The sequence below is a fragment of the Vanacampus margaritifer genome, chromosome 11, assembly GCF_051991255.1.
Source record: "Vanacampus margaritifer isolate UIUO_Vmar chromosome 11, RoL_Vmar_1.0, whole genome shotgun sequence".
In the NCBI taxonomy this organism is placed as follows: domain Eukaryota; kingdom Metazoa; phylum Chordata; class Actinopteri; order Syngnathiformes; family Syngnathidae; genus Vanacampus; species Vanacampus margaritifer.
Genome location: NC_135442.1, coordinates 22,701,392 through 22,845,570, shown reverse-complemented (window position 1 = coordinate 22,845,570; position 144,179 = coordinate 22,701,392). Strand labels below are relative to the sequence as shown.

The window sequence follows — 144,179 nt, the reverse complement described above, 5'->3', positions numbered from 1 at the left end:
ATATCACTGTGGGCCGGTGAGCTAAATCTAATATTGCGCATGCGGTCAGCGTCATTTTGTCGAGGCCGTTAAGGCATTCTAAATGAACTGAAGTCCTTTATTTGCATTCAAATGGCTTTTAACTAATATATATTATTATCATATTATTGTAAAATATTGGATAAATAAAGATAAACACACTGACTCGATGCAACAGCCAATCGAGAGCTTCCAAGCCATGAAGGAGAAAGCTTGGGATGAAAAGCAACACGGAGTTGGCCTGCTCGCTGTTGGACAGTCAAGTCCCAAACACAGAATGTTAGCCTGCTAATTTAGTGACATGGTAGGTTGCAATCTAGAACAAGGGTCAAACATTATTTATCATTTACACCGGGCAATAGGCGAAGCTAAGCAAATAGGCAAATACCCTATTTTCTGTACATACCCAGCGCAACGTGATTATAAACCAGCTACTATCCGCTACTATCCAAAACCTGCAGCCGGGACAGTGCATACTCGGATAAATCATGTCTCCGCTTCATCTAGCAAGAGCAGCTGCTCCGATCAAGTCAATCTAAGCATATTACGGTTTTAGGATAATTATCAGTTTTTCTCAATGGTGGATGAATGTAGAACGCTATAACTAGGAATCATAATTAGCCTGTTAATTTAGAAAACAAGCTGTCTCATGCCCGAACATTGTTCGATTTAAGGTAGATAAAACTAGCTCAACCATTATCATTATTATTAGCATAGTTGTTTATTCAAATACGCAAACAATGACAACGTTTACATGCAGGCAATATTCGGGTTATGTTCAGAACTAGTGTTTCTGGAACAATTGACAGAATTAGCCTCGTATATGATGGCGTTTGTAATAACTCAATGTAAAGAGAGTGAAGCACGGTCTACATCATGGCAGAAATAGACATCATTTCAGCTTCTAACTTTAAACGGCCAATAAAACACATTATATTCCTGTCACTCACTACGCTAAATAAAGTAGTCGGTTTCGCGCCAGAAGTGTAGTTCTTGTCGGTACACGCCAGAAGTGCGACTTACTCGTGTGGATAAAAGCAGAACTATGTGTGTGTCATCTAATGTTCCTACACGGACGTGTATTGTTGAACACTGCAAGCTGGCAATAAACATTGTTTAAGCATTTCGAGTGGCGTCGCATGAATAGTTAACATGTCACAAACTGTGGGATTTTTGCCATAGAGGCACAATATAACGTGAAAACGCCACAGAGAAATCAATGTATTCAAACGAGGCCCATGTAGCGAGTGGGACAGCGCTGCACATACATGCCGTTACTACAAAGACCAAGATTCCTTGCGAGTACTAATAAGCAAAGAAGAGAAAAGGGAGACGAAGAAGAGGTTGTGAGCATATGCACAACGAACAACAATGCCCCGTTCATTTGAGGTATTGCGTTTATATGAACCTGTATTTTCGAGGTATTGCGTTATAAGAACCAGTATTTCGGTTATGAAAGGGGTCTAATTTGTTCTTTTAAAAACCCAAATAAGAGCATATTCATGCTTTTCAAAACCCAAATATTGCCAATATACATAAAAGTAAAAATAAACACAAAAATAAAAAACGAGATTTGAATTTTTATTTTATTTTATTTAAATAGAATTAAATATCAATCAATCAATAAAAACGCTCTGCTCTCACATTTATTTATTTTCTGCTGCAGACGAGGGTTGGGCTCCGCCGTTGCAAACTGCCTTTCATTGGTCAAGTAAGTGGGTCGGCGAACAAGGAAATCTCGCCGGTTTGCAAGAATAGCTCCAGCAATGGATGACTATCTTGTCCACTGCCATCACAACTTGCGACTTGAGTTGCTCTACAACAAGTATATTTTTAGTTATTTTTATTTCCATTCATATTTATTTTTGGGGGTTTAAATTTTAAATTATATATTTTTTTATCTGTTTTTATTTGCACTTTTAGTCATTTATTTATTTAGTCATTTATTTATGTTTTATTTTGGCAGCTTTGGTCCTCCATAACCGGCAGGTGGCTTGAACTGTTGACCTTGATGGGAGGAGCGTCAGTTATGAATGTTGTGTTTACAAACTGGAACCAAAATGCTTCAGACTTTACATTTAACTAATTGCTTTATCACATTTACAGTAAAACGTTATATAGCAGCTGTACAAAATAACTAGAAAATCTAAACAATATATAATTGCTTGCTTTTAGTGTGTTTAAGTGTTTCAAAGCAGTTCTTGCTTCTTTCCATTTTTCTATATGCAGCCCTCATAAGAAATTTTTGGGGGACACCCCTGGTTTAGATACATGTTCTCCCCAAAATGCAATATAATTCAATTGCAATTTGAATTATTTAAGTACATCATACTATGACAGTACAATTAAATTAAATTAAATTAAATTGCATTGGTCTGCCTTCAAGAAATGAGAGCAAGATATTGGAAAAACTACACTTGTGTCATTGTTTCGCTATGACCCTAGAAAGGTGGCGAGGAAATAAACCTCATTCTTCAAATCATATTAATAGTGAAAGATAGATAAGTTTCTGAATAAATTACAATCTTTGAGGGAATGTGGGTGAGTAAAGAAGGTTTATTTACTCTCGGTAGAGACCCGGTATTCCTGCAGAGCAGAGATGCAGCAGAGAGATAAGAAATGGATCAAAGCATAGAGAATGCTAGAGTAAGTAAACCTTTTTGTGACAATTTTTCTCTCTGCACAGCTGTTTATACTCGCTGAGTCCTCTGTCAACCTGCCAGAACTCAGTAAAAACATACTGAGATGGATGTCCTACCATGATCATACTATTTATCTTTCCCTGTTTCATTTAATCCTTGAACTTAACATGTTTTATTATTTGGTCAGTGCACACCTTTCCTGTCTGAAATATAATTTTCCCCCAATAAAACACATCAAGTGTAAGAGATACTATTGTGTTGACATCTCAAAATGAGTCCATTCAGCACTATGCGCTCTCTTTCCTCTTGACTCTGTTCATACAAACATTGCATGTCGCAATTTCAGAGCAGAACTGCAGTGAGCAGAGCTACTTCAAATGACCCTTCTGAGACCCCCTGCAATGGGGTTGGTGTTTAATCAATCCCTGGGCTTCAACTCCCAGCAGGCTCATGGCTTCCTGACTATGCCATCTGTTTTGGCCCTGGGTACACAGAATTCATGCTCTATTATAAGATACCTGTCCTTGTGTTTTCTCCTGTTTTTCAAGCTATGTGATTTTAGCTGACCTAGCTACACTGACTTTTTTGCACACACCCACACAGAGCTTGTAACACGTACTATATAAAACTGAGTGGGAAACAAAATCTCCTGGTGAATTTAAGCGTGCAGGATAGAGAAGACAAAGAAAGCAGTGATCACCGTCTCTCATCCAAATCTGCTCACGGTTCACTAACTAGACTAAAGGATTATATTTCCACAGAAATGAACCTCTACCACAATTATATGAAACTTGGCTTCCATAGTAGCAAAATACTCCAAAACCAACGCTAGATTTTTTTTAAATGGATTTTGTCTGTTACCATGATTTTAACTGTCAGTGCAGTATTCTGTCATTCAACCAGCCAAAAAGGCTGCCTCTCTTCACAAGACTGTTACCACAGAGATGTCTTATCGGCAAGTGCCACTAATCTTAAGCCTGTACTGATGGAGTTGGCTGTGTGCTTGATTGCTCAGTTAAAAAAAGAAAGAAGAAGATTCATATCACGGTGACTTCAGGAACGGGAGCATTAGTTGGCTCATGTATGAGCTATGTGCTGTTTACCAGGGGTACTGCTGACATTGAGAGATTTCCCCGATGGAGGAAACAGACATGTAAAATAAAGCACAAAAGTTATGGGAAGATTATATGAAATTTACTATATTTGTATACCGGAGCACTTGTGCAAAATAACAAAACAAAAAAATAAGTATAATAGAGTGTACGTCGTTGTATTAGGGCCACATATAAAAAAAAATCCAGAGGGGATTTAATATTAAATAAACTCACAAATTTGCCACTTCATTAAGTCCCCAAATTTGGCACTTATAAAGTGACAAATTTACGAGAAAAAAACTTGATTCGTTGGTGATTAATGGGTCACTGTTTATAAAATGAAAAGGCAGGATGAAGACGCATTTATTCTTAATTCAAACTTTAGTCATCACACACGGCAGCTAGAGCGACAACACTTCCTGCCAATTTATGAGTTTTTTCTCGCAAATTTGCCACTTCATAAACTTCTTTTTCACAGGATATTGCCCTCGCTCTCTAAAAAATATATATTTATACGTGGCCTTAATACACCGTCGTACAACTGAAACACAAGCTTAACATTTTTTTGTGTGTGATAATATTACCAATATCAGTAATTGTTTTTGATCAATGTATGTTTTTATAAAAGTCTAGATTACAATAAAAGTGATTAAGTCAGCCTTTAGAAAAATGGAAATTAAACTGCATCTTAACATAGAGGACATTGAAACTCAATGTTGCGTGGTACCGACTAAGTTGAACCCAGTGCTCCATGAGTAGGTTGACAAGTGTCAAATGCCCAATAGGTGGACCACAAGGAGTGCAGGAAAGTCAACAATGAGATTGAATGTCATCTACAGTAAATCCACCATGCATATCACTGAACTGTAGAAGGTGTACCGGCAATGTTCTGAGCGGTGAATCACAGGTGGAGTTTGGGTTGGGTTGAGTTAAATACAAATAATCCTCATTTAATTAAATATTGAATGTATTCTGCCCCATTTTATCTAAAACACATTAAAGACTGGAGATTAGCTATTGACTGGAATCAGTGCCTTTTGAAAACCAATATTCGAGATCACTGATGGTACCAATACATAATGGTAACTTTCACTTTTATTTATTTTTGGATGTAACCATGTAGTGGAGATTCAACTGGTTAAAACAAAATTTTCTTATACATTTAATACAATCGACTATACATCTTCTCCACTCTACATCATAGCGCATAAAATTCTGTAAAATAAGAATGAGGCTTGACATAAATGCATGAAGTTATTGTATCATGCTATTGAGTGTTTGCTCGCTGTGTGTGGCTTCTGTGCTTGAGAGGCTTTTTTCATTACCCAGTCAACATGGCAAATAAGAGCTGCGTCCCCTCCTGACCTGGCTACTGACACAGATAAGCACTGCAAACACACTGTGAAGTGGCTCATGCAATTGCAGTCATACACTACAGACTCAGAGAACACGAAGACACAGTTTCTCTACAGTACACTGACAGATGCTGCCTGTACTCTTGTTATGGTATCAATCTTGGTCTGACAGAACAAGAAAGTAAACAGGTGTCGCAAACACAGGATAACGTTTTGTGTGAGCCAGTGTATATTGTAGTGATGAAAAAAACTGACAATTTAGATTCCACCAGTGGTGTAGTGGTCCTTGGAGAAGTGGGTATACTCTAAAATTCTTCTTCTTCTACTTCTTCTTCTTCTGTGAGGAGTGGGAGGGTTAGAGAGAGGGAGAAGTGCGAAAACTTTTTGAGCGTTTTTTGGTGTTTTTTTTCACCTCTTTTTGATATTTATGTATAATAGTTTTTTTCTTTATCTTGTAGTGTTTTTTTTTTGTGTAAAACTTAGTGGTTAGTGTCGGTGTTTTGTTTTTCGGTGGTGGACCGGCGTAGCCGGTAGGCAACATGCCGGTGGCGGAAACGCCCGCTGCCGAGTTCGAGCGTCTCACTCGCCAGCACGCAGTTAAGCTGTTGCCGGCAGTGGGCTGCTCGGTGGAGGAGGCAGGAATGGCCGTGGGGAAGGTGGTGGGATATAGCAGTATTAAATCTGCGTCCCGAATGAATGGAGCGATCGTTATCTTCCTTGATGACACTAACAAGGTGGGCCAGGTGGTTGAGAGCGGTGTAGTGATTGGCGACACCTTTACACCTGTTCTCCCACTCGTGAGCCCTGCAAGGAAGGTAACGATCTCGAATGCTCCACCGTTCATTAAAAACGAGGTGCTCGCTAAAGAGCTGTCGAGATTTGGACAACTCGTTTCACCAATAAAAATGGTGTCTTTGGGCTGGAAGTCACCGCAGCTGAAGCATGTTGTGTGTCACCGGAGACAGGTGCACATGGTGCTTAAAGACACGACGGGCGAGCTGAACTTGACATGCACGTTTAAAGTTGAAAATTTTCCGTATATGGTGTTTGTTTCAACCGAACACATGAAGTGTTTTGGGTGCGGTGCGGAGGGGCACTTAGTTCGCTCCTGTCCGGAGCGGAAGGCGTCCGCTCCGGACAGGAGCGCCCCCCCACCCGGGGATGCGGCGGTGGCCCGCCACCGCCACAAACCGATAACGTAATAGAGGGATTGGTAAAAGAAAAAAAGGGAGCAAACGCCGTCATTTTACGACCGTGTGAGAATGTTGGTGTGAATGAAAACATGGCTGATGTGGGTGATGAGGTAATGTCTGATGATGACACATTACTGAAAGTGTCACAAAAGAGAAAACTTAATGTTCTGGTGAAAGGTATGGTTAAAAATAGAAAAACGACTGAAAGTGAATGTGATTTTACACAGGATGACAACGATGTACCCTACTCTGTTGAAATGATAAAGAGGTTTCTTGAAGATACAAAAGGGGTACGGCAAACCGCCATATCCGAGCATTTTTCCGATCTCAGGCTTTTTATTAAGTCCGCAAAGCCTCTTTCTCGAAGGCTTGGGGAAGTGCTCACCGACCAAGAAATTTATCGGCTCAGAAAGAGCATAGCGAAAGCTAAAGATAAATTGCACAATGATGAAATTGGGGATTAATCTCCTTTTATTGTTGTTTTTGTCAAAGCTGTGTTGTCCTAATGGGTCGCTATTTATTTTCCCACTTATGTGTGATTTTAATATGGGAACTCTGAACGTGAATGGTGCCCGGGCTGATTTCAAAAGAGCTGCTGTTTTTAAGATGATGGAATTGAATGGACTGAATGTGTTGTTTCTTCAAGAAACGCACAGCACTGACAACAATGTCTGTGAATGGAATATAGATTTTAAGGGGGAGGTAATTCTGAGCCATGGTTCCAGTGCCAGTGGGGGAGTTGGTATTTTATTAGCTCAGAATTTTTTACCGGCTTCTTTTAGTGTAGAGGAAATTATTCCAGGTTTTTTGCTGAAAGTTATAGCGTTTTATGAAAATGTTAAGTTAGTATTTTTAAACGCCTATGCTCCAACCAGAGGGGTGGAGAGGATGACGTTTTTAGATAAGTTAGGTGATGCTCTTAAAGCGTGTTGTGGTGATTTCGTGTTTTTAGGCGGTGATTTTAATTGCACTGAAAATCCCGCTCTGGACAGGAATCATCCTGAGCCACACCCTGGGTCGTCTCACAGACTCAGACAGCTCATTAAAGACCACGAGCTGTCTGACCTATGGAGAGTTTTTCATAATGACACACGACAGTACACATGGAGCCATAGGTATGAGAATTATTTATCCCTCGCCAGACTTGATCGCTTTTACTGTTTTAGTCACCTTTTAAATATTTTTAAAAGGTGCTCGATTCGGCCTGTTGGTTTTAGCGATCACTTTCTTGTTTCTTGCTCTGTTTTTATTCAGAACATTCGCTTACGTAGCGCCTATTGGCATTTTAACACAGCTCTTTTGAATAATCAGGCTTTTAAAACAGCTTTTAAGTTTTTTTGGTTATCCCACAGAGAAAGCAGACCCAGTTTTCCCACCATCCAGCAATGGTGGGATTACGGAAAAACTCAAACCAGACAACTGTGCCAGAATTTCACTCGCTTTGCCACAGGTGAGTTGACCCGGACTGTAAGGGGTCTGGAGAGACAAGTAGAGGAGTTACAGTCTTTAGCCGCTTCTACGGGAAATCGAGGAGTTTTAGACTCCCTCAAGTCCAAACAGTCGGCGCTGGCCAGCCTGCTCGGGGTTTCTGCACAGGGGGCGCTGGTCAGGTCGCGTTTTATGAACATCTCGCAGATGGATGCCCCCTCTCAGTTTTTCTTTGGGCTTGAGAAGAAAAATGGACAAAGGAAGATCATTCATTGCTTACGCACGGGTAGCCGTTCCGAAGTCTCAGATTCTTCTGGGATCAGGAAATATGCTGCCGGTTTCTACAGAGACCTTTATAGGAATGAGTGGTCAAGTAATCCAGAGGCACACAGCAATTTTTTAAGCGGTCTCCCTCAGGTGAGCCAGGAGCAAACCCCTCAGTTGGCGGCACCGGTGAGGCTCGAGGAGCTGGAAGCTGCCCTGGGGAGCCTGCAGTGTGGCAGGGCTCCTGGCATTGATGGCCTTTCGGTGGACTTTTACAAGTCCTTCTGGCCGATTGTCGGACCAGACTTGCTTGCCGTGATGAACGACATCGTTAACAATTTGGTTTCATCTTCCTTGTGGCACAAACTAATGGTCCTAGACCCTCCAGCCTCTCTCCTAGAAGAGTTACAGCGCATTTTAATTGATTTCTTTTGGGGGGGAAGGAGGCACTGGGTTCCACAGAGCATCCTTTTCCTCCCTATAGAAGAGGGGGGGCAGGGCTTGGTGCATTTGGCCAGCAGGGGCGCTGCTTTTAGACTCCAGTTTATACAAAGGCTCCTGACTGGCCCCAAGGATGTTCTGTGGAGACCATTAGCTCGATGCACTCTGCAGCGGTTGGGTTTATGTGGGCTGGATTTTAGTTTGTTTTTAACTCTTTGACTGCCAGACGTTTTCAAAAACGGGTTGTCCCCAGTGCCAGCCGATTTAAGCATTTTGACTGATCTTTCAAGGTCCACAGAAAATGTTGTGTTTGGACTATGGAAACACACATACTACCAAATGAAAGATTGGACTCTCATCTTTCATCAGAAAAAAAAGTTTGTTTCTACCTTATTCCGTTCTTCAGCAATCAACAATAGAAAATAGGTTAGTTTCACCGAAATGCTCTGTTTTGAAACAAAAAGCGGAGAAAAAGAGCTTTTTGTGAAACGATGTTATTTCATGCACTCCAGTGAATTCTACACTTCTTTTTGTCCATAAATGATGCCACAAACACCTAAATAGTGCTTTACTTCTGTAATACACCACCACCAACAATGAAAAAGTGTTTTTAGTTTGCAAAATAACAGTTTATTTACAGAAAAGCGTAACAGTTTATTTACAGAACAGCGTAACAGTTTATTTACAGAACAGCGTAACAATTTGACAAAGTATTTACAAAGGTGTGCATGTGTGACTATTTACAATTGTGTGGAGTTTGAACTACACAATTTTTCTTTTTGTGTGGTATACAGTGAAACACTCCCCTGGGTGCAAGGGGATACAGCAGGATTTGCACCACAGGTTTGTTTCACTGCGAATGCCCTTTTGTGTGCAGACCCTACACTTTCTTGCTGGCTTTTTTTTCCGGGGAGTAGCAGGAATGTGTTGCAGCGTGTGTTTGGCCATGCTGCCATCAAGTCGGCTTTCAGGATCATTATGTGGTGACCTGGTGTTTTGTCTGGCTTCATGTCCTTCCATCCCAACTTCCTCCTGGTCTTGTGGCAACAGCCACCCTCTCACCACCTGCTGGATGAATTCCAAAAAATGTTGACACTTCCCAGGATTTTTTGCTTTGTGCAATATGTATGCATTGAACATGCATATCTGGAACATATATGCAACAAACTTTTTGTGCCACTTCAAAGTTTTACGTGTGAATGGGTGGTATGAGATGTTTTGATCCATCTTGTCCACTCCATTCATCTTGGAATTGTAGTCCACAACACAAATGGGTTTTTGGAAAGGCACTTTTTTTTTTGTGCCTTCCGCCACACCTCCACTGTCCGCATTTCATCTTCATGAAACGTTGTCACCATCCTCAACAAACGTTTGTCCTGCCATGCCACAATCAAAACATTTGTGTTGTGCCTTACCAGTTTCCCCCCCACCCCAAGGCCAGTGTTGGTTAGGCATGTGATCTCACTGGGTTCACCCCTGTTTTTCCTCAGCGTTCCACAAACATTGGTACGTGCTGCCAGGAGACGTTCACACAAAGCAATCGAATTATAAAAATTGTCCATAAATAGTGTGTACCCATTTCCTGGCAGACGATCCAGTAAGTTGAACACTGTGTCAGGGAGAGAACAACTAATACCAACATAGGTTTGCATATTAAAACAATAGCCGGTTTGAGAGTCACACAAAATGTACGATTTGATACCATATTTGACCGGCTTTTGGGGGTTGTACACCTTGAACGAAAGACATCCCTGGAAACTCATCATTCCCTCATCAATGCAGATATTCCTGCCCGGTTGAAACAGTTCCTTGAATTTGCTTACAACGTGATTGAACACAGGACGGATTTTAAATAGTTTGTCGTCTGAACTGTGTGTCTCGTTGTCATTGAAATACAGGAAACTCCAGATGAGCTGGAAGCGGTTTCGAGGCATCGCGCGACTGAAAAATGGTGTCGTCTCTATTTCATCCTGAGTCCAATACATTTCTATACTGGGCTTGTTTATATAACCAGTAAGAAATTGCAGTGCATAAAAAGTTTTGAGTTCGGACACAGACACTGGCTTCCAAGCATGACTCCTGCAGTGTGGCAGACTTTCAGCCCGTTTTTGCATACTGGCGTGCATATAAGTTTGTCTGATCAGCAATGTGCTGCAGAAGCTCGTCCGTGATGAAGAGTTGCAGGAAGTCAACTGGCCGGGTCGAATTCAGCTCTGCTGCGGCACCTCTCGGTCCTGGCTCCGCAGTAAAGGTGAATGAGTTTGGCTGCCAGCCTGCTTCATGCCAGCCAGAATTTTTGGGATCTGCAAATATACATTTCAATATCATATAATATTCATTTTAGATCAGTGTGATGCTATATATGTGTTTACCTTTTTTCTGGGATCCACTGGTCCTTGGACCTTTATTTTGCTCACTCTGAGGAGTGTCACTCTGAGCTGCAGCTGAAAGAAATATATACAATTACAATAATATCGAAAGACCGTTTTCTTTTGTTGTTACGGTGTATTGAAAACACTTTTTTTTATACCTCTCTTTGTCGTCTTTGCAGAGGGACGTCGTTGTGAGCACGATCCGCGATCTATGAATGCACATTCACGTTACACGAGGTGCTAACAACGTGCCGGAAAAGTATCTCATAGCAAGTTTGTGCTTACCTTCGCAGTCTTCTGCGGATAAAAGACTGTCCGTATCACTTTCTCCGTGGTCAGATTGTACCCACTCCTCCGAAGAATATCCATCGGACTCAGGATACTCTTCGTCGTCGTCCGAATCAACGTCCTCGTGCGGAGAAGTGCTCGGTCGTGCACCACGTTTTCCGGCGCTAGCACCGCTAGCCTCTGAGGCCTTAAAACGTGGTCGAAGCTGCCGCCGCGTGTACGCTGCAACTTCGGCATCAACCTCGTTGTCACCATCATCATCATCGTCGTCCGATATAACGTCCTCGCGTGCAGAAGTGCTCGGTCGTGCACGACGTTTTCCGGCGCTAGCACCGCTAGCCTCTGAGGCCTTAGGACGTGATCGAAGCTGCCGCCGCGTCAACGCTGCAGCTTCGGCGTCAACCTTGTTGTCACCATCATCATTCCCGTCGTCACAAACGTGCACTTTAGCACTGGTTGATGCTTCTCCTTTTTGAAAAAAACGATCAAGCGTGAGCTGCTTCTTACCATCGGTCGCCATTTTTTGTTTCTCCTCAATTCTCATCTCCTCCTCGACGCTCTCGCCCCGCCTTGCCTTTTATACTACTGACGCCCACCCGATCTTGTCAAAAGAGAGTCATCGCTGCCCTCTAGGGGCCAAAAATAGTCATTAGGCTCAAGAAACCTGCTTGAAACTTTCAGGAGAGCTCCGCAAGCCTTCACAGCACCCGTTTAAAAAAAAAAAAAAAAAAAAATGGGAGGACGTTTTTTAACGTCTTTGGCGCTCCTCCGTAGGTTTTTGCAGAACGTCATTTAAAGTCTTTGGCAGTAAAAGAGTTAATGGACTTGTCTCGCATGAGCACATTTTCTCTGCCTTGTTTTTATCGGAGTGTTTTTAAAGTCTGGAACTTCCTGAAAAAACAGCGGGCGGAGCAGGCCGACTCACTGTACTAGCTCATGCAGGAACCCTGCTGGACTACCCTAGCTGGGGGGGAGCGACTCTGTCCAAGACCCTTCAAGCTGCAGGGGTCACAACGCTTGGCAGAGTGGTGGAGCTGACCGGTCCCAGTCTCGAGGACCCCGCTCCGCTGGCCTCCGTTCTGGGGCTACATTCAGTGAGGGTCGTTGCACAGCTGCTGAACCACTGGAAAAGAAGACTGGCTGGACATGAGCGCTCCCTCCTCAGTCTGTATGGCAGTGGTTCCCTAACGCCGAACCCAGAGGACGGCTTCCCCCACATCGGCCTGCTCCCAGACTTGGGTGACTGCGGCGGCCCCCTGCTGGAGAACATTCCAGCAGTTTCTTTGGGAGCCGCGCCCGGAAAACAATTTTACCGAACAATGGTCAAGACCCTACACAGAAACAAACTTACCGGACGCTTGGACACTCCATGGAGGAGAGTCATAGACGATAAACTGAAGCCAGCTTGGGGCACCTTATACAAGGCCCCAGTGGTCAAGAAACACGGTGATGTTCAGTGGCGGGTCCTCCACGGCATCGTGGCCGTGAACTCCTATATATCCGCGATAAATCCAGCCGTTGCGGATACCTGCCCCTTCTGTGGGCACAGGGAAACAGTATTTCACTGTTTCTATCAATGCGAGCGTTTACGATATGTTTTTGATTTTGTCGATAGGGTTTTTACTCTATGTAAAGTAGCTTTTCACAAGCACTGTTTTATTTATGGTTTTAACCACAAGGGCCAGATCAAGAGGGAAAGCCGTGTTTTAAACTTTGTTTTGAGCCAGGCCAAGATGGGTGTGTGGTTGTCCCGAAAAAGGAAAGTTGACGATGGGGCAGAAGTTGATCCCACGGTTCTGTGTAAAAAGTTGATAAAGTCCAGACTTTTTATTGATTTTAGTTTTTACAAGAGAGCAGGAGATCTGGAGAGTTTTTGTGACATGTGGACTGTTAACGGGGCACTGTGCGATGTGAATGAAGAGGTGCTGTGTTTTAGTGATGTTCTGCTGTGAAAGCATTTTATTTTTTTGTCTATTTATTGAATTGTTCTTTGCCAACCTGTGTGTTTTAGGAAAATAATGTAAATAAGAGCGGCAAATAAATGTATTTTTTCAAAATAAAATCAAAATCAAATCTTTTTTTTAAATAGCCTGGTCAGAACCATCAAAAAGCCCAAAACGGGTCACAATACCACCCACGTATTATAGTCCAGAAAAAACGCCCTATATATAATATATAAATATATTGTATAAATAATATTGTAAAACAATATTTAGTGAACAATGACCAAAAATTGTGGAAAAACAGTCACAATTAAATCTCACTATTGTTTTAGGCTTAATCTTAAAGTACATGTCTCCATTCTTTTTTTTGTTTTAACTTACTTTAAAGTCAACTACCAACTGAGATACTAAAACAAAACTCGATCATGTAGGTAAGTGTGTAACCGTCTGCACCCACTCCGGGGATCGAAACCATACCAAGTAGTCTCTGGTATATGAGGATGATACGTTCTGGTTGAGCTAAAACTCTGGAATGTCATCACCCCTCAGGACACTATTTGAAGGATCATTCACCCCAGTCATGCTAGACGCATGTAAACAGTCTACTAGCGAGATGACTAAAGCGCTAAATCTACTAATTATGTCTAAGAATTATATCTCTGGTGCCAAATTCACTGGTATAGACGTCGAAGAACATGCAACTGTTCAATTAAGGAGATAGCTTGAGTGTTTAAAGGCCGAAAAATACTGGGATATACTGGGAAATAGTATTCGTGTGGTACCCCATTGCCTAATCAGTCCTCATGCGTAAAGTTAGCCGATCTAATCAGCGAAGGCATCAACATATTACTGAACGATGCGCATCAGGGGGATTTAGAAGCAAGTATATCAGCTCTATGCTGACTGAAAAAGATGTGGGTATACCCGTGTAAACCCTGGACTACACCACTGTTTTAAACTCAATAACAAAACATGCAGTTGTGCAGAGGTTGGAGAAATGAGCAAGGCCTGTCAGTGCTTCTCTGCAGTCTGTCAGTGCTCAACCATACTCGACACGCTGCATCAAATTAGCCTGCACGGCTGTCGTCAAAGAAGAAAGCCCCTTCTAAAGATGATGCACAAGAAAGCCTGCAAACAGTTTGATGAAGACAAGAAAAGTACGAACAAGGATTACTGGAAACGTGTTCCGTAACAGTGAAGACAACGTACCGTCACGTCTGCTTAGAAGATGAGACAAAGACGAGCGCTGGTTGATCAATCCCTCTTTATTGTAAAGTGGAATGGTTAATGTTGGCAATTAGCGTTTTTTGTCCTTTTTTTTGGGAGCTTAGTATTATTCATTCGGCAGCCTTCTCCAGTCAACATTTGATAATCATCATCGCTCTTTTTTTCTTTCTATTTTTTGCGTGCGTGCATGCGTGTGATTTGTACTCTTTAATTCTTCTGAAACCTGTTAAAAATCCCAAACCCTTCAATTTAACCGGATACTTTAGTTGTGAAGTTGTTAGGAGTTCAGAGAAAGGATCAAAGGAAAAAAGATGACACAAAGTGAAATCCAGCACCAAACAGACACCTACCACCCACAGTTACAAAACCAGAATCTTTCACCAACCCTAAACTCTAAATTCCAACAGATTAGGGAGATGTCAAGTGACCAGAGGAAAGACTAAAGGAAGGATTAGATGAAGCAGAGTGAGATCCACAAACACCAGCCTCCACTGATTCAGCGACCAGTGGGAATGAACGTTTTTTAAACAGTCTGTTTGATTGCCACAAGATTCTCACAGTTTCTCTCACAGGCACCGTCAGAGTCTTGAAAACATTAACATCCTCCAAAAATTCACATTACACAAGTCAAGGTTTGCTACATTAAACTATTGCAATCTCTGTATTTTCTGAAATTATCACTAATGTATTATTATATATTGCAACAAATAGTGACCCAGCAGTTAAGCGAGTCATTTCCGTGAGGAATGTCCATGGGTATGTGTTTAAGGCTAGGGTTAGGGTTAGGGTCTCACAGTACTTAAAACTGGCTGTTAACACTCAATGCCAAGACTGCTTGATCAAATAAGATACATAAGTAATACGTAATAAGCAAAGTAATACTTAAAATAAGCAGAATTATCTAGTCTGACAATCTTATTTTAAGTACAAATAACTTGTCAGCGCAAAATAAGAAAATTTTGGTTAAATTATGTCTTATTGAACTTCCTTCCCTACATAGCTGATGCATTTGCTGGAGAGCTTGTATGTTTTCAGATTTGGTAGAGGAATATTAAATCCTAGCAGCCAAGATGCTTGAAACTGCTGCACATGTTTATTGATCTTACTAAAGCATTTGATATTATCAAGATAAATTGAAAACCTGACTGAAATCTTCTGACAGTTCTGCAAAGAGACCCAAAAAAAGAGAAATTTTCATTGAAGGAAAAAAAAGTTTCTTTAATAATATTTTGTACTATGCCTTTGACAATAAAGGCATTAACAGTTCATCTCAATCAAACAAAAAACATCTAGGTCACACTGTATGTGAGAGCTTTCAGCAGTGCTATGTTTTGCTGTCAAACAAAAACAAGAGAGAAGGATAAAGGAAACGCAGACAGTGAGAGGAATATGTTGTCACACCCTCTCTCCTTCTTGCTGACACTTTTCAGAAGCTATTGTTCTCAGTGGAATATTTGTTTTCCTTTCCTGTCCGGAGATGATAAAGGAGAGCACTGTCATATCCCTAGCTCATTTTCAAGATAGCACAGACAAACTGTGAAAAATGATCCTCACACTTCTCACCTTGCATTCCACTGGACCATAATTTACATGGCTGCACTGTTGAATCCATTTTAAGATGTCTACTTTTGTTCATTTTCTCTTCCTTTATTCTAACATGTAAACATATGTAAAGCTTATGGTTTCAAATCCAGATTCCAATCTTTCCTGTCACAGCATCCTTGATCCCAAAATACTCAACTCCAGTTGCTCCTAATAATGTCTCATCAGTAGGTGAATATAGGCTTTGATGACCTTTTAAGGTAGAAAAGGTCAAGTTTATTGAACGTGACTTAATGAGCCAGAAAATAGTTCCCTGCTATTACACTGATTTTTTCCATTAAAATTTTATTTGCTTCATGTCTGTACACATAGCCTACATTTTATTCATTTATACCCTTGTGTAACCAATTGCGACGGGTCAGGCCTTCAAGCAGATAAACATTGTATAAAAATGAGTAATATATGCTTGAAAAAACCTAGTTTATTCCCCTCAGAAATTACAAGGAGAGTTTGAGTACATTTAACGAGTTTTATATATATATATATATATATATATATATATATATATATATATATAAATATAAATAAATATATATATATATATATATATATATATATATATATATATATATATATATATATATATATATATATATATATATATTACACACACACACATAGAGTATATAGGTTAGTTTAACATGACCATGTTATCAGTAAGATGGGTAAAGATATACTGTGGTTAGACGGTGTTCTTCTTTTATTACTCCAGTGATTTTAAAATTAGTAATTCAGTCACATCTTGAATACTGTTGACTTATTTGGTCTGCTGCAAATCAAACTGATATACTGAGGCTTCTGATCGTTCAAAACAAGGCTGCCCGCTCAGTGTTGAAATGTCCACTCTCTACTGGTGTTAAGGACATGCACTGTGCCTTGTCCTAGGCTTTGCTTCAAGACAAGTTGCAGTATAAACTTTTAATGTTTTTTTTAAGTGAGCCTTACTGGTATACCTATACTCCATCTTTTGAATATCTTTGATATGTAAGCCAGACACATTCATACCCCACTCGACATGTTTGTAATGCTCTTAATCGGCCTAGAACTAGCTTTTTACCTTTTATTGGTCATTTCAACTTTGGAATAGATTGCCATAAAAACTGTGGAATTTACATGTTTAAAAAATAAAATAAAATCTATTTATTATTCAAACCCAATTCCAAAGTTGGGACACTATAAATGTTTAAAAAATAATATAAAATAAAATCTATTTATTATACAAACCCAATTCCAAAGTTGGGACACTATACAAATTGTGAATAAAAACTGAATGCAATTATGTGGAAGTGCCAAATTTGAATATTTTATTCAGAATAGAACATAGAGAACGATCAAAAATTTAAACTGAGAACAATTTATCATTTTAAGGGAAAACTATGTTGATTTTAAATTCCATGGTGTCAACAAATATCAAAAAAAGTTGGGACAAGGCCATTTTCACCACTGTGAGGCATCCCCTCTTCTTTTTACAACGTCTGGAGATCGAAGAGACAAGTTTCTCAAGTTTAAAAATATGAATCCTGTCCCATTCTTTCGAACACACGCCTCTCTAACTGTTCAACTGTCTTGCTTGATTGATTGATCTTTGTTGCACCTACTCCTTTATGATGCGCCAAATGTCCTCTATAAGTGAAAGAAGTGGACTGCAGGCTGGCCATTTCAATACCCGGATCCTTTTCCTACGCAGCCATGATGTTGTAATTGGTGCTGCATGTGGTCTGGCATTATCGTGTTGAGAAATGCAAGATCTTCTCTGAAAATGATGATGCCTGGATGGGAGCATATGTTCTCAAATCTGAATATACCTTTCTGCATTGATGATGCCTTTCCAGATGTGGAAGTTGCCCATGCCACAAGCACTCATGCAACCCTCTACGATCACAGATGCAGGCTTATAAACTGAGTGCTGATATAACAACTTGGGTTGTGCTTGTCCTCTTTAATCAGTATGATAGAGCGCCCTAGTTTTCCATAAAGAACTTCGAATCGTGATTCGTCTGACCACAAAACAGGTTTCCACTTTGCCACACTCCATTTTAACTCTTTGACTGCCAGACGTTTTCAAAAAAGGGATGCCGTCAGTGCCAGCCGATTTAAGCATTTTGACTGATCTTTCAAGGTCCACAGAAAATGTTGTGTTTGGACTATGGAAACACACATACTACCAAATGAAAGATTGAACTCTCATCTTTCATCAGAAAAAAAAGTTTGTTTCTACCTTATTCCGTTTTTCAGTAATCAACAATAGAAAATGGTTAGTTTCACCCAAATGCTCTGTTTTGAAACAAAAAAAACGGAGAAATCAAGCTTTTTGTGAAACAATATTATTTCATGCACTCTAGTTAATTTGACACCTTTTTTTCCCATGAATGATGCCACAAACACCTAAACAGTGCTTTACTTCTGTAAAACACTACCACCAACAATGAAAAAGTGTTTTTTGATAGCAAAATACGTTTATTTACATTCAACAGTGTAACAATTTGACAAAACAATTTGGCAAACTATTTACAAATGTGTGCAACCGTGGTACTATTTACAATTGTGTGGATGTTTCAAATACAGTTTTTCTTTTTGTAACACGCAGCAGGATTTGCACAACAGATTAGTTTTACTGCGATGGCCCCTTAGCGTGCAGACACTACACTTTCTTGCTGGCTTTTTTTTCCGGGGAATAGCAAGTATATACTGCAGTGTGTGTTTGGCCATGTTGCCATCAACTCTACTCTCAGGATCATGATACGGTGACGTTACGGTGGTGTTACGTCTGGCTTCCTGATTGTCCTTCAGTTCCTATACCGGGTGGTTGATCCATCTTATCCGCTCCATTCATGGTGGCATCGTAGTCCATAACCAGTGTCTTCTCCGTGATCAGACTGTACCCACTACTCCGATGAATATGCATTGGACTCGGAGCACTCTTCGTCGTCCGATTGAACGTCCGCCTGAGCAGAAGTGCTCGGTTGTGCTCCGCGTTTTCCGGCGTTAGCATCGCTAACCGGTGAGGCTTTATGACGTGATCATAGCCGCCGCGTCAACGCTTCCAACTTCGGCGTCAACCCTCGGAGTCACCATCATCATCATCGTCGTCATCAATGTGCTCTTTAGCATTGGTCGATGCTTTTCGTCTTTGAAAAAAATGCTCAAGCGTAAGCTGCTTGCAACCGGTCGCCATTATGGCTTCCTCAGCCATTGTCCCCTCAACACTCTAGCTCCGCCTCACGTCTTCTACTGACGCCTACCCAATCTTGTCCAAAGAGAGTCATCGCTGCCATCTAGGGGCCAAAAATAGGCATTATACTAACTAGATCTGCTTGATACTTTCAGCACAGCTGGCTAATGGCCTCCACCCATTTCCAAAAAAAAAACAAAAAAAACTTGTTGAACGTCTTTTAACGTCTTTGGCGCTCCTCCGTAGGATTTTACTAAACGTTATTTAACGTTTTTGGCAGTCAAAGAGTTAAATGACCCCTGGCCCAGACAAACGCCTGTGCTTCTTGGTCTGCTTTAGAAATGGCTTCTTCTTTGTACTGTAGAGTTTCATCTGGCAACGGCGTCTGGCATGGTGGAAACCTGCTTACAGTAAGCATTCCTGTTTGCGGTGCAGTGCCGTTAAAGGGCCTGAAGATCATGGGCATCCAGTATGATTTTTCCACCTTGACCCTTACACACAGAGATTGTTCCAGATTCTCTGAATCTTTGGATGATGTTATGCACTGTAGATGTTGATTACTTCAACCTCTTTGCAATTTTTCACCTTTCTGATATTTCTCCACTATCTGCGCAACATTGGAGGAATTGGTGATTCTCTACCCATCTTCGCTTCTGAGAGACACTCAGAGAAGCTCTTTTTATACTTCAATCAAGTTGCCAATGGATCTCATTAGTGGTAACTGGTCTTCCAGCTTTTTTTTTGGTGTAATTGTGTAAGTGCAGTTGACTTTTCCAGCCTCCTATTGCTACCTGTCCCAACTTTTTGGAGATTTGTTGGCACCATGAAATTTACAATCAACATATTTTTCCCTTAAAATTATACGTTTTCTCAGTTTAAACTTTTGACCTGTCATCTCTGTTCTATTCTGAACAAAATATTGAATTTTTTCTCTTCCACATAATTGCATTCAGTTTTTATTCACAATTTGTATCGTGTCCTAACTTTATGGGAATTGGGTTTGTAATTGAAACCGGTTTTCATTTATAATTTTGAATTTTTTGCTGTTGCTTTTTCATTTGTTTTAGACACTTGTGATGACAATGTTTTTGCTTTATTGTAATGTTTGCATTTTATTTATGATCTGTTTTAATGTAATGTTGTTTCGTTTCTTGTCATGTTCACATATTTTGTAATTTTAAGGATAGCAACCACTGCGGTGGAAGCTAATGGGGATACCCAATAACAATAAACATAATGATGGCAAATTGAAGCCGCAGTCATGCCTGTTCATTGTTATTTCCTGCCACGATTCATATGTTTTGTAGTTTGTGTTTGAAAGATGAGGTCTATTTCCCCTTATCCATCAGGTCCATCAGATACAACATGGTCATGGTAATTTTAATTATCTCTTTGTTATTGTATAGTTTCCCCCAATGAAAATGTCAGTTGTTTCACTCAAATATATATATTAAAATGTATTAATCAAATAATTTGAAGGTTGGACTATTGGACAAAATACGTAATGGTTCCATTCTTATTACAAACCCTTGCCAGAAGCATAGCAGCTATTGCAAGGCAGACACACATCTTTGTTTTTTCCTAGAATTCACTTGATGTAAATTTAATGGCCATACATTAGCTCAAACTTGCTTGCTTTCTCAAAGATTTACAGTCAAAACTGTTTAACATGAATAGGTTTATAAAAAATAAAAATTTAAAAAAAGGGATTTGTGTGATACAATAGACCACTGTTAATTTTTTTTTGTTTTTTTTTAAAGATATGTGCTATACTCAACCTGTGCTCATCATCCTCTTCAGAGAAACGTTTTGCACATTGTGGCTGTCAGGTGGACCTTGCAAAATCAGTCAAAATCCAGTAAAAAAAAAAAAGGGGATGGGGGCTTGCTTCAGTGAAAATGACTGGGAGGGAATGAGTTAAATGGGAGAATAAATAGTTTTAATGGAAGATTAAATCGTTAAATATTCTTGCACAAACTCAGTCAATATCTAGTTTTCCTTCTATGGAAAATATGCTATATACTATGCTATACTGAAATTGTCAAATATTTCAGTCTTTTGAAAAGGGTTTCAGAAGCAATCCACCCTCATTTCTATTTCTAGTAGTAGTAGTATTAAGCTCTTGCACTGAAAATCAACACTTATCCAGAAGGCCCGTGCATCAAAATGTTATCATACTTTGACCATACAAAATATTTTTGGTCATTCAATCATTCTGATACTCACTATCATCAAATGTTCTGGACTCTTTCAAATGTGAAGACTTTTGTTCTTCCTCAGAAGTCCTCAAGTTGTCCCACAGTAGTCAAGACCACTGTCAAACTTTAATGCCAACCCCCAGACACCAGGGAGTAATTGGCAAAGGTCATATGGGTTAAGGGTCAGCCAGTGGGTCCTGATCCTGAGGAACTACCAGACAGCCGGGTTTGCTTCACTTTCCTCTGCTTCTAGATTTTCCAATGCTCAGCACTTGTGTGACTCTATCCATTTCAGAACAATCACACAGCCACCGCTTCAAAACTGAAAAGCACATGCACATAGAGGGAGCTATGGATTTCTGGGAAGGCGGCTCTACTCTGGAGCCCTGAAATAGACATTCCCGGAGATGATTGACCCAAAGCCTAAGGCAAAAGACCTGCACAAACCTGATTTAATCATATTAGCTGTAGCATTGAGAGCCCTTGGCCCTAACCCTAACCCCAAAAGCGCTTTTAAGTAAAGATGGTTTTCACCACCACTTGATTTGAAGAAGCCCCTTTGGTAGTTTGGTGTGCCTTACTAATCTCCATTATCATAACTTATTTGTTTGACAAGGTCATGTCACATTCGCTAATGGTGCTCACAGGCCCATCCTCTATTTTCATATTTCCATCACAACTGCCTTTGTAGTTAGCCTCCCCTGAGGTACATTTTCATATTATCCATCTTTCTTTTTTGAGAGGCAAGACTGCAGATCACACATCTGAGGAAATCATCAAAACTATACCTGTACAAAGACAATATTGCTTAAAAATGAATCCGTGGATATAGTTAAAATAATAACCACATACACTATGTCATTTAAGCAAACACATTACCCAGGAAAGAGTACATTGCTGCAATGGTAATCATTTTCACATGCTGTATCCCAAAGCTATAGAGGGCCAAAATTAGAAATGTGTTGCACTAATTTATACAGTCTAGGAAATTAACTTGCACTATTCGTTTAGACTTGTGCTAGTAAAATGCAAGCTCTTTTTCCCAGTGTTTTCAACAGGTTTGTGAATAATAATGAAACTTAGCTAAGTTCTAATGCTAATGGCTGCAAATGGAAACAGATACAAATATACTTTTTTTCTGATGACAGAAGAGACTAATCTTTATTTTGGTAGGTCCCATGTTTTTTATAGCAATATAACAGAATATTCTGTGGGCCTTGCAAAATCAGTCAAAATCCAGTAAAACAGCCGGGAGCGAAGGGGGTTGCTTCAGTGAAAATGGCTGGGAGTGAGTGAGTTAAGTAAATATTAAGTACATTTTCTGTAAAATAGCCATGAATTTAGCACATATTTGATACACTGAATAATGTGTCACAATGCATGACATCAGCAGATCACACGGGATGTCAAATGTATCTAGAAGCAAAGTCAGTGCTAGAACTCATATGGTTATGTTGGAACAATTTAAATTGATAAGTTATGGGCAATTTTAACTTTGTTTGTTTCATTTGGTTAAACATTGGCAAGCACGTGCAGAGAGGGAGGGGTGGTCGGGGTCTGGGCTACGGCACATGCCCTGTTGGCACTGATGCCCAAAGTGCCCCTTTGTCCATTTATTTATGTATCTATTTATATATATATATGTAGGTCAAGGTCATAGAATGTAGAAAACTCAAACAAAACTAATGCCTTTATTTGATAGATCTTGTCGACATGATCACAGAGCATGCTGCGTGCTAGCCTAGTTTCAATTGAAACATAGTGACACAAATTGTAATCAGAGATGAAGTCTGACATTTGAGCGCAGTTGGTTCTGAGTACGCGGGGAAGATGTCCCCCTCAGTTTCATAAAGACCATGATTCTTCCCATCCACAAAATCCTCGGTAAAACTAACGTTCCTCTTCCATTGGGACGGGGCATGGAGCTTCTGCTCCAACTATTGATGCGTTTAAGGTACACAGAATATGTCAGAATTTGTAACTCTCGCTCAGAATTTTTATAAAATCTTCCTAAAGACTCCAACTTCTAGCATGTAATCAATGATAGCAGAATTGAAATTTACTTCAAAATATATGTGGATATTGCCACATGATCTTTGTTTTTATTTTTACTTAACAGCTCGTTTTGGGGGGTTTGTGGTCAGAGTAAGGCCCTAATAAGAAACCGGTAGCAGTGTGTTCATAAATTAGGGGTACAATGAAGAACCCCTCCAAAAAAGAAGAAAAAAAACCAACAACAATCACAGCGTTTTATCAAAAACAATGTAGCTTGCTGAGATGTGGCAGTTACAGTAATTGTTGGGCACAGTCCCAATAATAAAACATCTACACCTGCAGAAAAATAATAAAAGGCATTTGCTCTAACCTGAATCAAGCTAAATGTAAAGTAAGACATGTTTTATGCTTACTTGCACTATAGGAAAATCCTAATGGTGTTATTTAAAATGTAAATTGCATGTATATTTTACATAATTGTTTTTATCCATGTAAATGTTTTGCTCATAAATGAATCTTTATACACATAAGTTTTTATGGTGATTGGCATTGGCATTGCAGACAAACAACAGTTCCACACACACACACGTACGCATACACATATCTACATAGACACCCTCTAACAATTTCCTGAGCTATTCATCTACTTTAAGCACCCCTCAACCCTGCACACATGGCAGCTCGGTGGTGACATGGGTTCGAACCCCAAGTGGTAGTAGATAGTAGGGGTGTGAATTGCGTAGTGCCTGGCGATTCGATCCATATCACAATTCGATTTGATGCTGATTAATCTCGATACTTTTTTTTCTTCTTTTACTCAAATTTAGAAAATACTAATCAGTAAACTTTTACATGTACAATGTATGAATTGTATGAAAATGTATTTATTTATCTGAAACACTTTATTTAACAAACAGGGTTGCAGTCTGTTTCATTTCATTTGAACAGCACTGAAACAAAATATTAAAGCCTAATGTTCCATTAATATAACATTCTTCCATGCTTAAAGTGTGAACCCTAACCCAAAGTAAGACATTTTGTTGAATATTTCCATCAAAAAGTGATGTTTAAAAATTGATTCGGCGGCATATTGAATCGATTCGAGAATTGCACACTGTAACATCGCGATTTATTGCCAAATCGATTTTTTTTAACACCCCTAGTGGATAGTGCAGGCACGTTATCATGTGCCCCTTTTTTTGTTGTTGCTTTGAGCACCTGCCCCTCTAAAGGTCAATGCACGCTTCTGGGTGTATACAAAGAACTTAGCGGGTCATTATGAATTTTCTACAAAGACTCTTATGTTAACGGCCTTTTTAAAAAATTTATATATATTTTTTTATACAGTGTAGTGATCGGTGGCACAGCCTAAGTGGTCCTACTTATCTGAGAAAGTTTGTTTTGGTGAATTTTATTCATCAGCTCGCCTTTTACATGGAGTGCCCAAAGTTTACTTTCTGGGGCCTATTTTCTTTTCTTTGCACTTGCTCCCCCTGGGCGATGTTATTGCGAGCATAGCTTCTGATTTAAATTTTATGCAGATGATTCTTAAATTGACCTCCCATTGGAGAAAAATTACCCCAGTACTTGTGCTCAACCTTTGTTTGACTGCCTTGCTATGGATGGCCCTAAACGTCCTCACATGGAATAACATTAAGACTGAGGTTCTATTCTTTGGACCTGGTATATCCCTAATCACACGTTACTTCGTTACTTTCTTGTATGAGACCTTTTGTTGCCAATCTTGGTGAAAGACTTGACCAGGATTTTATAAGCGAGCAACCGATTAATTCTGGACTCAAATCAGCTTTTCTTCAGTTAAAACAGGAAATAGAGGTCAAGCCTTCTCATTTTTTTTAACAGCTTTGTGACAATTTTAAATCTTGACAAGGTTAAATTATTGTAAGTTGGTTGTAGCTAGGCTGCCCTTTGGCGGCTGCAGTTGGTGCATAACACTGTTGCACATCTGCTGACTGGCACACTGAGGAGAGAACACATTACGTCTGTGCAAGCTACTTTGCACTGGCTGCCAATTTATTTTGGAATACATTTACATATTTTTCGTTCCAGTTCTTTTAGTGGTCTTCCTGAATCAAACTTCACTGATATTTTACGAGGTCTGGAGATAAATCTCCGCTGTATTTTCCCAGGTCACGGTTGAAACACAGGCGAGACAGACCCATTTGGTTGGAGGCTCCCAAACTGTGCAAGTGTGCCCTCCAATATTAGACGCTCTGGTAGTTTTTTAAATCACATCTTAAAGCCCAGGTGTTCTTGTTGGTGTTTCCTGACCATCCGTAAGAGTTGTGAGTTTTGTATTTTCTTTCTTTGTGTTCATGTGTTAAATTTATTGCACAGCACGTTGGTGAACTCTGTTTTTAAATGTGCTCTGTAAATACATATGAATTAGATTGGGTTGATGAATTCACGTTTAAGAATTATTTGGTTAAGTCTGTTGTATGGAGGTAAATATGGTGCAAAAGTAACTTGTACCTGTAAAAAAAAATGTTTTTGTCGTATATATTTTTTTTGTACCAGTAGAAAAAAGTATACATTTATATCTGTAAAAGTCGTGATTTGTACCTGTACAAAAAAAAATGTTTCTGTAGAAAAAAGTGTAAATTTGTATTTGTAAATGTCGTGATTTGTACCTGTATAAATAACAACTTGTAGTCAAAGAAGTCGCCACTAGGAGTCACAAGTGTTTTTTCTGCTGCTGTCCAGTCACTTGACTTTTGCACCAGTTCTCTCGCTACAGATGGTGCAAAACTGATTCGTACTTGCAGAGCTCCGTGAATTGTACTCGTAGAAGAAGAAGGCGGGCTCTGGAGGATTTGGGCGGGCTAAAGCTCAACCTCATTGGTTCAGCGAACGACAGTGGGTTGATCTCAAATGACGCCAAGTTTTTATCATTAATATGCACAAGTCCGAAATTCCAAACAAACAGAGTAGCCACACCAGTTTACGCGCTATTTTGGAAGAAGAGGACGTCCCAGGAGTGAAAATTTCAACATGGTTCAATATACAAACACCGTGTGGAACAGCTTAAACGTTGGTTGACATGCACAGCACTCAAAGTGGGCAGAAAAGTGAAAGAGAAATAAATTTTGCTTGGTCCAGTTGACTTTGTTTTGAAATAATGACCCCGACCAATTACCCTCACTCGACTGAAAACATTCAAATCTGCCCCAACAGTATTTAGGTTATAACATGTCAGTAAATATTAAAAACAAAAAACTTCCTTTATTTCAAAAAAAAAATCAAAAAATTTTGAGAAGGAAAAAAAAAGTTTTTATCATTAATATGCACAAGTCTGAAATTCCAAACAAACAGAGTAGCCACACCAGTTTACGCGCCATTTTGGAAGAAGAGGACGTCCCAGGAGTGAAAATTTCAACATGGTTCAATATACAAACACCGTGTAGAACAGCTTAAACATTGGTTGACATGCTCAGCACTCAAAGTGGGCAGAAAGTGAAAGAGGAATAAAATTCTTTTGTCCTCTTTGCGTATTCGAAAACTTGAAGACAGATTTAATGTAAGAAAAAACACCTTTGCAAAAATGATTTAATAAAAAAAAGGTCAGAGATCTCTGGACATTCATTACAGACTCCAATTGCTTCACTTAAACAGGTGGAATTTCAGAGCGTCGAATGTAGCTCTTCCGCGTGTACAATGGCTTCTTATAGTTAAAAGACCTCCTCTCTTCATTTGTAGACAAAATGTGAAGTTGCTTAAAACAGTAGTCTTAACATTATGTGTATTTGAAAGAATATCCTGTATATATTTTTATGTTTTTATATTATCAACTGTCATTTAGAGGCGCCGCTCAACTTTCTCAAATGTTTTGTATTTTTCCATGACATATGAAAACAGAAACTTAACCATGTTTTGTGTTAAACGAAACTGAAACTTAACTGTAATAAAAGCGACGAGGTGGCCGGGGGAGGAGAGAGAGTCGGACGGAGCCGAGCGTGAGTTAAGGTCTCGCGTCTCCTCTCCTCTCCCAGCCGCGGTTGCAATAAAACAAAGCAACAGCTTCTGCCTCCGTTTTTCCTTTGTGCACGGTCGGTAACTAAGGGGATCTGTAATATCAGACCCAACATTTAACTGGTGCCGAAACCTGGGACCTGCATCTGGACGGACGACCGCTGCCGAGCCGAGGACACCGAGAGTCTGTCGACAACGTCTCCCCTTGCGGGACGGGTCTCCCTGCTCCGGCCTCGGCCGTTCGCCCGGACACCGGGTCCTGCGAACCAGACCGGCACCGAGGACTAACAGGTATTATGCTGTTTAATTATCACGATTTACACAGAAGTTTGAAAAAGGAACACTAAATATACTGAAGAAGTAACAGAAAAATAGAAAAGTGGGGAGTAAAAGAAAAGCGCTTGGGCGTTGGCCCGTGAAGAAGAAAAACCCATGGTATATATGATCCGGGCATCAAAGGGATCACGGTTTTATTAGATGAGATCCAAAATACTTTTATTGACTAGTTTTTAACTTGTTAAAAAAAGTGTAGTTTTCGGGAAATTAAACGTTGCCGTAAATACGTAATAATTTACACCTCCCCACTCATTGTTTACCAAAATATCTGTGTTCAATATAACTAAGATTTATCAGGTCAGAACAGAACTGACTGCGATTAAAAATAATCGCCTAAAACACAAATCATGGTTTTAAATTAGAAAGTGGTGCACCACAGAAAAGACTAAGTGTGTGTGTTTGTGTGTGTGTGTGCTTGTGTGTGTGTGTGTGTACTGTATGTGTGTTTATGAGATAAGGTTAGGAGGGAGTAACTGCTGCCCGCTCGGGAGTAGAAACAATGGGCCAGTCATTGAGAAAAGAAATAGAACAACACCAGGATGTTAAGTTTATTGCAAGCTTTGACGCTAATGCGTGCAAGTATCTGGAATCCTGGGTGACCAAGTATGATTTTAACCCGTCTTTGAGAGATGTCAGGAACAAAGAGGAAGTTAAGAAAAGTTTAGTGGAGAAAAGAGCAAAGAAGATTAAAAAGGGAAAGAATGTAGAAAAATTGGAAGCACAACTACGTGCTGTTGAAGTGTGGATAAAACAGTGTAAAATGAGGGCAGAAAGCATTTTGGAAAGTGAGAAAAGAAAAAAGGAAAAGACAGAAAGAAAAATGTACCAGATGAAGATAAGACCTAAAAAGACAAAAAGCGCAATCATCAGTCTTCAATGCCATGCACACATTTTTTCAACATGCCTCTCCTCCACCTTCTGGACCAATTTACTACCAAAACCAACCCAATCGTGGTAGAGGACGTGGACGCGGAAGAGGAAGAGGCCGACCAGCCACCAGACAGGATGTGTGCTACAATTGTGGCAAGTACGGCCACTTCGCCCGAGATTGCCGCTCCAAACAAAAAATTGAGACCCCAAAATCTGACCACTGGGATCCAACGGAATGACGCGAGCAGGAAAGGTCAAGTGATGAAAACCCTGATGACACCAGAACGATCGTCGAGGTGCTTGACCTGACAGTCCTGTTTAGCCAGATGTCCTCTATTGACCCAGCAGTAAGAAAACTAGGCTTAGGGCCATTTACTACAACATTGAAATTCATTGTGGATTCAGGAGCACAATCCTCCGTGATCACTGATCTACCAACAGGTGTCAAATTGTCAAAAAGCACAATAATGGTCATAGGAGTGGGAGGTAGACCAGCCATCCATTACTTTACCGAACCACTGACCATTATTGATGAATACGGAACAGAATACCCAGATCAAACTTTCGTTTACGTGCCTCGTTGTCCTGAAAACCTCATCGGACGAGATTTGATAAAAGCCATGAGCCTTGTATTAATGGTCGAAGGCTCCAGCATGGTCGTGACAAAAAGAGGACAAGAAACACCAATGCAGATGTTAGTACTAGAAGGAAAAGACAAACCACGCCCATTCTACAGTCTGGATCCGATCCAAAAAGGTCCAACATCAGTAACAAACAATCTGCAACAGATGCCAGAACAAATCCTACCAAATTCAAATTGGGTGCCCCAAACCACGTACCCACTTCACTCCACCATCCGCTTCGCCCCGAACAAAGAGGACAGAGACTTCTTTGATCAATGGTCCCGATTGACAACCATGTGGGCCCAAATAAAGGACCTAATTTGGGACGAACAGGCAGGATGGATGGCAGCCACAGTAATCTTTCCAGATTACATATATGCATTAACCACATATGAAGGCTTTGGCATTCCCTTCCACATTTCACTGGCAAAACCAACAGGCTGGAGATGGAAAGACATAGGATCAAAAATAAGAGATGTAACATGGTCCGAACAACGACTTCCGTGGACTCCATGTCAAGATGGAAGATTTAAACGCATCATGTCATCAGGAAACGTGGTCTGGAGGAAAAAACTAAACTGGGTGACAACATTTGTCCCCAGCACCCACCTAAGTACATGACATCCGGAGGAAACCACGATCCTGGCACTAAAAGACGCCATGGATCAAATACCACCTCAGCTGTGGTCAGCGTCAAAAAACGATGTGGGCCTAATGACCACAGCCACAGAAGTAACAATTGAACCAAGAACAAACTATCGCCCACGAATCAATCAATACCCACTCAAACCTGATGCCAAAGAAGGAATCACACCAGTAATCATGAACATGGTAAAAGCTGGAGTGCTCATAGAAGCCCCCAAGGTAACTTGTAACACTCCAATCTTTCCAGTAAAGAAAGCAGACACCACGACCTGGCGAATGGTCCACGACTTAAGAGCCGTAAATCAGGCAGTAAAACAGAGAGCCCCCTGCGTCCCCGACCCCCACACTCTACTCAATGCGCTGAAGCCACAACAGAAATGGTTCACAGTTATTGATCTAAGCAACGCCTTCTTTTCCATCCCATTGCACGAGTCTGCCCGTCATTGGTTTGGTTTCACCTTTAAACAAAAGAAATACACCTATACGAGACTACCCCAAGGCTATGCAGAGAGCCCCACCATTTTCTCTCAAGAAATCAACAACTGTCTGAGCCTCCATGAACACAGTGAAACCACTCAAATCTTGATTTACGTAGATGACATTCTCATCGCCAGTCCAACCAAAGAAGAAAATCAAGAAGAAGCAGTGAAACTGTGTCAACACCTGGCAAAGACAGGAAACAAAGCCTCACTGACCAAACTACAGTGGACTCAGACCGAAGTAGTTTTCTTAGGTCACATCATATCGGCATAAACTAACCTCTGATCGGAAACAAGCTATCCTTGATGCCCCCAAACCAAAGACCAAAAGACAGATGATGGCCTTCCTAGGCCTAGTGAACTTTTGCCGTCTATGGGTTCTGGACTTCGCCGAAATAACGCAACCACTGGTGGATTTAATTTACAAAGAAGACCGACCAGTCATCCCCCGCAGTCTGTTTCACGCAGTAGCCACATTGAGTCATGGGAAGTCCCATGTCTCAACAGGAGGGATGATATCTATGGTAGAACAGACAATGACAATACCACAGGGCTTACAAACCTATTTTAAAACTTTTTGTAGGTCATGTATGGTGTGTTGTCGTCACAATGCTCAGGGAAACTTAAGACCACAGAGAGGGAAATGCCCAGTGGGCTCCTACCCATTTGAAGTTTTACACATGGACTTTATTGAACTACACAGAAGTGGTCAGCACAAGTACTGTTTAGTGTTAGTAGACTCACTAACTAAATGGGTTGAACTTGTTCCTTCAAAACATCCAAACGCCCTCACAGTAGCTAAAGCTATTTGTAAACACATAATACCAGAACATGGCATTCCACGAGTCTTGTGGAGTGATAACGGTAGCCATTTTGTAAATACCATCGTTGACAATATGGACATCCATTTAGGGATCACCCTAAAAAACCTTTGTGCTCCCCTTATGGGAAAATCAGCCATGGTCAGACAAAACAGGAGAGGCAGATCCACTGACTAAATGGTTATGTGACTTGTTTAAAGAACGAACTGTGTCAAGAGCAAATGATCTGCCCTCTACTTCTCTTCCTCCTGCACAGGAAACGGTGACCCCGGGTGACCTGGTGAAGGTGATAAAAAGGAAAACATGGTCGAGCCCACGCTGGGACGGCCCATTCGTTGTTCTCCTGACCACACCCACCGCTCTCAAAATCGCTGAGAGAGAGACGTGGATCCACCAGAGTCACTGCAAAAAGGTCACCGAACTCAGATAAGGGCTTACCCCCTGATTCTTGTCAAAAAGAAGAAGAACAAAGGAGAAGATGACCCTTTTTCAGACATTGTTTGGACTTTGATCATTATAATGTTTATCTTATTATGTGTTATTTGTTCCTGCTGTATTGTCCCAATGTCTAAGAGGTTAGTCGCCCGTATGTTCGTGGCCCAGATGTATCAATATAACTTACTACGCGTAGAGGATTATGTTGACACTGTGGAGACCGACACAAAAGTGTGACCCTCATCTTATTGTGTTTTCCTAACTTCAAATTCAGTTCCATTCTCAGCCCAAGAGGTTCTCGTCACCGTGCGGTGGGGGAGTTATGGAATTTTTTCCCTTTAAGTTAAGGGTTTTCGCCATTTCCTGGGAATGGTTCAAATGTTGTGAATCTATTAATGAAGTAATACTGAGAAAACTTAATTGTTTTAGTATTTACTGATGTCCTTTTAAATCCACAACAGGAGGGAATGTGAAGTTGCTTAAAACAGTAGTCTTAACATTATGTGTATTTGAAAGAATATCCTGTATATATTTTTATGTTTTTATATTATCAACTGTCATTTAGAGGCGCCGCTCAACTTTCTCAAATGTTTTGTATTTTTCCATGACATATGAAAACAGAAACTTAACCATGTTTTGTGTTAAACGAAACTGAAACTTAACTGTAATAAAAGCGACGAGGTGGCCGGGGGAGGAGAGAGAGTCGGACGGAGCCGAGCGTGAGTTAAGGTCTCGCGTCTCCTCTCCTCTCCCAGCCGCGGTTGCAATAAAACAAAGTAACAGCTTCTGCCTCCGTTTTTCCTTTGTGCGCGGTCGGTAACTAAGGGGATCTGTAATATCAGACCCAACACAAAACATACTCTCTGGGTACTTTTCCATGAGTGATGGCGAAAACAGAGTCAGGAGTGCGTGTTCGAAAACAGATTCTGTTCTCAAGGACTAAATGTGTTTTCGCACAAAATGCTGAGAAGGAACTTTTTTAGACTAAATAGTATGTCCCAGTTTAAGGTCAGAATATACCAAAATCAACACCACTTGCTCTGCACAGGACACAAAACAATTCGACAAGGTTAATATTTCAGAATTGGAATGTTAATAATGGTTAATAAAATAAAATGAAGTATTAAAAATGTTATAATATCTAACAGTAGTCAACACTAAGAAAACAATTGCTGGACAAATAACTAAGTCAGATAAACACTCGCCGTTTGTCAGTTCCGTTTTCGTTCTTGCGTTTGTTTTTTTAAACCGAGTCCTTCAGCTTTGCGATTGGCTGGCAACCTGTTCAGGTTGCACCCCGCCTACTGCCCGAAGCCAGTTGGGATAGGCTCCAGTACCCTCACAATCCTTGTGAGGACAAGCGGTCAAGGGAATGGATGGATGGATCCTTCAGCCCACATCAACTGCCAGTGATGCAGGGATTGATCACTGGGATTTGTTTTCCCAAGGTGTGACTCATTCTTTGTGGAACGCCCCAGAAAAGGGACACATTCCTCCTATCTCCATTGGGTAATCCTTAGATCGTCTGGTGGAAACTGGAAGCAGTTGAATGGCCTCTCAGCTGGCACGTCTGGTGGCTCGCTCCTGAATGTGGGGGTTGAGCAGAAGGCGGATCCCCGGCCGGTCTAATAGGCAAGATGTGGAACCAGGTGCCCCGTAGATTGGACCCGATTGACCTTTCCATCACCTCATCTGGGTGCAGGACATTTTCATTAGTCACTAATAAACATTTATTCACATCCCTTCTTTTTGAAAGAGCATTTTGGTAGTGTTATTAGTTAGCAGTTAGTAAATGTTAGTAAAGTTCTGTAGGCCTGTCCTGTGGGAAAAAAATCTGTTTGTTGTGACATTCAATTAGAATCCAGCCTTTGGCTGACTTTTAATGACCTGAGCACATTCATAAATGCAAAAAATTTAAATCTTAGCCAGTTCAAATCTGACGAGGCCAATTTTGTTTACAGAATTGAAATGTTTTATTATAATATTTACTGTTATAGATATGGCATGAATGTGCTTCCAGCCATTAAATAAATGCAACTTTCGCCAAAAAATAAAATCAAAAAATAACATCTAACCCCAGGGCCCCAGGGAAAAATAGAAATGGAACATATTCGCCTTATTTTCGCCGTCTCTGCCAAAACTTACTCCTTCTCCATGGTCAAGGAAATCCCCAATTGTCCTCCTGTAAAATTCATTCTCACGGACTATCTATAATTATCACATTAAGACTAACTTTTAATTTTATCTTTATTTTAATTCAACATGGACTGTTTGTGTCCTTCGCGACGATATACCCAGACCGACCAATAATTCCCCCATCTGAAAAAAATCGACTTAGAGAATTTTTCAGACTCTAATAATATACAAGTTCTGCAGTAAATAAATTTTGCTTGCTTTTTGTTTAAAAAGGGGTAACATTTTACATTTAACCAGTAAATTCAACAATGCGTCCCAAGCAACTATTTAAATTTCAAAAGAGAATTTGGAAAATATTAAAAGACTAAATTCAATAAGCGTAAAATATAATAATTAAGATTGAAATAAATTGTATCTTATCTTTATCCACATTAGCTGTTTTCAATTTCTGAAACCACACGAAATTTACCTGTATTATCTTTTGTACTATAAAAATATTGTAGCTTAAGCCAATGAATTTTACAAAGAATCTCAGTTTTCAGCCAATCCATCAATTATTATTAATACATAAAGTTGCCCTTAATTTTAATATTTTACCATTAAGCTTGCTAGTCCCCCTTGTTGATGTTTGTCCAAAAAGCTGACTGTTTTAAAATAGACAGAAATAAACAAATCAGATCAAATCAAAATAAACATCAAAAGTTTTAAAATATAATAAATCTGTGTGTATAGAGTGTTGTCAATCAGTTCGTTATATTTACGAAATGTTTTACTGTAAATGTTATCACCTTATATCTGTCAAAAATATAGAATGCAGTGTAAACAGTCAGTATCACATCATATGGTCTGGTATCACTAACTCAAAGAAACATTGTTGGTGGGGGCTGAGTCACCAGCGTAGTGGAACAGTTTTTTCACAGGACAGTTCGGGATGCAGGAATGCATTAAGGAAGCATTGGAGCAGTTTTTTCATTTAAGACTTTTGCATGTGAGTTCAGGGTGCAGTCATTGTGGAAACTTTCCACCAGATGGCGCCAGGAACCTCTGCTCTCCATCAGGTGGCAGCCCGAGCAGGTGGAGTGCTGATCAGGGGATGGCCGCACCACGTCCCTCTGCTGGTGGTAGCATTTGCAGTTTCTTTGTTGGTGGGGGTTTTGTTTTCAAGAGATCTGTGTCCCGCTCGTATTGGTCCAGTTGACTTTGTTTTGAAATAATGACCCCAACCAATGACCCTCACTCGACTGAAAACATTCAAATCTGCCCCAACAGTATTTAGGTTATAACATGTCAGTAAATATTAAAAACAAAAAACTTCCTGTATTTAAAAAAAAAATCCAAAAATTTTGAGAAGGAAAAAAAAATTTTTTTTTTCTAAATTTAAAAAATAAAAAATAATTAAAACAATGAAAGTTCATCCATCCATCCATCCATTTTCTTGGCCACTTTTTCCTCACAAGGGTCGCGGGGGTGCTGGAGCCTATCCCAGCTGGCTTCGGGCAGGAGGCGGGGTACACCCTGAACTGGTTGCCAGCCAATCGCAGGGCACACAGAGACGAACAACCACACTCACAATCACACCTAGGGACAATTTGGAGTGTTCAATTAACCTGCCATGCATGTCTTTGGAATGTGGGAGGAAACCGGAGTACCCGGTGAAAACCCACGCAAGCACGGGGAGAACATGCAAACTCCACCCAGGTAGGCCGAAGCCTGGACTCGATCTCACGTCCTCTGCACTGGGAGGCGGACGTGCTAACCAGTCAGCCACCGTGCTGCCACAATGAAAGTTTACAATTTTAAATAATTGCTAATTATATGTCAATATTTGTTATGGTTTACAATATTTAATTTAATATGTTTTGCATACCTTCATAAATGATACTTAAGATAAGAAAGGATAGCTTTGCTCTAAAAATATACGAATATAATACATAGTCAATTAACAAGTGTGTAGTTTTCAATTAATATTTTCAAGAAACGCCTAGTCCGCTTTTTTAGTCAAACATCAAAGCACAAATTATTTTTTAATTTCCTAGCACCTCCAATTATGTCAAAAATGTTATCCTCCCAGATGGCTCCTCATGGAACGGTCCAATCTTCCAGGGTATCCTACTCCAATTCTGAAATGGGACTTCAAATGTCGAATTCAAAGGTTAAATATATTCAGGAGAGATTACAAAAAATGTAATATATATTTTCTCATTAAACTTCAAAAGCAGATTTAATTAACGCACATACCAACGCAACAATGACACATTTAAAAACGTGTCTTTTATTGAAAAAAATTGTAATTGCCTATTTGTAAAGTTTCTAAGGCTGTTACTATTTTTAATTTTGGAAAAAGGGTGACATCTGGCGGTCAGCCAGAGTCATAGCAACTACAATCAGTCTTAAAGTTTTTTTGTTCAATAAGCGTATGAAATGCATCGAAATTTTAAAACTATACCTCTCTATGTTATTTGTGTATTAATATTCATTCGTTTTATATCAAACATAATTTTAAATATGACGTATTTGCACTGGTGAAGCCAGATTAAGTATTCAACATTAGTGCTTAAGAAATTTATATAAGGGGCTTATAAAATCAGTTACGGCAACAATTTATGTAATGTCGTTCAATTATTTAACGCAGACGCTTGCGGTTTTAGCGTTAGAAATTTTATTAGTAATTTTACCGTCTAATTAATTTATCCCGTTTAGCGTTTATTAACCATTTTCATTTATTTTATTACGTAAATTTGTATTATACAGCTGTTTTATTTGCAAAGCAACATTTCAGCATTAATCATTATTTAATACACCTATTTTAAAGCTACGTCCGGGAATTTCCTCTATATAAAATACATATAGCTCCAACACTCTTTCAATCAGCGGTCGGCGTTCACACACATCCACAGCCAAACTGCTGCCCCCAAAACCACCGAACAAATGACACATCTCATTCCAATAAACTAACCTTTTCCACAATAAATTCAAGTCCCGTCGTTCAATATTAAATACATTTTATATCATTATTCGACGGTCGATTATATAACCTAGAAGCTTTAGTTACGTCTAGCGGAAAATCATTTAGTCCTTCAGAATAAAAGCACACCGTAGCCCCAACATTATTACTTTATTAAAGTTATATAAATGGTTATAACTTCACAAAAATATCTAAAGCTAGTATTCTAGCATTATTCATCATCTTATCCAAAAATACACGATTATGTCTCGCTTTAGTTCCACTCGGAGAAACCACAAATACAACCCATACTTTACGTCGAACGCCCGGCGGCGCAAGCCTCAACGTCCCCCATCAATAAAATTAATTTACCGTATATTATAACGGCGCCAAAAGATTTATTCCACTGCAATCGTGACTTGCCCTTGTTCCATAGGTAAAAACTCCTTTAACAACTGCGCATTCGCTCTCACTTGTTTCATAGCGTCATCATGTTCTTGCTTAACGGAAACTCATTTGGGTCAAACAATTCTGTTTCGCGTTCAAAAAGAGCGTCCTTAATTTCTATTAATTATTGACTCCCGTATCTTATAACTTATTATATTATATTATATTATATTGTAGTTAAGTCGTATTAACATTTATAAATCAAGTGACGTCTCACTTATAACAGAATTAGTCAACAGCTTATCTCATCGCGGTCCCTTTAACTCTTTTACTGCCAAAGACGTTAAATGACGTTCTGCAAAAACCTACGGAGGAGCGCCAAAGACGTTAAAAGACGTCCTCCCATTTTTTTTTTTTTTTTTTTGAAACGGGTGCTGGGAAGGCTTGCGGAGCTCTCCTGAAAGTTTTAAGCAGGTCTCGTGAGCCTAATGACTATTTTTGGCCCCTAGAGGGCAGCGATGACTCTCTTTTGACAAGATCGGGTGGGCGTCAGTAGAGGCGGAGCTAGAGCGTTGAGCAGGAGATCAGAATGGAAAACAAAGGAAAAATGGCGGCCGGTCGCGAGGAGCTAACGCCAGAGCCGTTTTTTTCAAAGACCAAAAGCATCGCTAAAAGAGCACATTGTTGATGACGATGATCATTATCGATGATGAAGATGATGGTGACTCCGTGGTTGGAAAGCATTGACGCGGCAGTAGAAGACGTTAGATGGAGCTAGATGGAGGAGGGAACGGGCAATGGCGAGCGTTTGCAAGCAGCTCTACACTTACAAGACAAAAGGCATCGACCAACGCTAAAAGAGTACATTGATGACGATGATGATGAAGGTGAATCAGAGCTTGACGGCGAAATTGGAACCGCTGACGCGGCGGCTATGACGGTGTTGTAACACGGAGCGCAACCGAGCACGCACAGGCGGACGTTCGATCGGACGACGGAGAGTGCCCCGAGTCCAATGCATATTCATCGGAGGAAGTGTGTACAGTCTGCTACTTGCTTTTTATTCCCCGGAAAAAAAGGCCGTCAAGAAAGTGTAACGTTTGCACGCAAAACGGACCAATGTGAAAGTGAAAGTAAACTGTTGTGCGAGTCCTGGCGTCTCCTTGCACGCAGGAGAGCGTTACAAAAAGAAAAACTGTATTTGAAACATCCACATAATTGTAAGTAGTACCACAGTTGCACACATTTGTAAATAGTTTGCGAAATTGTTTTGTCAAATTGTTACACTGTTGAATGGAAATAAACGCATTTTGCAATCAAAAAACACTTTTTCATTGTTGGTGAAAGCGTTTTACAGAAGTAAAGCACTATTTAGGTGTTTGTGGCATCATTCATGGACAAAAAGAAGTGTACAATTCACTAGAGTGCATGAAATAACATCGTTTCACAAAAAGCTCTTTTTCTCCGTTTTTTGTTTCAAAACAGAGAATTTCGGTGAAAGTAACCATTTTCTATTGTTGATTGCTGAAGAACGGAATAAGGTAGAAACAAACTTTTTTTTTCTGATGAAAGATGAGAGTCCAATCTTTCATTTGGTCGGATGTGTGTTTCCATAGTCCAAACACAACATTTTCTGTGGACCTTGAAAGATCACTCAAAATGCTTAAATCGGCTGGCACTGGCGACAACCCGTTTTTGAAAACGTCTGGCAGTCAAAGAGTTTTTTTTTTTTGGGAGATCTCAGTATTGATCATTTGAAATGTCATCATCATTGTTCTCCCTTTTTTTTTTTTTTTTTTTTTTTGTATGTGTGTTTGTGCGCGTGTGCGTGCGTGTGTGTGTGCGTGCGTGCGTGCGTGAGAAAAAAATAAAATAAATAAATAAGAATTCCCATACCGTTCACCTAAACCGAACACTTCAAAATCCAGCCAGAGTCGTGGGGCCGCCAGGAGACCCGAAGGGGGACCAAAGAAAAGAAAGAAAAGCGAAGCCCAGCACCGACCAGACACCACCCACCGGGCCACTAACCTTCACCAACCCCAGAGACATCCAAACTCCAACAAATCAGGGAAACCTCAAGGGCCCAAAGGAGAAACTGAGGAAAGGTAGAAAGGACAGACGAAGCAGAGTGAGATCCACAGACACCAGCCTCCACCGAATCAATGACCTGAGGGTGAAACAAATTGTGTCTGAGTCTCGATAGATGCTGGTGTGGTGGATCTAGCATGCATGAAAATCTCCACCAAAGAGGGGAGCCGTCGACCCCCGCCAGGACAGAGCAAGCGCAACACCTCAGGGCCCCCCAGGCCGCGGCCGCGCCATAGGACGACCCCCGGGCCCCGCAGGGGCCACCGGCCGGAGAGCAAACCCCGGAGCAGGAGCGCCCCCCACCCCAACGCGGCCCGCGCCCCCAACCCAACGCAGCAGGATGGGGCACTGCAGGCCCACCAGGCACCCCACCGGCCCACAACCCCCGCTCCAAACGCCCCCCCACCCCCGCCACCCACCCCAACCCAGCCCCAACCGCCCCCAGGTCCCCAAATCCCCAGACACCCTCCCCACCCCAGCACCCCCCACCCCGGCACCCCCACCACCACCCCCCCACCAACCAAGCCGCACCCGCCCCCACCCCCACCAACCGACAGCCCCCCAGCCCCCGACCCCGGGGACACACCGCACCCAGGCATCCGCGCCGAAGAGGGGGCCGGGCAGCGGAGCGGAGAGGGTACCCGCGCCCACCCCACCACGCGGAGGGACGGAACACCAGGGGCAGAAGGGGAGATGGGGGCACCGGAGGACGGGCGGCATCCCCGAACCCCAGGCCCAGCGGGGAGAGGCCCCGGTCGTCACCCCAACGATCTAAGTGAAAAACTAACCCTGTTACTAAGTTCGCCAGCTCGCCGACTGGCGAACTCTACCCCTAAACCGTGAGTGTGACCCCACCCAGTGTATATACATAAGTGTGTGTGTGTGGTGCATTAAAATTGGGCTGCTCCGATCCACCCGCCCCTCAGGCATGTCAATGAGCGTATGTGGTGCATTAAAATAAATTAATGGGGGGGGGGGGGGTGCACACGGACAGGCGACCGCAGCACTGCTCTATACCGCGGCCGCCCCAACCGATGCCCCCCCCCCCACTCCCCCCCAAAGTGTGTTATGTGCCCTAAAATGTATTGTGCAAAACTAGTGCAGTGAGTTAAGAGGAGCGACCAGCTGGGCCCCCCCCAACCGGGCGGGGGGGGGGGGGAGGCGCACCCGCCCACCAAAACCCCCACCCACCCCACCGGGACCCCGGCGGGGCTCGCCCCCCGGATACCGGGGCCCGCCCGAAGTGCCCGGAGGCCCACCGGAGTGGGGCGGGCACAACACCAATCCCGCCCACTCCCCCGGCCCCCGGGGCGCCGAGACCCGGGCCACGGATGGAACCCCCGGCCTAGGGGAGGGGGAGGAGGGCGGACAGGGGAGGGGGAGGGGACGGGGGAAGGAGACGACAGGAAGGGCAGGAGGCAGCGGCAGGGCCGCCGAGAGAGGGGGAGAGGAGGAGGAAGGGCGACGAGGGAGAAGGGACAGGGAGGCGGAGGACGGGCGGGGAGAGGTGAAGAGGGAGAGGAAGCAAGGGGGAGGAAGGGGGAGGGGAGAGGGAACCACGGGGCACCCCGGCGGCCCACAGGCCCCGACCCGCGTCGCCGGACCCAGAGCGACGGACCGCGCCGGGGCGGCGCCGCCCTGGACACCAGGGAGAGCCTCGCAACACAGCACCCACCACGAGACCCAGGGAACGACCAAGACGCAGCCGCCACCCAGCAGCCAACAGAGGGGCAGACCCGCCCACGCCCAGCCAGGGGGGACAGCACCTGTAGAGTTAGTCCCCTGGCATGCAGTGAATCCGAATATTAGCCTTTAGTGCCCATTGGAGGTGAATCTGCTCGATCCTGTTGGCAGCAACTGGGTTCCTGACTATAAAAACACAACCATTAGTAACAAACTGCCAAATGCAGAGACATCAATGTAAGTTATCACGATGTGGTGGCTCTCGCTAACAGGCAGAATTAAATAACCAGAATTAGGTTAAAATATTCTATATACGTAGACCATATTTCTATGAATTTTGATATTTGTTTTTTATTTGAGGCCGATATTTTTTCCATTAAAATGTGATTTATGAGGAGGTTAGACCATTGGTCGATATTCAGAGTTTGTTTATTTTTCCAGTTAACAAGAATTGTTTTTTTAGCGATAGTAAGGGCTACAAGTGTAGATTGAAATTGTTTATGTGGTAGGTCAGTTGTTGTTAGGTCACCTAGCAAACACAAGTTTGGAGATAAAGGTATCCTATAGTCCAAGATAGCGGAAAGTTTTTCTAAGACTTTAGTCCAGAAATACATAACCGGGGTGCATAACCATAAAGCATGAAAATAAGTGTCTGTAGTGTTTTGTAAACACTGGAGACAAATGTCGGAGTCGGAGAGGCCCATTTTCTTCATCATATATTGAGTAATGTATGTTCTATGGATTATTTTGTATTGGATAAATTGTAAATTTGTGTGTTTTGTCATTTTAAATGCATTTTCACAAACTTGAATCCAAAAGTCAGATTCCGGAGCTATAGACAAGTCTGTCTCCCATTTTAAGATGGGTAAAGACATTTTATCCGTATATGAAAGTAACTTATATATTTTTGAAAGTTTTTTTGTTGTTGTCGGAGAAAGCTTGGTAATATCTTTAGCTAAGCCAGGCGGTTGGAGCGTACCCTGAAGTGTTGGAATTTGTTTCTTTATCATATTTTTTAATAATTTTTAATGGCAGTCAAAGAGTTAACGTCTGACTATTCTACCAAATACCAAACATACAAATAACACACAACAAATATTATGATCTCCCCTCAAAATAATAAATACTGCTTTTAATCAATCACGAAGCAGTCTCTCGACTAATATAGCCTGTCTGTTCACAATTATTCGATTCAATTGTGCAGAAACCCCTCGTAACGTTACGTACCAATCTCTGGTAATATATTCTCATCTGCGCATTCATATTTCTGTTGTCTTTCAGCTGAACAGACTTGTCCATGAATATCCATATTCAATCATCCAAGGACCTCGCGATTGATCACAAAACGGCATATCAACTCCGCTTATTGCCAACCTGACTACCAAAGCTGATTAAATGTTCAAGGATCTTAACGACGTCAATCAGGGCAGTACTATTCCGCTGTATCTTTCGTAGTTCCTCCGCAATTTCATCCAAGAACCTCTCGTTTGCGTCTAACAAACTGCTTCCTTGCACAAAGACCTCTAAAACAAATCATCTAAGTGCCTCCCGTCTGCGTGAACAAGACTGTTTTCCACTTTAGCTTCTATTTTATGCAAGGAATTTATGTCAATCTTCCAAGCATCTCTCGTCTTGTAAAAACACAAAATGTCCCTCAAGACTGACTACAAAACAAAGCAATTGCGTACAACTCAACGTGCAGCTTTTATTATACAAGGAATTTATGTCAATCTTCCATGTATCTCCCGTTTTGTAAAAACATAGAAATGTTTCTCAAAACTGACTACAAAACGATTGCGTACAACGTGACAGCATTTCCGCAAATAGCGCTACGTCACCACTAGTGTATACTTCAAATACCGTGGTAAAATCCGAAATCTGGGACCTCGTGTCCAACCTAACGACTTCAAAATTTATCACTATTTTTCTTACATAAATTCCATCTTCAATATAATTTTGCAAGACGAATTTACTAGCCGCAGCGTTCTCAAACAGACAGAACTCCTAAAACGTGGATAAAGTGTCCACTTACCGTGATTAATGTGGCCGGGAGCTCTATTCGTCTGTGAACGCCCCGCTGCAAAACGTCGCTCTACGTCGGGGTGCACCATTTTGAAAGAGGAATAAAATTATTTTGTCCTCTTTGCGTGTTCGAAAACTTGAAGACAGATTTAATGTAAGAAAAAACACCGTTGCAAAAATGATTTAATAAAAAAAAAGGTCAGAGATCTCTGGACATTCATTACAGACTCCAATTGCTTCACTTAAACAGGTGGAATTTCAGAGCGTCGAATGTAGCTCTTCCGCGTGTAGAATGGCTTCTTATAGTTAAAAGACCTCCTCTCTTTCATTTGTAGACAAAACATACTCTCTGGGTACTTTTCCATGAGCGATGGCGAAAACAGAGTCAGGAGTGCGTGTTCGAAAACAGATTCTGTTCTCAAGGACTAAATGTGTTTTCGCACAAAACGCTGAGAAGGAACTTTTTTAGACTAAATAGTATGTCCCAGCTTAAGTCAGATTATACCGAAATCAACACCACTTGCTCTGCACAGGACACAAAACATTTCGACAAGGTTAATACTGAAGAATTAAAATGTTAATAATGTGTAACAATGGTTAATATATGAAATGAAGTATTAAAAATGTTACAATATCTATCAAAAGAAATACGTTTTTATATGAAGGTAAGATTTATTGTACGATCATAGCTCATAATCCGGTGCTAGCTGACACAACGAGGCTGTTTTGGACTCAGACGCAGAGGAAGAGGTGGAGGGTAAAGCATCTTTTAATTAACAAAACAAAAGCTCTTCAATGAGCGAGGAAAAATAAAGACTATACAAACATTAACTGAAAGCGCTCCAAAAGGGAGGAAGTTCACAACTACATTCAAAAACAAAAATCACTCTATGACTAAACAAAACTAAGCTATACAAAATTACAAACAAAGGTTCTCTCACGAGACAAGGCAAATAAAGGCAACAAGGCAATTGGATATCAAGGCTGTGGTCTATGGCAGGCTTCAGTGGCTCAAACGAAAACACTTCGGCACAAGACAGGGAAAACGCAGACTATTTAACACATGAGGGTAATGGGGAACAGGTGGAAACAATCAGGGATCAGGGTTGACACAGACACCACACGAGGAAGGGCAAGTGACCTGAAACGAGTGGAGTCAGACTTTTCACAATAAAACAGGAAATGACAAGACAACCCTCACCGCGGTGTGACAGTACCCCTCCCCCTAAGGCCGACTCCTGACGGCCCAGGCTGGTCAGGATGATCCCTAAAAAAGTCTTCAATTAATTAGAGAGTCATCCATGATGAAGCGGAAAGGTATCCACTGTCTCTCCTCGGGCACATACCCCTCCCAGTCCACCAAGAACTGCCTGCCCCGGCCCCGCTTGCGGACGGCCAGCAATCGCTTGACTTTGTAGACGGGCCCCCCATCCACAATCACAGGAGGCGGCGGGGGCGTAGGAGCCGGAACCAGAGAACTCTCCTTGACTGGCTTGACTTGGCTTACGTGGAACGTTGGGTGAACACGCAAGGACCGAGGCAGGCGAAGACGGACCGCGGCCGGGTTGATCACCTTGGAGATGGGGTATGGGCCCACAAACCGAGGCGCCAACTTTTGGCATGGCACCTTTAAATGCAGATGTTTGGCTGACAACCACACTTTGTTCCCTGGCTGGTATACTGGAGCAGGTCTCCTTTTCCGATCCGCTGCTCGCTTGCCTCTGTCCCTCCAGAACCTGCCGAGCGGCTGCCCAGACGTGATGGCAACGACGGACCAAGGCATGGGCTGAGGGAACAGAGGCCTCAGACTCTAGGTTAGGAAAAAAAGGAGGGTCGTATCCAAAAACGCATTTGAAGGGGGTGAGTCCAGTAGCAGAGGTGGGCAGGGAGTTATGGGCAAACTCAACCCAAACCAGGTGTTTGCTCCACGATGCCGGGTTCTGAGATACAAGGCACCGTAAACCGGTTTCCAGCTGCTGGTTGAGACGTTCCGACTGACCGTTAGCCTCAGGGTTGTACCCTGAGGTTAGGCTGGCTTTGGCGCCTATTAGGCGGCAAAATTCCTTCCAAAAGCGTGACACAAACTGGGGCCCCCGATCCGACACAATGTCTCTAGGGAACCCGTAAACTCGAAAAACGTGTTTAATCATGACCTCAGCCGTTTCCTTGGCTGAGGGAAGCTTTGACAAGGCTAAGAATCGGACCATCTTAGAAAATCGGTCAACTACTGTGAGAACGGTGGTCTTTCCTTTGGAGAGAGGAAGTCCCGTGACAAAATCCAGGGAAATTTCAGCCCATGGTCGAGAAGGAATGGGAAGAGGCTGTAGCAGACCCATGCGCGATCTGGTGGATGTCTTGTTTCGAGCACATACCGAGCAGGCCTCGATGTACTCCCGGACCTCCGGCTCCATGGAAGGCCACCAGAAACTCCGGGAGATGGCGTAAATTGTCCGTCGAACTCCCGGATGACAGGATAGAAGCGAGGTGTGACCCCAATGGATCACCTGTGGGCACAGCTGCTCTGGAACAAATAGCCTATTCGCCGGGCACCCTTTTGGTGGGGTTGCCTCCCCGTTGGCTTGTTTCACTTCTCTCTCGATAGGCCATGTCACGGCTCCAATCACACAGTCCGGCGAAAGGATGGTCTCTGGTTCCTTAGTTACAGGCTCCGGATCGTAGAGACGGGACAGGGCGTCGGGTTTGACGTTTTGGGACCCTGGCCTGTAAGTGAGAGAGAAGGAAAACCGATCGAAGAACAGTGCCCATCTGGCCTGGCGTGAGTTGAGTCTCTTGGCTTTGCGTATATATTCCAGGTTCTTGTGATCGGTCCAGACCACGAATGGATGCTTTGCCCCCTCAAGCCAGTGCCTCCACTCTTCCAGAGCAAGCTTGACGGCCAGAAGCTCTTTGTCCCCAACGTCATAGTTCCGCTCGGCCTTGGATAATCGTCGTGAAAAGAATGCGCAGGGGTGCATCTTTCCATCCTTCTCTGCGCGTTGAGACAGGACAGCTCCGATCCCCTCATTGGATGCATCCACTTCCACCATGAATTGCCGCTGTGGATCTGGTACTATGAGGATCGGAGCTGTGACAAATCGTTTCTTGAGTTCTTCAAAAGCGGCTTCAGCCGCTGGTGACCAACTGAACCTCACCAGAGTGGAGGTGAGGGCATGCAGAGGGGCAGCTATTGCGCTGAACCCTCTGATGAAGCGTCTGTAGAAGTTTGCGAACCCGAGGAACTGCTGAACCTTCTTGCGGCTAACAGGAGTGGGCCACTCCGTCACAGCCCTAGTTTTAGCCGGGTCCATCTGAACCCTCCCCGGAGCTATGACGAAACCCAAAAAAGAGACGGTTCCAGCATGAAAGACGCATTTCTCGGCCTTAACATACAGTTTGTGCTCCAGCAGTCTTTGAAGAACCTTGGAAACATGGATCTGATGAGTGGCTAGATCTGTCGAGTATATGAGTATGTCGTCTAAATAAACATATACAAACTGGTCCAGAAAGTCTCTCAACACGTCATTGATCATGGCCTGGAACACTGCAGGAGCGTTAGTGAGTCCGAAGGGCATGACCAGGTATTCATAATGGCCACTAGGTGTATTGAACCCTGTCTTCCACTCATCCCCCTCTCGGATCCTAATGAGGTGGTAGGCGTTGCACAAGTCCAATTTAGTAAAGATCGTGGCTTGTTGGAGATTTTCAAAGACGGAGGACATGAGAGGAAGAGGGTAGCGGTTCTTTATCGTAATGTCATTAAGGGGGCTATAGTCTATACATGGCCGTAAGGAACCATCTTTCTTCCCCACAAAAAAGAAACCTGCTCCCGCTGGTGATGAGGAAGGACGAATCAGTCCAACCTTCAGAGAAGTTTCGATGTAATCCCTAAGAGCCGCCTTCTCTGGTCCTGAAACAGAATATAGGCGTCCCTTGGGAATGGTGGAACTAGGAATCAGTTCTATGGCACAGTCATAGGCACGATGGGGTGGGAGCGACATGGCCTTGGTCTTGCTGAAGATCTCCTGGAGGTGATGGTAGCATGGAGGCACGGCGCTCAAATTCGGGTATTCTGCGTCTGTGAAGGATTTGACAGAAATGTGATCAACCGTGGTGATGTCTACTTCTCGGTTTGGTGAACCAATCCCATGGCTCACACAATTCTTTCCCCATCCCAGAACTTCGCCAGTTACCCAGTCTACATGGGGATTGTGTGCACACAACCAAGGGTGTCCTAGGACCAGGGTCAGGTAGACTGAAAAACGTGAAGAACTAGGTGCTTCTTATGTTTGCCGACTTGGAGCTGGATGGGTTCTGTGATGTGCGTAATAATAAATAGTTCACTTCCATTCAGGGCCCTAGCCTTAATGGGCTTGATTAACGGCTCAGTCTTGGCTCCTAAATGTCTCACCAGCCCCCAGTCAATTAGGCTCTCGTCGGCCCCAGAATCTATCAGGGCATAGAGGTCTGTGGGAGTGGTGTGATGGTTGATCCTCACTGACGTGAGTCTGCGTGGAGCCGCTGCCAGAGTCGTGACTTGACTCACCTCTTGGGTCCTTTTGGCTGGGCAGGAGACCACGAGGTGATCTCGGTTCCCGCAGTAGAAACACAGCCCTTCCCGCTGTCGACGCCGTCTCTCCTCCAGCGAGATCCGCGCTCTGCCCAGTTGCATGGGCTCTTCCTCTGGTTGCGCGGGAGCTGGTTGGCGCTGAACTGACAGAGATCCGAGAGGAGCTGACCCCCCTGATGTTGAGAAGCGCGGGAAACCCTCCATTGTCCTGGTCCGGCGAGCGCGGCTCTGCGTCACCTCCTGCAGCGATGATCTGTCCGTATGGCCAGGGCGATGAGGGAGTCCAAATCCGGTGGAAGATCGACTGCGATGAGAAGCTCCTGGATGGACGTTGTCAGGCCCTTGAGAAAAACGTCGTAGAGCGCCGTGGTGTTCCAGCCACTCTCTGCCGCAAGAGTGCGGAAGCGTATGGCAGTCACTCACGGAGTCCCTTCCTTGGATCAGACTGCTTAGCTGCCGGGCCTTTTCTCGGTCGGAACAGGCTGGGTCAAAGACTCCCTGAAGAGCGGCTCGGAATTTCGGGGCGGAGCTGCAAAGTGGGGAACAGCGGGCCCACTCTGCCGTGGCCCAGGCTCTGGCTCTTCCAGTCAGGTGAGAGATCATGAAAGCCACCCTTGAACGATCTGTGGGAAAAGCCTGGGGGGAGTACTCAAAATGAATGTCACAGTCTGTTAAAAAGGCCTTGCATTGTCCTGGCTCTCCAGAGAATCGCTCAGGAGAGGCTAAATTGATCCCTGATCCGGTATATGGCACGGGTAGGATCGGCAAGGTAGCTTGAGTCTCTGGCTCGGCCGGAGGGCTATTGGTGCGACTTCGAGCACCCGGAATCTGAGCTGAAAGCTCAGTCATTTGCGTTGCCATGGCGGTCTGAAACTCCTCCTGTCGGCGTAGACGGGCATCCTGAGCCCGCAAAGCTGCGATCCATTGCTCTCTTTCTGCTGAGTCCATGCTGGCCGAAGTGTTCTGACACAACGAGGCTGTTTTGGACTCAGACGCAGAGGAAGAGGTGGAGGGTAAAGCAGCTTTTAATTAACAAAACAAAAGCTCTTCAATGAGAGAGGAAAAATAAAGACTATACAAACATTAACTGAAAGCGCTCCAAAAGGGAGGAAGTTCACAACTACATTCAAAAACAAAAATCACTCTATGACTAAACAAAACTAAGCTATACAAAATTACAAACAAAGGTTCTCTCACGAGACAAGGCAAATAAAGGCAACAAGGCAATTGGATATCAAGGCTGTGGTCTATGGCAGGCTTCAGTGGCTCAAACGAAAACACTTCGGCACAAGACAGGGAAAACGCAGACTATTTAACACATGAGGGTAATGGGGAACAGGTGGAAACAATCAGGGATCAGGGTTGACACAGACACCACACGAGGAAGGGCAAGTGACCTGAAACGAGAGGAGTCAGACTTTTCACAATAAAACAGGAAATGACAAGACAACCCTCACCGCGGTGTGACACTAGCTAGCCCAGAGGTGGGCATCGAGGGCCGCAGTCCTGCAGGTTTTGCGTGTTGCCCTTCTCCAACACAGCTGATATATGATCATCAGCAAGCTCTGCATAAGCCTGATAACGATCTTGTTGATTGGAATCAGCTTGTGTTGGAAGTGAGAAACCTACAAAACCTGCAGGACTCCGGCCCTCGAGGACCGAGATTGCCCACCTCTGAGCTAGCCCATCTCATGTTAATTGTCATGAAAACTGAACACATAGAAGTCACGATTTTCATTTAAAGATTTGAAGCCTACCTTTGGATGTGACTTTCTGTCCTGAATGCATTTCCTTTTACCTGGGCCATTTGTATTGTCATAGATGAGACAGTGTGAAAATACGATCAATAGCTTGTCCCTGCACTTCTTTCATGTCTTCAAAAACTACCTGTACTGTATACTTGGACTGCGATATATTAAACTCGACACTCTTTCATATGATGTGAGTTCATGATGACATATTTGCCGTTTTTATTTCAAAATCCTATACTGTACATACAGTATCCCATGTGTTGTTAAAATAAGTTTTAAAGTGAAATTCAAATGATCGTTCTTAAAACTTGTAAACATACACATTTGCCTTCAACACTGAAGCCAAATAAAAATAATGCAAATGGAAACGTTTATGAACAATGTATGTGTCTATCAGAATTACCACTATTTCTGATATTAAGATGTGCCAAAATCTTTTTTTTTTTCCTGGGTAACAAGATAAAGCTAAATGTTTAACCAGTTGCATATAATGTTAGTGGCTGTGTTTTGATAATGACCCAGCTAGGAAGTGTTAGATATTATTAACATTTAAATTCTTTATTTTCATATATATATATATATATATATATAACCATTGTTATACATTATTAACATCTTAATTCTTTATATTAACCATGTTGAAAGGTTTTATAGACGTGTAAAGCAAGTAGTGTTGAACTCAGTATAATTTGACCTTAAGCTGGGACATATTATTTGGTCTAGAAGTTCCTATCTCTGTGGGAAAACACATTTGGTCCTTGAGAACAGAATCTGTTTTGAACACGCACCCCTGACTCTGTTTTCGCCATCGCTCATGGAAAAGTACCCAGAGAGTATGTTTTGTCTACAAATGAAAGAGAGGCGGTCGGTTTTAACTATAAGAAGCCATATTACACGCGGAAGAGACACATTCGGCACTCTGAAATTCCACCTGTTATGTGATGTTTGGAGACTGTCACGATGTCCAGAGATCTCTGTTAGATTAAAATCATTTTTGCAAAGGTGTTTTTTCTTACATTAAATCTGTCTTCAAGTTTTGGAACACGCAAAGAGGACAAATAATTGTATTCCTCTTTCAGAAGCTATGATTATTTTTTATTGTATGAATATGCTGACCCAACCATTCTGTTTGCACAGATGCCAGTATGCAGTCAATCAAAACTACTTCTTGATCCATCTCTAGACGGTGGCACATGGTGTGACATCAAACCTGCTTCAAAGCAGCTGTGAAGTCCAACAAATGAGAATCCATGATACACTTGTTACTGTTCTGAGAGAATTTCACTGCAATCACCTTTGGGAAAGTGAAGAAATTATGCTTTCTAGACGTCTCCCAATTTTGAGTTTGAAATGTTAAAGGAGTGCAATTTAATCCATATTGAGAGTTATTTGAAATAGTGAAATCAAATAACATGTATCATTCAATCAACAAGATTGTGCATCATTTGAAATGTTTTATGTTTTATCCAGAAGAGCCGTTTCTGCATCCATTGCTGTGGTTGTGTCAACCTTGATTTGAAGATCAGGGGGGTATTCCGTCAACGAAGCTAAAGAAAGCAAGGCTCATGCAAAAAAAGTGAGGCTGGAAGTGAACACCATCTCAGAATAAAGCGCCAAGTCGTTCCACTAACCCATTCCAGCCGCATCTAATCAAGGCTAACATAAGCCAGGCTTCTTTAGCCTTTATTTATGTCAAAAAACAGCAAAACGAGAGCAGTATTCTTCTCACAAACAAAACTAAAGTTATTGATGGAGCTGGGAGCTGTATTAGGAATTCAAGACTCACCAAATAAGGCAATACTGCTGCTCTCAATAAGACAAGGGAAATATCATTGGCAAAAAAAATAAATAAATAGCAGACAGACTAAATGTATAAGTTATTATTGTTTCATGTTAGATGTGTATTTCACATTAATAGTGTTATTAATTATTGATTTAATATAAAGCACTTTGAATTGATCTACATATTCATTCTTCACTGTTACATCTCAACAGTAGCCAAAAGCGGTAATGGCAACAAGTCGGCAAGTAGCCTATAAAAATATATATATAAAAAATAAGACTAAATAGGTGTTGAGCTGTAAATATATGTTGCCCACCATTGTAGCCACCAGAAAAAAGACTTGAAGAGATCTGCGAAATAAGACAGGCCTTTCCTTAATCCGGCTTGATGGAATACCCCCAAGGTGTCATCTCCTGTCTCTTGGCTGCTTGCTGATGGAGTGGGTCATCCTTTTCACTGATGCCTCAGCAATGTCTCCCGCAGTTGCCTCCACCTTTTGAGTAAGATTTAGAAATTTAGGAGATTATTCTCATTTAATTAAAAAAAACACATCTGGCCTAGTTACTTTTGTTAAAGTAGCTAGGTGACAGTGACACTGGTCACATCTTAGAGATACAGATATACTAGCATTTCAAAAGAAGAATAACCAATATTTAATTCAAATAAGAGTAATGTTACATTGGAATATTAAACTCAAGTAGAAATTAAAAGTGCAGAAAAAATACTTGCACAAATATTTGAATACTGTGAGTGATGAGTAAACTAAGAGTGTAAGAACCTTTTTTAAACTGTGTTTGCAAAACATACATTGCAAAAATACTGACATTTATCAAGAAATTGTAATATTTAAAATAAAATGATTGAATACAGAAGATAAAGGGTTGAGGTTAAAATACCTGTAGCGGTTTAAGGATTTACTCGCAGTATTACTGCGAGTAAATCCTTAAACCGCTACAACACCGCTTGTTGAACGTGGAAATAAAGAAGCAAAATATTTTGCTGTAAAAGCATAAGCAAGCTAAGGAGGCAGCGCAAAACGACTACGACACGGCTATCCGCCATTGTTGCTGACAGACTGGCGGTTTGCGTACAGTCGCGCGAGAATTGGAGCATACAGCATCGAGCCGCGACCATTACATCATCACTAGAGGAGTATCCTGCATTCAGTGTCCAGACGGAAGTGTATGGGCCGCGTTTTGAAATCTTTCCACGCTGGAGCCCTGTTTCAAAAGTGATCGGTTTCAAGCTCCGAAACCGTGCCATCGTGTGGACGAACGGCCTAAATGGTAAGAAACTTGCGAGGGTACATTGAAACTGACTTTCGTGTGGACAGGGCCTTAGTTTACTTTCGCTCCTCGTTCTGGTAATTCTGTCTATGTAGATTTAGTCTGAGCGTTTGTTTCTTTGAGTCTGTTTTGTGTTTGACTTTAGGTGTTATTGATGTTTCAGGAGCTTAGTTTTCTTCTTATATTTTTATTCATTAAACATTTTGTGAGAACACCTGTCTTCCTGAATTGTTTCTGCATTTGGATCCACAAACCCCCGCACACCCCATGACACATGACACGCTTTGTTATTTCATGTGATTTATATGTTGTGGTCAGCCACGGAAATAATCCATTCCTGCATTCCATTAAAATAAGGAACCTGATTTTCATTTCAGCACTTGGGAGGTACCAGGATCTCAAATTAATGGCAACCAGTGCCAACCACCATAAGCAAATTGGCAAACTGTAACATTGGTGAAAAACACATACTGAGCTGTGCTGCTCATCTCAATAATCCATGTTCCTTACTCCCTTTTCCAACACATCTGATATATGATCAGCTCATCAGCAAGCTCTGCATAAGCCTGATAATGATCCTGTTGATTGGAATAAGATGTGTTAGAAAAGGAAAACATCTAAAACCTGGAGGAATCCAGCCCTCGAGGACGGAGTTTGCCCACCACTGATATACAATGTACTGACAAAAAAGGATTTTAATTTTTTTAACAAAAAACAAATTTACCAAATAACAAATACCAATGTTTTTGTTTCATATTTACCTAGACAGTGATTTGCCATGTCTACGGACCGGGCGGCTTTGCAAATTCAGATAATTACATGTATGTCAGCACCAGCATAATTCGCTGGTGTCAGGCCAAAACCTTGTCCACCAAAATCATCACTTCTCAGGAGACCCCAAAACCAGCATGTTTGCTCAACTATTAACATTGCATCATCAAAGGAGAGCAAGCCATTTTCAACATTCATAGTTCGTAAAAATGACACCACCCACATCTGTGGACTGACCAGCGATATGAGACGGACACAGTAACTTTCAACACAAATGTGCACTGGCAGTGAGTCACTGATGTTAAACTTCACACTCTGGCTGCAGCCCCTTACACACTGGCAGCTGTCTCTCTCTGTTAGAGTATAAAGTATAGCGAGCCTTGTAGACAGGCAAAAGATTGCTTTGACTGCCAGTGTGAAAGGGGATATTGAATCTTAAACGTGGAACATGGATGGAGAAAAATCACATACCGTACATGTATTCCAATTTGTTGCCCCATGTCTGCTTGACAGGTGATGCCTACAAATAGAAATTTACAAAATGGCTTTAGGTTGTTAATACATACATTAATACATACATTTGGCTGTAACTGTGGAAATATACATTCTAGCTTTGAAATTAGATGGCATTTCGCAGTAATGACATAAATACTGTGGGCGCGAAAAGAAGGATCCAATTTTTTTTGTGATACTAATGGACCTTCTCGATCTCATAATGTACAGCAACGGCATGTTGGGCACTGTTCATTGACCTTTCTGTGGATAGGCAGTCATTAACAAAACACATAAAATTATGTTCCAACTACTTTATAACATCCATATTTAACACCGTATGGGGCCCGCACTGACAGGTACCAAGAAAGACGTAGTGTGATGAGGATGTAAAAAACAAATGAAATAAATAAACAGGAGGTGGATAAACAAGATTGCCATTTTCAAACCGTCTGTTTCTTTGGCATCCATATATTACCGGCATCAACATCTCCTTGTCAGCTTTCTGGCTAATTAGATCCGATGACTACAATGTGTGTGTATGTGTTATCCCAGTTGCCATGGCGATAGCCTCCCTCTCGTACCCCACTAACAGAATGCTAACAACTTGTCACCTTTCATACACACACAACATAACATGCTGGCAAATGAGTGACTTACTCTAGCCATCTCAATGTAAATGTAAATGACTAAATACACAGGGATCTTTGGAGGATTGTAAATATATAGTTGTACAACCTTTCAACATTGCTCAAGGCTAAGATACCAACATAAGTACATAGTTTCAGGCAGGGGTCAAATTACAGGCGTATGTTGTATTGTCTCACTTTACTGCTATTTTAGTGGTAGAAAACTGACAGTGCTATGTGTCTTGGGAAGTAAGACAGACTTGGCGGGAGGGGTGTCAGTAGAAAGGTTGAAGATGCTGTCAGTCAATGTCAATCTTTGCTATTTGGATTCCAATTACACCTGTCAGCTCAGTCTGAGTCTTCATGTGTCTCTGTCTGTCGTCTGTGTCTACAAAAGCTAAAAAAAAAAAAAAAAAAGACTATCGTAGTGGTAAGCTATGCAGTCATTTCATGAATTTGATTCCGGCCGGCTCCAGAGTGCAAAAACTCCAAGGACAAAGACAAAATCCCCCATTATTAAACAGTCAAATGCACTTAATAGTTTTGAAGAAGGTACATTTTAAAACTAAGCTGTGTGTACGTGCAGTTGGAGTGGACGCTAACTATCTGGCTCGTTAATGTGATTTGAAATACGTAATTCGACACCTCTGTTATTAGAGTGTACGTTTGCTAGTAAAATGTATGAACATTTATCTACTAACCTCGCAAAAAAATGATCGCTACAAATCTGTGAATACTTTGTGGGCTGCCAGTCTTTTCTGTTGATTGCTGCTATCTATCAACGTCTTTTGTCTTCATTAGTGGGTATGCGATAAAAAAGCAATATTTGGTATACTCCCTTTTCTATCTGTATAACCGACCGCACAACAAGATATGACCATTTTATGAGATAATTGATTAGATGAATGACTTTACGCTGTACGAGATTCAATGGTTACAATACAGGCAAGTGGTTCTTTTGCCGTCCAGCATCCCGGAGGGGGCGTTCCCATTAGGGGGGTGAAGTCACGTGCAAAAGGTCAATATTTACTAGGAATGTTCCATACTACTTTTTTTTAGGCCGATACAGATACACAAATCTTCAGTAAACCGATAACGATACCAAGTGCCGATACCATTAGTACTTATGATCCATAAAATTTCCCCAAAAACAATAACAGATCATTAAAAAATAAATAAATAAATATATATATATATATATATGTATGTATACACACATATATATATATATATATATATATGCATATATATATATATATGTGTGTGTGTATATATGTGTATATATATATATATATATATGTGTGTGTGTGTGTATATATGTATATATATATATATATATATATATATGTATATATGTATATATGTACATATGTGTGTATACAAACGTATATATATATATATATATATATATATATATATATATATAAAATGTGGTATGTAAAAGAGCTATAATTAGCATCTGTAAAGGCCATAAATGGCACCGTTCTACTTTTAGCACCGCAGCTCAATGATGTTAACAAAGTAAACGAGGCACTTAAATTCCACAAAGTTACATGAGCCACAAACATATATAACACACATTGAACCACAGATATAGGTGATATTATTATACTCACAGCAAGATTACTTACTCATTCTCAGTCACGCACACTGAAATGGTGCACAAAACTTTCACTCCCCCCAGTCTTTCTGACAGTTCCTGACTGAAAAATGGCCACAAGAGCGAGGGCTGATACCAGTATTAATTACAGTTGCGAGTACCGATACCATGAAATGTGGCCTAGCCCGATACGATACCTGGTATTGGTACTCGCCCATCCCTAATATTTACTAACACTACGAGGATGGCAATATTACATTGTATTGCATTTTTTTTTTTTTTTTTTTTAAGGGAGAGAAAGAATGGTAAATTATACGTTTCCACCTTACAGGGCCCTCAAAGCGCTTAACATTCAACTACCCATTTACTTACTGATGATGTAGCATCAGCAGCACCTGGGGGTTCAGTATCTTGCTCAAGGATACTTTGACGTGGGCACAATGGCATGGGATCAAACCCACACCCTCTGGTTTGGGAGACGACCACTCTACCACTGAGCCTCGCCGCCCCAGAATGGTTTCTGGTGATTATTATGCTGACTAAAATGGTACAATGGACTATATGCACGGCAGGTCATAACATATTTCGAGGCAAAATATAAGAAGGTGTACGAGCTTCCGGTTTCCATTTATTCTAAGCAACCGGGACACCATCTGAAGAAAAAACAACCTCATTCTTGAAAATGTACTTTACATGGATCTTTGTAATTGGTATATTCAATACAGTAGTTCTGAGCTGGTGCTTTTCAAGGTGGAAATGTCATCTGTAGAAGTGACTGCTTAAAGATATAGGAACAGCTCCTCCTGCCAACTCTGTGGTGTACCTTTATATTCAGTTTTGTATTTGAGCATGTTTACTACCTTTGAGATACTTCAAAGGAGATAAAAAGTTTATACATTGGGTGAGACAATTTAACTATAGCAATTGAATTGACGAAAGAAGCCGGGCCATATTTTCTTTTCTTTCTCAACTTTAATTTATTTTTTTCTTCAACTTATATTTTATATTTCGTTTGTGTTTATTTGTTTATATGTTCAATAAACCAAACCTGCATGTACTGTGAAACAGCATATGGCTCATAAATCAGATATGGTGCTTTGATCGCTTCGCCGACATTTGGATAACGTGAGCAATTAATATCCATCTATCCATTTACTATCGCTTATCCGGGGTCGGGTTGTGGGGGCAGCAACCTTAGGAGGGAAGCCCGTACTTCCCTGTCCCCAGCCAGGTCGACCAGCTCTTCCGGCGGGATACCAAGGCGTTCCCAGACCAGTCGAAAGACAAACCATGTTGTGGGTCGTTCCCCGGGGCCTCCTGCCGGTTGGACATGCCCGGAACAAGTCTTGTCCAGGGGTTCCTTATGGTCTATTTAGTTTATTATTATTTATTTATGTATTTAGTTCCCTGGTTGCATTCATTGTTGGTTTAATTGTCTGTTGTTCCTGTCAGTCGTCACGTCTACATGTCTGGTGAATTTAGTCTGATTGTTTGTTACTTTGACTCCGTTTATGGACTTCAGTTAATTTAGATTTTGTTTTTTCAAAGGTACTTGTTTTTCTTTTTTACATTTCTGAAATAAATACTTTTTGAGAGCACTGGAGATTATTTTTGTCAACCAATCTATATTAAAGCTCAATCCTGTTGATTGGCATTCTGTGCTTAAGTTTTGAGTTAATTTAAAAAAAAATAGGATTTTGTCCAGGGAATGAAAATCTCTCAATATATATCAAACATATTGATTATATATGATTATATATTAAACATATAGATTTTTAAACCATAGCTCAATTATTATTCACAGAAATTTGAGGAAGATATTATACAGTTATCATGTTTTGTTCACAGTCCCAAAATGATCCAAACCATGTGCTAAACTCTATTTTACTGCAAATCTGAGGAGTCAGGGATGGCTTTTTGACAAAATAATGTAACAGCTTGACAAGAAAATAAACGAGAGTTTCGGAAGAGTCTGCAAAGCTGAAAAAATACATAGATAGCGGTTAAAGGGATTGAATTAGGTGACAAATAAAAGGATGAGTATAAAATAATTTATTTGTTGTTATGTCTCCCAGGATAAATATGTAGATGGATGGGTGAATGAATGTGGAGAGGCCTGACAGTTAGTTCAAAGGGTCGAAACACATTCATCAGGTCTGGTGACAGTTTATGAGAGGCTATTTTGTAACACACCCTACAGGCACAAGTCTGGAAATAGCCTGAAAGTGGGTGGCTTGAAATTGGTCTGTGGAGCCTTTCCCAAACTTATGTTTGGGACCATAACACTGTAAGCTATTTGCAGTGACGTGCGGTGAGGTTCATGACTGGTGAGGCACTACTCCCCTCAAGTCAGACATAAGAATATGAAGCCAAAATAGATTTGCCTATAATTCAATTTTCAAAATGTAATTTTTGAATATTTGTTTTCAAATCTTTTAATTATGTTTCAATTGAATCCATACATTTCAACAATGTGATAGCAATAAAAACAAAATAATATTTAATTTAAGGTCAAGATCATCATTGTTGGGTTGTTGCTTTTTGCAAATCTCTCTTTAAAAAAAAAAGTACATGTATTTAATATGTCATGAAAGCCGTAATTATAAAATCACCTAGGTGTCTGGTATTGGACATAACTGCATGTCTAATGTTTCTAAAAAAATACAATCCGTGCCAAAATCGACAAAGAATTTAATATTTATTATGCCTAACACAGTCACTTCAGTACAAGTGAATGGATACTAAAAAGGTCAATATGTGACTTCTTTTTTTTTTTTAACAGATGTGTTCTACGTAACTGTGGTCTTACTGCATTGAAGTTATTACCAAAATTGTCATGTGTAGTTTTGGACAGTTTCCTCACTTTCCTTATGATCATACTAACCCGTTGTGACAAGATCATGCAAAGAGCTCCAAATTGAAGGCATAACCAGTACAGAGTGTGTATGTTCTTAACTCATTCAAACTCAAAAACGTCTAGATATGTTTTTTAATACTTTGTCTTTCACTTCCAAAAACATATTTATACATTTTTTATGTTTGTTTGTTTTGCTCGAGCATACCTAAGGCTTTGATGCAGCTTCTGACCTGAAGAGGTTGCTTTAAGCATTGGTAGTTATTACAAGAAAATGGCCAGCAGGTGGCTGCAGAGTACAAGAGATCAGCCAGGGCAAGATCTTTTTGCCAGTGTTTTCACCAGGTTTGTGAATAATGATGAAACATAGCTATATTCTAATGCTAATTGCTGCAAAACGGAATCAAATTTACTTTTTTTCCTGTTGAAAGAAGAGACACTAATCTTTCTTTTGTTAGGTTCCATGTTTTATAGCAATAGCACACAATATTCTGTGGGCCTTGCAAAATCAGTCAAAATCCAGTAAAACAGCCCGGAGCGAAGGGGGTTGCTTCAGTGAAAATGGCTGCGAGTGAATGAGTTAGCGTGACAGGCTTAATCTATGAACGTCAGGGGCGCATTGCTGATGTGTGGGAAGCCATAATTCCTGCTGGTTTGCAGAGGATTAAATTTTAGTTTACACTATTGCGATCAAAACAAATTAGTGCAGAACCTTTATATTAATGTATTTTGTTCTGATTTATTATTGGTGGCATTATGTCTATCTCGGTTAAAGTGTGTGTATGCGTGCATGCATGCATGCGTGTGAAAAGTATGAATGGCCTTCCCGAATCCACCACACTGACTAGGACTGCATGGCATACAACATCTGGCAGAGGATATCACTGAAACGGCAAGGTCAGCACTGGGTGAGACACTCTTTAAAGTCTCATAAAACATCCAACTTCATCACATAAAAACTGTGCTGCAGGGATGAAAGAGTGCCACGGTCCTGATGTGAGTGTGAACACTGTTAAGTGCAAACACTGCTCCATCTGTGGCTAATAATGTTTAACACATTGGAGGCCTCTCCCCTGCTGCTTCTGGTACTCCATAAATCATGTACATCTGGTTCACTGATCACCCGCTGATGGACACCAGTGGCAGAGGAACACATGCGCAGAGGCTGATACAAAAAGGCAGAAACAATATGAACACTCAGTAGTCAGACGTGCACATTTATCATGTTGGCATGTATCGCTCTTTCCACATGTGAAACTAGTTTCGAGCTTATTTGTATGTAAATTCGGGCTCATAACCCATAAGTAAAATAGGTACATTATACTTATATCTCGTAATTTTTTAGATAGAGTGCCTGTTCATTTCCATATTATTGTGTGCGTAAGGATCTAATGGATGGATCAAATTGCAAGATTACCAATAGAACATATGGCATATAGTCTTCCAAGCTGTGAAAGACGCAACCAAGCAGATGAGTTCATCAGGGGCAACAATATTTCAAGAAAAAACCTGCAAATTTACCCCTTTATAAAGTCTCAAATTTGCGAGAAAAAAGCTCAGAAACCTATGAGAAATACACATAGTGTAGCTATAGTCTAATGTGAGGATTCGTTGGTTGTTAATGGGACACTGTTTATAAAATGAAAAGGCAGGATGGAGACGAATTCATTCTTAATTCAAACTTTACTCGTCATACACGGCAGCAAGAGCAACAACACTTCCTGATCCCCTATCAGCTGACTAACACAAAACCAATCAGAAGCTAGCATACTTTAGGTAAATGCAAGTGAATGACAGAGAGCAGCAGATTCGACACATCAACTTAGCTACTTGTGCAAAAAAAATATATATATGTATGAATGTGTAAATAATAATTCTGGAAACATAAATGTACTAGTAAATATACATTTCAACAAATTAACTTTAATGCTTGCTCCTCAGTGTGGACCTTCGCAAAACGAGGCGTCTTTGTTGCTGGCCGTGCACAACGCTTCAAAGAGTGAATGCTTAACATCATCTGGTTAATCTCTGCTAAAGCAATTACTAACTCCTTATTTCAAACGCGACCAAAAAGTATTGGCAAAAACATCAGAGTGGTACGCTATGTGTGTTTCTCGTAAGTCTTTGGTAATTCTTTGGTAAGTCTTGCAAATTTGCCACTTTATAAACTCGCAAATTTGTGAATTTTTTTCTCGCTTATTTGCCACTTTTTTCTCTCTTGGATATTACCACCCTCTGAAAAAAATATGTACACATATGTGGCCCTAATACGCCGTTGTATTAGGTAACAGACACAACCTGACTAGAGTATGTGACAACTCACACGAATAGAACAGGGATGTGATTTGACCAAAGTGAAATTATCTGAAAATTTAGCCGGGGGTCTGGGGGCCGCTGGCACCCAGCTAGGTCCAGGGCAGTGCAGTGGTGGGGGGACAAGAGGGGCTTCCCGGAGCTCATGGGTTTTCCGTGTTTTTAAGTACTTTCAATGCACTCACATGACAAAGAAATAGACAAAACAACAGCATAAATTTTCAATGTATATTGAATTATCCCATATAAAATGGCAGTTTTAGTCAACTCAAAATCAGTCACATTCAAAAACATTGGACTGCCTTTGCTTTTAAAAACTATCACTGAGAATATCATCATATCTAACTAATGTGATTACTAAGTTAACACATAAATAATGTTGAAGAGTTCAAATTTCATGAACAAATAATTGTATCATGACCAAATGAAAAGTAACTCATATTAGAGCATACCACAAATGTCTTTGTTATAGCAGAAGATGTTATCTGTCGGAGTCATGTGCATACACAATGAACTACAAAAAAAATAAAAAATAAAAAAAATAAAAATAAATCGGGTTTTTTTGGGGGGGAGATAAAAAAAAAGCGGAATTCCGCGAATTAGCGGAAAAATCACATCCCTGATAGAAGCAATGAACATACAATTAGAAAGAGAAAAAAAGACAGAATCAGGTACAAAAAGGAAGAAGATCATGACAACTTCATCTTAATAACATGTTTTCCAAATTATTAGGTATGCTGTTTTTGTTCATTTACATAGTCTATGTGATTCATACGTTTTCCTCGTTTATACTTAAAGAAAAACAAACACACACCCAAAAGATATTTACCGATACATGTGAGCTCCTCTTCAATATAATATTTTCCTCTAATTAGTCTCACTTGGGAACTATTCACCTACACTGTCTAAGACATACTGTACAATAGGGTAAGCTTCTGTATGTGGTTTAAAGAGAACAAGAGAAACAACATGGAACAACTTCCCCAGAAACCTCTCGTGTTTATTATCCATAAATCATGCATAAGAATTTGGCCAAAAAAAGCCAATTTATGATCTTGTTTTGAGAAGGCTTAATCAATAGCAGCTCTGCTTCATCTACAGAGACAATAGACACATTATGCAAAGGGCCCTGTCATAACCAGGACCCCCACCGGTGATGAACACCATAATCACCACCATGTGATGACCAAGTGAGGCATTCCTGACCCCTGACAGCTTCCTAACTTCCTTGATTGATGATATTGTTTTTAAAAAGTGAAAATCGTTTAAGCTTCTACTGGGCGCTTTGTGGGGTCCTCTCTCCAAAGAAGTTGCATTCCGGTGGGAATAAAGAATTGTATTATGGAGCCTAATCAGCTTAAGTAAAAATAACTGCAGTCCTTTGTAAAGTTTGAGTATTAGGTAGGCACATGCCCAGAGAACTGTGAGTGACCAAATGTCTCTGACTGATTTAATTTAGAGTCTAGCCTCAAATCTTTGTATTTTTATAATATAAGTCCATACAAGTAACATATAGTCTTTGTTTGGATAGGTCACCCATACTTTGTAAATTGCAAAATTATTTTACTGTCAAATCCAGATAACACTGAACAAGTACAAATTCGCGTCCATGCAAGACCATCACTGAGTCTCCATACTGGCAACTTTCCAAAGCCTCTTGGCGACGTTTTTTTTTTGGTTTTTGACAAAAGAGACTAGCGACAAATCTATAATTTATTTTACTTTTACTGGTGTTCTTTAGGGTGTTTTTTTTTAAACTAATTAGTTGGCTCTCCCAATACATTAAACCTCTCTCCTACACAGAGGTGGCAAATCCAGGTCCAGAAATTAAAGACACTGTCATAGTTTGGCTTTAGCATCTTCTGCTAGCTAGCGAGCTCTCTAGCTTGCTCCCCAGGTGCTCGGTTACCTGCTAGGGAGCTCACTAGCTAGCATAAGGTGCTAACGCCAAACTGTGGCATGGTTTTTACTTTCTGGACCTGGATTTGCCACCTCTGCTCCTATAGCGTCTATTATTATTGCATGCAAATTGCCAATTATGCCAATTAGGAAATGATGTAATTTAGCAACTTCTAGCTACTTTCAGGACAGCCATTAGCTACTTTCCTTACTGGGGAGTTAGCAACACTGCACCATACTGGCACAAATGACAGAAGTACCCTTAACATGAAATGCCAACCTATTTTTATTATTGCTATTTTGAAATTTTTCATACATTATGAGGTACAAATTAATGGCACTCAATTCTGATGATAAATTACTGAAAGGTATACATGGACACTCTTTCAATACCAGCTGGTATAGGCCCCAGCCTCCTCCCAACACTGGAACTACAATTTCCTTCCAAAACATTATTCCACAGTAAGTCTGATACTTTCATATTTAAAGAAAATTAATAAATGTATTCAACAGTTTATTAAATATCAAATCCTTGACCCTCATCTGTTACTACCTTAATAGAAAGTCTACAACGGAAAACAACAACCACCCCCAAGCTGTTTGGTAACATTGTCAATTGAAAAAAAGGGTGGGGGGAATAAGAAACTATGATGAAGTGTGGTGTTTTATTTTTACACTGACTGTACACATAAAACCACCATTGTATTTGTTATCATGGCTAACTAACCTGGAATTTAAAATTGGATACCTCGTGATCAGTAATTCTCGACAGGTAATCATGACAATTTAAAAATTTGCAGAAAAAAAGTCTAAGAACTGCTGATATTTTAAAAGGAATGTGTCTCGGTATTTTAAGCCCTTCCACAGTTAACTATAGGAATATAATGAATATAATAAAACTACTGCGCCCCTTGCGTACATGACAACTTAGTGACAGAATATAGAATGTGGTTGGCATAAAAACAGACACATCTACTTGTACATTTTTGTTCCCGGTGAAATCTAGTTTAATGAGTTTGTGGCCGGGAGTCGGCTGCGTTTCCATTTTCCGTTGCTTCCCATTGGCATTGACCTTTTACCTAGTGCTTGCTCATATTTGGCAAGTGCTTTATGATGTGAAATCTTGCAAAAATACACGGAATAAGAGAGATCGTCTGTACTTACCCCAATCAACGGACGTAAACCTGCTTCAGTCAATACTCAGTCCGTGTATTTATCCGAGGCTTTGTGTCATTGTGCACTCACCAAAAAGTAGGCGTCGTCAACAGGAAGCGCCGAGAGACGGAAGTGCCCAGCTCTACAAGCGTCCTCTTCGATCTGCGCTAGTTAATTAGACTGTGTTTTGCACTAGACTTGCACTTGGCATGAAAAGAAGACCCTTGATGATTTAACCAAGCATTGTTAAACAAAAAAAATTAAAAAATACTTTCTTGGCAAGGATGATTGTTTTTGCGTTATAATAATTATTGATGTGTTCTTAAATGAATTTTTTTTAAATTCTTAATTCAAATTTTTAACTTTTGGTTACATTTTGGGCATCTGTGACCAGGCGGGAAAGCAGGGTTTGGGTTTTGCTGACAATCTTTTCTTTGCCTTTTGTAACTCTTCCAAATCATTCGATCTATTACTTTGTACTTTCACTTGTAGAAATTCCTTATCTGGAAAAAAATAAAGCCCTATAAGATGTAACCAAGAAATGCTAAATAGGTATGGCGGCATGTTCTATGTCAGGTTGTTTCATGTCTAGACTCCCTCTTGCCACTGGGGAGAGACAAGCAGGCTATAATTTCTGGCACCCACACTGACAGATCAGAAATATTCATGCACACTGCCACGCCACAGTCCCTCCCTTTTATCTAATCACTCACGCATTCCCTTTTTCCCGTTTTTACACTAATTCCTCTCATGCTTCCCTCTCCTTATATTTAATCTCTCATTACAAGTCCCTGCATCTTCCTCCATTTTTTCTCATTTCTACTCTCTCTCTCATTCCTTTTTTCTTCTTTCATTCATCTCTCACTGTAATGCATCTCACATAAATTTATTTCCTATTCAATCCCCCCCATCACACTTCACTCGATCTTCTGTGCCTCTGCCGTTATCAGAGTTCAGAATGAATGGTGAAAGGCAAGGATGCGAAGCTGAGACGCAAACCTGATACCTCGTGTGTGGGGAACCTCATTGTTGCTGGCCACTCAGAGAGTATAGTGAGAGCGAATGTACTACACTTGGCTCTCATGTGGTTAATAGAGCAGACCCTCTCATCTTTCCTTATGAGTGCATTGCTACCAACCACTTTGAGGGGACAGCGGGGTGTGATGGATGACCTGACAAAATGAAAATTTAAAACATATACTACGTCAGATATTTTAAGAAACAGAGAGGCCGGCTGGCACATGACACTGTAAAATGCACATGTGTTGAAAAAGGTCAAGTTTATCAATCATTAATCAATCACACGCTCATGCAAACCGCATTGGGAAAACTCTACACAGGAAGGTTGGGGGCCAGATTCTAACGTCCAACCTCAGGACAATGAGGCAAATGTGCCACCATGCTGCCAATAATAATAAAAATAATGACAATAGCCAACTTAAGTCGTATAAAACAACTGGTAGACATATAGACCACACCGTAAATCCCCTCAAAATAAAGGTCAAATTCTGCAACTAAAGAGCATCTTGTCCATTTCATTTGCAATCCAGTGTGGTGCTGTTTAGACATATTACTCTAATCATATTAGATATGACACATCTGTCTTGTGCTCATCAAATTAGACTTATTTAATCATTTCATCTTTTAATAGTTTAATTACAATTTGATCTGAGAGTAATCCTAAAATCGGTGTTAGGGCCAGTGTTTTAGTAATAATAATTTAGATTTTTATTACTCACATTACATTTAAAATAATAATATATAATTTAAAAGAAATCTTAAAGTGGCAACAATAAAAATAATGGAAGCAGACAGTAAATAAAACTGTCAATTAAAAATAAACAAATAAAAAAAGCTATTTTAAATATGTGGAGCTAGGGCACTTATAAGTGAAGAAAAACCTCACAGCAAACAAAAATAAAAAGTTTGCATACTAAAATAATTCTCTTAACTTTTTTTAGTCATAAAAATATTTGAACACAAAGCTGATATATTTGCAGGTAACCATGACTTTGTCTGTTCATTTGAATGGCAACAGATGTGTAAAACGGGTGTTTGGACCCAAGGCAGACAAAAACAAAGAAGCAAGCTTACAGGTTTTATTTGAACATAGGGAGCACACTAGCGTGAATAAAGAATACAACCATAAGTATCGTGACACGAGGCCAACGCGGAAATAAACAGTACACAATAACTAGGAAGGTGGGCAGAGAGATACAGGAGAAGGGGACTGAAGGCAAACGCAAAAATCACTCTAAACCTACACAAGGCTGAGGGAGTAACAGAGGAACAGAAAAAAAAATCACAGTAGTACTTACTAATGAACAGAAGAACAAGTTGCACTACTGGCGAGGACGAAGTCGCAAGGAGCACGAGAGTATCAGGTTGACAGTGTCGATGGCAATTAGCAAAGGTTACAATATCTCGGCAACCCTCACCTGTGCTTAAATACTCTAATGATGCAGAGCGTGTGCGACGCAGGAGGCTCCGCAGACCACCACCACCACCCACACACACACACACACAAACGGGCAACAAGACAACAAACCAGGATGTGACAGAGCCCCCGCCCTTGCTCAACAGACGCCCCATGGCGGCCCACCTGGCTTCCCGGGGCAACGATAGTGGAAGTTACGGATGGCGGTGGGATCCAGGAGCGATGGATCCACTGGCACTCCTCTGGGCCGTAACCCTCCCAGTCGACCAGATATTGCATCCCCCTACCCCACCTTCTGGAGTCCAAAACTGACCTCAAAGTGAAAAATGGACCACCATCGACCAGGCGTGGAGGAGGCGGCGGCACTTCTGGAGGGCAAAGCGGCCTGTAAGAGACCGGCTTCAGCAAGTAGATGTGAAAAACAGGGTGGATCATGAACAAAAGAGGAAGCTTGAGCCTCATGGCCGCAGGGTTGATGACCTTTTCCACCTCAAAGGGCTCAATGTAGCATGGACCCAGCTTCTTGGAGACCCCTGGCACATGTAAGTCCATAGTCGAGAGCCAAACCACCTGGCCCGGCGCGTACAGCTCTCCTGTGGCGGTCAGCCAACCGCTGGTCGTGCGCAGCTGTCCTGCAATGCGCTGCACGTGCATCCCGCCAGACACGATGGGCCTGTCGCAGGTGATGCTGAACCGAAGGAACGGTGATGCCCGACTCCTGGGAAGGGAACAAAGGAGGCTGGTAGCCGTAAGCAATCTTAAAGGGGGACATACCTGTAGCCGAGCTGACAAAGGAGTTCAGCGAATACTCCACCCAGGGAAGATGGGAGGACCAGGACGAAGGGTGCTGATGGCAGACACAACGAAGAGCTGCCCCAAGGTCCTGATTAGTTTGCTCTGTCCGGTCATTTGACTGAGGATGGTATCCAGACGACAAACTCGCCATTGCCCCCATAGCCTTGCAGAGCACCTTCCACACTCGAGACAAACTGTGGACCCCTGTTGGACACCAAGTCAAAGGGAATACCATGAATGCGGAAAACGTGACTGACGAGTAGATTGGCCGTCTCCAGGGATGACGGCAGCTTGGGAAGAGGAATGAAGTGAGCCATTTTGGAGAACCTGTCCACAACGCTCAGTACCACAGTTTCTCCTTTGGACATGGGAAGGCTGGATACAAAATAAAGTACAATATGGGACCAGGGCCTGGATGGAACAGGCAGTGGATGCAGGAGACCAGAGGAAGGGCAATGTGAAGCCTTGTTGCGAGCACAGACCAAGCAAGCCAACACAAACTCACGAATGTCCTTCATTCCCGGCCACCAAAACCTCTGGGAGATGAGAAAGAGTGTATGAGAGGCCCCTGGGTGGCAGGCGACCTTTGATTCATGTCCCCATAGAAGAACATCAGACCTCAGTTCATGGGGAACAAACAGCTTGCCTCCAGGACAACCTGCTGGAACGTCATCACATACGGAGTTGGCCACCTCTTCTTCTACCACCCACTGGAGTGCTCCCACCATTCAGGCCGCAGGTACAATGGTTTCAGGCACGAAATCCTTCTGGGCTGGGCTGTAGACCCTTGACAGCGCATCAGGTTTCGTATTTTGAGAGCCAGGGCGGTAAGTTATAATAAAGTTGAATATAGTGAGGAACAAGGCCCAACATGCCTGACGGGTCTGCTCAGATGTAAAAGAGATTCTTATGGTCCGTGAAAACCTCAAATGGTTCGGTTGTTCTCTCCAGCCAGTGCCTCCACTCCTGCAACGCCAGAACTATGGCTAGCAGTTCTGTTACCAACGTCTTAGTTGCATTCAGCGGGATTGAGGCGACGCGAGAAGAAGGAGCAGGGGTGCACCCTCTGGTCAACTGGGGATCGCTGCAAAAGGACCGCCCCCACTCCTGAATCCGAGGCATCCACTTCTACGATAAACGGCAAATCAGTATTAGGGTGAGAAAGGACAGGGGTGCGAGTAAACAAATGCAGCCTCAGTTTCTGGAGTCCATTTGAAAAGTATCTTTGTTGATGGTCTGACTTGCGCTGCTCTATGAATTGACTGCTGAAATGCTAGTTTTTCCAAAAGCTTAGGTACCAAGTTTACAATAATTTAGATTACATTTGCAAATCTTTATCCACAATAATATCAACCTCATTCTCTGACCCACAGTGATTGTATTTGTTAGCCTTGTCTCACTCTCACATGAGCAAACGCACGCACGCACACACGCACACACACACGCACACACACACACACACGCGCGCGCTCACAATTAACATTTCACTCGTGGGGCCAATTAGTCTAGTTGAAACATATTCATTTTTCATGTGAGTGTTCAATGATCAGTATAATTTGAATTATGAAGGCAATTTGACTTGGCAATGTTGGAGGTTTTGGCTCTTGTTTTAAGCACCCTCTCAGTGGATTTGGGGAGAAAACCACAAAACAAGGTTATCATTAACTGTGTCAATTACTTTTGAAACACCATATTAACATTTTGATGTCTGGCATGACAACAGAATTTGATGTAGGCTATATTGGTGTATTTTGTATTTTATCTCATTCTCAAAGACCACACAGTTAAGCTAACACTGTGAGGCTGTTTGAAAATGCAGTAATCTACATATTTTATGTCATGTTGCTTAAAGGAATGTGAATAACCTGTATGACATCCGAATTTTTATAAAGTCAGATTTTTATTTATTTAATGGTATAGCGAGAACTGTGCATCTTCAATGGCTTCATGGTATGTGTACTCTCATTCGCATCAAACTTTTCCCCAATCAACAACTGTTTAAACCGACAAGTGAAAACAATTTAAAATCTAGTTGATCAGAATCTCCTGTCACATGTTACATGTGTTGAGTGATGTTTACAACAAATGTAAATAGCTGCGGAAGTCAGCGTCTTATAGTCAAACTATGACACGGTTTTGTCATTAGAAATTTGAGCAATATATTTCACAATATATGTGACATATTGTCAATTTACATATGCAATTTTTTGCCCTTTCATTATGACGACAAAATACAAATTTGTGTATATATCACTTCTAAATTTCACAATCCTTAAATTAACTTGTTTCTGATTCAGGATGAGCGAGTATCAATATTGGGACGATCCCTGACCTTATTTCAAGGTATCGGTACCCGCAACAGTGTTCAATGCCATTGGCTGCTCTCTGGTGGACGTTTTACGATCAGGAACTATGAATTAGGAAACTAGAAAATTGCCATTAATTTCACGCATGTTTCGGTTCTGTGGAATAGGGGTTTTGTTTGATTTTGGGTGTTCTTGTTGTCTTTGTCTGTGTGATCAGTGTTTTGTTATGTGTTCTTTGTCTTGTCATGTGTGTGTGTCTTTCCTTACTTGTTGTTGACCAATCAGTGCCCTCAGCCACTTGTGTCTCACCCAGGTGTGTCGATTTCACAAGGTGTGAAAGATTTCAATATGTGCCCCTTACGCGTCCATCTGGACACCATATGCAGGATACTCCTCCAGTGATGACGTAATGGTCGCACTCGATGACGACACGTTGTCAGCAGATGGATGAAGTATGCGCCAATTCTCGCAAACCGTCAGTCTGTCAACAACAATGGCGGATAGCCGTGTCGTAGTTGTTTTGCGCAGCCTCCTTAGCTTGCTTATGCATTTGCAGCAAAATATTTTGGTTCTTTACTCCCACGTTCAACATGCGGTGTTGTACTTGAATCACCCGCCATTGTCACTTCTCCTGTGTTCGTACTTTTTATGTTGTTTTGATACATGCAAAGCCATGTTTGTTCTCTAGATTGCAATAAAGTTAGAAAAAAAAATGTTCGTCTTCTAAGCTGATTCTTCATCTACGCTTTCCGATAACTCCCTGTGGCTGCGCTACAGCGCCACTCCAGACTTTGCATATACATTACAGCCATTAAACGTCCTCAGCGTCTTCTTTTGGACACACTCAAGTCTTGAAATGCTTCTGTGTGTACAAGATTTGTTAGAGGAACGAAGCCGGCTTTGTTTCCGTCTGGACGAGGCCACAGTCTGCTGTTTTTGTTTAGTCAGCGTGGGTGCTTTGTTGCTAACTGTTGGTGTTGCATGTCATATGTTGAGTGTCTCGTCTTGTAGCTTAGCCTTCGTCTTGTTAGCCATCGCCACAGCCAAGTCGTTCATGTTCAGCCAATTTATCCACGTTCAGCCAAGTCAAGCCTCGTTAAGTCCTGTCCTGTTGAGTTAATGTCCAGTCCAGTCCCGTTTAGTCCAGTCAGGTCACTGCTGCCATCTCATTCCCTTGTCTTGGTTTAAATAAACATTTCACGTTTACTTCCATCCCTATCTTGTACCACGTTTCCCTTCCATTTGGGTCCACAATCTCCGCCACAATCGTGACAAAAATGCTGTATTGGGATACATAGGTCTTAATTTTAAATTAGCTGTCATTGTTTGTGGGGGAAATTATGTGTATCAAAAGTACTTGTAGTATTGGTACTTGGTATCAGTGAATTGAGTACTACTCATACTGTTATAGGTTTGAAAAAAGTGACATCTAACATCACCAGTTTCATATATCTTTGTTTTCCTTTTTTCCCCTCTCTTTTAATGCAGGGGTGCACTGCAAATTGAATATTACGCTCCAGTTCAAAGTCTGTCTGTGTACGTTTGCACACTAAAGGATAGGCCTTCAAAGTCAAATCAGTTGTCACAATTGTTTCAGAGGGATAACTTCAAAATCATTGTCAACAGGAATTTGATTCAACTGAGTGCAACACACGTGTCTGGGATTACCATATTTGTGGTCCCTTCTGAAGGTTTCTCATTTTACCCCTGATGTTTTTTAGTTTTGTTTTTCTTGCCGTCCTGTGAGATCATCAGGGGATGTTGTTAATGTTCGTCAACTGTGGGCATGTAAAGCCTTTTGTGATTAAGGGCTAAATAAATAAACTTAACTTGACTCAACGTGTCAACATTCTCTTAACCATTGCTTTTCGTTGATAGATGTCGATGGCAGTGAACGGTTGGAATTCCACTTGATGACTAGACGTCCATTGCTGTGAATTAATATATCTACACATACTCCTTTCAAAACACACACAATAAATTGAATGGCAATAATGGCAGTTTGGCAGACGTTTCCTGGATGTGCACATACTGTTTCCATGAAAAATTAATAGGAGGTATAAATTTGTGCTCTAGTATTGATATCAATTGGATGATTTATTTATTTTGTTCACATTTACAGTAGTTACACTGCAAACAAACTTGCAGTCACTGCAAACAAATTTGCAGTCTTATGAAAGGTGTGTGGATGTGTGACATGACTAATAAACATGTTGCATATATACAATGAGTGTTTGGGAACACACCTAAAGTACAAAGCTTCTTAGTGTACGATGTTAATTAACTGTCTGGGCTCGTTTACTAAATTAAAAAAAACAACATATCACTTTCAGCACGGTGGTAACCCATTTTGGGTCCATGTTATGTAAAAAATACTTTTCTTTCAGTTTATTTTGGAATCCTAATACTTAACTTTCTGCACAAAAGAACGTGTCTCATAAAAATGTGTATATCTTTTATTTGCGTTGGTGCAAGATTTTTAATCATAACCAATTTCTTCACTCTCTGGGTTGGAGTTTTGTCTATGAAATGCTCTCCCGTATCATTTGAGGGTTGCACAGTCACTTTCAAGAAGGCACTCAAAGCTTTCTTATTTTAGAAGGCATTCCCCTTGGTTATTACTTTTTGTTTGGCTTTTTTAAAAATGTTTTAGTTATTTTTATTTTATTTTGTTCTATTACACTTTTCTTGTAATGTCATGTCTTGTATATTGCAAAATGCGCACCCCCAAATACAGTGGCCCTGAAGTGCAAAACACAAAAACAAATAGTGAACACGACTGCAAACCAAAAAACACAAACTGAATTAAAAAAAACCCCACAAAAACAAGAAGTAATACACTGGAGCATAGTTGTCAAACTCCGGTCCTGGAGGGCCCCAGTCCTGCAGGTTTTGGAGGTTTCCCTTTTTCAACACAAGCTGATTCCAATCAGCAGGATCGTTATCAGGCTTATGAAGGGCTTGCTGATGATCTGGTCATATATCAGCTGTGCTAGAGAACGGAAACATCCAAAACCTGTCAAAACGGGGGGGCTTTAGGACCCAGATGCGGGAAGGCAGAGCAAGGAGGCAGGGGTGTAGTCCAAAAAAAAGGAATTTAATTTCTATTAACAAAAAGGTTTCCAAAGTTCAAAAACATAAAACAAAGCATGAACTTGAACAAAAGAGGGAACAAAAAACAGACAGCAACAAAACATGAACTTGAACTAGAACTAGAACTTGGGAGGGAACAGAAAACAGGCAGCATGACATGAGGACAAACATACATACCACAATGCACCAACACAGACAGAGGAGAGACAGCAGACTAAATACACCAACACTAATGACGCAACAAGACACACCTGGACCAGACACAAGGGGCTGAGGGCACTGATTGGACAACACAAGGAAGGGCAGGGTCACAATCAACAAGACAAGGAAAACACACAAGGAAAGCAGAAACTGAACATGACAGAACCCCTCCGTCGAGGGACGGCTTCCAGACGTCCCTTAAAAAGTTCAAAAACAGGGCGGGCGGAGGGGGCGCGGAGGCGGGAACCTGACACATCCCTCCAGTCTAGTCCGGGGGACGTCCCGGACGCCAGACGAGGGGAGCCCGGCGGCGCTGATCTGGAGGGCGCCCCGGACGCCACACCAGAATAGGACGGCCGTGGGATGAACATCTCCTGTCCACCCCCATGGGCCTGACGCCGCCATGGAAGAAGCGAAGAGACCCCGCACGAGAGCGGCCGAAGCCAGGAGGCCCGGGGCTGCAGAGGGTGAGAACGCCCGGGGTCCTGAAGCTGCAGACGAGGCGCGAGGACTTGAGGCGGCCGTGGAGGCTGCCGATGAGGCGCGAAGACTTGAGGCTGCCGTGGAGGCGCGAAGACTTGAGGCTGCCGTGGAGGCGGCCGACGAGGCGCGAAGACTTGAGGCTGCCGTGGAGACGCGAAGACTTGAGGCTGCCGTGGAGACGCGAAGACTTGAGGCTGCCGTGGAGACGCGAAGACTTGAGGCTGCCGTGGAGACGCGAAGACTTGAGGCTGCCGTGGAGACGCGAAGACTTGAGGCGGCCGACGAGGCGCGAAGACTTGAGGCGGCCGACGAGGCGCGAAGACTTGAGGCGGCCGACGAGGCGCGAAGACTTGAGGCTGCCGACGAGGCGCGAAGACTTGAGGCTGCCGACGAGGCGCGAAGACTTGAGGCTGCCGACGAGGCGCGAAGACTTGAGGCTGCCGACGAGGCGCGAAGACTTGAGGCTGCCGACGAGGCGCGAAGACTTGAGGCTGCCGTGGAGGCGCGAAGACTTGAGGCTGCCGTGGAGGCGCGAAGACTTGAGGCTGCCGTGGAGGCGCGAAGACTTGAGGCTGCCGTGGAGGCGCGAAGACTTGAGGCTGCCGTGGAGGCGGCCGACGAGGCGCGAAGACTTGAGGCTGCCGTGGAGGCGCGAAGACTTGAGGCTGCCGTGGAGGCGGCCGACGAGGCGCGAAGACTTGAGGCGCGAAGACTTGAGGCTGCCGTAGAGGCGCGAAGACTTGAGGCTGCCGTGGAGGCGGCCGACGAGGCGCGAAGACTTGAGGCTGCCGTGGAGGCGGCCGACGAGGCGCGAAGACTTGAGGCTGCCGTGGAGGCGGCACGGAGTCCGGGGACTGTCGCGGAGCCGGCACGGAGTCCGGGGCCTGCTGTGGAGCTGATATGGGAACTTGGAGCTGACGCGGAGCCGGAAGTTGCTGTGGAGCTGATCCGGAATCCTGGGGCTGTCGCAAAGCCGGGACGGAAACCTGGGCCTGACGCGGAGCTGATACGGGATCTTGGGGCTGACGTGAAAACGGGACGGAAACCTGGCCCGACGCGGAGCTGATATGGGATCTTGGGGCTGACGTGAAAACGGGACGGGATCTTGGGGCTGACGTGAAAACGAGACGGGATCTTGGGGCTGACGTGAAAACGAGACGGGATCTTGGGGCTGACGTGAAAACGAGACGGGATCTTGGGGCTGACGTGAAAACGAGACGGGATCTTGGGGCTGACGCGGAGCCGGCACGGAGTCCGGGGGCTGACGCGGAGCCGGCACGGAGTCCGGGGGCTGACGCGGAGCCGGCGCGGAGCCGGCTCGGAGACCTGAGACTCCGACGGCCGACGTGGCTCGGAGACCTGAGGCTCCGACGGCCGACGTGGCTCGGAGACCTGAGGCTCCGACGGCCGACGTGGCTCGGAGACCTGAGGCTCCGACGGCCGACGTGGCTCGGAGACCTGAGGCTCCGACGGCCGACGTGGCTCGGAGACCTGAGGCTCCGACGGCCGACGTGGCTCGGAGACCTGAGGCTCCGACGGCCGACGTGGCTCGGAGACCTGAGGCTCCGACGGCCGACGTGGCTCGGAGACCTGAGGCTCCGACGGCCGACGTGGCTCGGAGACCTGAGGCTCCGACGGCCGACGTGGCTCGGAGACCTGAGGCTCCGACGGCCGACGTGGCTCGGAGACCTGAGGCTCCGACGGCCGACGTGGCTCGGAGACCTGAGGCTCCGACGGCCGACGTGGCTCGGAGACCTGAGGCTCCGACGGCCGACGTGGTTCGGGGACTTTTGGACTTCGGCTGACGTGGTTCGGGGACTTTTGGACTTCGGCTGACGTGGTTCGGGGACTTTTGGACTTCGGCTGACGTGGTTCGAGGACTTGGGGCTGCCGCGGAGCCAGCACGGAGTCCGGGAGCTGCCGCGGAGCCGGCACGGAGTCCGGGAGCTGCCGCGGAGCCGGCACGGAGTCCTGGACCTGCCGCGGCAGACGTGGCTCAGGGATCTGAGGCTGTGGCGGCAGACGCGGTTCGGGGACTTTGGACATCGGCTGACGCGGTTCGGGGACTTTGGACATCGGCTGACGCGGTTCGGGGACTTTGGACATCGGCTGACGCGGTTCGGGGACTTTGGACATCGGCTGACGCGGTTCGGGGACTTTGGACATCGGCTGACGCGGTTCGGGGACTTTGGACATCGGCTGACGCGGTTCGGGGACTTTGGACATCGGCTGACGCGGTTCGGGGACTTTGGACATCGGCTGACGCGGTTCGGGGACTTTGGACATCGGCTGACGCGGTTCGGGGACTTTGGACATCGGCTGACGTGGTTCGGGGACTGGCAGGATAGGGACTTGAGGCTGCGGCGGCAGTCCTGGCAGGGAAAGGGACATGAGGATGCGGCGGCAGTCCTGGCAGAGAGGCTTGAAGCTGTGGCGGCAGACCTGGCAGAGGACTTGAGGCTGTGGCGGCAGACCTGGCAGGATAGGGACTTGAGGCTGCGGCGGCAGTCCTGGCAGGGAAAGGGACATGAGGCTGCGGCGGCAGTCCTGGCAGAGAGGCTTGAAGCTGTGGCGGCAGACCTGGCAGAGAGGCTTGAGGCAGCGGCGGCAGGCGTGGTAGGACAGGGACTCGAGGCTGCGGCTGAGCCGATACGGGGACCTGGGGCTGCGGCGGAGCCGACACGGGGACCTGGAGCTGCGGAGGCAGACGTGGCTCGGGGACTGAGAACAGCGGTGGCAGACGTGGTTCGGGAACTGGGAACAGCGGGGGCAGACGTGGCATGATAGGGACTTGAGGCTGCGACGGTAGACCTGGCAGGATAGGGACTTGAGGCTGCGGCGGCAGTCCTGGCAGGGAAAGGGACATGAGGCTGCGGCGGCAGTCCTGGCAGAGAGGCTTGAAGCTGTGGCGGCAGACCTGGCAGAGGACTTGAGGCTGTGGCGGCAGACGTGGTAGTGGTAAGACAGGGACTTGAGGCTGCGGCTGAGCCGACACGGGGACCTGGGGCTGCGGTGGAGCCGACACGGGGACCTGGGACTGCGGTGGAGCCGACACGGGGACCTGGAGCTGCGGAGGCAGACGTGGCTCGGGGAGTTGCGGCTGGCGACTCCGAGCGCCACCATCTGAAGCCCAACGACGCCCAACTCCCTTAATCAAAGAGGACAGCAGGTCCATTTGGGCGGCCATGGCGTGCTGGAGCTCCTCCTGGCGCGCCTCCTGATTCTCCATTATGTCTTTCAGCACTCCCGCTGGGTCCTTCTCTGGTTGGTGCATTCTGTCAAAACGGGGGGCTTTAGGACCCAGATGCGGGAAGGCAGAGCAAGGAGGCGGGGGTGTAGTCCAAAAAAAAAGGAATTTAATTTCTATTAACAAAAAGGTTTCCAAAGTTCAAAAACATAAAACAAAGCATGAACTTGAACTTGAACAAAAGAGGGAACAAAAAAAAGACAGCAACAAAACATGAACTTGAACTTGAACTAGAACTAGAACTTGGGAGGGAACAGAAAACAGGCAGCATGACATGAGGACAAACATACATACCACAATGCACCAACACAGACAGAGGAGAGACAGCAGACTAAATACACCAACACTAATGACGCAACAAGACACACCTGGACCAGACACAAGTGGCTGAGGGCACTGATTGGACAACACAAGGAAGGGCAGGGTCACAATCAACAAGACAAGGAAAACACACAAGGAAAGCAGAAACTGAACATGACAGAACCAAAACCAAAACATGACAGAACCAAAACCTGCAGGACTACGGCCCTCCACGATCGGAGTTTGACACCTATGAACTAGAGCATTTTTTTTGCACATGTTAACATGGCCTTTCTATACCTAAATATTGCCAATATTTGGGTTTTAAAATGGTTATTTCCTGCATGTAATTGTAGTCAATGTTCAGAAAAGAAAAGCAAGATTGTGTTTTAGCCCTAGTACACAGTCAATTCGTCATCATTCATCATCTTCGCATCCCATAGTGTGGTTAGCCTAACACCATGGTCAACATCATCTTTTCTTCCACAACTGTATTCTCTGCATGATGTCAGAGCTCTTGCTCTTTCTCACACCCTGCATGTTCCTGGCATGTGTGTGTGTGTATGCGTGCATGTGCTCTCTTATGGTACTTGGGCCCAGTGTGTGGGAATGGTTGTCTGTTCAAGTGTCCTTGTTCTTGCCTCAGGCAAATACGATTAGTTGATCAAATTGGATCTTGAATCTCTGTTAGTGTGCGGTGATTTTTGGACAAGTAGTAAGTGACCGGATCAGATTTGTTGCATCCACTTTGTGCTTACATGACGATTGTATTGCTTACATGACGATTGTGTTGGCATCAGTTTTCACTAAAGACCATTTCAAAATGGTCTTTAAAGGTCTCATATTATTCAACTTTTCCACATACTAAAATAGTTCTCAAATGTATAAAAGACTGTGTGCATTCGTCAAAATTGACTTTGGATCTATTATTTTTGCTGTCCCTAAATCAGCCAAAAAACGCTCTGTTCAAAACAGCCTGTTTTAGGGGTGTGTCACTTTTATGTAAATAGCTGCACCAGACCATGCCTAGGCCATACCCTTCTCTCTCGAAGGGGCAGTGATTTGGGTCATGGTAGCCATGTGCTAATGTTGTGAATGGAAACGACTGGCCATGGCAGTAGAAGAAAAAACAAAATACAGACATGTCTTTTACACATTTGAGAACTATTTTAATATGTGGTGAAGAAAAAACTAAATACAGACATGTCTTTTACACATTTGAGAACTATTTTAATATGTGGTGAAGTAAATATTCTGTTTCAATTTAATTATAACTGTTTTGATTTAGTTATAACTATTTAGAATTGGACAAAATTGCTTTGGTTTACTCAGTATAGTTTTGTGTGACAATTCTCTTCACATTACATTCCTATTAGCATGAGATGGGGGGAGGTGAATGTGTTAATTAGACCCTTTGTTTATATTAAGGCTCCACTAAGTCTGCCTGGAGCTGAAAGCGACTCAACTCTGTGTTTTTCCATCCTGGGACAGAGAAGGGAGGGGCATGGTTGGCCAACTGTATTGAGACATCATTGTGACAAATGGGGGCGCAGTCATGTGACTGGAAGGGAACGTTGTAGGACAAAGAGAATATTATCCACAGGCGGAGCGGGAAACTTCACAGTTGAGAATCAAAGATGGCGCGGGTGGCTGCTATTCTCCTGTCCACGATTTCGTGAATAAATCTACAAGAAAATGCCTGAATTCACTGATCTCATTGTATGTTTTATTAATCAACGGCATGAACACGCAAATGGTAAGAATATTCATTCCTTCAGTGGAAAAGTGGCATAACGTTTTACCATGAGAAAAAGTAGCATAACTTTACTACAGACTACTTTGTGATTGTTTAGGCAATGGTTATTTTGCCATAACCGGCAAATCTCCCACGAACGTTATTTTGCCATGAATGGTTCAGATTTGCAGGGAATGCTTGTAGACATTTAAAAGCAGTTATGAATAACACAAATGTGCACATTTAGGCCACTGCGCGGTTGCAACGTACAAGCCGTCTCGTCGAAGCCACTTAGCGGCCGGTTAGCATCACAAAGTCATGTCAACTAGGTGGCGAGTTGCCAGTCACGGCAAATTCACCACCGCGGATTGTGTCTTGACAAAACAATACGCAACAGCTTCATATTATCCAATCACCGTCTGCTTTATCATATCTGACCTCTTGAAACCAAACTGTCACAGTGGAGGACCCAAATGCAGGGAGGCAGGAGAACCACGGCAGGGAAGCATGTAATACTGAATACAATTGATTTAACAAAAACACTAACAGGGGAACTGGGTAAAACTCAAAATAAAGAAAATCAACAAAGTTATGAAAAGACTAAAAATCAAAGTAACAACAAAACACAAGAGTGGTGACAGCGACAATGATCCAACCCAGATTGAACGAAACTTGGAAACTAAATACAAGCCAATTGACGAGACAACGAGAGACACCTGGACAAGACAGAAGTGGCTGGGGGAGATGATTGGACGACAAGGGAACAGGATGACGAGTACAGGTGCAAACAACTCAACCAGCAAGACAGGACACAAAGCCAAAACAACAAACCCAAGCATGACAGACACAAATCACAACAGTACCCCTCCCTCAAGGCACATATCCCAGACGTCCCAAACAAAAGTCAAACATGGCAGTGGGGCCAGGAAGAGGGTACAGGCGAAGAGGCCAGGGGCTCAAGCGGCACAGGCGAAGAGGCCAGGGACTCAGCGACATGACGTGCGCCGCCGGAATGGGAACTAGTGGCGGCCTCAGCACGTGCGTCGCCGTGTTGAAATGAAGGATTCTTACCATTTGCGTGTTCATGCCGTTGATTAATAAAACATACCATGAGATCAGTGAATTCAGGCATTTTCTTTACATTTATTCACAAAATCGTGGACAGGAGAAGTAGCAGCCACCCGCGCCATCTTGGATTCTCAACTGTGTCGTTTTCCGCTCCGCCTGTCGATAATATTCTCTTTGTTCTCCAACGTTACCTCCCAGAGTCACATGACTACGCCCTCATTTGTCACAATGACGTCTCAAGACAGTTGGCCAACCATGCCCCTCCCATCTCTCCTGTAGGAGACTCAACCTCCTTTAAACATTTGAATTGTCACATCAAAACTATAGAGTAAATAAAAACAATTTTGTCCAATTCTAAATAGTTATAACTAAATCAAAACAGTTATAATTAAATTGAAACAGAATATTTCCTTCAATTCCCTTATTTGGGCTTGAAAAAGCCCAACACATAAGATAAACATTAAAAAACACTTCAGAGAGAAAGTCCAGCGCGGATCTTGATCGTTGCAAAATTAACTCTTTCACTGCCACTGACGTTTAAAGACGTCAAGTAAAAACCTACGGAGCACTGCCAATGACGTCAAAAGACATCATCCAATTTTTTTATTTTTATTTTTTGAAACGGGTGGGGGGAAGCCTTCTGGAGATGTGCTGAAAATTTTAACCAGGTTTTTTTAGCCTAATGACTATTTTTGGCCCCTAGAGGGCAGCCATGACTGTCTTTTGACAAGATCGGGTGGGCGTCAGTAGAGGCGAAGCTAGAGCGTCGAGCAGGAGATCAGAATGGAAAACAAAGAAAAATGGCGACCGGTTTGCGAGGAGCTCACGCCCGAGCCGTTTTATTTCAAAGACAAAAGCATCGACCAAAAAGAGCACATTGATGACAACGATGATCATCATCGATGATGATGATGATGTTGATGACTCCGTGGATGGAAAGCATTGACGCGGCAGGAGAATACTTGGGGGGGGGGGGGGGTGGGGGGGGAGCTAGATGGCTGAGGAGGAAACGCAGAAGGTGCCCGTTTGCAAAGCAGCTCTACACTTTCTAGACAAAAGTGACCGACCAACACTAAAAGAGCACATTGATGATGACAATGATCATCATCGATGATGATGATGGTGAATCCGAGCTTGACGGCGAAATTGGAACCGCTGATGTGGCGGCTATGACGGCGTCGTAAACGCGGAGTACAATCGAGCACGCACAGGCGGACGTTCGATCGGACGACGGAAAGTGCCCCGAGTGCAATGCATATTCATCGGAGAAGTGTGTACAGTCTGCTACTTGCTATTTATTCCCCGGAAAAAAGGCCGTCAAGGAAGTGTAACGTTTGCATGTTGCACAATGTGAAAGTGAAAGTAAACTGCCGTGCGAGTCCTGGCGTCTCTTGCACGTAGGAGAGCGTTACAAAAAGAAAAACTGTATTTGAAACATCCACATAATTGTAAGTAGTACCACGGTTGCACACATTTGTAAATAGTTTGCGAAATTGTTTTGTCAAATTGTTACACTGTTGAATGGAAATAAACGTATTTTGCAATCAAAAAACACTTTTTCATTGTTGGTGAAAGCGTTTTACAGAAGTAAAGCACTATTTAGGTGTTTATGGCATCATTCATGGACAAAAAGAAGTGTATAATTCACTAGAGTGCATGAAATAACATCGTTTCACAAAAAGCCGTTTTTCTCCGCTTTTTGTTCCAAAACAGAGAATTTCGGTGAAAGTAACCATTTTCTATTGTTGATTACTGAAGAACGGAATAAGGTAGAAACAAACTTTTTTTTCTGATGAAAGATGAGAGTCCAATCTTTCATTTGGTAGTATGTGTGTTTCCACAACATTTTCTGTGGACCTTGAAAGATCAGTCAAAATGCTTAAATCGGCTGGCACTGGGAACAACCCGTTTCTGAAAACGTCTGGCAGTGAAAGAGTTAAGCAATGTTTGTGTGTGGACTTTAGAAATAAGAATAGCAGGGAAAGAGGGGGTAGTTTAGCAGTTATATGGCATTAAAGAACAATTTGATTCATTAAAAAATTTTCAGTGGAAGGGGCATATCATATATGAGGCATAACCCGATGTGATGTGGTTATATTCAACAAAAAGTGTCACGACGCAATAGCAGATGTGTCCGCGCCGCGAAGTCATCTCGTGATGAAGGTCTTTATGGAATAGTGCCTCGAAAAGCACTTGACAGCATCCTATTCGAACAGACAGCCGGGGCATCTGGGTCAGCAGCTTGATTACCCACCGGTTGGGGTCAGGTGATGTGATTGATGAGCCTTGTGGACCACATGTGGGGGATGTAGAGTGATGTCCTCCTCCCTCTACGAGCAGTAAACCAGATCGACTTCTCCTTCACCAATCTGTATGCAAAACATTTTAATTTAGTCACTTATAACATACATATTCTCCATTCTTTACTTTGGAAAGAGCACCTGGTAGTTTTTGTTAGTTGGGAGTTAGTAAATGTTAATTGTTTAAGTTGTAGGACTTGAAACGTGCTCTTGAACCCGGGCAAAGTTCTGTTTGTTGTTACATTCAAACAGAATCCGTTTAATGACATTTGCACATTCATTGATACAATAATGGAAATCTTGAGGCCAATTGTTTAATATTTCTATTTTTCTTTCATCTGTCCTTGGGATCAGAGATAATATACTAAATCAAATATGTTTTAATCCCAATGCCTTTTCGAGATTTTATAGTTTTGTTTTTGAAATGGGTTCCTTTGTCTGATCTTATTTTCCTAGGAAACCCTTATGATGGTAGATAATGATTAATCAAATATTTTACCATGATATTTACTGTTGTAGATTTAGCATAAATGTGCTTTTTGTCGTACATCAAAGAACCAGCAAATGTCTGTATTTTTGATGCTGGTTTTTATTATATCAGTGAAAACCATATGAATAAACAACATCATCACTCAGAGCCATCACGGCCGGCCGGACACGTGAACACTCTGAGGAGAGATTGTTTCTGAAATGGAATATATTTACCTTATTTTCGCCATGAGTGTCGTCTTTGCCAAAACTTACTTTCCCTCCAAGTCAAAGTCCGGTCACCTCAATTCTCCTCCTGTGAATTCATTCATTCTCACAGACTGTAGAATTATCACATTCAGACTAACTTATAGTTCTACATTTATTTAATTCAACATGAACTGTTTGTGTGCATACCTTCCTTTGTGACGATACACACAGACAGACCAGTGATTCCCCCAATCTGATAAAGATCAACTTTGATCATTACAGACATGTATGTGAAAACTGTAGCAGCGAACAGATGCTGCTTCAAGGAGGGAGAAAAACAGACACCATGTGTCCTATAGACAAGAAGTCTCAAATTGGGGCAATTTTGCCAACACCAAATCTACAGGGGCAGATCCGGCTGAGCGAGCAACAACAAGTCGTAAAAAACAAAAGTCTTTGAGGCAAGCGTTTGTGATGCAAATTTGAATCCTATTCAGGTAACACAAAGTGAGGAAAACAACTCAAGCAGATGTAAATTAAGATAAAAGATCAGAGGGAAAACAAGACAAAATTCCTACTTTAAACAAACCATAAAGTAATCTTAAAATGCTAATTAACCCCACCTCTTCTACAGAGTAGTGGGGCCTGCAAACACAGCAGGGAACATTAGATCACAGTGCTGTGAGCGTAATCAAAAATTAAAAATTTAACCAGCAAATTCGCCGTAAGTGTTCCACATCAATGAGTCCCAATCCAGAAGCTAAAATTATAAAAGAAAAACGGGCAAAATTTCAGGAGACCAAATCCAACAAGCATCAAATAACGGAAAATAGAGTAATTAAGATTGAAATAAATTTGTATCCTATCACATATTCACATAAGCCGTTTTCAATTTCCGAAACTGTGTTGCTATAGATCACATCTCCCGTTCTGACATAGTACAGAGTGCAAATGTACACAAACAGACCAAAATACGACAGAGGAGCCAAACTCAGATGATTCGAGAGCTTTGAGACAACAACTGGAGTCAATATCCATTCCTGTCCAGCAGATGGCAGCAGCTGCGCAGGGCAAAGTTCAAAGCGGGCCTGGGCTTTCACTGGAGATCCCCTGACAGTTCACCAAGACGGCTGTGATGAGAGTTTGAGATGTCTGCTCAAAAGATAGACTGGACATTATGCTCAACCCAAAACAACGCATAAGAGTCATTGAACAGTCACTGGGCGTGCGGATATACGGTGTACTTCCTAGATGCTGTCTGTGGCCACTTTACCCCCTTGAAAGTAGCCTTCGTGCAGCTTGCCGTCCACTCTTTACACCAAGCAGAGCAGGAGAACGCTGTCCATATTTGTGGCCCAACAGCCAGGTTAATCCAGCACGTTTGTTGAGTCACCCAAGAACAACACCTCTAGCCAAAGATTGAACCTGCTTGACACATTATACACTCATAACAGACAGAGGGAGATGAGATCGTAGCAAGAGAGCACTATGTGCTTGTTGTAATTATTATTTATTTATTTATTTTGTAGTTTTTTTTTATTTATTCACTACACTATAGCAAGTAGTATTACTATATTTATGCATATGTCTACCATAGACTTCTTCTTCATTACATGTTACCTCAAATTATGCTTAAAATGTGACAACTCCCAGTCAGCGCCCACATGGGGAGTTCCCTCAAGTCTCAGGACTGCCACACAAAATGGCCGACACCAAATTCTGGAATGGAACTCAGAGCGAGAGAACAAAGGTTAAATCATTTTCACACCTACGAATGAGTTATGAGAGACGCAGGGGAAAAATAAAAAATGAAAATTCTTTATAAAAAAAAAACAATTATTACTCCACATTCAACTATAAAAAGCAGACCTGATTAATAAAATAATATGGATAGTAGCCTGTAGATACATCTAGACCTCTATATCCTTCCGCTCATCAGGAATCACATTGGCACCAACAGATTAGCATCAGAAAAGCCCCCTTTCTACGCACACACCCAAGATTGCAACCAGATGTTGCTTGTCACAAAAAATTACAAGTCTCCCTCCTAAAACAACAGTGCACTTCCCCCAACCCCCACAGGCCTGTCTTGAAACAAGAGTGGGGGAAGGGATTTAAAAATTGTCACAGACAAAAGAGGAATTCTCCCCCACAACAAAATATGCAGAACGAGTTTCTACCACCTCCCAATCTCACACCCCCACTTTTGAGGACAAAGAAATGATAGAGAGAGAAGAAAAAAATTACTTTCCACCCTTTTTTCATTGAAACCTGCTTTTTCCACTTTCTGCAACCGCCATTCATATACATCCTATCTTATCTCCCTTATTTTTGGAGACACAAAAATACCTGTCTCCAACAAACTCCAACAAATCACTTTACTTCTGTTTCTCCCCATTTTCATAAAGGCAGTGAGGAGAAAAACAAAAACTGCCCTTTTACTTCAGCACTCCCCCAGGACATTACGCAATCCACCTTTTTCATTCACAAACAGTAACAACTCCCTGCAAACAAACAAGAAAAAATCAAATCCCCCCAAAAAACACACAATTCACACATGCTCCACATAACATATCACACAGTCTCGCCAGCAAAATCACGATCGATTATCGACTATCGATTCCTTGGTTAAGGAGTAATCCAAAATGTCAACCTGTACCATCTCAAATGCATAAAATAATAAATACTGCAGTAAAACGATCACATGCAGTCTATCAATTCCTTTGCAGCGAAATGTTGTTTCCAACTTTACATCAACTTAACAATTGCCTCAGAAATGCACGGACTTATGATCTCTAAGATTCCTCACAGAACAAGACATGTGTTTTCCGTAATTTAATAAAAACGCATGCTTCAACCTGTATGTCCCATGACTCGTCTTAATTGTGCACAATCCATCGTAACGTTACGTTCTCAACTTCAACCTAGGTAGCCGCGCCACAGACACGTCGCACACATTTTAGAAGACAAACAAAGAACCACGTGGCGCCAAAACACCGCCACGGAACCTAACAAGCAAACGCGTACACTAAACAAAGACAATGCCAGTTCACTCAGATCTCACGTACAACGTAGCTAAATTTAGCCGACGAAACCCGTCGCAGAGTCCACGACAAACAGAATTCATCTAACAACAAGGATAAATAGTCCTCTTACCATATTAACTGGGCGCCATGGATTCTGTTCGTTGGGACCCCGCCGCGAGCCACGTTGAACGGCAGAGCTCGAACGTCGTGGTCACCAATTGTTGGAATGAAGGATTCTTACCATTTGCGTGTTCATGCCGTTGATTAATAAAACATACCATGAGATCAGTGAATTCAGGCATTTTCTTTACATTTATTCACGAAATCGTGGACAGGAGAAGTAGCAGCCACCCGCGCCATCTTGGATTCCCAACTGTGTCGTTTTCCGCTCCGCCTGTCGATAATATTTTCTTTGTCCTACAACGTTCCCTCCCAGTCACATGACTCCGCCCTCATTTGTCACAATGATGTCTCAATACAGTTGGCCAACCATGCCCCTCCCATCTCTCCTGTAGGAGACTCAACCTCCTTTAAACATTTGAATTGTCACATCAAAACTATACTGAGTAAATCAAAACAATTTTGTCCAACTCTAAATAGTTAGAACTAAATCAAAACAGTTATAATTAAATTGAAACAGAATATTTCCTTCAGCCGGAACGGGAACTGGTGGCAGGCCACAGCACGTGCGCCACCGGAACGGGAACTGGTGGCGGGCGCAGGACGTGCGCCACCGGAACGGGAACTGGTACCTGCCTCTTGTGCTGGGAGACTTTTTCCATGCCTGGTTGGATTGTAGACAGGCCGGGGATGCATATTATTGATGGAAAACCCCACTAAAGTGCAATTTCATACTATGGGACCTTTAATGTGTGAAGAACATGCATTTGTGATATGAGCAGAGCTGGGAGTTTTACCAAATGTTTTGCTGCCAATGCAAACAATTTAGTTGTCTGTTATAATTATTATTATTGACTCATAGCCATTTTCACTGACGCAATCCCCTTTGCTCTAGGCTGTTTTACTGGATTTTGACTGATTTTGCAAGGCCCGCAGAATATTGTGTTTTATTGCTATAAAACATGAAAGCTACCAAAGGACAGATTAGAGTCTCCTCTTACACCAGGAAAAAAAAAGTATATTTGTATCTGTTTTGCAGCAATTAGCATTAGAATATAGCTAAGTTTCATCATTATTCACAAACCTGTTTAAATCAGTGGGGGAAACAGCTTGCTGCAACATGGCCCTGTTTGATCTCTTATACTCTGCTGCCCCCTACTGGCCGTTTTTGTAATAACTACCATTTCTTTTTTGCGTTCTCTTCAGTTCAGAGGCTGCATCAAAGCCTACTGTATGCTCTAACTACGTCTTTGGGAGCATGGTAATATTTAAAATAGAACATATTTATACGTTTTTAGGAGCAAATAAGTTAAGCTTCAGTCATCAGTCATCCTCACCACCTGTGTGTATGTGCCCTGCAACTATGGTAAATGATAAATAACTAGTGTTCACCCTCTTCATTCACCTTCACAAAACTCAAAGCACTTTAACACTGCCTCCTCTTTGACCTTCTGCCAATTTCCAGCAGCATTAGCATATACAGTTTGAACAAAAGGGGTACGAGGACAGACCCTTGAGGGACCCCACGTCATGGCCATTCGGTCAAATTCAATAGTAGCCCACAGGCTTGTTCTAAAAATAGCTTACGAGTGATGGGACCGTGTGATTTTCTAGGAAGGGGTTGACATAATCATTTGAAAATGCAAACACTGGGAGATAGTGATAGAAATAATCTGTTGCCTACGTATTGCTATGGAACTGTTTCCCAAATATCTTAAAACATTATGTCAGTGTTTTAACATAAATTAATGTCATTAATCATGACACATTCATCATTAATTATTCATAATAACATATACATATAACTTTAATTCAACAGTAAAAACGGTATGGGAAAAAACTTTGGCTATTATTTTAGGAAGGTGAGAATATGAGAACTAGATGTATAGAAAGAAAAATTGACCAGAGAATCATCAGATATTTTAAAACGGAACCCTCAAAAGGCCTTGCTGAATCAGTCCGTCCATCCATCCATCCATCCATCCATCCATTCATTAGGGCTGGACAATTTATTACAATTTTATTGTGATTCTCTCGAACTGTAAAACGTAATAATTGAAGAAAAACGATGAATGTGCAGAACGGCGCAGTGCACTTATGTGTTCCCTACATTGTGAAAGTACCATGTAGCTTGTAGCAAACACGGAGCGAATCAGTGTGATTCTGCCGTCCCTAAGCATCCTTTAAGCTGTTTAATGACACCCCAGTTGGAGTTAACTGTAAAACTAAACACACAACAAGAATTACATACACTGTATACTTAAATACAAAACATTGCTAGCAATTCAAATGCTAACAGGAAATTAGGATAAACTTTGGGTGTGATGTTCCTTCAAATAACGAATATTCACACACAAATGCTGGGCAAACGCATACCCACAGGTAAGCTAATACTACTGAAAGGCACAAATTCTTCCCAATATCTGAACAAGTTATTTTAATAGAATTCAATCGCAACTTTCTTCTGTTTTCATTGTAAGTGTGTACACCATGGATGCACAGCACCATACTGCCCCCAAGAGGCCAAAATGTATGTGCAGTAACACCCAGTAGTTGTTTTCAATTGCTATTTTAGTGTATATTCTTGTTTTACTTTCTTACTCATTTAATTTTTCGCTGTCCTTTTAAGTAAAATTTAACGCTTTTTCTTTCCTCAAAATTCAAGGATACAAATATCCAATGACTTTTTTTCATACCAACTCACATTTCCACATGACAAAATACAATTCATGAGGTCCCAGGTTAGCCCACTAAGATAAAAATAAATATGATAAACGGCAATGTTTGCTTTTATTTGTTCATTTTCCCTTTCGGATCCGAAAAGAAAAAGGGCTGACGGGATGAAGCCGAAGCTTAATAATTCCCTTTCCCAGAATGTAATACTTTAAATACTTTTAAAATGAAAGAATGAAAATACAAGACACTTGAATTTCACAAGACACAAGGTTATTTTATATTTGACAAGAAGAAAAGTGTTCAAGAATAAAGTGTTCAAGAATAAAGTGTTCAACGTGAAGGGATGAATGGGCGAGGCTATGATCATAGTGTTGAGTAATTTTAAAAATATTAATTTAAAATAAATAATCTGCGATTGGCTGGCAACCAGTTCAGGGTGTACCCCGCCTACTGCCCGAAGCCAGCTGGGATAGGCTCCAGCACCCCCGCGACCCTAGTGAGGAAAAGCGGTCAAGAAAATGGATGGATGGATGGCTGGCAACCAGTTAAGGGTGTACCCCGCCTACTGCCCGAAGCCAGCTGGGATAGGCTCCAGCGCCCCCTGCGACCCTTGTGAGGACAAGTGGTTACGAATTTGGATGGATAAATGAATAATCCTTTTATTAATCATGATTTCTCAATCTCAATCACAATAATTGTGATTATTGTTTTTTCCATAATCTTCCAGCCCTACCTACCACCCATCCATCCATCCTTCTATCCATCCATCCATCATTCTTTACACTGCTCATCCTGTTCAGATGTTGGAGCAAAGGCGGTTCTGACCATTCCACCCACCAACCCCCCACCCCTGTTTGGTGCCTATGCCATCTGTCTCAGGGCAAAAAAACAACTATCAAAGCCACACTGCCTGCTTCTGAATCCATAATTCTTATTGATAACATTCCACTTCCTAAATCTATTTGAAGTTTGATAATTGAATATCCACCTACTTCTAGACTTTTGTCCTTTATCAGCAGAAACCCAAGTGGTTTAGGATTTAAGACTAAAATGATGCATTGGATCTATGTTTTCCCACTAGTGCAGGTGTAATTCTTGTCAGATTAAGATTTGTATCACTAGCAATGTGATTTAAGATTGCTTTGAATGGATGAGGCAAGACTGCATAATACATGGTGAATATTTGAATACGAGCTCTTTCCATGGAATTCAGAGACAGAAACACATCCAGGGACTTGAGAACAGCTAGAGGAATCTATTTATTTATTTTTAAATCACGTATGCCTCCATACCACCAGCCGAGCATGATAAACAAACTACTTTTGCTCGGTATCATCACTTGCCTTTTACATTGCAGATATCTCTGGTGTCTGAGCTCAGGTTTTAGCAGAGAATTAAGTAGTAGTGTCAGAAGTAGAATCAAAACAGATGGCTTTGTCTCACTTCTTTCCTCAATATTTCATCAGCGGTTGACTCTAACTTGAGAACTGCAGACGTGGTAAATCCTACTGTTATGTTAACATTCATAATGACCCTAGAAAATAGCCTGGCAGAGGTGGCAAATCCAGGTCCAGAAAGTAAAAACCCTGCCACAGTTTGGCTTTAGCCTCAGGTGCTAGTTAGCAAGCTCCCTAGCTAGCTCCCATGGTGCTTGTTTACCTGCTAGGGAGTGTTGTGGAGTAGATCTTTTCCTCTGCGTGTTCGTTTTCTTTCGGGTAGTGAGAATGTTGGTTATCTGAACACAGGCTGGAGATCGATGAACAGTTCCTTCAAAGCTTTTATGTCTACAGAATATTCCAGGCACAAGTGAGTTACAGACAATGGCTGCAGCTTCTCACAAGTGCAAAGATTACAGAGGACTTACAATATTCTTATACTATCTTGAAGGGCGGTACCACACAGTTTCCAGTAAACAGTTCAACCGGAGTTGACCGGACATGAGATAAAACTCAAGGACATCATTCAAACCCAAAGCCCATTTGAGGAATAGAGGAGGTTTTTCAGTCATGACTGCACCTGGCTAAAGCCAAACTGTGGCAGGGTTTTTATTATCTGTACCTAGATTTGCCACCTCTGCTTAGTATTAGTGAATGTGGGGAGGAAAAAAGCTATTCCAGAAATACAACAATAAGTGAAGGACATAGTTATTGCTGTAATTTGTTATTTTTCAGTTTGAAGAAGACACAATGGAAATTACTGTATGTGTTTTATCGCTTCTCTGTTAGAGTTTGGACTGACCTATTTCACAATCCAACTTCAGCCACTTCTGTTGAAGTACAGATTGTGAACTGCAACTATGATAACACACTGATCCTAAATATAAATGGCAGGATTATTAAAAGATTCACTCCTATTCAAATTCTTCATTATAAATGCAAATAGGTTTGATTGAATAAGGAATACGGGCAAAGTGTGATCCAATGTGTGGTGTAATTGTTACACAGTTGCTTACATGAGCTCGTTAATATTACATCACTACATTAACTCAATCACATACCAATGCAGTTGATGACCTCAGATATTAACTCTTTCACTGCCACTGACGTTTAAAGACGTCAAGTAAAAACCTACGGAGGGCTGCCAATGATGTCAAAAGACGTCATCCAATTTTATTTATTTATTTTTTTTAAACGGGTGCTGGCAAGCCTTCCGCATCTGTTGTGAAAGTTTCAAGGAGGTCTGTTGTGCCTAATGACTATTTTTGGCCCCTAGAGGGCAGCGATGACTCTCTTTTGGCAAGATCGGGTGGGCGTCAGTAGAGGCGGAGCTAGAGCGTCGAGCAGGAGATCAGAATAGAAAACAAAGGAAAAATGGCGACCGGTTGCGAGGAGCTCACGCCCGAGCCGTTTTTTTCGAAGACCAAAAGCATCGACCAACGCTAAAAGAGCACATTGATGACGACGATGATCATCATCGATGATGATGATGGTGAATCCGAGCTTGACGGCGAAATTGGAACCGCTGATGCGGCGGCTATGACGGCGTCATAACGCGGAGCACAACCGAGGACGCACAGGCGGACGTTCGATCGGACGGAGAGTGCCCCGAGTCCAATGCATATTCATCGGAGGAGTGTGTACAGTCTGCTACTTGCTATTTATTCCCCGGAAAAAAAGGCGGTCAAGAAAGTGTAACATTTGCACGCGAAACGGACAAGCGAAAGTGAAACTATAATCTGCTGTGCGAGTCCTGCGGCGTCTCCTTGCACACAGGAGAGCGTTATAAAAAGAAAAACTGTATTTGAAACATCCACATAATTGTAAGTAGTACCACAGTTGCATACATTTGTAAATAGTTCGCGAAATTGTTTTGTCAAATTGTTACACTGTTGAATGGAAATAAACGTATTTTGCAATACAAGTATGTTTCCATAGTCCAAACACAACATTTTCTGTGGACCTTGAAAGATCAGTCAAAATGCTTAAATCGGCTGGCACTGGGGACATCCTGTTTCTGAAAACGTCTGGCAGTGAAAGAGTTAATGGTGTGATGAGTTTTTTTTTTATCATGTGCAAAATCTTTGGAAATTAAAAGCATATGCTGCTAAAAGGGCATTTTGAAAGGTCTGACAAACTGACACTTTTTTCATCTAATTTCATCACATAATAAAGATGATATAATATGGAATATTGATTTGATTTTTGATTTTTTTACTTTGTCCTTTGAGAGCCTGCCAAATCATTGAGTGTGAAAGTACACAACTAAATAAATCACTTGGGCCCAGTATTTCAAACATATTCTTGGCGGATTAGATTAAACACAGATCTGATCCAAAATAAGGTATTTCAAACAACATTTAATCTTGAAAATCCAAATCCAGATTTGGAAATCCAATCCTGCCTTTACCCCAGATTTAAAACCATGTTGGGCATTTCAAAACTTCAGTCCCAAATCTGGATCAGTATGATCCTTAACTCTTTGATTGCCAAAAACGTTAAATAACATTTAGTAAAATCCTACGGAGGAGCGCCAAAGACGTTAAAAGACGTTCACCAAGTTTTTTTGTTTTTTTTGGAAACGGGTGGAGGAAAGCCTTGGCCAGCTGTGCTGAAAGTATCAAGCAGATCTAGTTAGTATAATGACTATTTTTGGCCCCTAGATGGCAGTGATGACTCTCTTTGGACAAGATCGGGCAGGCGTCAGTAGTAGAAGACGTGAGGCGGAGCTAGAGTGTTGAGGGGACAATGGCTGAGAAAGCGAAACTGGCGACCGGTGGCAAGCAGCTCACACTTGATCGTTTTTTTTTCAAAGAAGAGAAGCATCAACCAGTGCTAAAGAGCACATTGATGATGACGATGATGATGATGGTGACTCCGAGGTTGACGCCGAAGTTGGAAGCGTTGACGCGGTGGCTATGATCACGTCATAAAGCCCCACCGGCTAGCGATGCTAACGCCGAAAAACGCTGAGCACAACCGAGCACTTCTGCTCAGGCGGACGTTCAATCGGACGACGAAGAGTGCCCCGAATCCAATGCATATTCATCGCAGGAGTGGGTACAGTCTGATCACGGAGAAGACACTGGTTATGGACTACGATGCCACCATGAATGGAGCGGATAAGATGGATCAGAACATCTCTTACCACCCGGTATAGGAACCGAAGGACATGAGGAAGCCAGACGTAACACCACCGTAACGTCACCGTATCATGATCCTGAGAGTAGACTTGATGGCAACATGGCCAAACACACACTGCAGTATATACTTGCTATTCCCCGGAAAAAAAAGCCAGCAAAAAAGTGTAGCGTCTGCAATCGCAGTGAAACTAATCTGTTGTGCAAATCTTGCTGCGTCCCCTTGCACGCAGGGGAGTGTTACAAAAAGAAAAACTGTATTTGAAACATCCACACAATTGTAAATAGTACCACGGTTGCACACATTTGTAAATAATTTGCCAAATTGTTTTGTCAAATTGTTACACTGTTGAATGTAAATAAACGTATTTTGCTATCAAAAAACACTTTTTTATTGTTGGTGGTAGTGTTTTACAGAAGTAAAGCACTGTTTAGGTGTTTGTGGCATCATTCATGGAAAAAAAAGGTGTCAAATTCACTAGAGTGCATGAAATAATATCGTTTCACAAAAAGCTTGATTTCTCTGTATTTTGTTTCAAAACAGAGCATTTGGGTGAAACTAACCATTTTCTATTGTTGATTACTGAAAAACGGAATAAGGTAGAAACTTTTTTTTCTGATGAAAGATGAGAGTCCAATCTTTCATTTGGTAGTATGTGTGTTTCCATAGTCCAAACACAAAATTTTCTGTGGACCTTGAAAGATCAGTCAAAATGCTTAAATCAGCTGGCACCCACGGCATCCCTTTTCTGAAAACGTCTGGCAGTCAAAGAGTTAAAAAACAGTATTAAATTAATACCATTTCAGGGTAGGATTAGACTGTGAACCATATATTAGTTGCACATATACTCATCAATAAATAAGCATCACTTGGATTTCCTGGAATTAGTAAAGAGATATTTTCAATAAATGACACATCAAAAGGTAAAGTTTCTTCTTCATTTTTAAATTGAACTGAAAAAAAATCCAAATTCCACAAATATAAGTAAATAAATACATACATACATAAAAACATATCCAAAGAACGGAAAGCACAATTGCTTCAATCCAAAATTGTAACAATAACAAAACTTAAAGAAGGCCATCATCAGAATTTAAGCGATCATTGACTCCATGCAACAGCAAATATTTTGAATGTCTATTTCATACTTTTGCATTTGGTATATTGACTTATCAAAGCCTTCAGGTCTACAAAACACACTTTCTGTCTCTGTCTGTGATCCTGGGGGTGGGGTTATCCTAGGATTTGGAAATCTCAATTATTGGATTATTCAGATCCATTCCAGCAAAGTTTGCAAATACCGCCATAAAAAAAATCTGGATTTAATTTTTTGAAATACTGGGTCCTCCTGTTCATTACCTATTTCCCAAAATGTGTCTAAAAGGCAGCATTTCTGAATTTTGCTCAGTTGTGATCTCAAAATTTGGCCAATTTACATAATACCCATCCTTATATCACCCATTATTTAGCAGGGACCCTCCCTCTGCAACCAGCCAAAGCTCCTGACCAGTGTTGGGAACGTAACTTTATAAAAGTAATTAGTTATAGTTACTCATTACTTGCTCAAAAAGTAGTTAGAGTTAGCAAGTGAATTACTTAATAATAAAAGTAACTAGTGTCCAGGCAAAGTAACTTTCACTAATTTAAAAAATGCTTTATATCAAATAATTTGTATTTGTATTTATTATTTTTTTTACATTATTATTTTTTTTTTGTACAAGGAATTTAAATTATGTTCAGTCTATGAATTGATTTTTGTGAATGTCTCACTCAAAATGGCCGATATCATGCTGTATATGTTATACCACTGCCAATTACTACAGCAATCAGAATAATAATACAAAATTAAAATAAAAGTGCACATGACTGTGCAACCTACTGTAAGCTTACTTCGAGACTTGAAACTTATAAATCAATTTTTGTAACGCAACACATTTCACCTACAATAACGATAACGGCGTTTCATATATGGGAAAAATTATTTGCTAGATTACGCCATTCATAAAAAAAAACTGCGGAATTACCAATGCTGTTAGTTTAAATGCCGTTATTCCCAACATTGCTCCTGACCATAATGACCTAGGGCACGCTGGAGCTGCTGGTCATTCACTGAGGGGAAGCTCTTTTTTTCTGGGCAAATCACTAAATGTGTTAGTCTATTCACTCTAACTTTCTCTTCGTAAGTAAGACTAACAAATGGCTTCATCAAAATTTGGTAGACAAAAGTCATATAAACTGTCATGATATACAGTTTGCTAGCAGGTGGAGCTTCTTAAGAGGGTACACCACTGTGTGACCAAGGCGGGTAGCTCATTGGGGAAAGAAACCACAGTGATACAAAAGAGTCGCCAAACACAATGCTAATTGTTTTTAACTAAGTCGCTGCGGAACGTTAAAGTCTCCGGTCAGTTCCGAACAAGGGAATGAAAAACTTAGAAAATGCCGCGGTGGAGTTTTATATTTCAAAATCGCTGATTCTCCTATATTGGCTGGCAACCAGTTTAGGGTGTATCCCGCCTACTGCCCAAAAACATCTGGGATAGCCTCCAGCATCCCCGCGACCCTTGTGAGGAATAAGCGATAAATGGATGGAGGATTCTCTTATTTCATTGTCAATCAAAGAGGCATTTTGCCTCAAGACAGATCATCCAATCACCATGCAGAAGTTGAGCGTCCAGGCCAGCCCACAGTCTCATTTATTCCCAGAGATGCTGAGCTTCTGAGGGCGGAATAAAGCCCAACATTTATCCAATGACTATCCAGTTTCGCGTAGTGGAACAACCCACCCTACGCTTCCCCATTCTTTCATTAGAAAAAAAGTATGTTTCTACCTTTTTCCGTTCTTGAGTAATCACCATTCGAAAATAGGTAATTTGAGTGATCTCAAGCCAAAATGAAAAAATAAATAAGGCGAAAACAAGCTTTTTGTGAAACAATGACTTTGTCACTAATATTTTTTGTTTAGTGACGCTTTGTGAATAAGATTTAATGTGACAAACGCTTTGATCATTCACATCATCCTTGAAAACGTTCTATTTCCTGTGATCCGCCATTGAAAAGAGATAGAATGCTGCCATCTACAGGCCATAGTTTTTAGATTTTCACAACCCCATTCACAAACCAGCGATGCACAAGACGTTGCACTGCCCATTAAGAAAAACCTTAGTTGACGTCAATTGACGTTGCTGGCAGTATACAGTGGGCATGTCCTTATGGCAATTGACGTTTTTGGCGGTAAAAGAGTTCAGGTCCTATTCATCCTGTCTCCCGTGAAGGCTACTCGACTCAGCAGGTAAAAGCTTTCCAAGCAATAACCAATCAATCACCTAGGATTAATTACAATGCAAGAAGACCTACAATTGTATAAAATATATCATAAGATCAGAAAAAAAACATAAGCAAGCCGGTGAGCAGCGGCAGCAAAGTGCAGCAGCATAACAAAGACAACTTTGAAATCAGTTTAATCTATATGTTGGATTATTTAACCGGGCAGCCATTTTACTTCTTACTGATACACATTCGCGCCTAACTCAAATATTGCTAGCTACATAGCTAGCTGTGTTTTTGAGTTTGCACTTAAGTAGTCTCAGCCTTACTTAACAGCAGATTTATTCTCTGCCCCACATCGCTTTCTCGTGTCGGATACTTCTTTTCGACGCCTAGAACGCGTCGTTATTCTGCCTGGGGGTGAAGGAGTTGGGAGCAGGTCAGCTACTGTACTTTCATATCCAGCGGCATTAGATATTAATGCTTAAATAGTCTTATGAACGTATAATGACCATCTTATAAGCATTTACAAGGGCCCTATGACCTATGATCTGTCTTTATAAATGTCTTAATGTCTGATATTAACTGTTATAATTCCATTATTAACGCTTATGTAGACTAATAAACAGATAACATTAATAAGCATCATATAAGGGCCTTATTAATGCTCATTAATTCTTGTTAAAACTTATTACTATCACCTTAATATAAAGCGTTACCTGCATGCTGGAGTGTTAACATATCACATTCAAATGATGATGCCGGGCTGATCGGCGAACGCAGGGGGATGGGGGTAGTACGTCATGTCTTTCTCCCCTACGTGGTGTGGAAAGTGTGTAACAACCAGAACCAAAACGCCAACAATTTATTTATTTTACAATAATTTAATTGAATAACGAGATTATTTAACAGACGAATTAAAGTTTGTCACACCCCTCAATGAATGAGATCGATGTGCAGTGAAAGTTTATTTTTCTTTTTACTCCATTTTGTTCTGTCATCAACAGATTTTGGATGTGATAATGAGCCTGAACACTGTAATCGCACCAATTAAGTGATTCAGATTGTCTGTGTGAACTTGATAATTGGGAGTTAGATGGATTCTTACACCAACTTGTCAGCATGTTTGAGATTGTGAGAGCTTCTAACACTTAAGTCACCCCAGGCTGCATTTTGTTTGTTTGAGGTGCACAGACATTTGAAAATAAATAAACCTTATCTTAATTTCTGGGTACAATGATCACAATTGATAGTGTCAGCTTTTAGTTGAGCCCTTTGCTCTGCTTGTCCTTAACCCATTAAAAGTCCACAGCACACTGAGCAACACAGATGAACTGGACAATCCCAAAGTAATTACAGTCGGAACCTCACACCCACAATCCTGGGCTAACTCTAAGGCCTGGATAAATTAACTCACTCACTCCCAGCCATTTTCACAGAAGCAACCCCCTTTGCTCCACCGGCTGTTTTACTGGATTTTGACTGATTGAGAAAACATGCAACCTACCAAAAGAAAGATTAGAGCCTCTTCTTTCATCAGGGAAAAAGTATATTTGTATCTGGTTCCGTTTTGCAGCAATTAACATTAGAATGAAGCTAAGTTTCATCAATATTCACATACCTGTTGAAAACTCTGGCAAAAAAAGCTTGTAGCAACATGGCCCTGGTTGATCTCTTGTGCTCTGCTGCCACCTGCTAGCTGTTGTTTGTAATAACTACCATTGCTTTAAGCGAACTCTTCATGTCAGAAGCTGCATCAAAGCCTTCTGTATTCTCTAGCATTATAAAAAATAACATAAAAACGTATAAATACGTTTTGGGGAGTGAATGACAAAGTATTAAAAAACTTATTTATATGTTTTTGTGTTTTAATTACTTAAAAATAAAACTTCCAGAATTAAGATGGTACACAAGACAGGACATAAAATTGTACATGTAAGAAACTATTTAAATTTGAATAAATTTTAATGTGATTGTTTGTTTGCCGAGTTAAGGATTTTTGATAGAATAAATTAATGTTGCAAGCAACATTGAACGGGCCTTCAAACCCCCCATTTGTATGGCCAAACCTCAAAATAATCAAGTCATGATCTGCTCACCAAGGGCAAAAAAAAAAAAGCTTTGTAATTTAGCGTTACCTTTCTGTCTTGGAAACCTGCTCTGAACCCTCTGATAAGCCCTCTGATTGGAACTCATTTGGCTATTTTTCTAGTCATATTTATTCTTTACAAGCACTGGAAAATGCCCCCAAATGGCCACTTCAAACCATAATGTCAGACTTCCTGGCATAAGCCTTTGAGACATTTCATGATGTCCACTAAATTTAGTGGCGATCGGTGAAACTGGGGGCTGATTTATTTATGTATTTGGGACCCCTAAAATGCATACACTTTCATCTCTTGATTAAAAAAAAAATCTTTACGGTTCGTTTTTTGTCACACTCCTAATAATACACCAACATTTTAAACACATACTATTCAACAAAAGAATGAGAGAGAAAACATTTTCTAAGTCTAGTTTTTAACTTGAATTCTAGATTATTTGTTTCAGAGTATGATCTCATTTTAGGTCAAATTTAGAACATTTTATTGTCTTACCTACCTATTCTTCTTTAAATTTCAAGAGTCTCTGTTTAACAATCTGCAGTGCGGCTGCCACACTTCATCTCTTCGTCTCACCAATTTATTCAAATGGGCAAATACTGTACACAAATGTAGCAATTTTAATGATGAAATCATGGACGTGGATGGAATAAAATAAAAAATCAATAGGAATCACATGCCAGAGAGATAAAATGGAAAATAACTTTATGCAATTATTAATTTTAATTTTATGTATTTATTTATTCTACACAGCAGAAGAGGCTGCCTCCGAGCAGAGCCTCGAGGAACATGCCTCATAAACCAAGTGTGGCAGTGATTTATAAACAGACCGAAATTCAAACAAAATACCAGAAAGCAGTGGTGATAATTATTTGTTAGATGTGTAGAATGTGAGTTGTGGTAGGAACTTGTGTTGTAAATACTGAGTTAAATTCATCCTAATTCACTTAATCCAAACCCTCCTTCAGTTCTCTGCTGATTGTTGGATTGAAGGAATTAGAGACCTTTTTTTTAATACAAAAATGTGGCAATTTCTGATAGAGATTTATTGGAAAATAAATGTTTTCTTCTGTTCTAATTCTTTGTTTCCGAGACAATGCAAAAATAATAATGTATCAATATTGTTCTCTGCCAAAATACTCTCAGACAATCAATTGTAATCCTGCATACCTTTGCAAAAGACAAAACAAAATATAATACCCATTATATTTCTATCACATGCATAGTGTATGTTAATCCCCACTGTTGCACAGACTGGCTAAGTCATTATGTTGGTGTTTACTGGGGACCAGCTACACACATATGCACGCACGCACGCACGCACACATCTCTTAATAAGATTCTGTGCTCTCTCATCGGCTCTCTTTCCTTGCACATCATATGCTAATATATGTGTCATAGGTGAAGAAATCCTGTGCCTTATTTTTTATACAAATTATCACGTCTATTCTTTAGTTTTATGGGTAGAATTTTGAGGCCAAAATGTTTTTTTTTCACAGATAATTTCCAACATAAGTCTTATCTCAAGTGCACTGGAATCAAATGGGTTACAGCTTTTTATTATTCCATAAACACTAACAACAAAAGAATTACATAATTATCATCACCTTACAGTCAAGGAGTAAAACCTTGGACCAGATTTTCATCACTATAAACACAAATTCAGCCTCACACTTTTTTCAGAACAATACACACAGTGATTTGAGAACACTAAACACTTATAGACACTAAAGTATGCCATGATGTCACTTCCTTGCAATTCCAAAGCGCTCATTGACATATCACAACACTCAGTTGATTAAACACATACATTAGATGTGCAAGCACATGCTTGCTTTATTGTAGACACACCAATCAGGTTTGAGCACTACAAAAATGCAGCATGTGAGTTCACCTGCATTCAACCAAAATGGAAGTCAAAATTTGTATAACATCTGTTTAACTTATAAGATGAAAGTAAGGTTAATAATATATATTAGAGAACAGAATTTTCAGTTTTATTCAAATTAGGGTGATGCAAAAATAAGTACACCCCACTGAAAGTCTCTGGAGCAAAGCCCACAAAGCCTAGATTTCAAACTACAAACGTCTACAGCTGAGTCTAATCAATCATTTCATAGGTGTCAAGCAGACTGTTGACTATAAATGGGTGTTACTTAAATAAACACTTTCCCATTTCATGTTAGCAATGGCACCACACGGAAGAGAAATGTCACAGGACCGGAGAAAAAAAATGTATTTGCAAAACAAAGGTGAGGGCTACAAGAAGATCAGACAAAGCTTTATGATCAGTCACAATACTATAGCAAAAGCGGTACAAAAAAATTAAAAAGATGGAACTGCAACCATCTCATAGAGACGTCAAGGTCGTCCAGGGATGTTAACAACTCGACAGCAGTGTCTTCCAATGAGAAGGGTGGAAGAAAATCGACATCTAAGTTTGCTGTAGTTAACTAAGGAAATAAAAAGGCAAACTGGGGTGACTATTTCTCGTTACACAATACGGCAACACTGCAGAGGAATGGCATGCATGGGTGCCGTCCACGGAGGAAACCTCTCCTTTTTTTTGAGAGAGAGAGCTTAGTATTGTTCATTCGGTTTTTTTACCGATTCAACATGTCACCATCATTGCTCTCTAGATCTCTCTCTTTTTTTCTTTTTTTATATTTTGTACGTGTGTGTGCATGTGTGTGAGTGTGTACTCATTAGTTCACGTAAAACCTATTAAAAATCCCATACCGTTCACCTAAACCGAATACTTCAGAATCCAGCTAGAGTCGTGAGGTTGTCAGGAGACCCGAGGAAGGATCAAAGAAAATAAAGGAAAGTGAAATCCAGCACCGACCAGACATTACCTACTACCCACCGGGTTACCAACCAGAGTCTTTCACCAACCCCAGAAACATCTAAATTCCAACAAATTAGGGAGACCTCAAGAGACCAAAGGAGAGACTGAGGAAAGGAAGGAAAGATAGATGAAGCAGAGTGAGATCCACAGATTTCAGCTTCCACCGATTCAACGACCAAAGGAAGAAGCAGATTGTGTTTGAATTTCGATAGATGCTGGTGTGGTGGATCTGGCATGCATGAAAACCTCCACCAAAGAGGGGAGCCTTCGACCCCGGCCAGGACCGAGCAAGCACAACCCCCCAGGCCACGGCAGCGCCAAGGGACAACCTCCGGGCTCCGCGGGGGCCACCGGCCGAAGAGCAATCCCAGGAGCGCACCTTAACACGGCCCGCGCTCCCAACGCAGCAGGACGGGGCACGGCAGGCCCGCCAGGCACCCCACCAGCCCACACGACAGGCATCGGTGCCGGAGAGAGGCCGGACAGTGGAGCGGCGAGGGCACCCGCGCCCACCACACCTCCAGCCGCGTGGTGGGACGGAACACTGGGGGCACAAGGGGAGATGGGAGCACCGGGGGATGGGCGGCACCCCCGAACCCCAGGCCCAACGAGGAAAGTCCCTGGTCGTCACGCCAGCGTACTTAGTGCAAGCTAACCCTGTTACTGAGTTTGCCAGCTCGCCGACTGGCGAACTCTACCCCTACACCGTGAATGTGACCCCACCCAGTGTATATACAGTACAAGTGTGTGTGTGTGGTGCATTAAAATTGGGAGCAGGTGAGATGGAGCAGAGGGAAATGATATCCCCCCCGCTCCGATCCACCTGCCTCCCAGAAATGTCAGTAAGTGTATGTGGTGCATTAAAAAATAGGCGTGGAGGCGCGACGGGGACACGGTTGGGGGACTGCAACACTGCTTAATACTGCGGTCTGCTCCAACCTCATGTGGGGTTGCATGAGTACTGCTGGTGTCGGGGAGCTGCATTTCATTGATGGCAATATGAATTAACAGCTGTATTGCTCAATTTTGAAAGAAAAGATGCTGCCACCACTCCATGCCCTTGGTCGCCGTGCACTTTTCCAACATGACAATGACCCTAGGCACACATCTAAGGCCGCTGTTTGATTTCTGGAAAAAAAACAGGTGAAAGTGATTCAGTGGCCAAGTATGTCTCCTGATCTGAACCCAATTGAACACTATGGGGAATTCTAAAGAGAAAAGTTGAGCAACCATCCAGCATCCAGTCTCTAAAAGAGGTCACTCTTGAAGAATGGAAAAAAATTGATGCAACAAAATGTTGCCAGCTTGTTCATTCAATGCCTAGAAGACTTGGTGCTGTGATTAAAAATCGTGGAGGCCATACAAAGTACTTTTTTGTGTGTGTGTGGGGTGTACTCATTTTTGAATCACCCCTATTTAAATAAAACTGAAACATGTGTAATCATTTTTTAAATTTTTATCATTACTTCAATGTTATAATTTTACCAGATGTATATTAAACTTGGTCTTGCCAACAATTTGGAAGTTTTTGTGTTCATTGAGATATTGTTTAAAATGTTACTTTTCAAAGGGAGTGTACTCATTTATGCTGAGCACTATATATATATATATATATATATATATATATATATATATATATATATATATATATATATATATATATATATATATATATATATATATATATATATATATAGAAGAATTTGGGCTTTGCAACCGGTGTGAATCCAGTTTTGCAGCCAGACAAAAGGGGAAAAAAGGCAATTCATTGTCAGAGTTGCGAGTTACTTTTAAAATGGTGACATTGCTCTCCATCCTTATATGGCACCTGGTGAATCTTCTCTGGTGGCTTGACGCTGCGCAACCACAAAGCAGGATGCATATCATTGTTCCTCTATGGGCTTTTTGTCCAAAAAATGAAAGGAGTACACGTTCAGTGTTTAGGTGGTCTTTTCAAATTTCGATTTTCGGACTAATCCTACTGTGTTCCTCATTTTTGGGTAGGCGGTGGAAACTACTGACAACAACATTCTCTCTTTGTTCAAAGTGTTGCTCTCGTAGCCATAGATTCAAATTCTGCTGCTTGTTAGTACAACAGCAAACAGTTCCCAAGGTGCACAGGACATTTTTAAATGTTAGAGGGGCTGATGATCGAAAGGGAAACAAAAAAGATTTAAATAAACCGCTCTGCGAAATGAAACCCACCAGTAACAAATGGGTCACTGCTACTATATAAAATGCAGTCCATTTAATATTTACTTTCGGTAGAGTTCCAAACATAAATAGAATGATTTGGTCAAATAAAAAAAAATAATGATATAATTAAAATAATTAATATAAATCATCAATCATTATACGTATATATAGCCAAAGCATTTTCAAGGGATACAACAGTTGTTCCGCAACCTATTCTCTTTATTTTTCATCTGAGTTGGGGGTTTGTTGTTGTTGTTTGTTCCTCACAATGCAAGTCCAGTGAATTAATACTTTCAATACGATCTAGAGTTGGAGCTCCTGTATGGTTACAATGGTAAAAGACCACTATATAATTAGTTGAGAGGAAGTTGCTGTTAAAAAGGAAAAAAATAACAAAGAATAGCAAAGCTGAAACAATTGAAATGAGGTGACTTAATGAGGGATTTAGTCTTTTTCTTCATGAACACACACACACACACACAGTCAATCCATGCGGATATGAGCTTAGCCTCGCACCCTCATTTAGCCTGAGACATGGTGATAATTAAAGTCACAGCCATGGTTCTGCTTGCATCTGTTGTGTGTGAGTGTGTCTGTACTGTATGTACTCATGCGTGTGCACTTGTGTGTGTATGCAAGTGTGGTGCTTTGTGAGGAAAATGTGTCATCCATCTGTTGTGTGTGGACAAAAGTGCAACATTTCTAAACCCCGTATTCATTTTGTTTAATCATTTTAATCATAAAAAAAAAAAAATTATATAAAAAACTCCTCTGTGAATCAACACCTTATCGTGGTGGAGAGGTTTGCGTGTCTCAATGATCCTAGGAGCTATGTTGTCTGGGGCTTTATGCCCCTGGCAGCGTCACCCATGGCAAACAGGTCCTAGGTGAGAGACCAGACAAAGCATGGCTCAAACAGACCCCTTATGTTGAGTAAAAATATTGGATCTTGTTTTCCTTTGCCCCTCTGGAGCAAGGCCTGGAGGTGTTGCTCGAAGGTGAGGGTCTGGTGGCCTTCACCCATGGGGCCCGGCCGAGCATTGCCCGAAATGTGGGTCCCCCTTCCTATAGGCTCACCACCTGTAGGAGGGGCCAAAGTGGTTGGTTGCGTAGCGAGCTGGGTGGCGGCCAAAAGCAGGAATCCCCGGCTACAGAAGCTAGCTCTTGTAACATGGAATGTCACCTCTCTGGCGGGGAAGGAGCCCAAGCTGGTGTGTGAGGCAGAGAAATTCAGACTAGTCGGACTCTCCTCCACACACGGCGTGATTGGGAGGAACGCCCGCCCCCCCCAGATCTGAACCCAAGTGGTGATCTGTTATTGGACTTCTGTGCTCGTCACGGATTGTCCATAACAAACACCATACAAACATAGGGGTTGTTCACTTGGCACCAGGGCACCCTAGGCCGCAGTTCGATGATCGACTTTGTAGTCGTGTCATCGGATTTGCGGCCGCATGTTTTGGACACTCGGGTGAAGAGAGGGGTGGAGCTGTGAACTGATCACCACCTGGTGGTGTGTTGGCTCCGATGGTGGGGGAAGATGCCAGTCAGACCTGGCAGACCCAAACGTATTAAGAGGGTCTGCTGGGAACGTCTGGCGGAATCCTCCATGTTCTGCGCCTACATTTTTGAGGCGGCCGATTGGAGCTGTGGCCATTAGGTGGTCGGTGCCTGTCGTGGCGGCAATCCTCAAACCCGCTGATGCCGTCAAACTGAAGAAGGAGTCCCCTATTGGGCTGTTGGTGGGTGATTCAAGTACAACACCGCTTGTTGAATGTGGGAATAAAGAAGCTAAATAAATTGCTGCAAAAGCATAAGCAAGCTAAGGCCGCAGTCACGCGAGAATTGGCACATACATCATCAATCTGCGACAATGCGTCGTCATCGAGCTGCGACCATTACATCATCACTGGAGGAGTATCCTGCATCCTGCATATGGTGTCAAGACGGACGTGTACGGGGCGCGTTTTGACATTTTTCCACTCTGGGGCCTGGTTTTAAAAGTGATCGGTTTCAAGCTCCGAAACCGCACCATCGTGTGGACGAACGCCCTAAACGGTAAGAAACTTGTGAGGATACATTGAAACTGGCTTTCGTGTGGACGGGGGCCATAAACAAGCAGGAAGGCACCTCTCGAGGACCACTCCTGCTTTTCCAGCAAGGAAGTCTGGGCACAGTCACTATGAAACGCATTTCTAAGACAGGGCAAACCCGACCAAACAGACAGGGGAAAGAACCAATCAGCGAAGAGCGGATGTGATGTCAAAAAAGCGACGTGTAGAAGCCAGGTAAACAGTAGCGGTGGACGGAGACAAAGTAAATTCAACATGGCTAGTCGAAGAGAGACAGTAGTAATTAATGACTTATGTCGTTGTTGTGTTAAAAACTTGATTTTGAATGTTATTAGGAGGATGTCGGACTTCATTCCGGCACAGAAGAGCGACGTTGCTAACAAAGAATATGTCACAACAAATAAACAAATTTTATTCCGAGTCACAGTCAATGGCAGCATTTCCAGACTCACTTTTTGCTTTTCAAATGGCGGGTGTGGCTTGCCAGGCTACTTCTCAACTGGCTATGAAAACTTGCCGAATATCATATATTCCGAAAGCGTGAATTATTTTGTGTACAAAGTAAATGCATACACGTTAAAAGACATAAGATCTTACAAATCTTTGTTTATTTTTACATTATTTGGGCTTCCAGCTCATAAAACCCACAAAAACAGGATTTCAAAAAATGTGAATACTTTGAAGAAATCAACATGTATACTTTAATTTGTATACTCAGTATTTTGCAGGGAGGATGAATGGTATTTTCAAAACGATATGTCAATCTTCAATATACACTGCAAAAATTATTACATGTAGTTTTTAATTGAAAGTAATCATTTCCATTCAAAACAGGAAAAAGATATTGACTTAATTGTGAAAATAATTTATTTTGCATTGATAGACATCAATTTGATTTGTACGCAACTAAATATACATCCAAATGACCAAATAAAGTTTTTGATTTCCTTCCAATTTTTTTTCTTCATGCCCTCCAGGCAATATATTTAGTTTGAGACAAATGGACTTGCGCATGTGCATTGAAAACGACAGCACATCAGTTTCACCATGGCATTGTACTGTAGCTGTAACCATTTAAGGATATGCTATATTGTTGGGCTTTGAGTAAGTGTTTTGAATTTGGTAGTTTGAGGGCCAACACTGCTTTGAGAAGTCTTTCATTTGATAGTGTTTAATTACAGCTCAGATTGTGTAGGCTTGTTACCACGTGTGTTTGTCCGGGCTTTTTAGACAATCTTTTGTTGTTGTTGTTGTCTGACATCTTTCGGAAGATACTATAAATAAGATATTCTGCCTTCTCCATCATCTTCTTTCTCCTCTTCTCTCTCCATCCTCATCTCATCTCTAGTTCATATGTTGCATATGACTCATGTTTCAAGATTAATAAATATATTTTGAGTATACTCTGTTGGCCAAATGTCTTTTTACATCAACTTTATAAAATGGGCAAGTCAAATAGAGTAAACCACCTCTGTGGCCTAGTGGTAGATTGTCAACCCTCAGACTGGGAGGTCGTGGGTTCAATCCCTGACCGGGTCATACCAAAGACTTTAAAAATGTGCCTCCCTGCTTGACACTCAACATTACAGGTTGGAATTGGGGGGTTAGATGGCCAAATGATCCCTGAGTGCAAGCCCCTGCTGCTGATCACCGCTTCCTCAGTGGATGGTTCAAATGAGGAGATTGAATTTCACCCCACTTAGATGGGTGTAACAATCAGTATTATATTTTTAATACAGCCTAAACATAATCAGTATTCATATTTTAGGCTTTATAACCACATATACAGTATATGTATACCTACATATCTAATAATCAAACAAAGTTTAGTTCCACCAATGCCAATTAGAACAGCCAGGGAGTGGAGTTGGGGTTCCGGAATAGTTGATCAACGACTATCGTAGTCCGTTTACCCTCCTGCCTATTTTGTATTATAGGAAACAGTAGCTTACATTCCGAAAGAGGTCCCTTTAAGCTCCCGTCCTTTACTTTTAACAAATTATTTTTGTTTAAAATGCTCAAACTTAGCGATAATAGGACGGTGTCTGTTGCCCCTACGAGCTCCAAGCCGATGTACCCGGGGAAAAGATATATTATTTACCGTCTCCTGAGGAATTTTTAACGACGTCGTCATACATTTTTTTATCTCAGCCTCTGGATTGTCAGTGGTATTCTCGAATATTCAATTATCCCGCATGCTACGGGATTGAACATCCAGAACCATTTTATTTTCCTTTTTAATAGTTTCCAGCTCGGCTGAACAGCCGCGAGTGAAGAGCGTAACTCGACATTATCTCGTTGGAGGTCACTTACCTGTTGGCTGACAAATTCCAAACTCACCTTTAATTCTTTAACGTCCTCGCGGATGAGGCAGAGGACATCTAGTTTTTTATTTATGAGTCCAGCATACTGACCGAAACCTCCGTAGTAGCTAGATCGTCCGTATCCATCGCTGAGTCATTTTTTCTCTTCATGGAAGGTTTCTCGAAGGAAGGCTCCTCCATTGCGCAGCTGTTTAGGTATCCGTCGATGAAATGTTCAATGTCCTCCACGCTGGGAGGTATTCCAAATCTGCCGCATGAAAGAGAGAAGAGAAAAGCCAAGTTATATGGTGGTTAAATTCGGATTTGGTTTAGCATAATAGAGCTAGTTCTATCTTAGCTGTAGGGCGGCCATGTTGGGTATTCCCGGTCTCGCTGTATGTCTTGCGATAGTCACAGCATCTCGAGATGGCAACCCGATCCTGGTCTGGCACATTGGTGACTCTAGACGGTTGCTTCTGTGCACGAGACAAAATCATTATACTTTTACATTCACGTTTTGCTGTGTCTGTAAGAGCAAGGAATTCCATAAAGCAAGAAAACACGCCTTGAGTTTTCCTTTTAAGTTCACTGGCTGTCTAGCAGCACAGAGTCACGCGTCGTGAGGACAGCACAATATGACAGTGGGGTAGTGCGGGACTCGGAGCACCCAATGCTAACAAAACATTCTGTCAGCCAAGTAAGATCTAGACCACTCAAGAGCACTACCGTTAATGCCCACCTGGTGCTGTAAACAGGCCAACAGAATATTGTGGGTCCACTGTATCAAACGCTGCGGTCAGATCTAACAGAACGTGACATACATAGTCTCCAGTGTCATTTGCCAGGAGGATGTCATTAAAAACTTGTAACAGGGCTGACTCAGTCCTATGCATCGTCTTAAAACCTGACTGAAAAACCTCCCAGATGTTTTTTTCATCCAAGAAAGCGCTTAGTTGCATGTATACCAATTTAAAAAAAAAATTTTATAGATGAAAAGTGTCTTAAAATTTTACAGCACACATTGATCTAGTCCGGGTTTCTTCAGCAGTGGTTACACTACAGCATGTTTAAATTGTTTGGGGACTACGCCAGAAGACAGGCTACTGTTGATAATAGCCAAAACTGATTTACCGATACTCGGAAGAACTTTTTTGAAGAAATGAGGGAGAACAGAATCATATGGGCAATGAAGGAATATTAAATTACTATATTAAGTGTAATCTTTGCGTGTCCAAAATAATTGTATTCAGGATCTGATGAAGAAGTTTTCTTGCAAGAATTTATTTAGAGGCCTCTAAAGACACAGTCAGGACACCACATCAGAATGCAACGTGATGATCCCAAGTGTGTGACAATTTACAAAACATCGACTCATTTATACTCAAAAGATAAAAAGGTTCCTCCTCCCGGCTCTTGATTGAACAAAGGTCAGACATGTCATCTCCTAGATTGAACAAAGGTGTAAGGTTGATGGTAAACAGACATCTTTATACAGTTCCCCTTCTTGATTGGGGGAACAGAAGTAATCAAAATCTGACCCCAGACCTTCAGTCCCTAAGTGACAAGAGACTCTGACAACATTATGCACATTGCCCCTCCAACAGCATTTGAGGGTACAAAGATCAAATAAAGTTCACAAAATCACCATCCCACTGTATTCTTTTAAAGACTCATGATTATATCACATTGATATGCCTATAAGTAAATTCAAAAACAGTAAAACATCAAATTGAAAATGTTAAATGTCTTCAGTCCTACCATTGAACTTCTATAAGTTCAAAAACCGGACATTTAATCCCACAATAGTCTAGAGAGAAAGTCCAGCGCGGATCTTGATCGTCGCAAAATGAAGCAATGTTTATGTGTGGAGTTTAGAAATAAGAATAGCAGGTGAGAGAGAGAGAGAGAGAAAGATAGAGGGGCTTAGCAGTCAGAATTCATTGATTCATTAAAAAATTCAGTGGAAGGGGCATAATAAATGTGAGGCATAACACTATGTGATGTGGTTAAGTGTCACGACGCAATAGCAGATGTGTCCGTCCCTCGAAGCCATCTCCTGATGAAGGTCTTTGTTGAATGAAAAGTGTGTTCGACAGTTGGTCAATTTTTTAAAAAGAGGTGTTTGTCAGCCTCGTTCTGAACCTGGCTGACTGCCAGAGATCGCAGGAAAGGTCACGGGACTTCATTCCCAGTGTGACTCTATCCTTGTGAATTGATGAAAAGGGGCATGTGATTCAAATCACCATTGAGTGATTTCCCCCTTTCACCAGCAGATTGACACTTGATCAGCTTTTCCAGGCGAATCAACTGTGCCCATCTTTGCCCATGGAAAAGGCACTCCAATGAATCTTCTTTCAGCGACCTCCTTCAGCTTCTTCTCAGTCCTCCTGACCAGCCGGGATGCTTGTTGACGCTCCTTTGACTCAATGTCGAGCTGCTCCTCCATTTGAGCGATTTTGGCCTCCAGGGAGGCGATGGTGTACTTGTACTTTGACTTGATGGTGCTTTCAAGCTCCTGCAGCTTCAGCTTCAGCTCCTTGTTTTGGCGATCCAGCTGGGAACGAGCGCCCTCCAGTCGCTGGACGCTGCTGTGCTCGGCGCCAAGCTCCGTGGTCAGCTGCTCCATCTGCAGTGTGGTTCTCTTCAGACGCTTGTTGATCATCTCGGTGTTGAGTAGCTCCTCCTCCTCTTCATCCAGCATCTCGCGCAGGTTGTTCTGCTCATCCTCCTGCTGCCGCAAGCAAGTGGAGATGTTGAGCTTCTGACGAGTCTCCTCTTGGAGCAGTTCCTCTGCATCCTGAAGCTGAGACTCCACTGAAGAAAGGTCTTTGCTGAATTTGATGTTTTTGCCCTCGGCTTCAGTCAGAAGGCTGTTGACATTGTCCAGCTCAGACTGCATTTTGGCCATCTTGTCCGCCATCTCCTGCCTCTGCCGTTCGCTGTCTCCAAATTTGACCTGAAGCTCCTGAACTTGGGACTCTGCCTTCTTGCGACGGTGCTCTGAATCGGATTTGCCTTGCATCAGGGTCTTGAGCTCGATTTGCACCTCGTTCCATTCGCTCTCTAGGGCCTGTTTTGATTTCTCCACAGACATCTTGTTCCGCTTGGCCTGCTCCAGCTGTTCATTAAGCTCGTCAAAGGCCTGGTTGTGTTTCTGTCTCATGTCGGCCATCAGCTGCTCGTGGGCCTTGGCCTCGTCCTCCACAATCTTCTTGAGATCGGCAACCTCCGTCTCACGTTTGCTCCTCAGCTCCTGCTGTGTTCTCTGGCGTGGTGGGAGCGCTTCAATCATCACGAGCGTTGCAGCCTTTATCTGTTCGCTCAGCGAAGGGTTCAGAATATGGACCGGAAGTTTATGCAAATCAAACCAGCCGGAGTCTTGATCAAAAATGTCGTCCATTATATGTATTAATTAGTCGTTTTTAATATTTATAAAGTCAGTGACGTCTCACTTATGATACTACGATATAACAGATCAAAAATATTCCCATTAATCCCCCCCAAAAAAATATTTTACTTTTTTTTTTTTTTTTCAGACAAACACAAACAAGACGAAAACGAAACAGATATTAAATACCTTTTGCGCGACTTCAACAAATATATCCTGGATCTTCACGGGCGGCTTATATCACACAGCTCTGAACCGAAAAACGGCAGGCTTCCTTATATATCATTCCACGGCACCGTAGCGAACTACGCGACATACGGGCGTTTAGCTCAGCAAACACTACGCGTGATCAACGCGAGCTGCTTATCTCACAACACACATCAGCAACACATAGTGCGATCACCACTAGCTGCTTATAACACCACAACAACAGAAACAGCCTATTCCTCCGTGGTACTCAATGTCTTATGCCGTTTTAAACGGCGGAGCGCTCCGACTTGACGTCACTTCCGTAAACACGGGGCATTTCTATGCGCGTCTTAATATTTTCCCGGCTTCTTATTTAACACAACACACACACACCGAGGAATTATGTCCCTCGGTTTAGTAATTCCACACAGCACACACCTTGATACCACACAGGCGGCTAATCCACTCCGCACTCCCAGTACCTTATATACCGACGGCTTATTCATACGAAAAAATAAAAAACAGAGCCTATTCCACCGCGGAAAAAAACTCCCATGCATGGTTCAATGTCGTAGTAATTTTCAAAATCGAGGACTTTCCGTCCCACCGTAAGAAATACTACTACAACCCCCCTAACTTGTTCACAGATCCCAAATACAACTTAGCACAGACGAAATGCAACTGTATTGATCCTAAACAACCAGAATTTCTCTACGTGGATAAAATGTCCACTCACCTTGTTAATATTTTTGCGCTTTAGAAATCCGGTGTTCAGGATCAATCACAGCTGTTGAAAAACGTCTCAATAAGTCCACGTCGGCGTCACCATTTTGAAGGAATATTAAATTACTATATTAAGTGTAATCTTTGCGTGTCCAAAATAATTGTATTCAGGATCTGATGAAGAAGTTTTCTTGCAAGAATTTATTTAGAGGCCTCTAAAGACACAGTCAGGACACCACATCAGAATGCAACGTGATGATCCCAAGTGTGTGACAATTTACAAAACATCGACTCATTTATACTCAAAAGATAAAAGGTTCCTCCTCCCGGCTCTTGATTGAACAAAGGTCAGACATGTCATCTCCTAGATTGAACAAAGGTGTAAGGTTGATGGTAAACAGACATCTTTATACAGTTCCCCTTCTTGATTGGGGGAACAGAAGTAATCAAAATCTGACCCCAGACCTTCAGTCCCTAAGTGACAAGAGACTCTGACAACATCATGCACATTGCCCCTCCAACAGCATTTGAGGGTACAAAGATCAAATAAAGTTCACAAAATCACCATCCCACTGAATTCTTTTAAAGACTCATGATTATATCACATTGATATGCCTATAAGTAAATTCAAAAACAGTAAAACATCAAATTGAAAATGTTAAATGTCTTCAGCAACCAGATAGTTTAATCTGGCTAATAACATCTTCTAAAGAGCTCAAGGAAATGGCTTCAAAAGAGTTTAGCACCACCCAGCAAGCTTTGTTGGCCATGGGAAAGACTGCATGAGCTGTGTTTACGTAACGTACACATGCTGTTGGAGCCACATTGCTTTATTTGAGATATTTTATGTTGACAATTTGTGTTTATAATTTAGGCTCAATGTTGTATTTTATAATTGTAAACCTGTTGCATATATACTTTAGTTTTGGAATATTTTGAAGGATGACGCCCCCTTTTGTGTTATTAATGTATGGCAGGCTTATGTTAGCACTGATTAGCAAACGCAAGGCAGGTGTGCCAGATGGGACGTGCAACGTGGAAGATGGACTTTTTGCCCTTTTTGCTTTCACACAGACGGGGTAGACACTTTTTCGACCACTTTTGTTTTTGAATACCATTTTGCATTTTGAATACATTTTGTTTTTTGGATCTCTTGGAATTGTGAATTGACTGGAAATCATTTGGATCACAATACACTATTTAAACTTTCATTTTGGACTCTTGGATTGTTAGAAAGTGCGTCAGAAACCCTACCCTGATTTGAACAAGCCTGGCAATCGAAAGCAGGTACACATGTCCTGTAGAAACTGCATTCAGCCCCAAATAACATACCACATGCAAATAAATAGATACAGCAAGGAGGAAGTTATTTGCAAAGAGGCACAATGTGCAATTAATACCGCCAACCAATAGAGCAGTGTAACAAGGAGGCCAGGTGAGGGGTCAAGTGCTGGTGTCAATACCAGAACTAGCTCCGCCATGGTGCTGGTCAAAGTCATCAGAGGGAATCTATGAACCCTTCTGGACATGCCTACCAGATGTAGGCCAGTCTAGTTATGAACTTGTGTCTTGCAAATGCAAGAATGGTTGTGTTGGGCAGTGCAAGTGCAAGAAAACAGAGTTACGATCTACAGCCCTCTGTTTCTGTGAAGGGGAGTTTGATAGTCTTCCATTGATAGACATAAGGTTAGGCTGCCCTTAATATGAGTCTAATAAGATAGAAACAAGCTTATTAGAGATACTGAAGTTCCTCATTCAAATTCTGCATCAAGATAAAAGTATAATTTGGCAGATTGTCGACTATTTTGAATTTTTATTCAACATGTTCAGTATCCAAAATCCATTTGTCAAGTACTATCCATAATAAATTTCATATATGTATTGATTACGCAGAAGAAAACATCTTGCTGGTGGCCATTTTTAAAATGGCTGCCATGGGCGACATGTTAAAAAAATCATGTTTCCTCCATATCTAAATCTTTTCGGAATGCCTTTGGCTATATGTGTAGCAAATTTCATGCTTTTATCGCAAAATGCACGATTCTTCCACATGTTGTTATGATCCTGTACTATTTAGAACTTTTAGAACTACTGAAGACATCTTGGTATAAGATGCAAATTACCACTTAAAAGTACTCAGGCTTTATTTTCAAAATTTTCCTTTTTTTAAAATCCTGTCTTCATTGTCACAGACAGTTTTCAGTGGCATACGAAGTTCATCCATCTCATTATTATCATCATTATTATTATGTTAAATGTTTTTTTTTTTTTTTTTTTTTAATATATGCCAGCTCTGTATTGTAAGCTGAATGGCTCCCTGCAAATATACAGTAAGAGCTTTGTGTTCCATTAAACAAGCTCAGATTTCACACTAAGTACATTTTGGGACCACATTGGACAAGATCATTGTTTTAGTATTCATACTTTTATATTTTTTTCATACATTTATTTTGAATATATTTTTGTTAGAGATTTTTTTGTTAGAGATTTTCTAAATGTAAAGTAGGCACCTGGGCTCAACAAAGGTTGTTTTCCAAGTGATCAAATAAAATGTATTGGTGCTTCCAATACACTCTCCTAAATAAAAGGTGACGGACACTGTGGGTGCATGAGAGATCTTGAGAGACTTGGTACCAAGGTTATATTAGTTAACTAAAACTAACGAAAGCACTAAAACTAAAATTCAAAAAACAATTTTGTTAACAAAATAAAATAAAAATGAAAATGCTTTTTTAAAAACGAAAACTATCCGAAACTACATTTTATGTTTACAAAACTAACTAAAACTAACTATAATTACAGTAAAAATATCCTTCGTTTTAGTCTTTGGTAATACATTTAATGCATGAGCCTTTGGGGATGATTTTAAATGTGATTTTAAGTAGATTTATTTTGATATTAACCGGAATAAGTACATTTTAAAGTGTGTCACACAAAAGTGACGTCATCTAGCAGCAGCCAATAAAAAAGCACTTTCAGATGACGTTGCTCCCATGGTTTTTAAATATTGCGCACAAGTAATACACATTTTTTTAAACTAAAACTAATACTGAAACTAACTAAAACTAAGCATTTGTGAAAAAAACTAAAACTAATAAAAAATAACAGAACCACTTTGAAAACTAAATTTAAAAACCAAAACTCAAAACGAAATAAAAACTAACTAAAATGAAAAATTCCAAAAGTATAATAACCCTGCTTGGTACGCTGGTCTCACTTAAAATTGCGTATCTTGTTTCTGTCGTCAGTCTCTTTAATTTCCTGGCGATCAACACCCATCCATTCACCCAAAGCAATGAAATAATACAATAATGCTACATTCACACCAACAGCGGGGGAGGCGTTTCCGGCGGAGCAATTGCATTGTAGTCAATAGAGTTTTCGCGGGCGGGTGCGATTGCGTGCCAGGCGGCAAAGAAAAAAATTCCAACACTTCGGGGTACGCTCCAACCGCCTGTTTTAGCTAAATATATTAACAAGCTTTCTCCGACAACAACAAAAAAACTTTCAAAAATATATAAGCTACTTTCATATACTGATAAAATGTCTTTACCCATCTCAAAATGGGAGACAGACTTGTCTATAGCACCGGAATCTGACTTTTGGATTTAAGTTTGTGAAAACGCATTTAAAAATGACAAAACACACAAATTTACAACTTATCCAATATAAAATTATTCACAGAACATACATTACTCAATATATGATGAAGAAAATGGGACTCTCAGACTCCGACATTTGTATCCAATGTTTACAAAACACTACAGACACTTATGTTCATGCTTTATGGTTATGTACTCCGGTTATGTATTTCTGGACTAAAGTCTTAGAAAAACTTTCCGCTATTTTGGACTGTAGGATACCTTTATCTCCAAACTTGTGTTTGCTAGGTGACCTAACAACAACTGACTTACCACATAAACAATTTCAATCTACACTTGTAGCCCTTACTATCGCTAAAAAAACAATTCTTGTTAACTGGAAAAATAAACAAACTCTTAATAGCGACCAATGGTCTAACCTCCTCATAAATCACATTTTAATGGAAAAAATATCTGCCTCAAATAAAAACCAAATATCAAAATTTATAGAAACATGGTCTACGTATATAGAATTTTTTAACCTAATTCTGGTTACTTAATTCTGTCTGTTAGCGAGAGCCACTACATCGTGATAACTTACATTGATGTTTCTGCATTTGGCAATTTATTATTATATTATATTATTAGTATGGGATTTTTTTTAATGGGCTTTAGGTGAACTGATGAATACACACTTGCTCACGCACATACTCACCCACATACAAAAAAAAGTGTGTATATATATATATATATATATATATATTTTTTTTTTTAAATAAAAAAAAGAGAGAAAAAAAACATTTTTTTTTAATTAATTTAAAAAAAAAAAAAAGGAGAGCAATGATGATGTCAAATCGAATGAACAATACTGAGCTCTCCTTAGAAAAAATAAATAAAATAAACACCAAACGGCATCAGAGGTCAGTTAAACTATAACTCCAAGACTTATCCTTTATATATACCTTGTTTATTTTTATTTATTTTACCTTTAGTTATCCATATAAGGCCACTGATAACAGATTTAAATTATAGTCCCAACCTGGCAACACACAGCAAAAGCAAACATCCATCCTTACATCAGCTGAACGCTTATCATCACGCAATGCAAAATAAAATAAAATACAAATACCCAGAACCGAGTGTGGTTCGGAAAATGGATGGATGGACAAACTGTACAATGTGCTATACAGTAGTTTCAAAATACTACATTACATCACATTATAGCACATGGTGAATAAAAGGTTAAAAACAGGCATACAATGTGTTTATAGAGGCAGTCCTCCAATAAATATGACCACTTAGGTTGTTTTGAAAAGGTGTCAAATTACGACCAAGTACTACATATTCCTCGGAAAAAAACACAGGACAAAACATAACATGAAAGGGCAACATCATTTCATCAACAAAATTAATAAGTTGAGTTCAAATAGTCAATAAAATTAAAAAAATAAAGTACAACCCTCATAGTTTTCAATATAAAAACAGCATAATGGCAGCAGTAGAATAAAAAAATACAAAATTGATTATTTAAGAATTTGCACAGGACAATATCAGTTGGACTACCTTTTGTAGAATATTGATGAGTTTGGCAGGCGAGAGAAAAATAATTTTGCTGGTACTTGGGATCCTTGTTTGAAATGATTGAAGCAGCATTTTCATATAGATAATGCGTTTCTCTACCTGTTAATTTTTTTTCAAATGTTCAGGGTGCAAATGTTCACGAGGATGGACTTTTAGGATAACCCAAACAAACTTGTTCTGAGCAGTTTGCAGTTTATTCTTTAATATTTGTGTGAGACCAGTATACCAAGAGATGGCTGCATAATCAAAGTGCCTCTGAATTAGCAACCCTGCCAGGATATGCAGAGTTGACTCATTTAAGAATGTTGCTTTCCTTGCAAGGAATTTAATTATTTGATTAATTTTAGTTAACGCTTTCAGTATCATCTCTTCACCAGTTAAGCACTTATCTAACACGCATTCAAGGTAATTTATTTTCTCAGTGGTATTAATAACACGTTTCCCTATTTCTACCTTGCAACCTGGGGACTTAGCCAACCTGATTTTACTGCCAAAAATAATAAAAAAATAAATACATCTTTTTTTCATCTCCCCCCATTTTAATCTGTATTGAAAAGATTGTATGTATGCAACTGCTACATAGGCTTGTCATACGGACTGCAGCAAAATGATCAGAAATATTCTTTGGATGGCTGGTGTGCATCACTCTTTTGATGTAATAAATTATTTTAATTGGGTTGAGGTCAGAACTACGATTGTGCCACTCGGAAAGTTACTTCTTGATTTGCTTCTGCCCTTTTATTTGAGTAATTGTCCAGTTGCATCTGTTAATCTTCAATTGACAGACAATTGTCTGCGCCGGTGTCGGAGTGACACAGCAGACTTGTTTCCCAGCCAATGGAAGTGGCTCCCCTAATTCCCTTTAAATTCAGAACAGGAGAAGCACACACGGTGCTTGACATTGCGAAAAAAGTCGCTGGAGTTCATGCAGAAGATCAAATCGTGCAAAATATGTTCATAACTGCAAGCAGACCTCCATGGGAGGATGACTTGGAGACCACCTTCGCACCACTGCCACCTACTGTAGCAGATGTGCAATTACACTTTATTCTAGTACAGGGAAAAAACTCGTTCCTGGAAGTCACATAGCCCCCTTTAATCCCCCTCATTGGCATTGCATATAAGGACTACCTTAATTGCAAATAAAACCTTCAGGTTGGTGCTATAAAAGTCAGCAGGTGAGTTCGTCTGAGTTCAACAATGGAAGGAGTTAGAGGAAGACACGTGAAAATGAGAGGGGGAGCACAAAGAGGAGAAGGTAGAGGTAAAGAAGGACATGAAGAAGTGATAGAACCTGAAAAAAAGAAATTTAAATTTATATGTGCAACATTGACCACAATGTCAACCATGGACTCACACTGAGGAAAGCTGGCCTAAGAGTTCGGCCAAATCTCAGAAGAAATACTTTAGCAATAGTAATTTGAACAATTTCATTAAAAAAAAAAAATGTTAACTAACCGCACTGTACATTGAAACTGCAACTTACTGTACTTGTCATCATTTCTGATATTCTCTTCTGTGATGTGTGTTTTTTGTCTAGGATTGAGGGTCAGGGACACAAAGGTGGAAAGGGTCCCATGTTCATTCGCGCACAGGAGAGAAATTGTAAACAAGGTTTTGGGTAAAAATTGTATAAGGATGGGAGAAATACAAGCCAATGTCATCAGTGATTACAATATTTTCAATAACATCTAACAAGTCTCTCTGTCTGAAGCACTTCAAGTGTCCAATTTTTTGCTTTTTTGTAATAATAATATCAAATATAGAGTATATATATACTGTATATATATAGTGAGCGGAAATTGCATCCAAAACATGTTAAAGTTCAAAATGGCACTGTCCAAAATTAAAAAAAATATTATTGTCATTAGTATATGTATAAAACACATGAGCAAAAATGTCAAAATTTTGGCCCATTGACTCCCATTATAAACCATGCTTTTTCATGTTTTTTGATGCACTGTAAACCTGATGTGTTATAGTGCATTCCCCACGATAACCCAATTTATCCCTTCGCTGAGGCATCAACTAAACAAAATTGTGGGATTTTTTTTTTTTACTTTAGAGTCAGAAAAGCCATAATACACCAGATGGCGGTAGAGAGCTAATTATCATTTTTGATTGAGCTGACTTATGTGCCTCCTATGTCCTCATTCTTATACCAAAACAAGAAAGCACTGTTGGGATCGAGAGCTCAGGCCTTTGAGCGTGTGGTGGACGCAGTAACAGTGACGTGCACACGCATGTGTGATGAGTGTATGTGCACGTGTGCGTAAATATTCCAATTTGAAAGTGTTTATAAGTATATATATATATATATATATATATATATATATATATATATATATATATATATTCATACACACACACACACAGATGCTAGTTATTATTATAGCACAATATTGCTTTTATTGTCCATAGAGGGTATCAAAAGCAAATACATAAATAAAAATTATATATGTATGGATAGGTCTGATGCCACTGAACATTTTTGAGTGGTCGCAAATAAAAATATATTCAAAAATTACTTAGATATCACACTTCTAATAGTGAGCCAAATTTTGGGGCATTTTACTTATGTCGTAATTTTATTTTATTTTTTTTTTACCTTATGTGTCGTAAAAAAAAAAACCTCCACCAAACTTTATCTCGTGATAGAATGAACCGGCCACAGAAGGACCCAGTGGGAGCTCTGTCATGCCACAAAAAAATACTTGCCTCCGGAGCTTTGACGATTACTTTGTTGGACGAAGCCCTGCGGCACCTGGCTTTGGCTGGTGGCGCTCTGGATGTCAGGTCAAACAGTCCTCAAGTCCCCGAACCACGTCTGCTGCAGCCTCAAGTCCCCGAACCACGTCTGCCGCAGCCTCAAGTCCCCGAACCACGCCTGCCGCAGCCTCAAGTCCCCGAACCACGCCTGCCGCAGCCTCAAGTCCCCGAACCACGTCTGCCGCAGCCTCAAGTCCCCGAACCACGTCTGCCGCAGCCTCAAGTCCCCGAACCACGTCTGCCGCAGCCTCAAGTCCCCGAACCACGTCTGCCGCAGCCTCAAGTCCCCGAACCAAGACCGCCGCAGCCTCAAGTCCCCGAACCAAGACTGCCGCAGCCTCAAGTCCCCGAACCAAAACTGCCGTAGCCTCAAGTCCCCGTCCCGGCTCCACGGCAGCCTCAAGTCCCCGTCCCGGCTCCACGGCAGCCTCAGTCCCTCAGTCAGTCCCGGCCCTCCTCATCTGTGTTGCTGCCGTGCCAAGTCTCTTCGCCTCTGCCATGGCGGTCTCAAGCCCATGATTATGGACCGGCGGTGCACGCCCTGCGGCTCCCCTCGTCTGGCGTCCGGGACGCCCTCCTGACGGGCGCCGCCGGGCACCCCTCGTCTGGCGTCCGGGACGCCCTCCTGACCGGCGCTGCCAGGCTCCCCTCGTCTGGCGTCCGGTACGCCATCCTGACTGGCCTTGATGGGTGGGCCAGATTCCCGCCTCCGTGCCCCCTTCCACCCCCCCACCTGTTTTTGGACTGTAATCCTGCCCTTCCTTGTGTCAACCAATCCGTGCCCTCAGCCTCTTGTGTCTTGTCCCAGGTGTGTCTTGTTGTGTCATTAGCATGTGTATTTAGTCTCCTGTCTCCCCTCTGTCTGCGTCAGTTCATTGTCGTTTTACGCCCGTCATGCTGCCAGTTTTTTGCCTTGTAGTCCTCCCCACGTTTTGTTTTACTGCCATTTGGAGTTTTCTTTTGTTTTGAATAATTGAATTACATTTTTGTACATCACCTCTGCCTACTTCCCTGCGTTTGGGTCCCCCACAAAACTTCACCTCGTGATAGAATGAAGCACACCAACAATAAAAATGTGGATTTCAAATATTTTCTTGGTGTATTTAATTGATTAGTCATGCACTACAATTTTGTAATGTCCTAGAATTCAAATTCTTTATTTGGGGACCTTTAGCAGATATGTAAAAATAAAAAATGTAATTAGATAAATTTTAATCGCCTGACAGCTCTAGTTTTGTTTTTGTTTGCATTATATCATTTTCTTTCCGCTTTGCAGGACTGGAAGCTGACGGTGGTGGTCCTGCAGCAATTTTTGAGTTGGGCTCCCACTGGATTTTTGTGTGCATGCGAGTGTCACTAGGGTGAGGTGTTTACGAACTTGAGTGCCTTATTCGTTTACCTTTAATTTCCTCGGGCGCAACTCCTAAGGTGGCTCAAGGTCGTGCTCACACTAGTTTGCCCAAAACAAACAACAAAATGTCATTGTCCAAAGTTGTCCGACCTCATCTCACCACATTACAATGACTCATAGTACCTGTGGTATGTTTAGAAATTCTAAAATTTTAGTCCTTCTATAAGTAATCTTTGTATATGATTTTCGAATAAACACTTGAAGTGCAACTAAAATATTAAAATTCTTCTTTTTTTTCCTGGAGAGCTCAGTATTGTTCATACTTCATCGGTAATTTTACCGATTTGACATGTCATCATCATTGCGCTCCTTTTTTTTTTTTTTTGTATGTGGGTGATTATGTGTGTGTGTGTGCGTGCGAGTGTGTGTGTATTCATTAGTTCACCTAAAACCTATTTAAAAAATCCCATACCGTTCACCTAAGCCGAACACTTCCAGCCACAGTCGTGAGGCCGTCAGGAAACCCGAGGAAGGACCAAAGAAAGGAAAGTGAAATCCAGCACCGACCAGACACCATTTATTTACACCACTATTTTATATTTTTGGAGCAAGGATGTATATGATTATAAGCATATTATCTGAGAAGAGATGGTGGAGATTTGTAATTCCTTTCTGCTCCCACACACCTAAATAAAACGATTGGTTGTTAAGTTGAAAGTCGGGGTTTTATGCCATAGGGGAGAAAGCCCACAGGGCTCCACTTCGGCTTTTGTAATTTCTTTTTTTTTTTTACAGGAGAGCTCAGTATTGTTCTTTCGATTTGACATCATCATTGCTCTCCTTTTTTTTAAAAAAACAACAACAAATCAATTAAAAAAAATTTAATAAATGTTTTTTTTTTTAAATACATATACATATACACACATACACACATATATATATATATATATATATATAATTTTTTTTTGTATGTGGGTGAGTATGTGTATGTGCGTGTGTGTGTGCGTGCGTGCGAGCGTGTGTGTATTCATCAGTTCACCTAAAGCCTATTAAAAAAAATCCCATACTAATAATATAATATAATAATAAATTGCCAAATGCAGAAACATCAATGTAAGTTATCACGATGTAGTGGCTCTCGCTAACAGACAGAATTAAGTAACCGGAATTAGGTTAAAAAATTCTATATACGTAGACCATGTTTCTATAAATTTTGATATTTGGTTTTTATTTGAGGCAGATATTTTTTCCATTAAAATGTGATTTATGAGGAGGTTAGACCATTGGTCGATATTCAGAGTTTGTTTATTTTTCCAGTTAACAAGAATTGTTTTTTTAGCGATAGTAAGGGCTACAAGTGTAGATTGAAATTGTTTATGTGGTAAGTCAGTTGTTGTTAGGTCACCTAGCAAACACAAGTTTGGAGATAAAGGTATCCTACAGTCCAAAATAGCGGAAAGTTTTTCTAAGACTTTAGTCCAGAAATACATAACCGGAGTACATAACCATAAAGCATGAACATAAGTGTCTGTAGTAATTTGTAAGCATTGGAGACAAATGTCGGAGTCTGAGAGTCCCATTTTCTTCATCATATATTGAGTAATGTATGTTCTGTGAATAATTTTATATTGGATAAGTTGTAAATTTGTGTGTTTTGTCATTTTAAATGCGTTTTCACAAACTTGAATCCAAAAGTCAGGTTCCGGTGCTATAGACAAGTCTGTCTCCCATTTCGAGATGGGTAAAGACATTTTATCAGTATATAAAAGTAACTTATATATTTTTGAAAGTTTTTTGTTGTTGTCGGAGAAAGCTTGTTAATATCTTTAGCTAAAACAGGCGGTTGGAGCGTACCCCGAAGTGTTGGAATTTTTTTCTTTATCATATTTTTAACTTGTAGATAATGTAAAAAAATTCCATTTTTTATATTGTATTTTTGGAGCTAGTTAGTTAGTGTCTCTGTTGGGTTGTGCCCATAGAACGATATATTGTAGCTGGTTAGCTATATAGTAGTATATAAAATTTGGTGCCTCTAGACCACCTTTGGATTTGCTTTTCTGAAGAGTAGATAGACTAATCTTTGCTTTTTTTTTATTCCAGTAAAATTTTGTTACGGCTGAGTCCAACAACTGGAACCATTTAGCCGTAGGTTTAAATGGAATCATTGAGGAAAAAATAGTTTATTTTAGGTAAAACTTTCATTTTAATGGTGGCTATTCGTCCTATTAGAGAAATAGGAAGATTATTCCAGCGCTCCAAGTCACTATAAATGTTATCCAGGAGTGGAGAAAAGTTTAAATGAATTAAATCAGTTAATTTAGGTGCGATTTTTATGCCTAAGTATTTTGAATTACCTATAGGAAATGAGTAGTGTGGGTCCTGGCTTGCAGGGTTCCATGAATTTTCTGTAATAGGTAGAAGTGTTGATTTTGTCCAGTTAATAGAATAATCTGATAACTGTGAGAATTTAGTTATTAAATTAAATACTTCCCCTAGCGAAGTAGCCGGCTTTTCTAAATAAAGTAAGATGTCATCGGCATATAAATTAATTTTATGTTCTGTTACCCCAGAGTGAATTCCTTGAATCCTTCTTTCCTGGCATATGGCTAATGCAAGTGGCTCAATAAATATTGCAAATAATAAAGGGGATAGTGGGCATCCCTGTCTTGTGCCTCTCTGTAAAGTAAAGCTCTGAGATATAATCCCATTAGTAGTAACTGTAGCTTTTGGAGAATCATATAATACTGATACCCAGTGGATAAATGATTTTCCAAAGCCAAATTTATTTAAAACAGCAAAGAGGAAGGACCAGTTAACTTTGTCGAAAGCTTTTTCTGCATCCAATGATATAATAACTGCCTTTTTATCATGCCGCTGTGACATGCTAATAAGGTTAAAGAGTCTCCTAATATTATTAGTAGAGTGCCGATCTTTAATAAAGCCTGTTTGGTCGCTATGAATAATTGTCGAGATTACTGTTTCTAGTCTAGATGTGAAAGCCTTAGTGATAATTTTAATATCAGTATTAATTAGTGAAATCGGACGATAACTTGATGGAAGGGTGGGGTCTGGCTTAATATAAATGTTTAATTGCTGCTGTATTCATGTGTGGGCGTATGTAACCCTTAGTTTTAATTTCTGTTACTACTCTTAAGAATAGTGGAGCAAGCATTGACCAGAAGTGCTTAAAAAATATAGCCGGATAACAATCCGGGCCAGGTGCTTTGCCATTAGGCATACTATCTAGAGCACTGTACAACTCGTTTATAGTAAGTGGCGCATCTAACATGTCTTTATATTCAGTAGTTAACTGAGGTATATTTAAGCTACTGAGGAATGCCTCAATATGCTCAGGGTTAGGCTTGTTAGTTTCTAAGTATAGGTTACGATAATAGTTATAAAAAATGTGATTAATTTCTTCTGGTGATTGTGTGCATTCACCAGTTGTCCCTTTAATCGCCGTTATAAGAGACTTTTCCCGATTGCGTTGAAGTTGGTTTGCAAGAAATTTACCTGATTTGTTATTATATTCAAAGTTGTTATATCTCAATTGTTGTATTATAAATTCTGTCTTTTTAGTTAGCATATCGTCTAACTGTATTTTTGTATTTTGTAAGTCAGTCCATATTTGGTTATTTGAGTTTATTGCGTACTCATCCGTCAGTTGTTTAATTTTATCTTCCAAGTATTTTTCTGATTTTTGATCCTGTTTCTTTTTATAAGATGAATATGATATAATTTTACCTCTAATAACTGCTTTCCCAGTTTCCCAGAGAAGAGATGGCGATAGGTCTGGAGAGTCATTCATTTCCAAAAAGTCTGCCCATTCTTTTCTTATAATTTTGTCAAACTCTGCGTCGTTTAGCAGTGAGATGTTAAACCGCCATGTCGGTGGTGGTTTAAAGGTATAATCAACTTGTAGGGAAAGGGAGACTGGTGCATGGTCGCTAATAATAATAGGATGTATTTTTGTAACAGTTTTATCAGCAATAGAGTTATTTGTAAGAAAATAATCAATTCTTGAAAAAGACCGGTGCACAGCGGAAAAGAAGGTCAATTCCTTCTTATTTGGGTTTTTAAGTCTCCAGCTGTCGACGAGGCCAAAGTCATCCATATATTCCCCTATTACTTCAGTAGATTGTAATCGTCTACATGTTGTATTATTAGAACGGTCAATTAATGGATTTAAGACTGTGTTAAAGTCTCCTCCAATAATAATAGTAGAGTTCGCTGCTAAATCAAACAGCTGAGAGAAAAATTCATGGAAAAAGGCCGGATCATCATTATTAGGGGCATATAAATTACCAAGTGTATATATTTTATTAAATATAGTCACCTGAATAATAATGTATCGGGCCCTCTGGGTCTGTTATTGTATTATTTAAAGTAAAGAGTAAATTCTTATGTATGAGTATACAGACTCCTCTTTGTCTACTATTATAAGGGGCAGAGTACGCTTGGCTAAAATTATTATCAATAAGTAATTTTTCTTCAGATTTTTGTAGGTGGGTTTCTTGTAGGAGGCAAATATCTGCTTTTAATTTTAAGAGATGGTCTAAAGTTTTTATTCTTTTTGCTTCTGAGCAAGCGCCACAAACATTCCAGGAAACCAGAACTAATTTATGCATACAAACAATATAGACTCATTCCTGTGTATATATCTGCATAGGCCATTTGTCAGTATTAGTATGTTATAGGATAGAATCAAAGTGGTTAGGTGGTTTATGTAATTTGTGTAAAATATGAGGTAACGAGTAAGTAACTATAACAGTGAAAAAACAGGTAGGGAGGTAAAAGTAAAGGAAGTTAACGGGGGATTAAACATAAAAATACACCAATAACTGGTAACCTAAGCGAGATTTTTGTTTAAATATACTTTAGATATAGTTATGTATTTAATAATATATTTATAATATCGCCTAAACATAATGAGTATTCATATTTAAGGTTTTATAACCACATATACAGTATATGTATACATCTAATGATCAAACAAAGTTTAGTTCCACCAATGCCATTTAGAACAGCCAGGGAGTGGAGTTGGGGTTCCGGAATAGTTGGCCATCGATGTATAGTTTATCAACGACCATCGCAGTCCGTTTACCCTCCTGCCTATTTTGTTTCATTATAGGAAACAGTACCTTTCGCCGCTCATTAATCTCTCTCGGGAATTGGTCGTTCATCCCAAATGAGGTCCCTTTAAGCTCCCGTCCTTTACTTTTAACAAATTCTTTCTGTTTAAAATGCTCAAACTTGGCGATAATAGGACGGGGTCTGTTGCCCCTAGGGGCTCCAAGCCGATGTACCCGGTGAAAAGAGATGTTATTTACCGACTCCTGAGGAATTTTTAATGACGTCGTCATAATTTTTTTTTATCTCAACCTCTGGATTGTCAGAGGTATTCTCGGATATTCCTGAGAATATTAAATTCTCCCGCATGCTACGGGATTGAATATCCAGAACAGTTTCTTTTAGCGTTTTATTTTCCTTTTTAACGGTTTCTAACTCGGCTGAAACGGTCACGAGTGTAGAGTGTAACTCGGCATTATCTCGTTGGAGCTCACTTACTTGTTGCCTGAAGAATTCCATACTTACTTTCAATTCTTTGACGTCCTCGCTGATTAGGGAGAGGACCTCTAATTTTTTATTTATGGACTCCAGCATACTGACCGAAATCTTCGTAGTGGCTAGGTTCTCCGTGTCGGTCGCTGAATCATTTTTCCTCTTTTTCGAAGGTTTTCTCGACAGTTTCTCGACGGAAGGATTCTCCATCGCGCAGCTGTAAAAATATGCGTCGATGAAGCGTTCGAGGTCCTCCACGTTGAGTGGTATTCCAAATCTGTCGGATGAAAAAGAGAGGGGGAAAAAAAAAGAAAGGCAAGATATATGATGGTTAAATTTGGATTAGTTTAGTATAATAGAGCTAATTCTATCTTAGCAGCAGGGCGCCGCCATGTTGGGGTTTCCCGGTCTCGCGATAGTCACAGCATCTCGCGCATGCGTCCAAGTCTCCTTGACAAACGTCAACTCTAACCTCTCTATTTTTTTTTGCCTTTAGTAATTTCTAGTGCCTTCCACCAGGCAGTCAGGGTGGCGGAAATCATTGGGTTTTTAAAACAATTATGTCGCTTAATCGATGTTATAATAAAGAGTAAATCTAGAAGTCTGAGGTTATTACAATCCTTCTGTTCTAGTACCAGCCAACAGTTAGTATCTCTGTTGGGTTGTGCCCATAGAATGATATATTGTAGCTGGTTAGCTATATAGCAGTGCATAAAATGTGGTGCCTCTAGACCACCTTTGGATTTACTTTTCTGAAGAGTAGATAGACTAATCTTTGCTTTTTTTTTATTCCAGTAAAATTTTGTAACAGCTGAGTCCAACAACTGGAACCAGTTAGCCGTAGGTTTAAATGGAATCATTGAGAAAAAATAGTTTATTTTGGGTAAAACTTTCATTTTAATGGTGGCTATTCGTCCTATTAGAGAAATAGGAAGATTATTCCAGCGCTCCAAGTCACTATAAATGTTATCCAGAAGTGGCGAAAAGTTTAAATGAATTAAATCAGTTAATTTAGGTGAGATTTTTATGCCTAAGTATTTTAAATTACCTATAGGAAATTAGTAGTGTGGGTCCTGGCTTGCAGGGTTCCATGAATTTTCTGTAATACGTAGTAGTGTTGATTTTGTCCAGTTAATAGAATAATCTGATAACTGTGAGAATTTAGTTATTAAATTAAATACTTCCCCTAACGAAATAGCAGGCTTTTCTAAATAAAGTAAAATATCATCGGCATATTAATTTTATGTTCTGTTACCCCAGAGTGAATTCCTTGAATCCTTCTTTCCTGGCGTATGGCTAATACGATACGATACGATACGATACGATACGATATACTTTTATTTTCCCCGTGGGGAACTTTTTCCTGGAGTCCGTTCAGCTGCAGTTTACAGTAAGGAAAAAACAACAGAATAGAAAGAGATAAAATCAAAATTAAATAAGAAGTGCAGCAGTAGTTTACAGTGAGAAAAACAACAGAATAGAGAGAGATAATTAAAATAAATAAAAACACACACTCCTATATATATATATATTGAAGACATTTAACATTTTCTATGCATATTTTTACTGTTTATGAATTTACTTATAGTATATAGATGCCATATAACTGTGATAATGTTTGTGTGAAATATATTGGACATATAACTGTATTGTAATGAATAACACTTTTCACTCCCTTCCAGCTGGTGAGATAGGAATGCACATGGGAGGCATGTTCTCAAGTTGATAACACTGTGGGTCTGAGGGAGTCCAGGTCGCATACCTGTCTAGTCATATATTTCCGGCTCTGGACAAGACTGGAGTAAACATGTCAATGAATCACTTGTCTGTCTATTATAATTGCTAACCCTTTGTCCAGCCTCAGAGGAGGAGTATGCTTTTTTCCTCTATAAAGCGACTGTGTGTTTTTCACATGGGCACACTCAAAGCTTAACATCACCTTTGAATGTAAGCATGTCTTGTGTCTTTTAGGAGCTCCTAAAATAAATCTTTTGCAAAAGAAGCTTCTTCATCAGATCTCATTTTTCAATTATTTTGAACACGCAAAGATTACACTTAATATAGTAATCAACTAATACCTTCAATTGGTGACCCTCGACGGCGACAAATTGGGACGTTTTTGCAACAGCTGTGATGATCTTGGACAACTGAATTTCTAAATGCGCAAATATTAACAAGGTGAGTGGACAAATTATCCACGTAGAGAAATTCTGTTTGTTTGGGATTACTCAGAGCTGCATTACGTCCGTACCAAATTGTATTTGAGATCTGTGAACAAGTTAGGGGGGTTTTAGAGTCGTATTTGTTACGGAGGGACGCGAAAGTCCTCGATTTTGACAATTACTACGACATTGAACCATGCATGGGTTGGCCCGTTAAATACGGAAGTGACGTCAAGTGGGAGCGCTCCGCCGTTCGGAAACGGCATATGAGATTGGTTCCGCGGTGGAATAGGCTGTCTTGTTTTTATTTTTATTTTGGTATGAATAAGCCCTCCGAATAATTTTACGGAGTGAGCGGAGAGGATAAGCCGCCCGTGTGGTATTATTACACGGTGTGTGTGCTGTGGGTTATTATTAAAAAACGTGGGACATAATTCCGCGGGGTGTGTGTGTTGTGTCGAATTATGCCGCTCGTGTGATATTCACATTGGAAGCGAGAGCTATGAATTAAGCCGCTCGTGTGATGTCATTCACATTGGAAGCGAGAGCTGTGAAGAAGCCGCCCGCGAAGATCCGGATAAGTATTTATTAAGTCGCGCAAAAAGATATTTAATTTCTGTTTCGTTTTTCCTTATTCTTTTATTTTTCTAAAAAAAAATATATATATATATATATATATAATAATTTTTTGGGGGGATTAATGAGAATAGTTTTGATCTGTTGTATTGTAGTATCATAAGTGAGACGTCACTGACTTTATAAATATTATAAACGACTAAATTACTACATATAATGGACGACATTTTTGACCGAGACTCAGGGTGGTTTGATTTGCGTAAACTTCCGGTCCATACTCAAAGCTTGTCGCTAAGCGAACAAGTCACGGCCGCAACACTCGTCATGGCTGAAGCGCTGCCACCACGGCGACGGCGGAAGATGAAAAATATTTTAAATGAATGGATGCGGACTAATTGTGATAAAGGTTGGTTCCCACCGTTAAAATCTGAGACATGTCTGATTGCATTAATGAAGTCTGTAGAAGTTGATTGTGTAAACAGCGCCAGATGCTGATTACCTCCGTGAAAAACACATCTATAGTTTCTTCGAATGGAAGAAAAGTTAGACGGTGTGGGGTCGTGGACCAAATGTTGGTTTGTGCTAGAATGCTTGCGTTGGGTAGCTCTGTGAAAGTTGCTCGTAAAACTGTTGAGCGAGTCCGCTAGCCACGGCTCGGCTAACGACAACGTGTTAGATGAACGCATGGCGAATGCTTGGCTAAAATCTCCGCCAGCTTAAAATTGTTGGAAATGAGACATGACCCGGAAAATAGATTAAATAAGGCAAAAATTTTGGGATTGGAATTGGCTCGGCATGCGGAGATTCCACAGTCTATTGGTTCTAGATGGCGTACTAATCTGGAGCATGTGTGACTTGTGTGATTAGGAGAGAATGTTTTTTTTTTGTTATAAAATGACTAAGGTCAATTGTGTGATTATAATGGGAATTTTTCTAGTTGGTATGTGTGTGCGTATGTGCCCCAAAAGTTTGAAAAAGTTGAGAGAATTGTTGAGTAATCGAATGAGACCTAGATAAGGAAAGTGGGGGCTATCCGGGTGGTTTGGAAGTTAACTGAATCTGTAATTGGGAATAAGAAATGTGTGGATGGATATTTCATTTGTTTTTCTTTAAAATCTTTAACTGTATGTTTGGTGTTGTTTTTGAGTAGAAAAGACTGGTGTGATAATGGCGTTTGTTTTTCGTATAGGAATGTAGAAAAAAATAGGTTTTGAATGTGATTTTCCCTCCCCCTTTTTTCTGCTCCTTCCCTGTGTCTTGGAAGAGAGGAGGGGGATTTGTGTGGAAAATAGGAGTCAGAGGGCAATGTGTCCTGTAATGGGAGCTTTTCTAGGTAAGAGAAGAATGCGGAAAGATAAAGAGGTCTAGATGATAACTACAGGCCACTATCCATATTATTTATTTTTATTTTTTTTTAAAATCTGGTCTGTGTTTTTATAGTTGAATGAGTAATAAAACCAAATTTTATAGTTGAATAAGTAATAAAACCAAATTTTAATTGAAATAGACTTTTCATTTTTGATTTTTGATTTCCCCTGCATCTCTGATAACTCATTCGTAGGTGTGAAAATGATTTAACCTTTGTCCTTATCTGAGTCCCATTCTAGAAGTCTAGAGAGTACTTTCCTCCAAGTGGCCAGGGTGACTGACAGCTGTCACATTTTCTTAAATTTGAGGTAACATGTAATGAAGAAGAAGTCTATGGTAGACATATGCGTAAATATAGTAATACTACTTGCTATAATGTAGAACACATTTAGATGAAACTACAAAATACATATTTTTTGAGAAAATTATTATTATTTTTTGATTATAACAAGGATATAAATCTCTTGCTATGATCTCATCTCCCTCTGTCTGTTCCGAGTGTATAAGTGTTTCAGGCAGGTTCAATCTTTGACGAGAGGTGTTGTTCTTGGGTGTCTCCAACGTGCTGGAATAACCTGGCTGTTGGGCACAGAGTGGACGGCGAACTGAACAATGGTCACTTTCGGGGGGGGGAAGTGATCACACGGACTGCGAAAAGGATGGTATACTGCAAATCCGCTCGCCATGAGACTGTTCAATGACTCTTATGAATTATCTGAGCAAAATGTCCATCAACTCTTTGAGCAGACATCTCAAACTCTCATCACAGCCGTCCTGATGAAACTGTCAGCGGTCTCCAGTGACAGCTAAGGCCTGCTTTGAACTTTGCCCTGCATAAACTGCTATCAACAAGGACAGGAAGGAATATGAACTCCAGTGTGGACTCAAAGTTCGAGTCATCTGAGATCGGCCTTTGAGTCATATTTTGGTCTGTTTTGAGTACAGTTTGCACTCTGTACTGTGTCGGAAAAGGAGATGTGATCTATAGCAACGCAGTTTCGGAAATTGAGAACGGCTTATGTGAATTAGGGTAGTATAAAATGTATTCTAATCTTTAATACTATATTTTCCGTTGTTTGATGCTTGTTGAATTTGGTCTTCTAATTTTTTGCCCATTTTCCTTTTAAATTTTAGCTTCTGGATTGGACTCAGATGTGGAACACTTACGGCAAAATTGCTGGTTAATTTTTTTTTTTAATTTTGATTAAGGTCGCAGCACTGATTTTTAATTGGGTCATGATCTGCAAAGTTGTCTAGTGTGTTGTACAAGCCCCACTACTCTGTAAAATAGGTGAGGATAATTAGCATTTTAAGATTACTTTTTGGTTTATTTGAAGTAGATATTCTGATCTTTTATCTTATTTTATAGTTAGTTTGTTTTTTCCTCACCCTGTGTTGCCTGGACAGAATTCAAATTTGCGGCTCCAAGGGTTTTGTTTTTAGGAATTGTTGCAAGACTAAGCAGGATCTGCTCCTGTAGTCTTGGTGTTGGCCAAATTGCCCCAATTTGGTTTTTATTATCAACAGGACACAAGGTGTCAGTTTTTTTCCCTTTTTGAAGCAGCAATTTGTAAGCGGCTGCAGTTTTCACATTCAGGTCTGAAATGATCAAAATTGATCTTTATCAGATGAGGGAGTCAGTTACTGGTCTGTCTGTGTGTGTCACGAAGGAAGGTATGCACACAAACAGTTCATGTTAAATTAATTCAATATAGGACTATAAGTTAGTCTGAATGAGGTGATACTTCTATAGTATGTGAGTGAATTAATTCACAGATGGAGAATGGAGAGGATTTGACTTGGAGGGAAGTAAGTTCTACAAAGATGACAAAAGACAACCCGAATAGCAGAAAATAAGGTAAGTATATTCAATTTCAGAAACAATTGAAAAGTATAATTTCTAGAGCCCATGGAATTTGCCATTTAGGTGTGGAAGGAACATTGGGACACCTGGTGGACATTATTTTATGAGACAAGTTGTAAAAATGAACTGTAGGACTGCAGTGTTTATTAAAAGGTATAAATATATATAAATCTCTTCTCAGACTGTTTATGGCCCGGCCGGACATGAGCAGTTTTGGGTTAAGATGATGTTGTTTTTAAATGATTTACACTGCTATAATAAAAAACAGCGTAAAAAATACAGAAATTTGATGTATGATAAAAAGTACATTTATGCTAAATCTACAACAGTAAATATCATGGTAAAATATTTGATTAATCATTATCTACTATTATAAGGGCTTCTTAGGAATATTGGATTAGACGAACCCATTTGAAAAAACAAAAACTTCATAAGATATAAAAAGGTTGGACTCCTTTTGAGGGTCATAAAAACAGGCTGTTTCCTGCCCCTAATGTTCCGCTGGGGAGTCACACGTTGAGAGGCCCCCGGTAATTAAAGAGATAGTGTCTACATTCTCTAAGCTAACAGATAACCAACCAGAAGTTCCTTCAAAAATAAATGATTGTGAATATGTGTGGTTGAAAGTAACTAAACCGAAATGATCTTGTCCTCATTGGCTAGGTCCATTTAAGGTCAAGGAGCGTACATCCTGTGCGGTGCGCTTGTATCGGAAAGGAGATACTTGGTATCATCTCTCATCTACAAGGCCGGCTGTTTCTGGTTCAACAATGCCACCAAGGGCAACCATCTGATGATCTACACCCACACCAGTTGGAGCCATCTCACCGAGCCCCACCACGCCGTTTCCAGTGTCTACCTGACAAGCTGTCCAAGGAGGGAAGCTGCAGCGTAGGAGGTCCTGGAAGGAGATTCATTGTAGTGCCTTTTCCATGGGCAAAGCTGGCCAAGTGTCAATCTGCTGTTTGAAGGAGAAATCACTCAATGGTGATTTGAGTCACATGCCCCTTTTCATCAATTCACAAGGATAGAGTCACACTGGGAATGAAGTCCCGTGACCTTTCCTGCGATCTCTGGCAGTGAGCCAGGGTTCGGAAAAAGGCTGACAACGCCTCTAATAAAAAATAAAAAAAATAATAAAAAAATCATCAACCAACGACTGACGAACATCCTTCTCCTTCGACAAAAGAACTTCTTCTCAAGATGGCTTCGATGAAGAACTCTGCTACTAATTGCTGCATTGTGACGATTTTTCTCTTGTTAATTGTTGTGCCATTTTGGTTTTTCATGAAACCCCTTGACGTGAGTTTGAATACAACACACCGGTAAAAGAAATGTTATTTCTACCCAAATTCCAATGGATAATGAACTGGGCGTATAATAACTCAATTGTCCTGACCGTTGCTCCTAACACAAACACATCTGTCAAACTCCCCATTAAATCTTTGAAGGGATTTAGTAGTGGGGGGCCGACGAAGGGGGGCCTTTGGCTCAAGTACTGGTGGTATTTGACAGGTAGTGTTTTACGACTGGACTGGAGCACCTTCATTACCACCCAAAGTGGCCGATACTGGCCGTCCAGTGGTGAGGCAGTTTTTTTTTTTAGCAAGAGAGTAACATTGAGAAGAATGGGACATCAATTCGAATTAACTTTTGTTCTTCCTGAAGGTAATATCCGGCCACATAATGTAACCATAAATAACACCTTTTGTTATGGCCTAATGCTGTGGGCATGGTTCTCTGGAACTGATCCCTATTTTCCAATTTAAATTTGCATTGATAAAAATATGAGTAAGACAGAACAACCTAAAATGACTAAATCAGAATCATATAGCCCTTGATATGATACTTGCAGAAAGGGGTGGTGTTTGTTCAATGTTCGCAGAACAATGTTGTACTTTTATTCCTAATAACACTGCACCGGGTGGAAGTTTAACCAATGCCATTGAGGGACTCCGAACACTTAAAAAAAATGAAAGAGCAGTCCGGTATCGATACGTCAATTTGGATAACTGGATGGATGCTTTTGGAAGATATAAAAATTTGGTTACAGCTTTTTTGACAACTTGCGGTTGTTGCTGTATTCCTTGTTTAAGATCGTTGTGCACGCGGCTTATTGCCACAGCCATTGAAAAGCAAGATGTACAAAACAAGTCGTCTTATATGATGGTAGAATCTGTAACTTCTAAAGCTATGACCGCGCTGGCGACATCAGATGAAGATCCGGCTGGAATTTTTCTCTAGACTATTTCTAAGGGATTTAATGTCTTATTTTGAACAAATATATTTTGTTCATTGAGGGACTGAAGACATTTAACATTTTCTATGCATATTTTTACTGTTTATGAATTTACTTATAGTATATAGATGCCATATAACTGTGATAATGTTTGTGTGAAATATATTGGACATATAACTATTGTAATGAATAATACTTTTCACTCCCTTCCAGCTGGTGAGATAGGAATGCACATGGGAGGCATGTTCTCAAGTTGATAACACTGTGGGTCTGAGGGAGTCCAGGTCGCATACCTGTCTAGTCATATATTTCCGGCTCTGGACAAGACTGGAGTAAACATGTCAATGAATCACTTGTCTGTCTATTATAATTGCTAACCCTTTGTCCAGCCTCAGAGGAGGAGTATGCTTTTTTCCTCTATAAAGCGACTGTGTGTTTTTCACATGGGCACACTCGAGGCTTAACATCACCTTTGAATGTAAGCATGTCTTGTGTCTTTTAGGAGCTCCTAAAATAAATCTTTTGCAAAAGAAGCTTCTTCATCAGATCTCATTTTTCAATTATTTTGAACACGCAAAGATTACACTTAATATAGTAATCAACTAATACCTTCAATATATATTGCACCACTTAGTTAATGTCGGTTATTAAGTAATTTGATGGATGTCGGCAGGAATGAGTTTTTGTTGCGGTTCAGCCTGGTTCTGGGGGCCCTGAATCTCCTGCCGGAAGGCAGTAGCTGGAACTCATGGTGCAGAATGTGAGTCGGGTCAGTAACAATTTTCTGTGCCAGTCCGGTGACGGACTGCTCATAAAGCATCTGTAGGGAAGGATGATTCCCGACCCCCATGATCTTCATGGCAGTCCGCACCAGACCGGCAATAATGTGACCTTGACTGCACAGTCAGGTTGCCGTACAAGGCCGCAATGCCGTATCTGATGATACTTTCCAATGCAGCCCGGTAAAACAACAGCATGATCCTCTGCTCCACTCCATAGACCCTCAGTCTGCGTAGGAAATAGAGACGCTGTTGGAGTTTGGAGCAGAGACTTCCAACGTGTACCCTCCAGCTGAGTGTGTTGTCAATGTGGACCCCCAGATACCTGTATGAACCCACCTGGCTGATGTGATTGCCTTTAAGGACGACTGGCCCGTGGTCACCCACAGTTTTTGGATCAAATATCACCTCCTCTGTCTTCCCCACATTGAGCACAAGATGATTCCGGTCATACCACTATGCAAGTGGCTCAATAAATATTGCAAATAATAAAGGGGACAGTGGGCATCCCTGTCTTGTGCCTCTCTGTAGAGTAAAACTCTGAGATATAATCCCATTAGTAGTAACTGTAGCTTTAGGAGAATCATATAATACTGACACCCAGTGGATAAATGATTTCCCAAAGCCAAATTTATTTAAAACAGCAAAGAGGAAGGACCAGTTAACTTTGTGGAAAGCTTTTTCTGCATCCAATGATATAATAACTGCCTTTTTAACATGCTGCTGTGACATGCTAATAAGGTTAAAGAGCCTGCTAATATTATTAGTAGAGTGACGATCTTTAATAAAGCCTGTTTGGTCACTATGAATGATTGTTGAGATTACTGTTTCTAGTCTAGATGTGAAAGCCTTAGTGATAATTTTAATATCAGTGTTAATTAGTGAAATCGGACGGTAACTTGATGGAAGGGTGGGGTCTTTTTGTGGCTTTAATAAAAGTTTAATTGCTGCTGTATTCATGTGTGGGCGTATGTAACCATTAGTTTTGATTTCTGTTACTACTCTTGAGAATAATGGAGCAAGCATTAACCAGAAGTGCTTAAAAAATATAGCCGGATAACCGGTTATCCGGGCCAGGTGCTTTGCCATTAGGCATTCTATCTAGAGCACTGTACAACTCGTTTATAGTAAGTGGCGCATCTAACATATCTTTATATTCAGTAGTTAACTGAGGTATATTTAAGATACTGAGGAATGCCTCAATATGCTCAGGGTTAGGCTTGTTAGTTTCTGAGTATAGGTTACGATAATAGTTATAAAAAATGTGATTAATTTCTTCTGGTGACTGTGTGCATTCACCAGTTGTCCCTTTAATAGCCGTTATAAGAGACTTTTCCCGATTGCGTTGAAGTTGGTTTGCAAGAAATTTACCTGATTTGTTATTAATTCAAAGTTGTTGTATCTCAATTGTTGTATTTTAAACTCTGTCTTTTTAGTTAGCATATCGTCTAACTGTATTTTTGTATTTTGTAAGTCAGTCCATATTTGGTTGTTTGGGTTTATTGCGTACTCATCCGTCAGTTTAATTTTATCTTCCAAGTCTTTTTCTAATTTTTGATCCTGTTTCTTTTTATAAAATGAATATGATATAATTTTACCTCTAATTTCTGCTTTCCCAGCTTCCCAGAGAAGAGATGGCGATAAGTATGGAGAGTCATTTATTTCCAAAAAGTCTGCCCACTCTTTTCTTATAATTTTGTCAAACTCTGCGTCGTTTCGCAGTGAGATGTTAAAACGCCATGTCGGTGGTGGTTTAAAGGTATAATCCACTTGTAGGGAAAGGGAGACTGGTGCATGGTCGCTAATAATAATAGGAAGTATTTTTGTAACAGTTTAATCAGCAATAGAGTTATTTGTAAGAAAATAATCAATTCTTGAAAGACCGGTGCACAGCAGAAAATAAGGTAAATTCCTTCTTATTTGGGTTTTTAAGTCTCCAGCTGTCGACAAGGCCAAAATCATCCATATATTCCCCTATTACTTTAGTAGATTGTAATCGCCTTATACGTACATGTTGTATTATTAGAATGGTCTATTAATGGATTTAAGACTGTGTTAAAGTCTCCTCCAATAATAATAGTAGAGTTTGCTGCTAAATCAAACAGCTGAGAGAAAAATTCATGGAAAAGGCCGGATCATCATTATTCGGGGCATATAAATTACCAAATGTATATATTTTATTAAATATAGTCACCTGAATAATAATGTATCGGCCCCCTGGGTCTGTTATTGTATTATTTAGAGTAAAGAGTAAATTCTTATGTATGAGTATACAGACTCCTCTTTGTCTACTGTTATAAGGGGCAGAGTACGCTTGGCTAAAATTCTTATCAATAAGTAATTTTTCTTCAGATTTTTGTAGGTGGGTTTCTTGTAGGAGGCAAATATCTGCTTTTAATTTTAAGAGATGGTCTAAAGTTTTTATTCTTTTTGCCTGTGAGCGAGCGCCACAAACATTCCAGGAAACCAGAACTAATTTATGCATACGAACAATATAGACTCAGTCCTGTGTATATATCTGTATAGGCCATTTGTCAATATTGGCATGTTATAGGATAGAATCAAAGTGGTTAGGTGATTTATGTAATTTGTGTAAAATATGAGGTAACGTGTAAGTAAATATAACTGAAAAAACGGGTAAGGAGGTGAAAGTGAAGGAAGTTAGCGGGGGATTAAACATAAAAATACACCAGTAATTGGTAACCTAAGCGAGATTTATTGTTTAAATATACTTCAGATATAGTTATGTATTAATATTATACTTATAATATAGCCTAAACATAATAAGTATTCATATTTTAGGTTTTATAACCACATATACAGTATATGTATACATCTAATAATCAAACAAAGTTTAGTTCCACCAATGCCAATTAGAACAGCCAGGGAGTGGAGTTGGGGTTCCGGAATAGTTGGCCATCGATGTATACCTTATCAACGACCATCGTAGTCCGTTTACCCTCCTGCCTATTTAGTTTCATTATAATCGCCGCTTATTAATCTCTCTCGGGAATTGGTCATTCATTCCAAATGAGGTCCCTTTAAGCTCCCGTCCTTTACTTTTAACAAATTCTTTCTGTTTAAAATGCTCAAACTTGGCGATAATAAGACGGGGTTTGTTGCCCCTACGGGTTCCAAGCCGATGTACCCGGTGAAAAGAGATGTTATTTACCGTCTCCTGTGGAATTTTTAACGACGTCGTCATATTTTTTTTTTTATGTCAACCTCTCGATTGTCAGAGGTATTCTCGGATATGCCTGAGAATATTAAATTCTCCCGCATGCTACGTGATTGGACATCCAGAACAGTTTCTTTTAGCGTTTTATTCTCCTTTTTAATGGTTTCCAACTCTGCTGAAACAGCCGCGAGTGAAGAGCGTAATCTCGCATTATCTCGTTGGAGGTCACTTACCTGTTGGCTGACGAATTCCAAGCTTGCCCTTAATTCTTTGAAGTCCTCGCTGATTAGGGAGAGGACATCTAGTTTTTTATTTATGGACTCCAGCATACTGACCGAAACGTCCGTAGTGGCTAGGTAGTCCGTGTCCGTCGCTGAGTCATTTTTCCTCTTCTTCGAAGGTTTCTTCGAAGGAAGGATCCGCCATCGCGCAGCTGTAAAAATATCCGTCGATGAAGCGTTCAAGGTCCTCCACGCAGGGTGGTATTCCAAATCTGCCGGATGAAAGAGAGAAGAAAAAAGCCAAGATACATGATGGTTAAATTCAGATTAGTTTAGCATAATAGAGCTAGTTCTATTTTAGCAGCAGGGCGCCGCCATGTTGGGGTTTCCCGGTCTCGCTGTAGGTCTCACTATGGTCAAAGCATCTCGCGATAGCGCTCTCTGCCCGAGAGCTCGATTATTTAAATTATTTAAAATTCTAAATGCATGGCTCAAGTAAAAATGCAGTAAGATTAGTGCAGATATTTAGACTCAGAACTGATTCAGTCAGTGTAGTCAGATATTACCTTTGTAAACTTGGGTAGCCTATCATTTAGTTATGTGTCAAGAACGAAATGGTTCTTAGGGCCAGCTCTGTGTTTTGGTTTATTTTATTGGTCATGTTTTCCTAGTGTGTCTCCCTTTGTCAATGTCTCGTCAAGTTTTATCATGTCCTCCTGTGCTTGTCATCCCGGTGTCAACCAATCCGTGCCCTCAGCCACTTGTGTCTTGCCCCAGGTGTGTCTTGTTGTCCCGTTAGCGTGTGTGTGTATTTAGTTCCCTGGTTTTGGTCAGTCCTTAGTTGTTGCTGTCACACCCATGCCATGTCTTGTCGTCATCATTTCCTTGCGTCGCAGTGTTCCTGTTTGGTTTTTGCCTTGACTTGTGTTTTTGGATATTGTTGTCTTTGTTATTTTCGCCAAGTACCTTGTTTGCCTTTTTCTTAATTAAATCCTTTTTTTTTTTTTTTTACTGCATCCTTGCCTGGCTGCGTTTGCTCCCTGCATTTGGGTCCTCTACCAAACTCTAGCCTTTATGACAAGCTCCTTTAAGTGAAGGAAAGGAGCTGGCTCCTGATGGGGAGCTGTTTTTTTCTCCTTCCCATATTCCCCCACTTTCTTTCTACAAGCCACAAGTTAATGGTTTTTGCCAGAGGTGGGAGTAAGTCATTGCTTTGCAAGTCACAAGTAAGTCGCAAGTCTTTGCCGTAAAGTCCTGAGTCAAGACTGACAAGTCCCAAGCAGTTCACAAGACCTACACTTTGAGTTTCAAGTCCTTTCGAGTCATTTTAACATCATAGATGATATTATTTGTGGTAAGCATCAAAGTAGGAGTTAGGGACACAGAGAGCGAACCTAGTGGTGCAACAGATTTCTGTGTTTGCAATGTGTTACCAGTGAGTTGACTGTCTCATTAACTACGCAGCTAGCTACAATAATTAGCCAATAAACAACTAATATTAGCTTACTTACCGTTCTTTGTGCAACTTCAGATGTTGAACGAAGTTTGAAGTTGTTGTGATTTAATCTTGGATATACTGCAATTCATTTTTTGTTGACCACCTCCATAGTTTTTGTACCCAATCAACTAGTTGTGCAACTGATCACATAAGTCACAGTTCAAATTGTAATTTTTTTTTTTAAATGAAATCAGATAAATAGATTTTTGTCTTAATTTATTTTATAAAATGCTTTTGCCCATTAAATGTTAAAAAAAAATATATATAAACTCAAAATGTCCATTACGGTCGTTAGGATTTAGGAACACAACTTTAAGTGCAATTAAGGCAAGATACATAATTATTTTATACATGGTCTATGTATAAAATAAGGTGAAGGTATCCTGCCTTATGATATATTGCACTTGTAATGCACTTGAAGTTGTGTTCCTAAAATACAAATGCCCATACTGGACATTTTTTATGTTTTTTTTAAGCTAGTGCTTTATAAAATAACTATAAATGAAGGCAAAGTTCTATTTATTTTTAATAATGAAAAATACATCTAAGTGCAATTTAAGGCACATTCCCGTCGTTTAAACAGGGAGTGTGGATTACAAAGTAGCACGGGTCCACAATAAGAAAAGCAAGCGAGCCAAGCAACAGCTGTCAAACTACTGTTGCTAGCCAGGCACTCAATGCTAACGCTAACAGTTAGCTACTAGCCACGAACGACTTGTACCGTATCGTACAATGACGGCGTAATTAACTTGCGGTTTCTTTGCGTCCTAAATTCGCTATTTAATAAATTTTTGTATGGAATCAGATTTGTGCCAAATAGAATCGAGCAACAATTCTTGAAGCGTAAACAAAACTAAAAAGAATCAAGCAAAAATTATTGAAGCGTCAACAAAACTAAAAAGAATCAAGCAAAACTTGTTGAAGTGTAAAACATTTTTTGGCTTCAGGCAAAAAGTTTAAGAGTGCAAACAAAAACTACGACTTAAAGAAAACTTTTGCTCTCGATGACATCATTTCTCACTTACGCTCCCAGTTTTCCTGTTTACGCTTACGGTCCCTCGTTTGCGCTTCCTCATTTTGCGTTGAGGCTCAGACTTTTGCTTCTGATTTTTGGCGCAAACCTCACGGGTGGGTGGGCTTAATAGGGAATGCATTTTCATTGGCTGATTGTTTTTGAGAAACAGCTCAGTGGCCAGGATGTAGCAGATGCACCGATCAATGCGTGTCTACTGTCTCGGTGAAAAATGTCACCGAAGGTATCTATATGTATGAGCTCTCTAAATTTCTTTGATGGAAATGGACCAACAGCTGAAAATCCAGACCCAATAACCAGCGATTGCAATGTCTGTGCAGGTATGTTTATGGGGCCATCATGGTGAATTAAAAATGCAAACATACCTCAAATTTACCTGGGGAGGCCACTGCAGCTTAGTTGTGAAAATTAATATAAATTGGAGTGTCAGAGCTATAGAATTTAGTATTGGATGTTTTAGAAGATAACCTATGACCAGAAGTGGACAGTACTCAAGTGCATAAATACTACTTCTAACTTGGGTAACTTTTTGAATAATTGTACATCTTAAGTGTAGATTTATGATACCTTATATTTTTTTCTTGTTTGTCAGTAACATATTGAAGTATCTGTACTCCTCTTATAAACATAAAAACGTTTTTACTGTGAGTAAATCTTTAAGCTGCTAGTTATTTTAGCCTGAACCTTCATACTCTAGATTATTATACTTTCTTGCAAAATTTCAGGAATTTACAATCATGTATTCTTTGCAATCAGGCACCTACGCTGTTAGTTACTCATTACTCACAGTACTTAAGTTTTGTAAGTATTTTTTTTAACTCTTACTATGTGCACTTATTTTAATTTCTAGTATAATTTTCTGATGTAACATTACTCTTATTTGAGTACATATATTGGCTACTCTGCACTTCTGCCTTTGACATTCTAGTCTGTCAGTGTCACAGAGATGTGAGCAGTGGCACTGTCAGCAAGCCATTTTGTTCAACATAAGTAACTAAGACAAATGTTATAATGGGTTGTTGTATTAAGTGAACATAATCTTGTAGTAAGATGAATACTTACTTTTCCGTGTTCATGATGTTGATTATCAAAACATACAATGAGATCAGTGAATTCAGGCATTACCTAAGGATTTTATTACACAAATTTGTGGACAGCTGAGATTGGCCGCCACCCGCGCCATCTTTGATTCTCAACTGTGATGTTTTCCGCTTCGCTTGTGGGTATATCCTTTGTCCTACAAAAGTCCCTCCCAGAGTCACATGGTACCTCCTTCTTTTCTTCCCGCTTGTAGTCACATGATGGAACACAGATAATCAGATAAGGGTTGACGTTGTTTACAGAAGAGACTGAGAGAGAGACTCTGAGGAGCCGTCTTATAAACAAAGGGTCTAATTTACACTTTCGCTTGCCCCCACCATATGTTCTAAGGAGAGAACAAAGAGAAAACCAACCCCCTCACATCATTTGAATTCTCACACAAAACTATACTGAGTAAATCAAAGCAATTTTGTCCAATTCTTAATAGTTATAACTATATCAAAACAGTTATAATTAAATTGAAACAGAATATTTACTTCAATCTCAAAAGTCTTAATATCTTTCTACTAAGTGGAGGAAATTGCCCACAAAAGGATGACCATGATGAGCAGGCGGACGAGGGATGAGACAGCTGACACAACCACAGCAACAGCTCTTTCATCAAATAAAACCATTTCAAATTCATCTTTTTTTTATTGAATGACACGTTCTTCTCTTTGAATACAGTATTTAATATTTTTTTCAATAACTCTTGATATGGTTTAACTTGTACTCAATATTTCAAACCCAAAATTAGAAGATGTCTAGGAAGCATCATTTCTTCATATTCTAGTGTGTGTATATATATATATGTATACATATATACAGTGGAAAAAAAATTAGCCAATGAAAATGCATTCCCTTTTAAGCTCACCCACCCGTGAAGTTTGTGCCAAAAGTCTGAGCCTCAACGCAAAGTGAGGAAGCGCAAATGAGGGAGCGTAAACGAAAAACGAGGAAGCGTAAACAGGAAAACAGTAAGTGAGAAATGATGTTATCGAGAGCAAACGTTTTTCTAAGTCGTAGTTTTTGTTTGCACTTCAAAAACTAAAACAAAACTAGCTTGAAGCAAAATAATAATAATTACACTTCAACAAGTTTTGCTTGATTCTTTTTAGTTTTGTTTACGCTTCAAGAATTTTTGCTTGATTCTTTTTAGTTTTGTTTCCGCTTCAAAAAGTGTTGCTCTATTCTTTTTGGCACAAATCTGATTCCGTACTTTCTGGGTGGCATTATGATAATGGTGGTAGAAAATATGTAATTTCAATAAAAACGTCGATAATGCAAGCCAAAACGTCAGAGGGAAGTAGTCAAGCTGTCATTCACACCACCATGCAGGCAGACTTCAAAGTAAAATCCACCAAGGCTATTGCATTGTATTATTGGTCGGCGTCATTTTGAAATTTGCTTTAGCGT

The 144,179-nt window shown here is 41.0% G+C and overlaps 1 protein-coding gene across 1 annotated transcript; it reads right to left on the bottom strand.

Annotated features, from left to right (window-relative positions):
• Positions 1-10,532: 10,532 nt before the first annotated feature.
• On the bottom strand, positions 10,533-11,814 carry LOC144060469 (uncharacterized). Its single transcript, XM_077580061.1, has 4 exons — positions 11,093-11,814; positions 10,966-11,016; positions 10,808-10,879; positions 10,533-10,738 (listed from the first exon to the last, which is right to left on the bottom strand). Exons 1-4 carry the CDS (start codon positions 11,637-11,639, stop codon positions 10,533-10,535), a joined length of 876 nt encoding a protein of 291 aa, XP_077436187.1. The 5' UTR covers positions 11,640-11,814.
• Positions 11,815-144,179: the final 132,365 nt, after the last annotated feature.

Coding starts and splice junctions, on each gene's coding strand:
- LOC144060469 (XM_077580061.1), bottom strand. CDS start 11,639: ATGAGAATTGAGGAGAAACAAAAAATGGCGACCGATGGTAAGAAGCAG. Junction 11,017..11,092: donor ATCCGCAGAAGACTGCGAAG/GTAAGCACAAAC, acceptor GTGCATTCATAG/ATCGCGGATCGTGCTCACAA. Junction 10,739..10,807: donor CAGTGGATCCCAGAAAAAAG/GTAAACACATAT, acceptor GTATATTTGCAG/ATCCCAAAAATTCTGGCTGG.